This window comes from Diplotaxodon limnothrissa, linkage group LG14 (genome assembly GCF_057381915.1).
Source record: "Diplotaxodon limnothrissa isolate DT_005_m linkage group LG14, D_limnothrissa_male_GT1.1, whole genome shotgun sequence".
In the NCBI taxonomy this organism is placed as follows: Eukaryota; Metazoa; Chordata; class Actinopteri; order Cichliformes; family Cichlidae; genus Diplotaxodon; species Diplotaxodon limnothrissa.
This window is the reverse complement of record NC_140609.1, coordinates 38,901,307-39,041,698: the sequence shown is the minus strand read 5'-3', so window position 1 is coordinate 39,041,698 and position 140,392 is coordinate 38,901,307. Positions and strand designations below refer to the sequence as shown.

At 41.9% G+C, this 140,392-nt stretch overlaps 9 protein-coding genes, 14 non-coding genes and 1 pseudogene across 26 annotated transcripts; 13 read left to right on the top strand and 11 right to left on the bottom strand.

Annotated features, from left to right (window-relative positions):
* Positions 1-873: 873 nt before the first annotated feature.
* On the top strand, positions 874-17,190 carry LOC146619492 (uncharacterized). Its single transcript, XM_085370227.1, has 9 exons — positions 874-1,112; positions 1,884-1,990; positions 2,436-2,548; positions 8,389-8,605; positions 9,151-9,266; positions 9,479-9,590; positions 11,796-11,997; positions 16,094-16,417; positions 17,052-17,190. The coding sequence occupies exons 1-9, from the start codon at positions 874-876 to the stop codon at positions 17,188-17,190; spliced, it is 1,569 nt and encodes a 522-aa protein (XP_085226353.1).
* An 11,463-nt stretch (positions 17,191-28,653) lies between these two features.
* rps3 (ribosomal protein S3) lies at positions 28,654-35,732 on the top strand. Its single transcript, XM_085370431.1, has 7 exons — positions 28,654-28,779; positions 29,807-29,937; positions 31,037-31,130; positions 33,491-33,585; positions 34,546-34,733; positions 34,820-35,023; positions 35,661-35,732. The coding sequence occupies exons 1-6, from the start codon at positions 28,654-28,656 to the stop codon at positions 35,017-35,019; spliced, it is 834 nt and encodes a 277-aa protein (XP_085226557.1). The 3' UTR covers positions 35,020-35,023; positions 35,661-35,732.
* Positions 33,222-33,371, top strand: LOC146619491 (small nucleolar RNA SNORD15). Its single transcript, XR_014906826.1, has one exon. It is a non-coding gene; the product is annotated as a small nucleolar RNA SNORD15 (small nucleolar RNA).
* On the top strand, positions 34,153-34,302 carry LOC146619490 (small nucleolar RNA SNORD15). The gene has a single exon (XR_014906825.1). It is a non-coding gene; the product is annotated as a small nucleolar RNA SNORD15 (small nucleolar RNA).
* LOC146619489 (small nucleolar RNA SNORD15) lies at positions 35,356-35,505 on the top strand. The gene has a single exon (XR_014906823.1). It is a non-coding gene; the product is annotated as a small nucleolar RNA SNORD15 (small nucleolar RNA).
* Positions 35,733-36,825: 1,093 nt separating the features above from the next.
* kctd14 (potassium channel tetramerization domain containing 14) lies at positions 36,826-39,999 on the top strand. The gene is made up of 4 exons (XM_085371376.1): positions 36,826-36,879; positions 38,812-39,036; positions 39,437-39,571; positions 39,688-39,999. Exons 1-4 carry the CDS (start codon positions 36,826-36,828, stop codon positions 39,997-39,999), a joined length of 726 nt encoding a protein of 241 aa, XP_085227502.1.
* Positions 40,000-44,338: 4,339 nt separating this feature from the next.
* Positions 44,339-46,804, top strand: LOC146619486 (uncharacterized). The gene is made up of 3 exons (XM_085371019.1): positions 44,339-44,378; positions 45,452-45,923; positions 46,447-46,804. Exons 1-3 carry the CDS (start codon positions 44,339-44,341, stop codon positions 46,784-46,786), a joined length of 852 nt encoding a protein of 283 aa, XP_085227145.1. The 3' UTR covers positions 46,787-46,804.
* A 1,696-nt stretch (positions 46,805-48,500) lies between these two features.
* On the top strand, positions 48,501-61,918 carry ints4 (integrator complex subunit 4). Its single transcript, XM_085371285.1, has 24 exons — positions 48,501-48,599; positions 49,855-50,049; positions 50,167-50,284; positions 50,368-50,474; positions 50,587-50,701; positions 50,908-50,993; positions 51,146-51,196; positions 51,291-51,379; positions 51,955-52,075; positions 52,405-52,476; positions 52,569-52,743; positions 53,214-53,419; positions 53,500-53,642; positions 53,739-53,854; positions 54,034-54,167; positions 54,342-54,508; positions 54,722-54,815; positions 54,901-54,981; positions 55,059-55,189; positions 55,283-55,342; positions 55,508-55,667; positions 59,107-59,250; positions 60,124-60,244; positions 60,360-61,918. The coding sequence occupies exons 1-24, from the start codon at positions 48,546-48,548 to the stop codon at positions 60,548-60,550; spliced, it is 2,931 nt and encodes a 976-aa protein (XP_085227411.1). The 5' UTR covers positions 48,501-48,545; the 3' UTR covers positions 60,551-61,918.
* Positions 60,721-63,182, bottom strand: aamdc (adipogenesis associated, Mth938 domain containing). Of its 3 annotated transcripts, XM_085371288.1 has the most exons (4): positions 63,119-63,180; positions 62,245-62,395; positions 62,062-62,157; positions 60,721-61,683 (listed from the first exon to the last, which is right to left on the bottom strand). In XM_085371288.1, exons 2-4 carry the CDS (start codon positions 62,374-62,376, stop codon positions 61,543-61,545), a joined length of 369 nt encoding a protein of 122 aa, XP_085227414.1. In that variant the 5' UTR covers positions 62,377-62,395; positions 63,119-63,180; the 3' UTR covers positions 60,721-61,542. The 3 variants fall into 3 exon arrangements, with proteins under 3 accessions (XP_085227414.1, XP_085227412.1, XP_085227413.1); XM_085371286.1 differs by having other exon boundaries at positions 62,062-62,395; positions 63,119-63,182; XM_085371287.1 differs by lacking the exon at positions 63,119-63,180 and adding an exon at positions 63,001-63,112 and having other exon boundaries at positions 62,062-62,395.
* Positions 63,183-63,840: 658 nt separating this feature from the next.
* LOC146619483 (U2 spliceosomal RNA) lies at positions 63,841-64,031 on the bottom strand. The gene has a single exon (XR_014906845.1). It is a non-coding gene; the product is annotated as a U2 spliceosomal RNA (small nuclear RNA).
* Positions 64,032-71,146: 7,115 nt separating this feature from the next.
* On the top strand, positions 71,147-72,729 carry LOC146619482 (E3 SUMO-protein ligase ZBED1-like). The gene is made up of 3 exons (XM_085371360.1): positions 71,147-71,375; positions 71,643-71,992; positions 72,178-72,729. The coding sequence occupies exons 1-3, from the start codon at positions 71,147-71,149 to the stop codon at positions 72,586-72,588; spliced, it is 990 nt and encodes a 329-aa protein (XP_085227486.1). The 3' UTR covers positions 72,589-72,729.
* Positions 72,730-73,082: 353 nt separating this feature from the next.
* Positions 73,083-73,246, bottom strand: LOC146619481 (U1 spliceosomal RNA). Its single transcript, XR_014906862.1, has one exon. It is a non-coding gene; the product is annotated as a U1 spliceosomal RNA (small nuclear RNA).
* A 1,263-nt stretch (positions 73,247-74,509) lies between these two features.
* LOC146619480 (U1 spliceosomal RNA) lies at positions 74,510-74,673 on the bottom strand. The gene has a single exon (XR_014906859.1). It is a non-coding gene; the product is annotated as a U1 spliceosomal RNA (small nuclear RNA).
* Positions 74,674-78,209: 3,536 nt separating this feature from the next.
* On the bottom strand, positions 78,210-78,426 carry LOC146619479 (U2 spliceosomal RNA; annotated as a pseudogene).
* A 2,110-nt stretch (positions 78,427-80,536) lies between these two features.
* Positions 80,537-80,619, bottom strand: trnal-uaa (transfer RNA leucine (anticodon UAA)). Its single transcript has one exon. It is a non-coding gene; the product is annotated as a tRNA-Leu (tRNA).
* An 852-nt stretch (positions 80,620-81,471) lies between these two features.
* Positions 81,472-81,662, bottom strand: LOC146619477 (U2 spliceosomal RNA). Its single transcript, XR_014906858.1, has one exon. It is a non-coding gene; the product is annotated as a U2 spliceosomal RNA (small nuclear RNA).
* A 6,090-nt stretch (positions 81,663-87,752) lies between these two features.
* Positions 87,753-92,975, top strand: eif3k (eukaryotic translation initiation factor 3, subunit K). 2 transcript variants are annotated; one of them, XM_085370462.1, is made up of 8 exons: positions 87,753-87,910; positions 89,491-89,589; positions 90,004-90,124; positions 90,914-90,988; positions 91,734-91,800; positions 91,982-92,059; positions 92,307-92,432; positions 92,828-92,975. In XM_085370462.1, the coding sequence occupies exons 1-8, from the start codon at positions 87,849-87,851 to the stop codon at positions 92,857-92,859; spliced, it is 660 nt and encodes a 219-aa protein (XP_085226588.1). In that variant the 5' UTR covers positions 87,753-87,848; the 3' UTR covers positions 92,860-92,975. The 2 variants fall into 2 exon arrangements, with proteins under 2 accessions (XP_085226588.1, XP_085226587.1); XM_085370461.1 differs by having other exon boundaries at positions 90,911-90,988.
* Positions 92,976-94,134: 1,159 nt separating this feature from the next.
* Positions 94,135-134,751, top strand: LOC146619469 (calpain-9). Its single transcript, XM_085371036.1, has 20 exons — positions 94,135-94,386; positions 101,540-101,609; positions 102,845-102,963; positions 103,059-103,192; positions 105,566-105,737; positions 105,877-105,948; positions 106,129-106,220; positions 106,731-106,805; positions 107,103-107,263; positions 109,260-109,417; positions 110,312-110,520; positions 110,874-110,919; positions 112,921-112,995; positions 113,110-113,170; positions 114,334-114,398; positions 115,428-115,496; positions 132,383-132,461; positions 132,971-133,087; positions 133,717-133,775; positions 134,725-134,751. Exons 1-20 carry the CDS (start codon positions 94,135-94,137, stop codon positions 134,749-134,751), a joined length of 2,112 nt encoding a protein of 703 aa, XP_085227162.1.
* trnak-uuu (transfer RNA lysine (anticodon UUU)) lies at positions 97,282-97,354 on the top strand. Its single transcript has one exon. It is a non-coding gene; the product is annotated as a tRNA-Lys (tRNA).
* Positions 107,522-107,594, bottom strand: trnak-uuu (transfer RNA lysine (anticodon UUU)). The gene has a single exon. It is a non-coding gene; the product is annotated as a tRNA-Lys (tRNA).
* Positions 109,838-109,910, top strand: trnak-uuu (transfer RNA lysine (anticodon UUU)). Its single transcript has one exon. It is a non-coding gene; the product is annotated as a tRNA-Lys (tRNA).
* trnak-uuu (transfer RNA lysine (anticodon UUU)) lies at positions 111,413-111,485 on the bottom strand. The gene has a single exon. It is a non-coding gene; the product is annotated as a tRNA-Lys (tRNA).
* Positions 112,691-112,763, bottom strand: trnak-uuu (transfer RNA lysine (anticodon UUU)). Its single transcript has one exon. It is a non-coding gene; the product is annotated as a tRNA-Lys (tRNA).
* On the bottom strand, positions 114,884-114,956 carry trnak-uuu (transfer RNA lysine (anticodon UUU)). Its single transcript has one exon. It is a non-coding gene; the product is annotated as a tRNA-Lys (tRNA).
* Positions 134,752-140,392: the final 5,641 nt, after the last annotated feature.

Below are 140,392 nucleotides of genomic sequence, written 5' to 3'. Positions count from 1 at the left end.
AGGGGTGATGCACTGTAAGCCTGCTTTGTGTTCATGCTGTCTAATCAGCACCTTGATATGTCATACCTGTTAGGTGGGTCGGATTATCTTTAGCTGTGGATGGATCGACCCAAATTGTATCGACACCAAATGGGCATCGGTATCGGATCGATACTAGCCTAGTGAGATCAGTTCTTTACCTAAAGTTCCGCTCTTGTTTGCAATACTGTGCTTTCGGCAAAGACGAAACAACCAGGTCGCTGGATTCGCCTCTCCTGTGTCAGCGCAGAGCAGGCACACTTTGCTCCCCCTCCCCCCTCTTGTGTTTAGATGTTGCACTGTCACAAGACATGACTTAGACGCTTTGGGGGTTGTTAAGTTGTTGAAGTGTTGATGTTATTATTTATATTTTCACCAGTTGTTTTTGTTGTTGAGAATTTTAATTGTAATTTTTGTAATATAGTTTATCAACAGTACTTGTTTGTTTTCATTTGTTTACTGGTTTGCGTGCACTTTTTATTTAAGATTTTTCTAAAAAAGAAAAAGAAAAAAAAGTGATAATTGTAAACCACCACGGCAGACCCGATGGCATTTTAATGCTTCATTTATTCTTAATAATCACACGGTTGCTGTAACAGTACATTAAACGGCTGCAGCTCTCCTGCTGACGGCCGTACACATCACCACCACCAACCACAACAACAACACAAGTAGAGCGTTTAAGTCGGCGAGGCGTGATTGTAGATGCCTTCCGGCATCGCAGACCACACTCCGCCACATATCCCCATCACCCGCCTGAGGTCCGGGAGCCATCCAACCGAACCTACTCCCCCCCTGTGAGAGCAGGCGATGGAATAAACCCGGACCATCGGCGCCCCAGGTCCCTGCCCAGCGATGGGGAAGTGTCCGCTCTGGCGGTCGACCGCGCATCCAGCGGCACCGGTGACAAGGTGGTTCTGTGGGCCGCCCACTCTCCAGCGGCAGCCTGGGAGCTGGTCCGGTGACCACCCATGTGGCAAGCAGTGGCTAAGCAGCAGGCGTGAGAGTGAGCCGGGGCTCACAGGCAGCTGGGTAGGCGGCCGTGACACAGGACCACACAGTGTGCCAGCCTATGTTGAAAGAGAGGCCGGACCGTGAGTGGCAGGACCCCCGCGCACCTCAACCTCCGTCTCCAGCTTGGCAGGTCACGCTGGCACGCCAGCCTCCGGCTCACCCTGAGCCGCACGCTGTCACCCTTACAATAACCACACGGTTGCTGTAACAGTACATTCAACGGCTGCAGCTCTCCCACTGCGGGCCATACACATCACCACCAAAACAACAACAACACAAGCAGAGCACAAGCCATGCAGGTGAGTCCATCTCACATGCAGCGGCTTCGCAGACCACACCGCGCCACAATAATAAAGCATTTTCTATTTCATTATAAACTTTGTTCTAATTATGTCCTGGGTTTTAACTATTTAATAATAAAAAAGGAAAAATCACAAAAATATTAATTGAGATTTAGCAATTCAATGACGCTTCCACTTTATTTATTGAAAAGTATTGGTGTCGACGATACTGGCCCATATTTACTTGGTATTGGATTGATACCAAAATATGCAGTATCGCACACCACTAATTATCTTAGCAAAGGAGAAGTGCTCACTAGCACAGATTTAGACAGATTTGTGAACAATATTTGAGCAATGGGTCTTTTGTGTATGTAGAAAATGTTTGAGTTCCATTCATGAAAAATGGGAGCAAAAACAAAAGTGTTGCATTCCTATTTTTGTTTAGTATATACACATATATAACTCATATAACTCACAGGATTTTATTTTTGTTCAATACCGCCACATTGTGGTAGTTGCTGCAACTTTGGGTTTCTCCAGCAATGCTGTTACTTGTTATCTCTGTAGGACTGACAAAATCTTCCACCACCGGATCATGTACTACAGTGCAGTCGCAAGTTCAGAAGTCTTAGATCAACTAAATGTGACTCAGAACAGCAGTCAAGGAGATGTTGGTAAGCTAACTTTTACTGGATGGTGCTCAATGTTAAACTTGTTATTTTTTATTGCTATTTCAAAGTAAAAGTAAAGTCAGTAAAATTTTATTGATGTAGCACCTTTTAAGATAAAAAAATCAAAGTGCTTCACAGAAGCAGAAACGGACATACAACCTCAAATAAACAAAATCAACCAAAAGCAAGTTTAAACAGATACGTTTTTAACTGCTTTTTAAAAGAAATGACTGAGTCCACAGATCTCAAACTCAAAGAGAGCGAGTTCCAGAGTCTGGGAGCCACTGATACAAATGCTCTGTCACCTTTTGTTTTTAACCTTGTTTTACTGTTATTACTGGGAGCTTGTCTAGACTTTGGATGCAGAGAATGTGATAAAGTTGGGAACAAGAAAAAATTCTGACGTCATTATGGACAAAGCGGTGTCATCTTTTTTTCACCTATGCAGTTCCTCAGAGACCATCCGCCCAGAGACCGTACACATACACTCTTGCAATGGTTAAAGGCACAAAGACACTACTGGTATCGGCTTATCTGGAACACCGCACAGACAAAAAAAAGGTCAGTAAAGAGATAAAGGTTGTAGTGTTCCATTATTTAAATCTCTATATTGGTTCCAATAATGCATGAACAGTAGGCTACTGTGCAAAGGTTTTAGGCAGGTGAGGAAAAAATGCTGTAAACAAGGAATGCTTTCAAAAATGGAAGTGTTAATCATTTGTTTTCATCAATCAACAAAATGCAGTGAATGAACAAAAGAGAAATCAAATCAATATTTTGTGTGGCCACCTTTTGCCTTTAAAGCAGCATTAGTTCTTCTAGGTACACTTGCACACAGTTTTTGAAGGAACTCAGCTGGTAGGTTGTTCCAAACATCTTGGAGAACTAACCACATATCTTATGTGGATGCAGGCTTCCTCACATCCTTCTGTCTTCATAAAATCCCAGACACACTCAATGATGTTGCGATCAGTGCTCTGTGGGGACCGTACCATCACTTCCAGTACTTCTTGTTCTTCTTTACCCTAAAGATAGCTCTTAATAACTTTGGCTGTATGTTTACAGCATTTTTTCATAACTGCCTAAACGTTTTGCACAGGAAGAAGAAGAAGAAGAAGAAGAAGAAGAAGAAGAAGAAGAAGAAGAAGAAGAATGGATTGGATTTATATAGCGCTTTTCAAGGCACCCAAAGCGCTTTACAATACCACTATTCATTCACTCTCACATTCACACACTGGTGGAGGCAGCTACAGGTGTAGCCACAGCTGCCCTGGGGCAGACTGACAGAAGCGAGGCTGCCATATCGCGCCATCGGCCCCTCTGGCCAACACCAGTAGGCGTTAGGGTAAAGTGTCTTGCCCAAAGACACAACGACCAGGACAGAGAGCCCGGGGATCGAACCGGCAACCTTCCGGTTACAGATACGCGACCTGGGGGCGACCTGAGCCACGGTCGCCCCCAGTACTGTATGTTTGGGGGTCACTGAACATTCAGAAAATGCCAGACAAGGATTTGACAAGAAATTGACATAAAGACATTGTTAAGGTCTCAGTAATATTTTTTATATGAATCGGTTTTGGGTGGCAAAAATAAATGGAATTTTCTTGTAGAAATTATAGAAATACATATTAAGGAGAAGAGACAGAGGACACAGACAGAGGGGAGCATAGGAAGCACAATAGAAGGAAAAACCATCATGTTATGCTATAATGCAACAGGACAATGAAGTGAGCAGCTTTGAAAAGGTAGGATTAATCATAGGTAGGCATTAACTTCAGAGAGGGTAAGCCACTGATGAAATCTAGTGAAACGTGAGTGTTGCGGCTACTCCAACCAATGGCCGCGGCAGGCTAAACATGAGGACCCTGATGACGCGCAACAATAAACGCACAGAACACTTCTGTATCATTTGCTTCTTTATTTCCACATGCAACCGTCCAAACCACAAATCAGCACATGGGATTAACTATCAAACAAACGCACAGACTGCACAAGCAAAATAACTGCAACTCGTCAATAACTGTACTAACTATTATGTCCAATTACAACCTGGTCTATGGCATTAATTAGTACTCCGATATACAAACACCATCAAGTTACAGTCGAATATATCAAATCATTCAAATTGTGCTCAAGTTGTGCTCAAGTTGCGGTCAACAGAAAGTTTTGCCTCGTGCTCACCCTACCTTCTGCTCATCACAACTGGTGCTGTGAACAGGTGAGTGCAACCACATTTATTATCTACCACACCCATGAGACACGCCCAACACCCATACACCAATATAGTGAGTCCATTTAAACCAACCCACTTCAGACGGGAACCACTCATATGGCTCCTACAGTGAGAAAAGGGCCTGTTAGAAATGGGCAAAGGTTTTAAGTGATGGAAACCCTGGATTTCCATGCAAGTGGTGGGATTGGTACATCATCAACCGATGTCTGTAAAACTGCTGGAGCATTAGTCAGAATTTATAATCTGATATTTGTGTTTATGACTAAACACAATATTTATTACAAATAAATCAGCTAAACATCAGTATGTTAATAAGAGCATAACAAAAGTTTTGAGCAGTTTTTCCGGCAAGTACATTACAATAATCCTCAATATTTTTATCCAGTGTTGAAGTTCAATGTTGGTAGCAGAGTGAAGGTTTCGGACACTCCAAAGAGTTTAAAATCCAACAACCTTTGTAATATGTAGAACTTTGAGGACCATCACAAAGGCTATAAAGGTAAACTGATCTAGGAGTAAAGTAAAAATGTACTTCTAAATCAGATAGTAAAAATTCCTTTATACGTGTTAAACTTTCCATTTTAGTGCAGGAAGAGAGGAGTTATGTAGAAACACAGAAGGTGAGGGTGCTAATGTTGAGAATGGACTTGTATGACCTCAGATTTTAATGCAGCAAATAAGAAATTACATAAATTTACAGTAGCATAGCATAGCATAGCAGCTTTATTTATAACTCACTTTACATCCAACAAAGTTGACCAAAGTGCTACAAATATAAAACAGAGAAGAAACAGTTTAAATTACATATAAAATATCTTAAAATTAAAAATAATATAATTAATAAGAAACAAATTAAGAGACATCAACAAGTCCTGCTGTGCTAAAAGCCAAGGTAAATAAATATGTTTTAAGACGTGATTTAAAAACAGATAAGGAAGGTGCCTGTCTAACATGTAAAGGCAACTCATTCCACAATTTTGGTGCTGCCACAGCAAACGCCCGATCCCCTCTGAGCTTACGATTAGTCCTGGGCACGCTCAGGAGGAGCTGGTCTGCCGACCTGAGGGACCGGGAAGGTATGTATGGATGAAGAAGCTCAGAGAGGTACAGAGGGGCAGCATTGGACAAATATTTAAAAACAAATAAAAGCAGCTTAAAATGGATCCTAAAATGCACGGGCAGCCAATGAAGTAAATATAAAACTTCATTATTCATTACAGTATTCATAAGGGTCTTCTGAACTGCTCTTTGTCCAACTGGTATTCCACACTAGCAGTCTCAGAAAAAGTTGTTTCAGACCCAGGAAAGGTATCAGGAATGAGCTTATTGCCACAAAACATAGTGTTTGACCTTACAGAATCTGCAAAAAAGGTTGCTGTTCCTGAAACCCCAGGCTCAGATGGAGCATTAGGGAAAATGCCAATTTTACTCAGTAGCAGACTCAGAAAATTCAATGTCAGAGACCGTTTTTGGGTGGAGAAACGTTTGTGAGAGCTCTGTTTCCTCCTGAAAGAGGGAGCTCACGAAGGCAGGGCAGCAGACACTGACAATGAGCAATCAGGCATCACTGAGGCAGGCATGCTGGTCATTGCCAAAACGGACATGAGCAGCAGAGGCTGAGGTTCGACAGCTCCTGTCTAATCTAACTGACAAGAGGGGTGAAGCAAAACCTAGCATGATGCACATGATGGAACTCAGTACTCTGGGTGTCTCACTGCATAAGGGAATTCTACTAACAGTTTGGTCCTTTGAACCAGATTTCAAAATCTCTCCAGTTCATTTCTGCTAACGCTAACCGATCGGGGCTCAAGAGTGGGGAGTTTGCCTTGTAATCGGAAGGTTGCCGGTTCGAGCCCCGGCTCCGACAGTCTCGGTCGTTGTGTCCTTGGGCAAGACACTTGACCCGTTGCCTACTGGTGGTGGTCAGAGGGCCCGGTGGCGCCAGTGTCCGGCAGCCTCGCCTCTGTCAGTGCGCCCCAGGGCGGCTGTGGCTACAATGTAGCTTGCCATCTCCAGTGTGTGAATGTGTGTGTGAATGGGTGAATGGGTGGATGACTGGATGTGTAAAGCGCTTTGGGGTCCTTAGGGACTAGTAAAGCGCTATACAAATACAGACCATTTACCATTTAACATCCAGGAGACCTACAAGACCTCTGCCCCATCACTCATAAAGTGCCGTCTGAGAAGGTGAGGCTGAAGCTGCAGCTTCCTTTCTGAAGCACAGAAAGGAATTGGCAAGAATAACAGAGGAGCAAACCACCAGCTAGTGGTGGACAGAGCAGTTGCCCAAAACTGCAAGACCAGGCTTAGAAATCTGTAGCACCACTTGAATTGACTACAAGAAAGCCTATGACTCGATGCTCCACATGTGGCTCCTTGAATGCCTAGAACTATACAAGATCAAGAGGACCCTAGGAGCCTTCGTCAGGAACTCAATAGGAAGGTGGCAACCGCTGGAGGCCAACTTCAAGCCAATAGCACTGTGGTGGGGCGTGGTTTGCGGTGCTGCTGCAGGTGCGATTGACCCACCTGAGCGGCATCCGCAATCACGCCTCACCGGCTTAAAAGTTTGGAGTTTTGGTGAATATGTTTGTTGTTACGTTGAGCTGGCAGCGGGAGACCTGCAGCTCTGTGTGTGTACAGCAACTGGTAAAATCAGAATCAGAATCAGAATCAGAAAGGGGTTTATTGCCAAATGTTGAGCAGGTTTACAACATTAGGAAATTGCTGCGGTGCTTCAGTGCAAACATAGTGTCATAAATAGCACTTAAATAGACATGAAAAAATAAAAGTAGGGATAAGAATTAAAAGTGCTACGTAGAAAGATATGTGCATGAGCTATACATGGGATATATACATGAGAATAAGAATTAAGAGTGCTACGTTGAAAGATATATACATGAGCGCAGGTGGTGATCAGTGCCAATCATGGAATGATGCAGTGACACAGCGTAGGGTCATGTGTTAGTGGCGGGGACAGTCATATGGTTATTGTTCATGTGTCCAACAGCAGAGGGGAAGAAACTGTTCTTATGGCGAGAGGTTCTGGTGCGAATGGACCGGAGCCTCCTGCCTGAGGGGAGCAGGTCAAACAGACTGTGTCCAGGGTGAGAAGGGTCAGCTGAGATCCGAGCTGCACGCCGCAATGTCCTGGAGGTGTACAGGTCCTGCAAAGATGGGAGTCTGCAGCCAATCACCTTCTCAGCAGAGCGCACAGCACGCTGCAGTCTCTGTTTGTCCCTGATAGTGGCTCCAGCGTACCACACGGTGATGGAGGAGGTGAGGATGGACTCGATGATTGCAGTGTAGAACTGCATCATCGTCCGTGTTGGCAGGTTGAATTTCTTCAGCTGCCTCAGGAAGTACATCCTCTGCTGGGCTTTCTTAATGACGGAGGTGATGGTGGGCTCCCACTTCAGGTCCTGGGTGATGGTGGTACCCAGGAAGCGGAATGAGTCCACAGAGGTGATGGGGGTGTCAGTCAGGATGATGGGGGGGAGTGGGGCTGTGTGCTTCCTGAAGTCCACAATAATCTCCACTGTCTTCTGGGCATTCAGCACCAGGTTGTTGTGGCTGCACCAGGACAACAATAAAGATGATCAAAATGCCACTGGGACTGCCATGTATGTTTACAAGCACAAGTCACCATCAAGTTGGGGAGCTATCAAGGAGATGCTCTGTTCCCACTGCTGTTCTGCATAAACCTGAACCCTCTCAGTGAGATCATTGACAACATTGACTACAGAATGGAGCAATTATCAGCCACCTCCTCATCCACATGGATGACATCAAACTGTGTTGGATTGTAGCTGGTACATCTGTCTCTCTCCATTAAAATACAACTGTCACAAAAATTAGATTTCATATATTAGATATCATAATATTTCTGTAAGTGCTCAAACTTCAGAATTCAGCAGGTTATTGAAAACATTTGCCTTATTTTAGATTAAACCAAGAAAAAAAAGCACTTACCAACATATTCACTTACAGGAACAAGGATATTTTCTGTCATGCACATCTACTATGCAGATGAGTAACACAACATGATTGGCTTGTATGAGTCCAATAAGGCTGTTGATTAGCACTTTGGTGGCAGTGGTTAAACATAATGCTTGTCCTGTAATTTCTCTTATATTAAACCCTCCTTCCTGCCTTTTTCTTGTTCCAGGTTTGTGCCATTGCAGTGGTGCTGCGGAGTGAGAAGGTGGCCTATCGCTGTGTCTTTCGTTGCCAGGAAAAGCAGCTTCTCTCTAATGGTGTGGCCGACATCCACACTGATCACTTTGGTTTTGCCTATGGGACAGCAAACATCATGTGCCCCCTCCCCTCAGGCTGTGAGACACCATCTTCTATTGCCGTGACCTCCGCTGATGCCAACTCTACAAGTACAAGTACAATGTTAACCTTGCTGTGGGGCATGTTAATGGAAATGCCAGTCTGTTTGTCAATTTGGTGCTTGCTTTAAGTTGAAATATCTCAGCAATTAATGAATGGATTTCAAAAATACATCTAGTCCCAGTTCATGGTGTGCATGAGATCAATTAAATACCAAAATATTGATGTAAAAAGTAAATAAATAATAAGGTAAATAATTACTTAATTTTTTAAAGGTTCTACAATAATTTTTCTAAACTTTACATTCTAAGTGAACTATTTGATGACCATTCAGGTTTACATTATGTTGACATTAGTGATTTTCTCATTTTGCCTCCTATGTCACCACCAGGTTTAGACTCCCACTCATTTTGTGAAATATCAATATCTACTCTATAGCCTGTCAGTAAAACAAAGCTGCAGGGAGTAACTGATACCTGAAACATTTTTATATGTCAGTTTGACTTTAAGATTGTTTAACCCAAAAAGTATTACTAATTGGAGTTCAGTTACAAAAATAAGATGGTAAAAGTGTATGTTTGTGTGGTCTCTTAAGATGATCCCAACCAAGAGTTTTTAGAGGTGAAGAACCAGCAGGAGAAGACAGAATCTTTTCCTTACAACTTCACCGTCTGCATCTCCACCATGTTTGATTTTACCAACGTGCTGCAGGTACAGTGACATTTGCTTTCTTGCTTTCAGAAGACAGAAAAAATAGATTTTTGAAACTCATTCTCTAAAGTATGCAGACTAAGACAGGAAGAAATAAAACCAGAAAAGGTATATTTTTCCCAGTATTCCTTACAGTTATAATAATAAAGAAACAAGACATTTCTGCCATCCTTGCATATTAACACTTGTTGTTCAAATGTGTTGGATTGTAGCTGGTACAGAGTCTTGAGATGCTGCAGTTACTGGGAGTGAACAGAGTGGTTGTCTATAAAACCAGCTGCAGTCCTGAAACGCAACGAATATTGGACTACTACACACAAAAAGGTGGAGTATGGTATAGTTTTCTGTCTGAGTGTGTCTTTCCTTATGACCTCACATCACCAGCTAAAGGCATTTTCACACAGTGAACACTGAGTGAAGTTGCCAAACACCCTGAACTTCCTTCCTTCAGCTAATCACAACTAATGTTTTGTGATCAAAACATACACTAGTTTACTACAGTTTCCTCTATAAATCACTCCAGTTTGTACTGGATTTGGACTTCACCAGGCAACTTCAGGATTAGCCTGGAGTTTTCATTACTATGATAATGGTTCGTGTTTAAACAAGGAATATCAATATGGCATCATAGACAGAAAACCTAACCTTCTCAGGGGCAGATCATTTGTAGGATAAGAGATCAACAAGAGGTTAAGTGTGAAATCATTACTGACCAATCAATTCTTTTGAAAATGACATCATATTAAACATGTTAACCTGGGTCGTTTGGCTCTTGGCAGAGGTGGTCGCGTCTTTCTCCCTCATCTTTCCTGCTTGGCTTCTCTTGTCCGTGTCTAGTCTTGTCTAACTCAAAGAGACTCTCTCTGTCTTGTTCTCTAACCAAGAAATTACGGATTTGATCAATTGGTCTCTTGATGCAATTGACATCCTCTTCTCAATGAGAACCCTGGGCAGGCTGAATGGAGGGCGTTGAAGACATCTACCTATTCGGAACCATGATAACGGGGTTCTTGCTGATTGGAGCTGGCACGGCCCTGGTTTACTGACGACTAATGGAAACGGTTACAGCTGCTCAAAATCCCATAAGGCCGGCTGGATTGATGCCGTGGGTAGAGCCACAAGTACTCAGACAGTGTTTATTGAACGCAATATGGATAAAATCATAGAGAAGCTTGCGACTCCGCAACAGGAAATTGATAGATCTGTGGACCAATGATGGAACTGGAATGCAGAAACCAAACCCGAACAACCACTATCTTTATGTGGCCTCCCCTAACCAGCTGGAAGCTCCAGGGCCAAAGCTGGAACAACAAATTCTCCCAGATAACAAGACGGTGTATGACTCTCTGCCCTTTCCTCCTACTTCTTCAAGATCACCTGCGTCGGCTTGGGGATTGTCGACTTTTGTTTAAAACTGGTGAAAGGGCACTCTCTCGAGTTGGACACACACACATGCACATGCACTCAGACACAGATATACAAATTCCCCCCATCTAAAGTTTTGGTCTTTGTCTGACACACATCAATAGAAGCAGCTGTATCACCTGATGTTTATTTTATTTTATTTATGTATTTATTTATTTATTTATCTAATGCTGGCTATAAACATTTTCATAACAATTGTATTGTTTTATAAAACTTGATATATAATTCTAAAACAGGATACAAATTTGTACTTATAGATCTATCAAATTTGCAAGTTTGTCTTGTTTATGTGCTCTCAGACCATCAAACACCATCAGGGCTGCAGCTGAAATGAGTGAAAGTTAAAACTGTCTTACACATTTTGTCAGATTCTCCCGTGTCTTTATGTTCATGTTTCCACTGTTTATGCAAGTGAGTCATCTTGACTTGCTGTGTATTACAGAGACCTGGAACTGTTTGGTGGTCTCAGTATTGAGACTGCATGAGCTCTCACAGGATCCTTCCGTGGCCATGCTCACAAACTGGATTTATACTTAATATTGGTTTCTCTAATGTTTAATGCCATTAAAAATGACTAAAACTAAGTACCTAAAAGAACTGATAGTTCTCTGTGGATTTATGTATTTTTTATTTTTTTGTTTCACACATGGTACAGCAGTAATTCATTTCCTATACACAACCTTCCTTTCAATTAACAACAGAGCCTTTCACTTAGTCACACAGACCAGTTCTAATATTGGAAACCTTTATGAAAACTAGCATTCATTCTTGGATCATGTTTGAGAGCAACAGATGAGAGTCTGTTTTGTCTGTTTTTAGTGCAGCCAAAACCTTAGGTTGTTTTAATGAGATCATTAAGTTTTTGCGTTGGGTTGTTTCTTAGCCATGTCACTGCTGCTGCTCCAGGTTGTTTATTACTCTAGTCTTATTCACTGAGACAAAAAAAAAACAGGTAATGTTTTGTTTTCATGTGTCTGCTTCACCATAAAGATCCAGAATGCATTTCACCAGTTCAATGATTTCAGTTTGAGGTTGGAGTTGCAGTAATTGTAATGTCTAGTTTTAATTACTGACATTGAACTGCTTCCAGTGTTTTTTTCTCAGGTTTACTGGAGGTGATTCCTTGGTCTCTGTCCAGATATGTGAACGTGTCTCGTGGCTGGCTGCCTGAACATGGTCCCGGTGAACTTCACTACTTTGGTCAGATTCCTGCTCTCAATGACTGCCTTTACAGATACATGTACCAGTCCAGATATGTGGCTCTACATGATATAGATGAGCTCATACTGCCCCAGAAAGTCGTCAGGTATGTGTGTGTATTTTCATGGTTTATTATGAAGATGGAAAATATGTGCAGTGATATACTAAAACATGTGCTGCAAACATACATGGAAATACAAAATATAAGACAAAACAAGAACAGTTTGTATGATTAGAGAGGTCAATGAGGTTGAAAGTCAATATTTATAATGTTTTAGTAGTCTTTAGTAATAGTTCTCCAGGCTTCTTGAAGGACATTCAAAGCTCTTCTTTGGATGTTTGCTGCCTTTCGTTTTGTCCTCTGTCAAGATAATCCCCTAACCCTGGTGGTCCCCGTTTCATAGCGTCGTCACGTTTTTGACTCAGTGCACGTTCTATTACATCTGGGGTTCCGGGCCTTTGTTAAATTGGTCAGCTTCAAGTTTGTTTGGCCAGGCCTTCGCAGGTCTGTTAGTGAATGGACTGCAGCGTGCGTTCCATGCCAGCATGCAAAGGTCCATAGGCACACCAAGGCACCCTTTGAACCATTTCTCATCCCTGGCAAATGTTTTTGATCATGTGCATGTTGATCTGGTGGTTCCTCTACCGCAGTCACAGGGTTTCACATACCTTTTGTCCATGGTTGATGGGACCACCCGGTGAACAGAGGTGGTCCCCCTGATATCCACAACTGCGGCGGTGCTTCCGTATTTCCCTGTCTCAGGTTTTTATGTTTCATGTTCCAGGTTTCTAGTCACAGGCTTTTTGTTCCTTTATATCAGGGGTAGGCAACTACAGGCCTCGAGTGCCAGTGTCCTGGAGGTTTTAGATGTGTCCATGATTGGGGGCCCATCCCTGGCGCATGGTGCCGCCGGTGTGTCGAGCCACCTGGGGGGCTCTTCAACTGGTGGGGGAGATTGTCACACCTTGCAGGAGCTTTCCTCTCCTCAGGAACTCTCTGCAGGAGGGGGAGATACAGGAGAGGTGGAGGAAGATCTCAGCCTGGGCGTCTATCGTCTCATGTAATCTGGAAGATGAGTGGATGGGGGGGTGGGTGCAGTTTTCTCTGTGGTGGGGTTGGCTGGACTGTCCCGGGCTCTGTGGGGCCGGGAGGCGCTGCTGCACTGGGCCCGGTCTGGATGGGCCTGGGCCCCCTTTCCCTGGCGGGTCGCGGAGTATGGGAGTGCCTACTGGGGTCAGCGGGGGAGCTGGCCCCAGGGAGGGGTCACCTGCCCCTCCCTTCCTTCCCTCCCCATCTCCAGCTGCCTCCCTCTTCCCGCTCCACCACAACCACCCACACATGCAGGGCCTTGGAGTAGGGGTATGTCACCAGGGTGCAGAGGAGGCTACCCCCCCCCTCTGTCCCCTTCTGGCTGCCTCTGCCTCAATTTTATCCCACAACTTAGACATTCACATTACTCACACCCTCATTACACATACATATAGGATCTTGGGGGTGGGCACGATACACGGAGTCCAAGTTACCATCAGGGTGTACACCTCACCCCTGGCATCGTTGCCCACCTCTCAATTTTAAATACACGTAGACATTGAGGGCTAGCAGGAGGGACTATACGCTTACCTGCTGCTCTCTGGCAGGTAGCTCCATGCCCTCCTGGGTTTTAATTGCACCTTAGAACACACATGCATCAACACTACAATGAGCGGGTGGAGGGAGGTTTGGAGTCTTCTCTCACCCCCATTCTCTGCGGCCTGCTGGAGCGGGGGGGCTAGGAGGAGTTGGCCGTCCGACTGCGGTCTGGGGTGTGGGGCCTCCCTGCTGCTGCGGAGTCGGGGCGGTCTGCCTCTCCCCACCGCAGGGAAAAGGGTAACACCACCTGGGTCTGGGTGCAGTTCCCCCCTCCAGGGGCAAGGGTACCTAGACCCGGTTGGTAGAGTACGCTTGGGGAGTGTGATCGTGTATACAGCGTCTCTTTATGTCTGTCTCCACGTTGGTTGAGTGTGGAGTAAGTGCATATGAGAGCATGAGGGTGGGAATGGATGTTTGTGTCTGTGTGTGCCTGTATGTCTGTGTCTATATGTCAGGTTGGGTATCAGACGCCACCTCTCTGGGGACATCTCAGGCCTCCAAACCTTGGAGGGCCTATCTCCACCCACCACCACTTCCCCTGCCGGTGGCGGACTCCCTCAGGTGTCGGTGCGTTGGTGGTTCTTTGTGTCTGGGGGTGGGCGTCCGGGTACACACCGGCTCACTCCTTGGCGGCCGCTTATTGGGGCTCGCTCGGGCCATTTCGGAGGTGGGGTGCCCCCGGCCTCTCGGCCTGGGGCTCGGTCACTCAGGCACAGCTGGCTGCCGGCGGAGCTCACGGGCGTGTCACTGCAACTCCCCCTGGCTTCTGCTCCGCGGCTGCTGAATGAGCCCTCATCTGGGACTCTCCTCAGCTCTTACTGGAACAGTGGCGCGGCTGCCCCTCTGTTGGTCTTCCTTGGTCTCTTGTGTTCTGGGGGCCTCTGGATGTCTGGAGTTTTGATCTCCTCCATACCTGCTTCATACCATAGAGGACAGGGCTGTGGCTCCCCACACTCCCTAGCAGATCATTACATGGAGAAACCTTTGGAATACAAGCATGCTGATCCACACAGGTATGCACACAGGTGTACACACGGGTGTTCACAGACGCGGACTACAGCTTTCTTGGCTGCTGCCTCAAAGCACATTGTGCGCTGTCTATCTTGCGTGCTGCACAATATCGTTTATTATTTAGTAACTATTGATATCTACTGCTAGCTAGTTTATTGTGATGGTGCTTTTTTTTTCTTATTATGTTGCTCTTTGTTGTTTGCTTTCTCTTCTGTTTTTTTTTTCTCCATACAGGTGACCCAGGTGTTTTGTTTTTTTTTGTTTGTTTGTTTGTTTTTTTTCTCTCTTCCCCCCCTTCTCACCGTCTCTTCTCCCCTTTGGTTTTCTTTCTCTCCCTCTCTTTCTTTCATTCTTTCCCCCTGTCCTATCCCCCAGTCATGTCTGTCCCGTTTGTAGCAACCGAAAATAAAATAAATTCATAATTATAATAAAGGTCAATCAAATGGACCAATATGGCAAGGCCATGATGATCCACTTGGTAAAATAAATCCGCTTGGCATCTTTCTTGGCCTTAAGACAACAATTCTGATGGCTATAGATCCAAACGGGACAAAAAAAAAAAAAAAAAAAAAAAAAGATGTGTCTATGATCCATCACAGCTGATTTAAAGGGCTAAATGACTCCTCAGCATTTCTTGAAGTTCTCCAGAGGCCTGGTAATGAACTAATCATTGGATTCAGGTGTGTTAACCCAGGGTGCAATCTAAAACCTGCAGGATACCGGCACTCGAGGCCTGGAGTTGCCTACCCCTGCTTTATATTATTATTTTGTACCTGCTCCCATCATTAACTGATCATTAACTAATAAAACATTCTTATTGAACGATTTTATGTATTGAAAAAAAATTCGGAAACCTGACGATCTGGCTTTGACTTTTTATGCCTCATCAAGCTTTGCCTTAATCGTCAATTCTTTATCAGTCAGCATCAGACATCCAGTCATCTCAAAACCAGTTCTCTTGTTGTTCAGTCAATGTTGAACATTTTTCTTCATTTGAACTTCAGCTTATTAAAGTTAGGAATAAGTGATTTTTATTTTGAGAGTACAATAAATAAATAAAATTTGTTCTCTTATATTTCTTTTATACAACACTTTGATCAGCTATTTATCTTTTTTTTCTTTGATAGGAATGACAAATATCTTGCTTTATAAATTTGAAGTCTGCAGTATGTATATACGATGTAGAAAGGAGTAAAAACAAAGAAAAACCATTAAATAAGAAGGTGTGTCCTGTTGGTGTGTATTGATGACAATGTCAGCCAAAATTTGGATTCATGACACCAATAGTAAGTTAGTAGACTTGCCTAAACGATTCCCAGGTTAGTGAAATAACAAACAAACAAACATTAAAAGTAGAAGGTCAAGTCCAAGGTTTGGTCCTGAAATATGGGAAAATCCAAAGAAAAACTTTGAGAGATCACTTAAGATCACTTAGAGATCACTTAAAACACATTATTGAAATTGTTTTCAACTTTCCTGCTGTGGTTAGTCATCTTTTAATTGCTTGTGTGCTGTTCAAGTGGTTTTACATGTTATAACTATCTTGTTATTCTGTTGCCAGCTGGGTAGAGTTGTTGCCGCTGCTGGAGAACAAATATGGTGCCAACAAGTGCTACATGTTTGAAAATAACGTGTTCCCCATCAATATCATGTTGGCTCCTCCAGCATCCCAAAGTCTGCCACCACAGACTGACTGGAAGAATGTCACTGGTGTGAACATTTTGGCTCACCTGTACCAAGAACCAATCATTAAGGAGACTTACAGTAACTTCAAGATCATTGTCAACCCTCGAGCAGTGTTTTCCACAACTGTTCATGGGGTTCTGAAGTCACAGCATGGCTGCTCCTGGATTGACAGGAACATAGCACGGATGTACCACACAAGGTAAATTAGTTAAACAATTCCTCATCATTAGTTGCTACAAAAACCAGCAAAAATTGTGCTCAATCCCATGATAGTCTGTTTCCCTTTTAATGCTATTCTGCTGTGCTTCACTGGATAAACCCATTATTAAATCTGTTTGTTTACCACACTAATATTTCTTTCACCTTCCTCTCTTTATCAACAGATTCATGTTTTTGTTCCTGAGCAGTGACTTTTAATTTATTAAACGCTTAGTTCCTTTTGTTCTGAATATTGTGGATATTATTTATACATTTTACAGATTTCACCCTTGTGCATTAAGATCTATTGTTTCTTTAGACTTTCTGGGGTCAGAAAGAATTTATAATGGTAGCCAAACAAGGACACTCACCGAGTTCCAGGAGGATTTGATGAAAATTGTAAAGAATGTATTTACAGTCAAATCTGATTACAAACAACTTGGAAATTTTTCTTTATACAAAACAATTGTCTAAATAAAGATTACTTATTTATCACTGTGTTTTTACCTGTAAGATATACTTCCAACAGCATCTTTGCTAGCACGTAATTTTTAGATATTTTTATTCTGAATCTTTTGTCTCTCTTATAATGTATTAAGCACATACAAACCTGTTTCATACAATTTTTTTTGCAGATTTCTGAGACAACCCAACCTGGCAGAAGACAAGCTGATTTATGATGGCAGACTGCTGAGCTACAGCGCCCACTTCACACCAGCTGTGAACAAAGTGCTCAGAGAGACTGGATTCCTACCAGAGCACAGCACACAATAGGCTTGGTGCATAGCTAACTCCCTTTGAGAAACAGAAAATAAACAAACAAAAAAAAAACAGGGGAAGTTTTAGGAGTGACGGCGAGAGAGAGAGAGAGAGCGAGTTTTGAGATGTGAGAGATTCGTGACGTTTAGCGTGTTTGGAGTGTGTAGTTAATGTTGTGTCTTGTGTAGTTAGTGTGTAGTGTTGTGGATAGTTTTGTGTTGTGTGTGAGAACAATGAGGCGACTGCTGTCTCCAGGTAGAAACAGGAGTGATACACCTGCTGCTGTCAGACCTGCAGGTATCAGGCTGTGATGTTCTTCTTTATAGTGGACAGAAATTATTTCTTTTGGAGTGGCACAAATAATGTGTGTGGCATCTTATTGAATGCAGAACAGCTGATTGTTCTGTAAATAGTTTGAAATGGTTATTTAAAAAATCAAGGTAAAAGGTAAATGGATGCAAATAACTTTGTTGTTTGCAAAACTTGTGCATATGATTTTAAAATTGACAATTTATATTTACATTTAAAGTTATGAAATATGATTCATTAAACATGTTTGTGGTTGTTACAGTAAAAAAAACTTTTTCTACTCTGATTTTTATGTTTTTTGTCTGATTTTAGATCAATTGTGTTAATACAGTCCGTAAAAATGAAAACAAAACTGTAAATTCAGACACGTGAGGTTGTGCTGAAAAGGATGATACCAAACGAGGCAAATAAATAGTTTTTAAAGGTAAAATGTGGAGGAAACATCAAAAGTAGTTAAAAATGGCCGATTATACCCTGGACCCCAGAGGGTTAAATGTTTTGTTTTTTTAAAGTAACGCAATAGTTACTTCAAGTAATTAATTACTTTTAGAATCTTGTAACTCAGTTACTAACTCAGTTACTTTTTTGAAAAAGTAACTAGTAACTATAATTAATTACTTTTTCAAAGTAACTTGCTTTGAACACTGCTGTTCACCGGGACAGTTTTGCTTGCAGAGCTATGGACTCCTCCTCCTTCCTTTGAGTCACGGCTTCTTAAAGTTGGTTCATCAGATATGTTTTATTGTGTTTTAATTTACTGCCCTCCCGGCCCCGCTGGTGTTTTTATTCAAGATTTTACAGACTTTTTAGAATAATAATTATAATGTGTACTTTATCGATCCCCGTGGGGAAATTACTCTTTCTGCATTAGTCTTTTCCCATTTACTTAGTGAAGCAGTGGGCAGCCACAAATCAGACACCCAGGGAGCAGTGTGTAGGGACGGTACCTTGCTCAGGGATACCTCAGGGTAGTGGATTCAAACCCCTGACCTTCCAATCATGGGGCGACCACACTACCTACTGAGCTTGCATTATTAAACTAGAGAAGGTCTTAATGATTGGGGATTTCAACCTGCACGTGGATGATCTTAGCTGTAGCATGGCCTCTGACTTTCTATCCATTACAGACTCTTTTAATTTTATTCAGCATGTCTCTGGACCCACCCATGTTAAAGGCCACACCTTGGACCTTGTGTTTTCTCTTGGCTTAGACAAAACTAATGTCTGTGTTAAGGACACAGGTGAGTGACCATTCCTGTGTTATTTTTAATCTTAGCTTCCCTCTGTACACACCACCTTCTAATCTCATGTTCCATAAGCGGTTCATGAATCAGGATGTTGCTTTGAAGTTTTCTAATTTGTTGGACCGTTATGTGATCAGTGGCTGCACTGATGCTGATGTTGCTACTCAGTGTTTTAACAATCACTGCTTGGAGATTTTAAATTCAGTGGCACCTATGAAATCTGTCATTGCTGCCCCAAAAAGAGCTCATCCATGGATAAATGATGACATAAGGAAGGTCAAAATAATCTGTAGGAAAGTAGAACGCCTTTGGAAATCAACTAAACTCGAAGTTCACAGGCTCCACCCTAGGGAACTTTGGGTTTCCCTACATGAAACCATAAAAACAGCCAGATCAGGATAGTTTTCTCAGTTAATCTCATCAAGCAAGAGAAATTTCAAGGTACTGTTTAACTCCATAAACTCTATTGTTTCCCCCGTGGTCCACCCAGTACCCGTGACCTCCATATCTGAGAGTGATGACTTTCTGAATTTCTTTGTGGATAAAGTTGATAATGTCCGTATGAGCATTGGTTCTTCAATACTGTCTGTTTGTGTCTCTGGGCCACCTCCCCCTCATTTACTGTCAGTGTTTAACCCAATGACCATACATGACCTTTCACTCCTGCTGGATAAAATGAAAATTACCACTTGTGCAAATGACATTCTACCTGCTGGGCTGTTTAAAAATGCTCTCTCTGTCATTGTAGAGATATGCAATGCCTCTCTTTCAACAGGTGTGGTCCATAGGTTCTGTAAGCATGCTGTTGTTGAGCTGATATTAAAAAAGAGCAGTTTGGATCCAACTCAGCTTAAGAATTATAGGCCTATCTCTAAGCTCCCATTACTGTCGAAAATTCTGGAAAAAGTATTTGCAGATCAACTTACTTCTATTTTAGAAAAACATGAAATCTATGACAAATTTCAGTCAGGTTTCTGTAAAAGTCACTCAACAGAAACCACATTACTTAAAGTCTCTAGTGACATTATCATGTTAGCTGACTCCGGAGCATCCTCAGTCATGGTTTTGTTGGACTTGACATCTGCCTTTGACACCATTGATATCTCTAATCAAACAGCATCTTGGTTCTCTTGGCTCATCTGTTCACCTGAGCATCAGGTACCTTGGTGTGATCTTTGATTCTGCCATGTCCCGAGAACAATACTCTCGACAGTTAATTAGGAACTGCCTTTTTCAGCTAAGAAACATCTCCAAACTTCGAACTTTGCTGTCTAAATCTGCGTTAGAAATGGTTATTCATGCTTTTATATCATCTCGCTTAGATTATTGTAACAGCCTTTTCTTTGTTTAAGCAAAAGGAATCTGGACCGTCTCCAGTCAGTCCAGAATGCTGCTGCAAGGCTTTTAACTTAGACACGAAAAAGAGAGCACATTACACCAGTTTTACATTCATTACACTGGCTTCCAGTACATTTTAGAATTCATTTTAAAATCTTGGTACTGACTTTTAAAGCTTTGAATTGTGATGCCCCTGCCTACATTTAGAACCCCACGCTCCCTCTCGCAGCCTGAGATCATCTAATCAAAGGCTCTTGGTAATCCCCCAAACACGTTTTAAAACCAGAGGAGAAAGATCTTTTAGAGCGGTGGACCCCAGGTTGTGGAATGCTCTCCCTCCATCATTACGTTGCCTTGATTGTATTTATTCTTTTAAAAAGCAGCTTAAGACTCATTTATTTAGATTGGCTTTTAATTAGATTTGTGCTGTCTGTTTGATTGTGCTGGGGGGGGTTGATTGTTTGTTTGTTGTTTGTTTGTTTTTTATGTATTTCTTTTTTTATATTACTGTGAACCACTTTGTGGTTTTTATCCTGTGAAGAGTGCTATATAAATAAATTGAACTGAATTAAATTGAACTGAATTGAATTGAATAAAGATTTACCTGAGCATTGTTAGGATTGATTGATTGATTGATTGATTGAATCTTTATTTTGAATATGTTGAAGAAGTTAAACAACATGAAAATAAAAAGAGACAAACGAACAAAGCAAAACAGAAGGAAAACGAGCACCCACAACTACGAATAACTTCCATGTTCAAAAAGGAGCAGGAGGAAGCATGCGCTTATTCAATCCCACCCCCTTTCCACTATCTAGTAATCAATATGTTTTTTAATGTATTAATTATATGTATATCTATCTATATACATATACATATGTACATACACATATACATACATATACAAATATTCAATAACCCCAGTAACACCTCAAAGGATACACAACCTACAGATATATATACCTATACCAACATACCCGTGCACCTGCACACACACACACACATCAGCCTTGTGAAAATATTGGACAAGAACTCCCTATCAAATCTCTACCTCCTCCCTGTACCCTGCAAAAATCATTTCCTTGAACTGCTTTTTAAACTGCGCCATGCTCGGACTTTGCTTCATATCTTTATTAAGTCTGTTCCACAGATTCACTCCACACACAGAGATGCAAAAACTTTTTAATGTTGTACAGATACAAGGATGTTTTAAATTTAATTCCCCCCTCAAATTGTATCCCGTTCCCTTTTAGAAAACAACTTTATGATATTGTCAGGAAGTAGGTTGTTTATTGCTTTATATATAATTTGTGCAGTGAGAAAATGAACCAGATCTGTCAATTTTAGTGCTTTTGATTTTAAGAATAGTGGATTTGTGTGATCTCTGTAATGTGTTGAAAATTTTTGATTTTTCTACTAAATAAAGATGTTTTAATTATTTTATATGCACGCTGCAAATGTGCTCATATGAGTTGGCACTCCGTCTTTTGATGGTCAAAAGCTTTGTTCGGCGTGACTGTCTGGACTGATATATAGTAGGAATGATGTAGAGTGCAGAGGGTTGTTTGCAACACGCTTACACATGGAGTAGAGCTGGTTTATTCTTCTGCCTTCTAGCACTCCGTACTTGGGGCTTGGGGATGGTTTGTGGACTCAGGGCTGGTCTTTTGTACGTGATCCAGTCCTGTAGCACCAAAACACCTTTCTGAGCAGTAGGTCCCAGAAATCTGATTGGTTGGTCCTAATATCAGACAGATATTATCACTTTGCAAGATAAGTTCATGAAACTTCATAGGTGGGCAGATGATATCAAGTTTAAGTTTCAGAGATAACAAAGAGGTCGGCTGATTAAGAACAGCTTAACAAAAACTAACATGTCTTCAAACAAATTGCATAACTTTCTCCAAACTAAGTGCTACATGATAATAAAATGTTGTCTAAAGATTTAATTATTTTTTATTTTCCCAGGTGACTTTACTTTACTTGGAAGAACCCTCACTTGAACAATCCTAAAATCTATCTTGAGGCATTATAAAAGCCAAATCACACAATCTATCAGCTGCAGCCCCTATACTATTTCTTTAACTTTTACCTTGAAGCTGCTGCAGGTTTAACTTTCCCTGAGCAGAAAGGTAATGAGGACCACCTTCCATAAAATGATGCTGAAAGAACAAGACTGAAACATCTGATTGTTACTGTGATTGTAGCTGGAAAATGAGAGTAAATGTTTTCTACAAACTTGTACATTTTTTAGAAATACTTTACTTTACCTTTACTTTTTGTTTGATGTTAAAAGGTCCTTTACTTTAAGGTTGAAGTTTGACGATTCTTTATTTAATCTGCCGTAGAGAATTGCCTTTGCTCAGTTCCAACCAGAAGTGAAGAAAAGGGCTCAACATCCAGTCTTACATTTGATTTATAGGATCAAAGATAGAATCAAAGTCTGATGAATATGTTGAGTAGAGAGAAAATCTGTTCTAATGTCTAGATTCTGCGTCCCGAGACACAATCCAGCTTCAATCTTTCATATTCATGCCTGGGTGTGACTGAAAAGATAAGAGCTGTTTCACTGACCCATTATCATCATCATCATTGTGTTGCCACGAATAAACACAGAATTGTAGTTCTTTTGAGATTGAACTGACAGATAATTATGCTTAATATTGATCAGAATATAATCTGGAAAATGTAATTATGTGTAAGCTTAATTAAAAAGGATGGGAGTTTGAAAATATAATAGGGATTCTAACAACAGCCCTTCCAGTGAAGTGTAGAAACGGCGTGTGTGCACTCTGACTTTAAAAATCTATGATTTAATGAAAAAGTTGTATTGAGAAAATGATGATGTTTTATGTAAAAATGTGGAAAAAGTTTAAAAAAAAAAGATTTTCTATATTATATTGTATATTATATATCACAGTAAAAAGGTTAAGTAGATAAGTATAATTGATGTGATTTTATTATTATTGAGTGACTTGTTTAATTCTGCTTTTGCTTTTCTCCTGCTCAATTGCTTTAATAAAACTTGCTGCAATTAAAGCCTTAATTGTGGACTTTCTCTTTTTGACATTACATTGTTTAACATCAGAGAAGGACTAGCAGAAGACTGACAATTTTTTAATTATCTCTGCAAAAAGAAGCATCAATTTAAAATGGTTGTGAATCTAAACCACTTACTATACTTGCCATGACAATCAGTTTCCCCACATGCAATGGATCTAGATCTCAGCAGATTTATTCACAAAACCATGTGGCCCCAGTGAAATGGCCAAAGACACATGTTAAACAAGCCCCTGTCTTGCTAAATAACTGAGGCCTAAAAAATAACAAACATTAAAAATGCCTTAGCACAGATCACTAGCTAATTACAGGCCAGTCTCCAACCTTCCTCTCATCTCATAAACTCTTGAAAGAGTAGTTGTCAAAGAGCTAACCAATCATCTGCAGAGGAATTGATTATTTCAGGTTCACTTCACACGATGTTTGAGTGAGAAAATAGATGAAGCTTTTCGGAAATGCTGTAGTGAAATCTTCTTGGGGTCAATCTGTTAATTTTGTCTTTACTAATATCACCGCTCAACAGGAGGCCAAAATCACCCTCACACTCCCTGTGGCTGGTCCAACTTTACAAAAGGTAAAGAGATAAAGAGAACGTTATTTTCTCTTTATCTCAGAGTGTACTTTCACAAATATAATATAATATAATATAATATAATATAATATAATATAATATAATATAATGTAATGTAAGATAATATAAGATAATAATAAATAAATAATAAATTCCAGGCGTTAAACTGTTTAACCACAGAAGAAAACACATTGGTTGGTTTCCAAAGTAGTAATTTGTGCAAACATCAGTTAAAACAATGAGCCACAATGTGAGAATAAAGGCATAACTTACCTTTTGCAATGTGGGTTATTTATAGTGCACTGGTAAAAAATAAATAAATAAAAATTAATCACTGGTCACACCTAAAGCACAGCTTGAGCCAGTCTGGTTGTCTGATCTATGAGTGATGAAAAAAATGTGCCTGTAAATCTGAAGGAGAAGGTGGATGCTGATGTAACACTGGTTGTTCTCTGGAAGTGACATTTGTCACTTTGATTCTGAGATAACGTTGTACAGTTCAAAAGGCTGATGAGCATCACCTATATTGTACACATAAAGCTACAACATGAAATACAGAAAAAAGTGTAGCATGATTACATCAGGATTAATCCAAATATTATCCAAGTATGCATCTTGTAATATGCATTATTTAAATTATATAATTATAGCATTTTTGTCATATATCTTTTGTGGTGACCCAAGCTGCTATCATCTCCTTCCTTCTTAAAATCAAACGTTAGGATCCCTGCCATTACATTTGTAACATTATTATATCCTGTGTTAGTTTTGTTTATATAGCACATCTTCCTTCATGTAAATTCGGTGTGCTTATCAAAAGACATAAAACCTTCAACTGTGTAGCTCTATGATGTCTCAGCTTTGTGTCGTTGTGTGGAAAGATCTTTTTTCTGTTTGTTTGTTTCGGAGCTTTTTTAACCATGTAGTTTAACCCTAAACATCTCGCCATCTTTAGGATCAAGACTGTTCTTGGAGAGAAGGGTCATCAGATCAGACAGCTGATTGCTGAGGTTCAGAAGAGGTTTGGCTTCCCTGAAGGCAGTGTGGTGGTAGGAGACAAAACAAATCCTGAGAGAATTCATCCAGATGCTGTCTGCGCTGCGACCTCCTCGTTTGGCTAGCTAACACGGCTCTGAGCACCGAGGCTAGTGCCTGTTTCCATGTTTTCCATATTTTGAGATTCCAGGTTCAGGGTTTGTCATGTTTAAGTTTCCATGTTCTTTCTCTACCGTGTTTAGTAATTTAGTTTCTCCAAATTTAGTTATCACTAGTGTTGTCTTAGTTTCCTTCTGCCCTTTGTTTTGCATGTTTGGTATGTTTTTTTATTCAGCCACAATAAACGGCTTGCCTTTTGTTTAACGCTCAGGTGAGCCTGACCAGCCTCCTCCTTTGTCAGCTGGGGACTCAGCCGAGCCTGACCAGCCCCCTGCGGCTGGGAGGGCCAAAGGATATCGTCTCATCCAGCCACGTCTCAGGCAGAGGACTTCATGCCTTCGGGACCAGCCAAGCCCACGGCCTGCATGTCCGCCAACTGCCAAGCCATGCCGCCGGCTGCCACTGGCTAGGCCCGCAGCTGCCAAGCCATGCTGATGGCTGCCACCAGCGAAGCCCGCACCTACCAAGCCACGCCAAGGGCTGCCACTGGCCAAGCCCACACCTGCCAAGCCTCGCCACCGACACTGACCTCACAGTCGGCCCCCAGAACTGTTTTGCCAGTGCCTTCAACCTCCCGGTTGACCCCCTGAACTGTATTTGTTTTAGACCCTTGTGACTTTGTGGTCCAATTTTTGTTTTCTTATGGTCCATCTGCCTCATGAAGTTCAGTGTTAGGGGTGGGTTTAAAAAAATGTATTTTCCGATTCAATAAATTTTGGTTTGAATAATGCGATATTGATTCATTCAATCCTGAATCGATTTTTAAGTATAAATGTATTTTGCCAGAAACACCAGAATCTCTCTCCGTATACATGCCGTTGGGTGCTGGTAGCCGACGTTTCACAGATTCTGAAGCTGCACATTTAAAAAGCATCATCATGGATTCTCTCTTACTTTTGCATTCTTGCTTCCTCTACAATAAAAATCACACTTCCTGCACAGCTCTCTCTCTCAGTGTGGTTAAAGACCAGTTTCCCATCACAAATCTTAGTTTTCTGCATTATTCGCTTGCTTATTACGCACCAGTCTACCATTGTGTACAGTGTTGTCACCCAGTTTTTTTCTTGTTTCTTTTTTTTTTTTTCCCAAAAATGACCTCTGACAAGAAAGACTAATTTTTGCTGTTAAAAAACAAAGAAATGTAAACTTTTTAAATTATGCCAAATTACAAAACTCCTAGCTGTGTCTGTAATAAAACCTGTGTAACTTTGCTTAACTTCAGCAACATCAGGTAATGTTCAGATGTTGATTGATGGTTTTCTTTAGTTTTTAAATCTACTGCAGAATATTTTAAAGGGAGTCATCTGCTATGAAAAATCAGGCCAGGAACATCTCCTTCATGTTTTTCTGTTTTTCTGTTTTATCCTCAGTTAATTTGACACAAAGACATCTGCTGTGATGCTTACACCTCTGATGAAGTCTCACAAGTGACAGCTTTGTTATTGTACAGAGATTTAAGTACATGTAATGATAAATGGTCTGAATTATAATATTTCTGACTGAGTCACAATTGAATTTAATCTAATCAGGGATTGAATCACATTAGGACCATGTGAATAGGAATCAAATCGGTTACAGAAATCAATGACCTTGATTCTTCTGAATCCTTAGCCATATTCAGTGTGTTTAGTTCTTAGTTTAGTTCCTTTATATATCTGTGCTTAAAATTAAATCAACAAACCCTTCTTGTTTGTGGGAAATTGCTTTGGTAATAAATGTGCAAATTCATGCCCATCGCATCTGCTCAAAGAACTACATTTCCGTAAGCATGCCAGGGATCTGACGTCACCGAAGCCAGCCTTTCGCTATAAATGAATTTCCGCATATTCCCCGGGTCCTTTCCTGTCTACGGCCCATTGGAAGATGGCGGTGCAAATCTCCAAGAAGACGAAGGTTAGCCCCCGTTTTATCTTTGTTGTACTCACAAACATGTCGTAATTTCTTTTAAAATTCTGCACGGTGGATGAGGTATGAACATTTTGTGGTTGTCCCGGTATCAGATGTGCTGCTTGGGTTGAATCCTGAGCGGATTATTCCAGATGCCGTCTGCGCTGCGACCTCCTCGTTTGGCTAGCTAACACGGCTCTGAGCACCGAGGCCGAACACAGTTACAGACCAGTCGAAGTCTTGGGCTTAAACTCGACTTTAATGCCCGGTTTATTTTCTAACATGTGAAAAGATGTGGCTGGACTTTTTTTAAAAGTCTGTTTTTGTCCTAATGCAGGTTTTCGGAGGCGTTAGCTTCACAGCCATATTAATAAAGAACCAGAGACACAAACTGCCTCCTTAATGCTACTAATTCACTGAGAAATGTGGTTAATGAGACGTATGTACAGTTAGAACTGTTCGGGTTAAACGTGGAGTCAGCACGGGGTTCATTTCAGTGAATGGTTCAAGGGAATAATAATTTTGAGTTGGGAGGAATTTCACAGTAAGACGTGGCATCAAACAGCCTGCGTTTAAGCACTGAAGCCAGGCACGCTGAAGTAGGTTTAAAAACTGCAGAGCGATGAGATTCTGCTCGTTTTGTCTTCAGCACTCACTCTGAATGTGACTGTGCTCTCTGTAGAAGTGAATCCTGCTGTGGTTTGAATGCAATGTATCTCAGCCAGTTAAGAACTTTGAATTATCCTTTACATGTTTTAAATAAGCGTGAGCAGTGAGTTAGCCCGCTAAAAGTGTCAAACTCATTCATTAATTTTCTGTAGCTGTATTTTATAATCTGTGTGGTTTCAGGGCCACAGCAGATTTATCAGTGTGTAGTACTTGTTGCAGCACTTGGAGGACGCATTGGCAGTTGGTGTCTGAGTCAGTGCAGCCTGTAGATGCTTGCAGAAAGTCTGCTTGGTGCTGGATGTTTGAGCGTGTGACATAAACATAAAGCTGACCTGCTCTCTCTCTCTGCAGTTCGTCGCAGACGGTATTAAAGGGGCTGAGCTAAAAGAGTTCCTGACTCATGAGCTTTCTAAGGATGGTCATGCCGGTGTGGAGGTGCGTGTGACTTTAATCGGGACTGAGATCATCATCCTGGCCACAAGGTGAGCAGTCGGCTAGGTTGCCAAAAAGTAACAACTCAGAATTAAAGAAGTTGTTACATCTCCAGAAGATCGGATTGACTGTTTAGAAACTAAACAAGTATGGAAGCTTACAATGAGTCTCTGCTGTAAAGTGGATATGCCATTACTTTGGCAGGGCGAGTACGCATGTAAACACTGTTGGTCCATTTGTAAGACACAGAGTGTGTGTTAACAGTGGTCTGTGCATTTGTTATTTTTGGCCATTTTTAAAGACAAACATATTTTAAGCTTGACAAAAGAGAGCATACATTAAAGGGCATCATAGAAATCAGTCCTGATCATTTCCCTTTGATGCCAATGTTAGTTTAAGAGAAACTTCAACTGTGTAGCTCTATGTTGTCTCAGCTTTGTGTCTGTGTGTGGACAGATTAAAAATATTTTGTCTTTTTTTTTATAACCATGTAGTTTAAGCCTAACCGTCTCACCATCTTTAGGATGAAGACTGTTCTTGGAGACAAGGGTAGTCGGATCAGACAGCTGATCGCTGAGGTCAAGAGGAGGTTCCCCGAAGACAGCGTGGTGGTAGGAAACAAAACGATACAAATAATTCGTATTTTAAGCTCACGTGGCCGCCCTCGCTGGCCTCGCTGTCGGCCTTTATAAGTGTTCCATCAGTGCCGTCGACCCGATTTATATCGCCGTGTAAATTCCTTTGGTAATAAAAATAGGAAACACACAAACTCAGGCTCATCGCATCTGCTCAAAGAACTACATTTCCCCGAGCATGCCAGGGACGGACCGTCACCGGAAGTCAGCTTTTAGCTATAAATCCATTTCCGCATCCTGTGCGGGTCCTTTCCTGTCTACGGCCCATTGGAAGATGGCGGTGCAAATCTCCAAGAAGAGGAAGGTTAGCCCCCATTTTACTCACAAACACGTTGCATTTGTTTAAAAATGGACTCACGCTGGATTTGATATGGTCGTTTGGTGGCCGTCCTGGTATCAGATGTGCCCGCTTGGGTTGAATCCTGAGCGGATGAATCCAGATGCTGTCTGCGCTGTGACCTCCTCATTTGGCTAACTAACATGGCTCTGAGCACCGAGGCCGGGCACAGTTACACACTGGTTGAAGTGTCTGACTTAAACACGACTTTAATGCCCGCTTTAAATCCTAATATGCGAAAAGACTTAGCTGAACTCTCATTTAAAGGTTGTTTGTGTCTGAGTCCAGGTTTTCGGAGGTGTTAGCTTCGCAGCCGTATTAATATAGAGCCAGAGACACAAACTGCCTCCTTAATGCTACTAATTCACTGAGAAATGTGGTTAATGAGACGTATGTGCAGTTAGAACTGTTCGGGTTAAATGTGGAGTCAGCACGGGGTTCATTTTAGTGAATCGTTCAAGGACATTAATTTTGAATTGGGAGGAATTTCACAGTAAAGCACGAGACATGTGGCAGCCTGCGTTTAAGCACTGAAGCCAGGCAAGCTGAAGTAAGCGGATGATACAAATACAGCCTGTTTAAAAACTGCAGAGCGATGAGATTCTGCTCGTTTTGTCTTCAGCACTCACTCTGAATGTGACTGTGCTCTCTGTAGAAGTGAATCCTGCTGTGGTTTGAATGCCATCATGGGTAGTTAGGAACTTTAAATTATCCTTTACATGTTTTAAATAAGTGTGAGCAGTGTGTTAGCTTCAAGTAAGCCCGCTTTTAAAGGGTCAAACCCATTCATTCATTTTCTGTAGCTGTATTTTATTATCTGTGTGGTTTCGGGGCCACAGCAGATGCATCAGTGTTGTACCTGTTGCAGCACTTGAAGGATGCATTGGCAGTTGGTGTGTGAGTGTGCAGCCTGTAGATGCTGGCAGAAAGTCTGCTTGGTGCTGGATGTTTGAGTGTTTCATAAACATAAAGCTTAACTGTTCTCTGTCCACAGTTCGTCGCAGACGGTATCTTCAAGGCCGAGCTGAATGAGTTCCTGACTCGTGAGCTTGCCGAGGATGGTTACTCCGGTGTGGAGGTGCGCGTGACTCCAACCAGGACTGAGATCATCATCCTGGCCACAAGGTGAGCAGTCGGCTAGTAGGAACCCAGTGAGTAAAGTGCAAAGGCTTCTGATTTTAAATGGTCAGGTGTTCCTCCAGTGATGAGACGGAGCAGGACTCAGTCTGGCTCTGCTGGTCGCTGGTTCTGATCCACGGCTAGGTTGCTTGCCCATCGCCCCTTTTTCATTAGTAGCTACTCGGGTCGACTCGCCACCGATCGACTTGTATGCTTGCTTGCTGTCATAGCAATGCCTCTCAATGTAGCACAACGCAATTAATGTCACATGAACGCTACAGCAAAGGTGGATGTTGAAGCGAATCTATACCTGCTGCTCGGTCTGTTGCATCTCGTTGCACTCGTGGGAACACAGTTGTTTTTGTAGCCATTTCTTTCGTTCCCAAGTTTAAAAAACAAGACGCTCTGATGCTTCAGTTGACGCTATTGATTAGCCAATTGGTGGCACGCAGTCAGAGGACGTCACATTTTAGTACCTGTTTGGAACCCCGGCCGAGTAGGTACTAAAAAAGTAACAGGTACTATGAACCTAATGGAAAACCCTGCAAACTGCTAATGGGAAAGGGGTGATGAGTCCCAATCCAAGAAGTTGTTACCGCTCCAGAAGATTTTGAGTTTAGAAACTAAACAAATATAGAAGCTTAAAATGAGTCTCTACTGTAAAGTGGATATGCCATTACTTTGGCAGTGCGCATATGCATGTAAACACTGTTGGTCCATTTGTAAGACACAGTGTGTTAACAGTGGTCTGAGCATTTGCTATTTTTGGCCATTTTTAAAGACAAACATATTTTAAGCTCGAGAAAATAAAAGCTTACATTAAAAGACATCCTAGAAGTCAGTCCTGATCATTTCCTTTTAATAATGCAAATGTTGGTTTTTAAATAGGCATTAAGATCACTGGTAAAATTACATCCAGTGTCAGTTTTGTTTATATAGCTCATCTTCCTTCCATGTAAACTCGGTGTGCTTATCTAAAGAGATAACTACTTCAGCTGTGTAGCTCTATGTTGTCTCAGCTTTGTGCCGGTGTTTGTAAAGATCTGGGTTTTGTTTTGTTATTTTTACCCATGTGGTTTAACTCTAATCATCTCACCATCTTTAGGACCCAGAATGTTCTTGGAGAGAAGGGTCGTCGGATCAGAGAGCTGACCGCTGTGGTCCAGAAGAGGTTTGGCTTCCCCGAGGGCAGCGTGGAGGTAGGAAACCAAGAAATAAGACTAAGAAGTGTTTTAAGCTCACTGTCGGATGTATTTTAGTATTAAATAATCCCTCAGTGGAGACATATCGGAACAAATATCTAAAGGTTTGGGGGGGAGGGGGGTGAAATTGCTGGTTTGCCACAAAAATGTAAACATATGGAATTTGAAATTATTTTTTTAAGTCCTTTTTTTTTTTTGGTTTAAAATATTAATACTTTGCCAACAGCACTTGACAATAATATCATCCTAGTAGGAACCCAGTGAGTAAAGTGCAAAGGCTTCTGATTTTAAACGGTCAGGTGATGAGACGGAGCAGGACTCGTCCTAACATTTACTACTTTAGTTCAAATCTTTATTCCTAAAACTTTCAAGTAATAAAAAGCAACAGACTACAAAAACATATTTGTAACTCATAAAGTAACTTAAAGTTTCTTATTATTGTTATTATTTATATTAATTATAGAATAAAATGGAACAGAACAGCCTTTTATTGTCATTGGTCATGTACAGTGAAATTGTGGATGCTGGAGGAATAAAAATATAAATAAATTAATAAAAAATATAATTAGTGTCACTGCTGCAGATTTCACCTGCTCTGCCTTTATAATGTGAGGGAGTGGACCTGTCTACCTCCTGAAGTTTGGTGTGTTTTGTTCTGATTTATATTTCCATGATTGAAGATGAACACATAAATAAATCTGGTGGTTTTTGGAAAATTGCTTTGGTAATGAACCCGCAAAATCATGCTCGTCGCATCTGCTCAGAGAACTACGTTTCCGTGACCATGCCAGGGACAGACCGTCACCGGCAACCAGCTATATCTATAAATCCATTTCCGCATCCTCTGCTGGTCCTTTCCTGTCTAAGGCCCGTTGGAAGATGGCGGTGCAAATCTGAAAGAAGGTCAGCACTGTTTTATCCCCGTTTTACTCACAAACATGTGGAAGCCTTTAAAAATGGGCTCACACTGGATGGGGTGTAATTTGTGCCTGTCTGGGTTCAATACTGAGCGGATGAGTCCGGATCCTGTCTGTGCTGCGACTGCTTCATTTGGCTGGCTAACATGGCTCTGAGCAGCAAGGCTGGTGCCTCTTTCCATGTTTTCCATATTTCCAGGTTGTTGATTGTCACGTCTAGGTTTCCATGTTCTTTGTCTTCCGCGTGTAGTAATTTAGTTCCTGCCAGTTTAGTTATCATCAGTATTGTTCTAGTTTCCTTCTTCCTTTTGTTTTGAGTGCTTGGTACGTTTTTTTTATTCAGTCACAATAAGCGACGCGTCTTTTGTCTAACACACCACGCCTTCAAGTGTCTGCATTTGGACCCACACCAAGCACCAGCCTTCCCAGCTGTGACAGTGACCTGACCATGATGACCCAGCAGCATTTCTTTGACAATATTTTTGAATTTGGCATTCGACCAAGGATTCTTGGACTATTGACCGAAGGAGACAGAGTACTTTGTCATGGCCATGATCTCCACTTCCCCGCCAGCTGGGGACCCAGCCGAGCCCTCCCAGCTCCCTGCGACGTCCATGCCACTAGGTCCAGCCACGTCTCAGCCAGAGGACTTTGCGACATCTGGCCCTGCCAAGCCTCGCCACCATCGCTGACCTTGTGGTCGGCCCCCAGATTGTTTTGCCAGTTACATCGACCTCCGGGTTGACCCCCTGAATTGTATTTATTTTGCAGTCTTGTGCTCGTTTTTTGAAAATGAATATCTGCTCAAAGAACTACATTTCCATGAGCATGCCAGGGACGGTCCGTCACCGGAAGCCAGCCTTTCGCTATAAATGCGTAAGACTAATCTGTGTTTTAAGCTCACTGTTGGATGGTTTTTAGTACGGAAAGTAATTCGTCAGTGGTGAGGTGTATCTGAACAAATGTTTGAAGGTTTCAGAGTTTGAAAAATAAATGCATTTGGCTGCAAAAATGTAAAAATATGGAATTTTAAACTGTTTAGAGGTCGTTTGTTTGTTTGTTTGTTTACAATATTAACACTTTGCCAACAGCAGTTTACAGTAATCTCATCCTGGTAGGAAACCCAGTGAGTAAAGTGCAAAGGCTTCTGATGTTAGACAGTCAGATTTCCCTTCAGTGATGATACGATGACGAGACGGAGCAGGACTCGGTCTCGCTCTGCTGGTCGCTGGTTCAGATCCACGTTCTGTGGTTCTGCTCCAGCACCTCAGAGCAGGAAGTCCTTTCCATGTGAAGACACAGAGGCATTTGTCTGAGAAGGGTCGAGGCATCAGGACTGTGCTGCAGACGGTGCAGGAAACCTGCAGTCCATCGTTACACGTGCTGGTTTGATCCCGGTGTTTGTCTGTAATACTGAAATGTCCTTCCTCTTTCTTTTAGCTGTATGCTGAGAAAGTTGCCACTCGTGGTCTGTGTGCCATCGCTCAGGCTGAGTCTCTGCGCTACAAACTGCTGGGAGGCCTGGCTGTGCGCAGGTGAGCTGGATTTCTTTAATTTAACTAAATAATTTTTGTTACAAATTTCATCAGACTGGTGTGATTTAAACAGTTAATGACTCCACAGGGTTAACTTCCACCTTAGAAATGTTTTCTGCCATTGAGTAATAAGTAATGTACGTTTACACATAAGCTCTTTACATCAACACAATCTTGTTCTTAATGAATGAATATTAACTTTAGTTTCACCATTATAATTGTCTTTTTGTAATGTGTTTTGTCCTTTAACACAAAGATATTTTATTAAACGTTTCTTAACGTTATGCGTCCTAACATGACATCTTAAGCTCTAACTATATCTCTGCACACAGTTTAATGTTTGGATGTTTTTCTCAAGTCAATTATTTATGAGTGTATTCTGCTCGTGGCACATCTCTTAGCATGTTGGACCCGACCCAAAGTATGAAATTTGATCGTAATCTAGAAGAGTAAACAGTAAAAATGCTGACAGAGGTTAAATTATGGTCAGTAGGAAACACCCTGTCATAAAAAACCTCATGTGTACTTTGAGGGTGAAGCCTGTGTTCTGTGTGTCAGCTTCTGTCCCTTCGGTGATGATACGATGACGAGTCGGAACAGGACTCATCCTGGTTCTGCTGGTCGCTGGTTCAGAATCACGTTCTGTGGTTCTGCTCCGGTTCCTCAGAGCAGGGGGTCCTTTCCAGGTGAAGACATTGAGGCATTTGTCTGAGAAGGGTCAAGCTCGCTTTAATGAAGCTCACTGATGAAGGAGGCGTCTCCTCCTCATGGCATGTTTTACCGATTTAAAACCTGAAGACCTCCAGCTGAACCCACCATGTAGAAAATTGATGTTTTTTATGAAGTCGACCAACCAGAATCATTTCAGTCACAGTGAAAGTTTCCTGAGAGAAGCTTGCAGTACTTTGGATCCACTGATCGATTAGCCGCTAACGCTATTTTATCACTCTGCTTTTTCAGGGCTTGCTATGGCGTTCTGAGGTTCATCATGGAGAGTGGCGCCAAGGGCTGCGAAGTCGTCGTGTCCGGCAAGCTGAGGGGTCAGAGGGCCAAGTCCATGAAGTTTGTGGACGGTCTGATGATCCACAGCGGAGACCCCGTCAACTACTACGTCGACACAGCCGTCCGCCACGTCCTGCTGAGGCAGGGTGAGTGCAGCTCGGCCACATGCAGCCAAATCAAACTGCCATCGCGTTGTTTTGGTGGCACTGATGTGTTTATTTAATGCTCTCAGGTGTGCTGGGCATCAAGGTGAAGATCATGCTGCCCTGGGACCCCAGCGGTAAGATCGGCCCCAAGAAGCCCCTGCCCGACCACGTCAGCATTGTGGAGCCCAAGGAGGAGACCCTGCCCACCACACCAATGTCTGAGCAGAAGGGGGCCAAGCCAGAGGTGCCCGTCATGCCCCAGGGAGCACCTGTACCCACTGCATAAGAGGGTAAGAGACAGGGTTTTATTTGACTGCTGCAGGGCCTTCACAAGGCTGTATACCAATGATATATCCTGTCCTGCTGCTAACCTAAGAGAGAAAACACAAAAAATAAATTAGTTTTTTAGTTCTTCTGCAGTAAAATTGGAGGTTCCTGTGAATTCTGATAAGTAGATATGTTCTGTTTGCTACAGTGGAGCTTCAACAGGTTTAAATTATGACATTTTAGCCATTCGGGTCCGTTCCGGTGACACTGTTGCTGTCCTGATAATATATCGCAAAATAATCTGGATCCAGTGATTTAACACAGACTGTGGTGTTGGACGGTCTCACACGGCTCCCTTCGGTGATGATACGATGACGAGTCGGAACAGGACTCATTCTGGTTCTGCTGGTCGCTGGTTCAGAATCACGTTCTGTGGTTCTGCTCCGGTTCCTCAGAGCAGGGGGTTCTTTTCAGTTGAAGACATCGAGGCATTTGTCTGAGAAGGGTTTCAGCTCACAAACACGAACCGTGACACTTTTACAGGACACCAAAAACAGTCTTTTAGGAACTCAGAGAAACTGAGGTCAACAATTTGAGCTCAGGATTCAGTTTACTGATTTCTGAAACTGGGTTTAATTCTCTTTTTTTTTCTCTTTGCAGGTTTTCAGTCGTCGCACCAGATGGAAGCAAGGCCCTTTGATTTTTGTGTACAAAAACAATAAAATTTGGAAAATACACTTAAAACAATGAGTGGATTTATTTAACTGCCTGTAGGTTTCATGTGGAGTGGGAAAACTGAGGGAAAAGTTTACAATTTTCCCAACCAGCTCATCTTCAAAACATGCCAAAGTGCTCAGAAGATTATGAGCCGACCTCTTAAACACAATGTAATGGTTTTTTCCTGGTGTGTGGGAGCAGCAGGTTTATTTCACAGCAGAATGCAGAGTCACTGCTGAAGTATGAAACCAGTGTTGGGCATAAAGAAAGTATATGGTAGAGAAAAGTCAAAGTAATGTCCCCGTGGAGGACACAGGATGTGAAATCTAATATTCTATTCAAAATAGTGAAAATCTAAAAGTTGCTATGGCGCCCCCTGGTGGGTGGAAGATGGAATTTACACGTAAAGTAAGCTTCAAAATTTGGACATTGTACATGCAGATTGTTGGTTTTAAAATGCGTTTCAGCTTTAAGTTTTGCATTTAATGCACAGCTGGTTGTCAAACTGTGGTGCTGGCCCCGCTGGTGGGACACGAACCACCAGGTAAGAAATATGAATTAAGGTGAAATTGATACTCACCTTGAAAGTAAATAAATCAGGACTTTTGTTTTGTGTGTCAATGACTGATTGAAAAGAGAACTGCGTCAGTGTGGAAACCAATGAGTACAAGACTGATGTTCACAGCTTCACGGAGTGTTTAACGAGAAAAGTGAGTAAGCTGCGTGAAATGCCCCTTTAGGGTGACGTCAGAAGGAAAGATGTGTCACTGCTCCATTTTCGGGTGCAACAAACGTCACGTGTGACGTAAGTGTGGCAGCCTACAGTAAATGTGAATATATCACACCATCCATACAACTTTACACTGAATAAATATATTTTAGAAATATACGAGTATAAATAAACGGTTATCAGTCTGCGCATGCGCGCTTTCCCCGTTTCAGGGTAAATTAAAAAGTTTGATAAGAAAGGGAATCGTGTTGCAGCCGAGTGATCCATCTTCTCGGCACTAAAGAAGGTCCGGGTTAGGCCACGCCCCCTGGTTGCTACCTGTAGAAAAATGTAACAGGTGAACTCCCAGCTCCCACCCGGACCACCGCTGAAGACACGATGAGTCTGCCGGACTACAAATCAACAGAAAAACCGCCTTCGTCCGCGGCTCCGGTAAGACTGCAGCCCTCGGTGCGATCGTTTGGAAGTTTGGTGGAGCTGAAGGAAATCCTCCACCTGCTCGGGGGCTGAACAGGTGGATGCAGGTGTAGCCAGACAACAAATTATAACTTTTTCCAAAGTGAAACAGGGCAGATGTTTGCTGTGCTGCTGTTTCACGGCATTTTAATCTCTAACAGTTTTCCAGAGACGCGTTAAAGGGCGCTCTGGTTCACAGGAATCAAACTTCCAACTTCGAGGAAGTTTCGTCTGAAATGTTCCCAAAACCTTTCCTGCCGTTTTAGGATTAATGGGAACACCGTTTAACTTCTCTGTGCATGTAAAGGTGGAGCCGACGCAGTGAGCGGTGGGATTTCACCGACTTACTGAAGTATTGCTGTACTTTCAGTTTAGCAGTATATGTAGTACTTTACTTGAGGAACAAGGAAAACGCTGTCATTCATTGGCAGCTACGGTCGGTTCCTTTACGGGCAAATGAGGCGCTGATACAAAGCAGTGCACTGTTACAGCCACAGCTCGGTCATAAAACAGCCACCAATCATCCAATTATAGAGGCAATGTTTGTGAATACTGCAGTCAGGAATGAGAATATTTCCAGAGAATATTTTTAATTTAGATGCTTAAGACCATGAAATGTTGTCTCTGTGCATTGGTTTGGTTTTAACGCTTCTTTATAATATTTAAAGTGTGGTGCGCATGTTTCCTTCCAGTTTTTCTCAAATTAGAGTACAGTATCAGAGAAATGTAGTGTAAGTATCACAGGTAAGAGAGTAAAAAGTGACGCATCGCTGGGTAAGCAGCATTTTACAGCTGAAGCTGTTTACACTGTGGGTATGTCCCGGCTCACAGCGGTGAGCCTGTAGGGCTGATCTAACATGTCTGCATGTCCATGCATCTATTTTCTGCATTTTCCTGTCTTTTATGATCATGTGATAATAAAATAGGTGTTTATTTGTACTCAAAGAGCTTACATGCAGGCTAAATGTCCGCGCTCATGAACCATAGTAACATGGGACTTTTAAGCATATTATGTGGCACAATTAAAATAATTTAAAGAAAACAAACAACAGCAAAATGTTAAGAGACAATGTTTTTGTACATGGTGATTGTTTTTTTTTTTTTTTTTTTTTTTTTTTTTTTTTTGTATAATCTTTGCAAAATCTGCAACACAACTAATTAGTCTTAAAATTAATCATATTTATTAGAAGTGTTTGCATTTGAAGGAGGGTTCTAAGACATCTCCTGTGGATGATCCATATTCATCTTGTAGTTTTCCCTCCCCTTGTCTCGATGGAGCGTGCTCATTTTACTTTACATACAGTTTGAATGTTGATCATTCCTGACAACAAGGATTTTCACTTGAGTTTAAAGAGTATTTTCTGCACATAGAGAAAGCTAAATAAATACCTGAATGCACAGACTGTGTGTAGCTCTGCAAGGCTGTCAGGCAGCATGAATCACCCACTTAATGATTTGCACAGGTAGATAAGACTGCATTCCTTCATGGTCTGTCAACACTGAAGCAGCCTGTCAGGGTGGCCTCACAGGACTAACATTAAAATTATGGATAACGCCTTTCACATGTTTATTTGTTTATTATATATTCATTTAAAAAATATAAAATTAATGAAAACAGTGTAGATTTGAAATATATTGTAGTTTTTACCTGATGCCACTAAATTCAGAGGAAGGATTCACATATAAAAATTTCAGATTTCAACAGATTTTACAAACTAAATTGATCTATTATTGGTTATGTATGACTTTGACTCACAATAATAAGATAAAAGCTGCTTAAACTTTTGATTTCAAATCGTCTGTATTTGAGCATGAGGCTGCACATAAGCCCAGTGTTTAAATACTGTAACTGTTCCTGCAGTCATTTGGTGCACTCTGCAGAAACCTAAATATCGTCTTTTTCCTCAGAACTTTCATGTTGTGCAGTTAAATGTCGGGGGTCACCTGTACACCACCACTCTGAGCACGCTCAGGAAGCACTCCGACTCCAAGCTGGCGGAGATCTTCAGCGGACCGCCCAAACTGCGTACTGACACACAGGGACGCTACTTCATTGACCGCGATGGGTCACACTTTGGAGCCATCCTGGAGTTCCTGAGATCAGAACAGCTGCCCAAGGAGAACATCCAGGAGGTCCGACTTATCACGATGTAGCTCTGCTCGTATAAAGCTCCATATTTTTACTTTCTGATTCTACTAGACTGGCTTTGGATGATTCACAATTCAAAATAATCCTTTTTTGTATTTACTGGGCTTTGGCGCCACTGGCACAAACTGTTTTAACTCCTCCTCCTTTTAATTAAGCTTTCTTCTGATTGGTTGCGCCTGCAAACCTGTTAGACACGGAAGATTATTAGGACTGTCCTCACACTGTTTGGCCATGTTTAATATGAACATCCGCCATAAGTTTACATCGAAGAAGTTCTTAATAGTTTTAAAGTATTTAAGATATGAATATAAAACCAGTTTAAAAAACAGGGGGTGTGCCCTGCTGCCAAAATTAATTTTAAGTTTGCAACTCGTGTTTCTGCAGGTTCATAAGGAGGCGATCCACTACAACATCAAACCGCTGATCAAACTCTTGGAGGAGACTCCTCGGCTGTTTGGAGAGCTGGTGGGAAGGCAGCAGTTCCTCTCCAGAGTCCCACACTACAAGGAAAACATCGAGGTGAGCTGCACTCACACCAATAATCCACGACTGTTTGTAGTTTACACTCCTACTTTGGAATTCATGCAACTTCACATTTCCACTTTTTGAATGATCATTTAGAATTTTTCCTCCAGGTTCTGATTCGTATCGCCAGGGCCGAGGCCATCGCCGCACGCCACTCCTACATCATCATCTGCGTGCTGAGGACGGAGGAGGATTTGGGCTTCTATGATAATGCCATTAACAGCTTGGAGGCGGCTAAGGAGTCGGTGGTGACGTTCGGGCCGTGGAAGGCCGCCCCGTTGGTCAAAGATCTGCTGGACTGTGTAAAGATGGACATCGAGAACCAGGGCTACAGGGTGAGCATCCAGCCTCACGCCGTGGAGAAGAGCTTCCTGTCCAGGAGCTATGACTACTTTTATCAACTCACATTCACCTGGTGGTGATGAGACGGCTGAACAAAACTTGAAACCGTGCATACTCTTTCTTTAAAAAAATTACAGACTGCACTTTGTTATGTTTTTGTTATAGAGCCACACTAAAACAAAGGCTCAGTAAAGCATCGGTCTATCATTAATTTCAAAGGTACTGACTTCCTGAAAGATGGGGAAAAAAAAAAAAGAGGGCTTGTAGCTTCTGCTTGTGATGAGTGAAGTGCATCTTTCCTAGTAGCCAGCAGGGGGCGACTTCTCAGGTTTCAGAAGTCCAGCTGACCTCAGGGGACACTTTAGTGATGAGTTTGGGGTCTTACTCTCTAGCTTTCAGTCTTGTTTACTAGGACATGATGATATGTTTTAATCATTGTCTCTGTTAGTGTCCAGAAGGACTTCAGGCTGGGGCAGCCTTGTGATTTTCATCTGCCTGTCTGTGTTTGTCAGTCAGAGCTACGCCTCACCGTTTTTTCCTTTTCAAACTTGATATTTTTATTTAAACAATAAATGTTCAGCTCAAGGCTTCACAGCAGGACCTGAATAATCAGTGGGTGATGTTGCATTATGGCTATGTTAATGTTTTATGTACAGTCTGTGGGTTTAAGCGCCTGCTGCCAAGCAAAGATTTCTCTTTTAATTCATTTCAGATGCTTATAAATATAAATGTTGGTTCATATTCAGTGCTGTGTTGAACAAACACTAACTACTCTATTATTAAATCTTCTTGTCCACCCACAGGTCTCAGTAGTAACTTGTTTAATTAGATGGCATCGTCCACACGTGAAACTCATCCTACTGTCGTTACTGTAACACGAGCCACACAGCTTCTTGCATACGATTTGATGCAAATAATAAAAAGCAATTACAACATTTAGTCAAACAAAATGTCTGAATTTAGTTTTTCACATATTTCCTAAATATTTGGAAATATGTGAAAATGATAACTCAACAGTTATGTGACATTTAAATTCAAAGAATTTAAATAAAACTCAGTTTCTGTTGGTCAGATTTCTTTCTTTTTTTTTCAATCAAACCTAAATACCTAACCTAAATATCACAGAGAGAAAAGTAGTGTGATCGCAAACAATCCACAGGACAGCAGCCACGTACGTCTCCTACATTTACAGCACAAATGATCTTCGAGTGAACACAAAGACGTTTAGAAAGGCAAACAGCTGTGAAGTGTCTATGACGGGTCAGGTTTGTCCGTGCCCTGCAGAAAATCAGCCCCGTAGTAGAACTGGATCAAAAGAAACAAAATCAGTTTTTCTTTTTTGTTGACCAAGTGTACCAAAGAGTTTCTTGTTTCTCCAATTTAATTGAGAAATCAGTGTTTGGTTTTATTTACCTAAATTGATCAAGGGGCCTAATTAAGACAGATCTTGGATTTGGTCACTTGGCCACATGATTTCATACAAATCCAGAGTGATGGTTTCTTTCATAAAAGGCAACATGTCCAGTGATCCTTGGCGTTAACTGTCTGGTCATTCAGTCCTTAGCGTGTTGCTGTGTTAGACTTTCTAACCAAAGGTTGGTCCTTCAGTATAAAACTTCATACACTGTAGCCGGGGAAGTTAAGTCAGTGACGAAAAAAAGAGCGTCACACACACGACAACCAAGCATTTCACAACCCAGTTTAAGAGAACTAAAAAGGTCATTTAAAAAAAAAGAACAAGCGTCCTGACAGAAAGCAGAGCAGTGTTTGCCACAGAGCAGGGCATAGCATCCATCAGCTGTCTCATGTCAGACCACATCCTTTGTGATCAGAGTGTGACTAAACGGCAACAAACAGCGGTTACAGGGGCCGATTGTGCAGCTCGGAGGCCACAGATAAGAAAAAATCTGGAGTCGTTTCCACAAGCAGCCCATGAGTGTCCTGCTGGTGTGTCTTCCACAACATTAACCTAGATTTGTTAACATGATAAAATTACAGACAATCTTCAGTTTTCATCTAAAGGACGTTCAAAAGAAAAAATAAAACTAACAAGTAGCACTGCTGCACACAGTGAGCTTGACAGGGAGCATTTAATAAAGTCCCAACAGCTATAAATACCTAAGTTGGTCCACAAATATTTGGTGAATTCATGAGTGAATGTTTGGTCGCTGAAAAGTCAGATGGCAGAATGTTAGCAGCTGACAAGCTCTTCTTGAAGAATTTCTTCGAATTTTAGCTCAAGTGCAGGATGACGCGCAAAGAGAAAAAAGGTTTGCTGAGGTATTAGGTCAAAGCACGATTTCTTCCCTTGTTCAAAGAAAGAGGAGGGGTGGACACGTAGCATACAGTATTTTCACCACAATGACACAATTGCACTTCCTCACAAAAGCCCCTGAGGATGAAATATTGCACAAGATTTCACACCCTGGATCTCATTATAAGAAAAGTGATGCTGCTAAGTGACAATTCAAAAAACTCAAAAAACAACGTTTTTGTTTGTGTTTAACACAAACGCCGTTACTCAACTCTGAGTGTGAGCAGACATCTTTTTATTCTTTGCTGTTTCACAAAACTGTGCCACCTGTGATCAGCCCAGCAGCACTGTTTGACTGGATCATTTGAGCAAAGCATAAGAGTGCAGTTAACAAGTCCTCTAATCTTGCTTTAAAGCCACAGGGCAGGCACCTTCAGGCAGGCACCAGTAGCAGGAATGAACTGAGCAAATCTAAATTAAAAATAGATATCAATATAAAGATCGATTATTTAGAATTATGTTATTGTGTTGGCGTTTATTTCACTAAAACTTTGGATGTCTAAAGTGGAAAATATCAGAAGAAGTTTGAAAACCACTGATTGAAACCACACACTGTAAAAGAGATGAACACAGCTGCTGTATCACCCACTGGTCTGGCCTGTGCATCTGAAGCTTCAGTGTTTGCATTTTGCCTTCTGACATGTTCGTTTTTCAATGTTGAGATGGAAGCTTTGAGTGCAAAGACCCAGCTGGGTTTTCAGTATAAGGATCCTTGTGCTCTTTTGCGTTCCTGTTTTTTGTGACCACACAGACCCTGCAGAGAATTTAAGCTACAGTCCACCGTCCGTCCACCTTTGATTATAAAGCACTTTAAAACAACTACAGCTGACACAAAGTGTTGTGCATTGAAACTAAACAAAATAATAAAAATACGACATAATAAGATATAAATAAAACCATAAAAAAGATTCAAGCAAACACAAACGTCTGGGATGATTTGTGTCTCACAGGAAACCAAATGATGTGTCAGATAATTCTATTAAAATGCTCCAGAATGAACCAGCACCATAAACATGGTGGAGAGGTCCAGTTTAGTGACGCCAGTCTGGCTCCTAAAAATTGATTAGTGACCACCTAACAACCACCGGTCATCAGGGGAAAATGAGTATCCTAACTGGATGTGACTGGTTGCTGGAGACTGCTGTGACGTCAAATGCTAAAGCTTAATTCATGCAGGTCTGCAGACCAGTCAGTGACCCACCAGTAAGCACCAGGTGGTTGTTGTCATTGAGTAAAACTCCTTGTAAAACGCTTTACTGCACGCTGCTGCACCGAAAGCCTTTTTGGAACAGCTTTGCACTGCAGGTTTCTACAGTCACCCATAGTTTGTATGGAAGACGCTGACTTGTCTGCAAACAGTCACCGACTACAGGCCACTCTGCAGCGAGTCTGTGACTGCAGCACAAACTGGAAACAGAGACGCTTGAATCATGTTGATTTGGCAGTGAGGCACAACTTGTACTTTGAAGTTGTTCGTGGACAAATCTGCGTCTTCACTGCAAATGCATAGCCGCAGCAATCTGCCACTAACTGAAACGATCACTAGGAAGTTTTGGGTGTGGCACCCTGTTTGTAACTGAGACAGCCACCAACCTCCTGCAACCACTCATCATTTTTCCCTGGTTACTGGAGATTACCAGGGAGTTGCTGTCCAGTCTAGGCCTGTGTCACTACAGCTGTATCCAGTGTATGTAACAGTATTTTAGATTTTATTCTCTTAAAAACATACAAGGTACTGTGAAAATCCTTTCACATGGTATCCAAATATGTATGTTTGCAGTTTGGAGTAAAATGCAGAAGCAGCACAGGTCTGATGGGCAGGGACAGCAGGAGCTTTGATGTGATTTAAAGAAATGGAAAAAGCTGCTCGTTATAAGCACAGAAATGAGCTTTCACACATAAACACATTTTACTGAATGTGTTTGTGATGAAAAACATTTAACACGTCGTGCTAAATACCTGTGAGGCTCGTATCAGTGAGGCTGAAGGCTGATGTGAGCGTCCTGTTTTGTTTGGGGTAACACAGGAAATGAAGGCGGCAGTCTAGAAAGAGCTGAGGCAGCAGCGACGAGAACAAAACACGCTCCAGTGTTGAAATCACAAACATGATGAGAGTCCTGCTGCTCACCAGTCTTCTCCTGACAGGTACAGATTGTTTGTTGTTGGTTTGATTCTTAGCTACAGAGGTTTCTCCTTTTTTTGAGATTTGTATTCTTTAAAAGCTCTTTTAAATGTAAATGAACACGTGTCTGATGAAGACACACAGAAAGAAGTTTTGCTTCACTTGAATTACTTTTACTTTTTTATCTAATCTTTTTTTTAGGATCCATTTATCCAATCGTTTTAATATTCAGAACCGATTGTGATTAAAAATGAAATCTGAAACACAGACCTCACGAAGGCAAAGCTTTTATCTCCACACAGGGTTTTGTGTGACTTTTTGGATGTGTTTGATTGTTTGCAGGTTTACTCAAAAATAGATTTGCATAAAAAATCTACAGGAGGTGAAAAAGTCTCCCAACTTGTGAGAAAGTGAGAAATTGTCTTAATTTTCTCATGAAAATAAAATTCAAATTAAAAACTTCAAACATTTCGAGAGACTCACACGTGGAGGGAACTTTTAGTCTGTAACTTAATTAAAATTTACATTTAAAAGATTAAAAACGTCATTTTATTCATTGTTATTTGTTATCCTATATACAACTCTGACTTTTAGGTTTCCATGTCTGTTCCTAATGTTTGATGCAGATCTGTAGTTCTGAACTGTAGCCGAACAATTTATTGGCTTTTTGGGGGGGTTGTGTTTTCCTTCTTTGTTTTTTTGTCATATAATTTTTTTTTATCTCTCATTTCAAATACATTCAACAGGGCGGCTGACTGTATAAAGGTGATTATAGACACAGGGGAAAATCGTTGGTATGCAATTTGGTCCTTGACCTTTTGTCATGTTGGCCTCGTGCAGGGAGCTCTCTGACCTTTTAGTCTTTAAGTCTTAAAAATGTGCAAACAGCACAAGCAGGGAAAGTCTTTCTTTAAACTGCTTTTTTTTTCCTTAAAATGAAAATTACAGACTACAAAGTTGGACTGTACTGTAAGAAAATATTAAAGAGCACAGATGTTTGAATATTACTGCATACTAAATTGCTCCTTTTAGATCTTTCATGTCTTTCATGAAGGTTTTATCAGATTTGTTTAAATAAAAAATCTCTTGTTGACAGGTGCGAGGTGCAAAAAGGACGTGTTTGTGTACAGCACAGTTGGAGGAGACGCTCTTCTTCCATGCATGGTGTCCTCAGACTGCTCCGCCATCTCCTGGACCTTCTTTAACAAAGGCACGGACGTGCGGTTCGTCCATGAGGTCGTCAATGGGAAGGTGACGGCCGATTCAGACAAATCCAGCCGTATGACCTTCACATCCAACTGCTCCATCAGCCTCCGCAACCTCAGGGTGCGGGACGCTGGATCCTACGTCTGCCTGAGGAACGACCAGCCTGTCACTGACGTTTACCTCTCCCTCCTCACAATCTCGTCTTTCTCCACCTTCACCGACCTCCAGCCTGGAGGAATCCTCTCCTTGACCTGCACCTTCTTCACTTATTATGACGCAGGGAGCTGCAAGTCATACTCAAAGAGCGTGTTCGGCCAGAGCTGGGTGGATGAGGATGGGAGAAAGCTGCCCAACAACAGCAGGTTGGTTTTTTAGGTCATTTTATTTCTGTTAATCATAAAGACTATTACCATAAATAACCCATAACACATGTTGTGCTGTATTGCAATAAATGTTTTCTTTATTGCAATCATCTTAATAGATAACCATTTTTTTTATTTTAATCGTTTAAAAACAGCTAGTACCATTAAATATAAAATATGAGAAAAAGTAAAAGATTTATTTATTCTTTATCTAAGGAGGAAAATATTTCCTGTTATTAAAAAAATCTAAATTGCGAGAGTATCTGAGCTGAATTTAGATCGATGAGGTTCTAATACAGACACATACACACAGCAAAATACACAAAATGAGTATATGAGATAAAGACTGAATAAAAAAAACAACCAGAATTATAAACTTATATTTTACATTATAAAAGAAAATGTAAGTCAAATGAAATTATTGTCTCAGACCAAAACTAAAAGCAGAAATGTTCAGGTGAACACTGCCTGGTGATGAACGACAGCTGTGTGATGTTTCTCTGTCCGTTTCACCTCTGTGCAGGTACAACCTGACCAGCCACACTCGCTGCAACATCACTCTGGTGACAAAACTCCAGAAGGACGACAACAACAGGAGGTGGAGGTGTCTGGTGAACACCACAGAGAACAGCAGAGCCGTGTTTCTGGACTTCAGGTCTGCCTTTTTGTTCCAAAATAATGATGATGACAGCCTGAATCCTTCGGTCACGGCGATGTGTCAGGTGAAGCTGCCCATCAGCCGCATCGTGCTCTGTGTGGCCCTCCCGATCATGGTGACCATAGTGGCATTCTTCACATGGAAGTCGGACCGCGAGAGGGCCAAAGCATCAGCAGAATCCTTCATGCTCCACGAGATCAACTGACCGTCCATCACTGCAGGATTTTTGTACTATTTTCACTTCTCTGGCCCCTTTTCAATCATCACATCCTCATGGATCCTGTAAGAGAATACTACTACAGTTATGTTGCAGTATTGTATTATTAATGACATATTTTGCATGTATGCAAAAAAAAGGTTCTTGTTGTTTTTTAGTTCTTTGTTTGTTTGGTTTTTTTGATTTGTTTTTACTGCTGAAATGTGTAAAAAACGTCGCCTGGATGCGATCTGTTGCTATGTTGCGTTGTTTTAAAGCCTGTATAGATCTTTCAGCACTGATGGTACCAGGGCATAATCAGACCCAACCAATATAACCCCCCAATAAAATTATGAATTATCTTGCATAAATAGGCTGTTGATTTTCTTTACTGATTTCAGGTATTACCAGCAAAATAGTTGCATGTTTAATCATCTGGGAATTTACCCAGATTTATTTATTTATTTAGACAGAGATCTTGACCCCCATTGGTAAACATTATTCTGAAAAGTTTCCACAATTTGTAGACAGTTTTTTGGAGCTTGGTGAACCTCTGTCCATCCTCTCTTTTTATACCTGGTCTGTTACTGACCTGTTGTTAATTAACACAGCTGTGAAATGTCCTCCAGTTGATGCTTTTTAGTACCACTTACTTTTCCAGCCTTTGTTGTCCCAACTTTTCTCAGATGTGTTGCTGCCGTCAAATTCAAAATGAGCTAATGTTTTATAGTAAAATATTTCACTTTAAACATTTTTAATGTTTTGGTGTTGTATGTTGAATAAAATGTTGGTTTATGAGATCTGAAAATAATTGCATTGTGTTTTATTTACAAACTTTGTTGACATTGGGGTTGTAATTGTCTGAAATCGCTAAAAGTGTGCGAAGATGCAAGGTCATAGCTTCACTGCATTACACAGCTACAAAGTATTACAAAGCTAAAACAAATAGTAGATCATCCAAATATCATTACTCACATTTGCTTAAATAGAAAAATAGTAAATACGTGCAGTGATTCACTGAAATATGCATATATACAAAACAAATAGGAACAACAAGAGTACAATTCTAACAAGTCTGAAAAGTCCATATTTGGCATGATCACCTTTATTCATCAGCACAGCTTGAACTCTCTTTCACTGCTGTCTTGTAATTTCTATAAGTGGTCTTCAGGAATAATTCTCCAGACTTCTTTAAAGCTCTTCTTTGGATGTCAGCTGCCGTTTCTTCTGGTCTCTATCAAGATGATCTCACACTGCTACAGTGATGCTGAGTCTTTCCAGATGGTATTGGATTCCAACATCACAGGATCCAAACCACAACAGAGCCTCTTGTAGAGACCCTCTGCTGTACCTCTCTCTTGACCTCCATCTGTCAAATTTCCTCCAAATGTTAGAGACACACTGCACATTATGTTGAAATGTGCCTAATTGTAGCTAAGTGCCTAAAGAATCAACTTAAAATAGCTTCTTTTGATAAGTTGCCTGTTACGTGTAGACATAATACTGGTTTCTCCCTTGACTTAGAGGCTGTCTTATGCTTGAAAAGGTGTTTAGTGAAAAAGAAAGAAAATATTTTTTGCATATTAAATCTGACATAAAGCTATAAAAATAAACAAAATGAAAGTATATATAAATATTAATATCCAAAATAATAATTAAAAGATCGATGTCGCGGACATGGACAATATCAGGAAGTTACGGAAACTGTAAAGGGACAATTTATCCTGCTGCTGAATGGAAACGCTTAGCTAACTGTGTGTTCATAAACATGGCAGCACATCTGAAAAAGCGAGTTTATGAGGAATTTTCCAAAGTTGTACAGGTGAGCACATTATAACCGTCTCGTCAGCTGTTGTAAACTTAGAGTTTAAACGTTAAAGAAATCGCTAAATGTTACAATTCTGCGCCAAGTACCGTGTTAGCTAATGCTAAAAGATAGCCGCTCACAGTCACAACACAACATGGATCCTCTGAGAGTTTAGTGCAGAGGAAAAGCACAACTTATTCCGTTTAGTGCTTTTATTCTTACACACAGTATAGCACAGTATCCACTGACAGTGGCATTTTACGCTTTGGAAGCTCAAAAAGAAACCGAGTTGTTTACATCCGATTTAGCATTCACGTCGATCATTAATCCGCTAACTGAGCTCGTTCGCATGTTCTGAGTTTTTCCTGCACAGAGGAACTTTTGGCTCCTCTCACAGAGGATTTTTAGCCAAAGTAAGAGGAAACTGTAATAGCTGTTCGAAGCAGTGCTGTTATTAGCCGTTTATGCGTCATGTCATTCGTTTTTGTGGATCTTGTGGCTTCATTAAGCAACAACATCCAGCTCGCAGTGGGGCAGTTTGTTGTTAGTGTGACGAGAGTTGGCACCTCACGGTCCGAGGCTACGGTTCTCAGACAGAAAAGGGTTAACTTGCCTTTGAGGTTACCAGTGTAAACTACAAGTTTAAGCGTCGCAGCTTCTTGGAGATGAGTGAGAGGAGAGCAGAGCAGGAGATTTAAACAGCGTCTGCAGTAATGGTCACAACGCAAAGGTCTGTAGTGATCAAAGAGGAGCAGCTGGTTTACTGGATGAACTATGTTCCTACTCTCACCTGTCAGCATGACCTCTCACCTGGGTGGTGACCAAAACAGTAGGATTGCAGATATACGTGGCCTAAATGAGCTGTTTCTAGAGATGGAGCGAGGAACTGAGAGAAAAATGAGACAATTGATGGTTTGAGCTTCTTACTGGGAAAGCTTTAGTACGCCTTCTGGGTGAGATGTTTCAGGCAGGTATCACTGGGGGGAGACCCCTGCGAACACCCAGGCTTGGAAACACCTCAGTACCCCCCAGAAGACCTGAAGGAGGTGAAAGTAAAAAGAGGTCTGGGTATCCCAGCTTAGACTGCTGCCCCTGTGACCTGGATTAAAAAAACAAAAACAACACAGGAGAACATGGATAAATGGACAGTAGCTCTTAGTATATATGGTCAAAAAGAATAGATGGCCCAGTTAGAGAAAAAAAGATTATATGTCAGGAGATTAGAGATTAGATGCTTTTTGTAGTTGCAACTGTGTTTTTACACTTACAGATTCCACATGAAGAAACTCCAGCCAAAAAGCTGCGTCTGTCCAAACCCAGTAAGTCTGCCGCTCTTCACATTGACCTTTGTAAAGCCACCAACTCCACCGATGCCCTGCAGTACCTGCTGCAGTTTGCACGCAAGCCTGTGGAGGCAGAGAGCGTGGAGGGTGTGGTCAGGATCCTGCTGGAGCACTACTACAAGGTAAAGAGTTGTGGGTATTTTTTTTCTCCTTTTTTTAAAAATAGAGTTGATAAGAGCAGAATTCCCAGTGTCCTAAAAAAAAGTCAAACTGCTAATGATGACGATTCTTTCTTCCAGGAGACTGATAACTCTGTGAGGCTGAAGATTGCCTCTCTGCTCGGCCTGCTCTCTAAAACGCAGGGCTTCAGCCCCGACTGCATCGTTGACGATGCCATTAACACGCTCAGCAATGAGAGTATGACACATCTGAACATTTATCCATCTCCAAAACTCAGAGAAACTTTCATAGCAAACTGTTTTGTTTCTTTGTGTGTTCAGAGTCCCATCAAGTTCTCGCCCAGCTGCTGGAGACCCTGCTGGTCATTGGTACACAGCTGCCCGAGAGTCCTGCACTGAGACTGAGGCTCGTAGAGGTGGCCTACAAGGTGACACAAACACTTATTCAGAGTCCATACACAGAAGTCGTCATTACAAATTCAACAGGACTTTCTGCACAAACCAGTAAATGTCCTCCTCGTTTCTCTTCTCTCCTCTTAGCATCTCTCTGATACGTATTTTGGGGTGAGGAATAAGTGCCTGCAGCTCCTGGGATGTCTCGGCATGGTGGACGCTCCCCTAGGAAAAGAAAACGAGGGCGCGGGCACATCCTTAGGTTTGTATACATACTTATTGTATTTATTTTACCTAAAGCTTAAAATGTTAAAAATACAGAGAGGTAAATCCATCAATACATCCTTCTGTATCTAAATTTGATGTCTGATTTAGTTTAATCCTCAAAATATATTTATGTGTCATTATTTATTGTGCTTTGAGTTGCTGTGTGATGGTTTTTATGGCGGCCTGCTATTTTGCCTCTAGGAGGATTGAGGGATGTCCAGAGCATTATCAGCGACTACTTTGGAGACCAAGACCCCAGAGTCCGCACTGCAGCCCTCAAAGCCATGGTAGGAAAACCCTGTAACCCCCCCTGCACTGCAACCAGCACTAGACTCATGTGTTTAGGAACCAAGCACAGTGAGCTTTAAGGAAAACAACCCACTCTATTTTCAGGTTTCAATAACTCTGCTTGCTCTCTGTGCTGTTGTTTGTTTTCCAGCTGCAGCTGCATGAGAGAGGGATGAAGATTCATCAGATTATTTATGATCAGGTACGAGCAGAATACGTCCTCACAGCTTACTGCACTCCCACTGTAGTTTAGATGTTTAATCCAACCTTCTGTATGTATTCTTGTGTGTTTGCAGGCCTGCAGGCTGCTCACAGATGACTATGAGCAGGTCCGTTCTGCAGCAGTGCAGATGGTTTGGGTGCTCAGTCAGCTGTACCCAGAGAGGTGAGGAGACCCGGATTCTCATACTCAGTTTCAGTCAGTGTAGCTGTTGAGTTTGTTCCGCTCTCTGGATCAGAAACCACGACTGATGTCTGAAAAGATAAATCCTAACTGCTGTCTGTAAGCACTGTCTCTGCTGAAGTGCAGAAACCTTCATGAAACTTCCATGTGCGACGACTTTATATTTAGCCCAAGGCTACTTATGTTCTCGAAAGAAGAAGTAAAAATAAAACAAAACAGAAAGCTGCCAGCTTTTCTGTGCAACAGATAATTCCAGCAGAGTGTTGTTAGGTCCAAACCCTTTTAAAAACATCATTTACAGCTAAAAGATGAATAATAAAGTAAAAGTCCCTTAACCTTCAGTATATGTGTTATTCTTTCCAGTGGTAGGTTTGATTATGGTTTATCCAGAACATTTACTCTGACTTTTTCACAAAACAGTATTGTTGGAAAAACTGCCGTTCATAAATGTTTGTTTTTTTATATTTTCATGTTCCTTCTGGATACAAACTTTGCTTGTAAGCAACATTTCTCCAGTTTTTCTGATTTGTAGCTTGTTGATATTTCCGTCCAATCAGCATTGTACCCATCCCATCATCCAATGAGGAGATCCGGCTGGTTGATGACGCATTCGGTAAGATCAGTCACATGGTCAGCGATGGTTCCTGGATGGTTCGGGTGCAGGCCGCGAAAACATTGGTGAGTAAATAAAGTCTTCCATGACAACAACAACATCATCAGCAATTAAGTCAGTTTGATATACGGGACACAAACCTAGAAGAAGTCCTCACACGAAGAATCCACAGGTGGACCCATGTGTCCTCATATCACTGTAGAAACGATGTAATGCATCACTGAGGATGGCTCACCCACCACTCAGGAATCTTAATCCACATATTTACAATCTTTACTGAGTTTGCTCTCATTAAGTGGAAAAATGCCTGCAGATTAATGATGGGAAAGAAACTGTGTGTGTGTGTGTGAGGCAAATGGTGTTAAAGTGAAGCTTTTATGTTCTCGTGTGTCAGGGTTCGATGCTGCAGGTCAGTCCTCACTTCCTGGAGCAAACTTTGGATAAGAAGCTGATGTCAGACCTCAGGGTGAGTTAATTTTTTTATCTGACAGTCTGTAGCAAAGTGATGTTTATCGGCACAGCTCCGCTCACTCTCCTTTATTCCTCTTTTCCATCCAGAGGAAGCGCACAGCCCATGAACGAGCCAAGGAGCTCTTTGCTTCCGGAGAGTTCTCCTCTGGCAGGAAGTGGGCCGATGACGCCCCGAAGGAGAAACTGGACACGAACACAGTCAACCTCATTGCCTCGGGGGCTTGCGGAGCCTTTGTCCACGGCCTGGAGGATGAGATGTTTGGTAAAGGAAACCCAGCAGAGTTTTGGATGATACGTTCACTGAGTTCAGGCTGCTAGCTAAATGTTCTCATAAATGTCTCAGGAGGTTACAGAGAACTTTAAAATGTTGTTTTAAATAATTATCTGCCAAATGATAAGACCTGCTGTGATGCACAGACTGCTATATAGCAGGTAACTCTGCCTGTCTGTGCATTGCATCCATAGATTCCATACTTGTAGCTTGCTAACTACACTTACTACCGTTAACTATTAACTCCACCCGCACGTCTAAATGTGGTCACGTCTGGCTCCAAAGAAATGGTGTGGTGTGGCAGTGGACAAAATGAAGCTGAGTGTCTGCAGATATAAAGAATTGAATGATTGAAGCACAAAGGAAAGTCAGTAAATGCTGTTTTCTGTCTCCAGCTTCTGTTGAGGATTCATTTTTCTCTTTTTGCTGAATATTTTCTGGTGTTTTAAACTTTGTTTCAGAGGTTCGTATTGCAGCGGTGGAGGCGTTGTGCCAACTCGCTCGGTCATCTCCGAGCTTCGCCGAGAAATGTCTCGACTTCCTGGTCGACATGTTCAACGATGAGATCGAGGAAGTGAGGCTGCAGTCCATCCACGTGCTGAGAGAAATCTCCACCCACATCACGCTCAGAGAGGACCAGCTGGACACGGTGCTGGCCGTGTTGGAGGTATAAGAGCAGGGAAACGATCTGGAATCACAAACCCCGAGTGATGTTTTTGTGTCTGACTTTTCACCGTCTGTGCACAGGACTCGTCTCGAGACATCAGAGAAGCTCTCCATGAATTACTGTGTTACACCAACGTCTCCACTAAAGAGTGCATCCAGCTGGCTCTGCTGGAGCTGCTCAAGAACCTGAACAAGTATCCCACCGACCGTAACTCTGTCTGGAAGTAAGAGTCTACAGCCCAGTGTATAAATAACTCTGCAGAGCTGCCATGAGTTAAGCTGATGGTTTATTTATTTCTTTTTTAATTTTCTACCTTCAGGTGTTTGAAGTTCCTGGGATCCCGCCATCCTACGCTGGTGTTACCGCTCGTTCCTGAACTGCTCAGCACACATCCATATTTCGACACGCCAGAGCCAGACATGGACGACCCGGCCTGTATCCTTCACACACCTAAAGATCTCAAACACACACAGAGGAGCAGGAACCTGAGGAACGCCACCCACCGAGGGGCTTCGCAGGTCATCCATTATGACCTGTTGGTGCAGTTTGGCTGCTTTGTCTCTCCTCTACTGCTGTGCGCTGCGTTTCCTCTTCCTTGACTCTGTTGATCTCAGATATCGCCGTCCTGGTGTTGGTGTTCAATGCTGCCAAGTCGTGCCCCACCATGCCGGCGCTGTTCTCCGACCACACCTTCAGACACTACGCCTACCTGAGGGACAGCCTCTCCCACCTCGTCCCGCCGCTAAGAGTGAGAACTGAAATACTGCATCACATTACAAACTAGCAGCATTAACAGCCGCTTCACAGTCGGGATGCTTGATTTTTTTTTTTTCTCAATCATGTTTCTGAGAAAAATGTCCGTCCAACCTGGAAAACACGGTTGTCACACTCACGGTCCTTCCTGTCACTTTCTGTGTTTTAGTTGCCCGGCAGGAAGCAGGTGTACGGTCTCGACTCTGTGGACTCGGGTCCGGGTTCTGGTTCTGTGGAATCTGCTCAGCTCTTCCTTCAACAAAGTCTCAATAGGGTCAGCACCATCCAGAACCTGGAGGCACCTGGAGCCCAGGACCTGCTGGACTTGACCACAAGGTAAACGCACACAGTGAAGTGTGCACACGAAGCACGCAGGAAGGATTTGTGCTGTCACATTTTGAACATGTTTTATGAATGAATGCCAGAAATCCCTCCGATATTTTTTACTTGCAAACATCAGATCATGAGACTTCCTGATATCCTGAATGAGTAACTGTAGGGATGTGATTGTTATTTGTGAGTAAATGAGTCGTTAACTGGTGTCTGCAGAGACCTGCTGCGGCTCGGCGAGCTGCAGACGGAGCTTGCTGGAGCTGCTGATTTCTGTGCTACATACCTGCGCTGCCAGCTGCTGCTAATGAAGGTAGGAGTGTGTTTCTGCTGCGGTTCTGAGTGTCTGCAAACAGACCTGTTCTTCAGATTCAGAACTCTGTCACTCGTTTCTTCAGGCTCTGCAGGAGAAGTTGTGGAACATGGCCGTCCCTCTGTGCCTCAAACAAAACGTCACGGCCACAGCAGCGGCTCAGCAGGTCTCTCACACACACACACACACACACACTGTAACAGCAACAGTGAGATCATGTGATGTGTGCGACTGTGTTTGTAGATCTTGGAGGAAACCTACAAGCTGGAGTTTCTGTACAGCGGCTTGGAGAGCAGACAGGTGGCCACCATACATCATGTTCGACTCCAGGCCAAAGCTCTGCAGCTCGTCCTGACTGCTCGCACCAGACAGGGGTAAACACACACACACACACACACGTGTGCGCGCACGCACATACACACACACACACATTCTGTACATACTTCCCAGCCTGTGTCTCTCCTCAGGTTGGATCTCCTCATCGGCAGCTGCGAGAAGTTTTTGCAGGATGTCGAGTCTTTTCAGAGGTATGTTTTTTCATTCTTTGTCTTTTTCAGACAGTGAGAGTTGAACTCGGCTCAGTCCATATCAGCTGGAGATTCATGTAATCTGTTGATGGTCTGTGTGTTATCGATGCAAAGGACAGCGTCGGACTGTCCTGACTCGCTGTCGGTGTTTCGTGCCTCCCTCAGGCTGTTTCTGACCGAGCTGCCACACCTCCAGGACAGTTTTGTGGATAAGCTCTTGGAGCTGATGCCGCGCCTGTCGTCCTGTAAGCCAGTGGAGCTGGTGAAAATCCTGCAAACGACCCTGAGACAGAGCGGCCTGCTGCAGCTCAGACTGCCCGAACAGGTGCGGTGAAAACACTGAAGCATCACAGCACGAGTTTTCATGACTGAAATCCATACAGCACTCATCTCTCCTTCAAGCTCGTCTCCCAGTGTTTCTGTTTAAGTGACTCTTTGGAAGGCTTTCTTATACCAGTTATTACACATCGCTCTTTATAAGGCGCTCTCAAGCATGCACATAACCAAGTGCTTACATACATGATAGAGTTGACTCTGAAGTAGCAGATTATAACCAAGAACAACAGTGACCCGCCCACCCTGGGGCTGTGGTAGCAACTAAACTTTCAAAATAAGAGTGGCCCTTCAACTTGAGCTTAATTTGGGGTGATTTTATTCATCTTGACCAAACTCTCACTCAGAAATCTCAAACATCAAAGCACAACTCAAATTATGAATTTGTCTAATTCACATCAGCACGCTCGTGGTTTCACGCCTGACCCGGAGACCCAGCTGTTACCTCCAGTTATAATCTCTCACATTCAAAGTTTATCTTTAAGTTTAAGTGATGAAATTATTAGAGATGGAGCGATCCGATATTACGTATCGGTGTGATACACACAAAACGCGCTACTTGGCGTAACCCAGCTCGGCGCATCGGAGCAGTATGTGTCACGTGACAGAGCGGCTGTTGTCGAGACCTGTCGGCGGTCTGTTGAAGCATTTGGAGCCTCGCTACATGCTTCCTAACCGCGGCGTTTCATCTCGGCGAAAACTATCCCAGAGAAGTAAAGCAAGTGTGTAAGTTCATCCCTGAATGTTTGCAGAGTATTTCCACGTTAAGCTTAACAACTGATATATTGAGCCACAGCTGGACTGGCCATCGGAGCTCCATACTGAGGTGAAAAGGAAGCGATTTGTCCCGTAATTCAGCTAGAATTAAAATATAGACACGAAGCTGGAGTTATTGTGTCTTTGCTGCGCAGTTGCATCTACTTCTCTCATTCACTCCCCCTTCCTCTCCTGTTATTACTTCAAACATGAAACTGATCAATGATCAGCTGATCGGCTTTTCTGCCGAAAGTCCGTCTTTCTTGTTTGTTTATCGCCCACTTTGCACTAGAAAGAGGAGACCAGCAGATAAACAACAGCAGCACGTTTAAGCGTGATCAGCTGTTGTTAGAATTTATTTAATATTCATTTCTAGTATCAGCTGATGTTGGCTGGAGCCACAGCTGTAAAGCTGCTGGTCATGATGTCGGTTTGGATATGTGGTGAGAGGGAAACATGAGGATGAAACCAGGAGATGTCCTTACTGAGTCATCAGAGCTGAACAGGTGATGGAGAAACAGGTTTACCTTTTAGGTGACATGGATGAGTTGAAGTTATGAACTGTTTCTGAGAGACAAATAACACCAGGATCCTTTTCTACATAGCTGACAGCTGGTAACTGTGCAGGGGCGGATCTAGCAAAGTTTTGTCAGGGGGGCAGGTAGGGCATTAACAGGGAAAGGGGGGCACAAAGAAATACTTTTCTTTGTTATGTCATTTAAAAACTTTGAATAAATAATTATCTGAATCTTACAACAAACGTGGTCATCTGATTAAATGTATAGAAATCCATTATTGTAAATAGTAACTAATAAGTCTAATATACACCCTAGTAGGGCTGCCACAAACGATTATTTTGATAGTCGACTAGTCACCGATTATTTATGCGATTAGTCGACTAATCAGATCATCATCCACTGGACGTAAAACTACAGCTTATTGCACCAGCAGCATCTGCTCTTATATAACTATCATTAGCTTACAGCTTTAAGCTTTTAAGGTGCTAACTAAAAATAAAGACAAGATGATAGTTTATTCAATTTTAATGAAATTTGCAGATTGTTTCGGTAAAGTTTAATAAACTCCTTGCTATCTAAAATATAACAGGACACTGGAGTATATTCTGGAGCATCTCACACTTCTGATAATCAGCTGTCTGCTTGACGTTTATTCAGCTGTGTAAAAACTATAACTTTAATCTCAGCCAAACCGATTTACTCAGGAACAAATAAAATACTAAAAAAAAAAAAAAGCCAAACAATAACATTTTTAATTTATCTAAGTGACTCATATATATTTAACCTGAGTCGGGAAAGACGGCGGTGGGTTTGAAAACAATTTGCCGGGAGTCCGGTGTTCTCACGGCGCTAGTGACCCAGCCCCCGGCTAGCTATCGAGCTAGTGGGTAACAGACGTCTCCGAAAACGTCGGAGCGCTTTTGAAAATATGTGGTGTCCTGATAAACTGAGCCGATATTTGAGGTTTACACAGCTACATTCTCGCCTGAAAATATGTTAAACGTTTATTTTGTGACCCAGAAAGAATAATAAGAGTAACATTAAAACTAACTAGCTACCGCCATTGTTGGAAACTAAGCTGGGCCGCGCTATGAATTCTGGGACACAGCTGCTTCTTCTTCTTCGGGGTTTAACGGCAGCTGGCATCCTTGTACATGCAGTGCTGCCATCTTCTGTTTCAGTCCGTTATTACACTCTTAAATCCTGCTATTATTCCTGCGTCTTTTGCGATCTTACAAAGCTTCAAACGACACGTCGACTATTAAATCAGTCGTCGACGATTTTGATAGTCGACGTAATCGTGACTAGTCGACAAATCGTGGCAGCCCTACACCCTAGTAAGCCATAGTACCATCTGTGCAGTCTGCAATTCTGTTGAAGAAAGATGATGAATCTATTTAATTATTGTAGAAAAATAATCGATTTCTGTGCATTTGTTTTACACTTGCATTAAATTAAAGTTGATTACATCGATTAAGGGCGGGGGGTGGTTCCCTAATATTTTTGCTGGGAGTTGGCAACCCTATTAGTGAGGTAGGTAAGTACTCTTTAAAATACCAGAATGGGGGATGGTGCAGGTTTACGTTTATTAGATTGATCAGTGTTGCTGAACAGTATTTTTTGCATACAGGTATAACAGAGTAGCTTCGTTTTCTTGTTTTTTAAAACTTGAGTATGAACTTATACAAAATGCAGCAAGATATTTATAAAAAACTGTTTTATTGATTACAAAATACACTATATCGGATTCATATCGGTATCGGCAGATATCCAAATTTATGATATCGGAATCGGTATCGGACATTAAAAAGTGGTATGGTGCCATCTCTATAAATCATAAATGTGTAACAGGTCAGACTGAGACATGGAGCGATCTAAAAACAGCAGCAGACTCCAGATGGCACGATAAGATTACAGAGGTGAACTTTCAGAATAAAGGTCGATCAAAGCTGGAGCCACTCTATATTTGAAACTAGTTCTTGAAATCTCATTTGCATGAATGCATTGTTTTAATTTAAATGTTCTTTTCCACCTGATATTTCCATTTATAAATAAAAGATTTCTGCATTTTTATGGGCGGAGTTCCTGAACTTTGAGCCTCAGAGACTGCAGCGGTGGTGTGGTTTGAGTTTTGTTTAATTTATTGCTGGTCATCAGATCCATCGGGCGACGGCGACCATCATTGAACCAACGGGGGAGTCTGACAACCCTCTGAGGTTCACGTCTGGCCTGGTGGTGGCGTTAGACATTGATGCAACGCTGGAGCACGTCCAGGACCCCCAGAACGCGGTGAAAGTTCAGGTCAGTTTGATGTGACGCCAGAAAGAAATCACTTCATCTACTTGAATCCCCCCCAAAACTGCTGTGAAGTGCCAAACCAACAGGTGGTGATCTGACTATAGAAGTGTTGGCCTGCAAACAGCGAACAGTCTGTCAGCAATAAGATTATTTAACAGTGACGGGGGTCATTCAGATGAGTTTTTCTGATTGTTGATTTTGAGGCATTTGTCCTTGTTATTCAAATTATTTTTAATATTTTTTTTTCTCGACCTCGTTGTCGATCTCTGTCTCGACATGTAAGTGTTTGTGATTAGTGTTTAAAGACTATAGATTGTGTGGGTCAGCTGTAAACATGTTGGATTAATAAATTAACCCGAATCTGAAAGAGATCAAGGCGCACACCTTTGACACTGCAAGACAAAAATCTTTCTCTAAAGTGTCAGTCTGTCCTAAAACACTGTGCATGTGTGGATAAAAGACCAAAACACACAAAGTTTTGAGCGTGTAGGTTTTAAGCTTTAAGGTATTTAACAAAAATATTGCATTACCTGTTTAAAACAATGGCCACAGTCTTCCATTCATCCACAAATTAATTGCTCTCACACTGCGGGTATATTCTAGTGCTTCCAGCAGTTGTGGCTAGACATGCTTTTGTTTCCCCACCGATGTAAACGAGGCCTCACCTTTATTGGCACAAAGTTTATGAAAGTGTTTTAACATCTGTTAACCAGCTCAGCGTGGTTTGAGCCACTGACATCAGGCTCGGCTTACTTACAAACCTGCCAGCGAGTGCAGCTTAAATCAGGCTGTGCCGGTTATCATCCAGTCTTATAAGCACTGATTGGTTTGTATTTTACACCCAATATGAATGTTTACTACTCGCTGCCTCTGCAGGTTCTGTATCCAGACGGCCAGAGTCACGTGATCCATCCTAAACCTGGAGACTTCAGAAAGCCCGGACCCCACAGACACAGACTCATCACGCAGGTTTACCTCTCACACACAGCGTGGACAGGTCAGTTAATAACATGTTTTTTTGTCCTTTGAATATAAAGTTATAAAGCATCCAAACTAGTAAAAACTCTCGCTCCATCGTCACTTTGTTTCCTCCCCTCGTGTCTCTGCCTCAGAGCCGTCTCAGATCGAGGTGCGTCTCCTGCTGGCCTACAGCTCCTCCTCAACCTCCCTGACCTCCCCTTCCAAGCTGGGGTGGAGCGAGAGCTTGGAGAGCCTCCCGCCAGCAGAGGCCGCCGTCGAGGGAACGATTCCGTTTAGCAAAGCCGTTAAAGTCTTCATCATGCCCAAGCCCGCACGACGCTAACAAAGCGCCTCAGCTTTAACGTGCAGGACTTTTCTTCTTCTGTTCATCTCTAATTATAACTGTACAGGAAACCACTCTCATTAACGGTCAAGCTGTAGGAAGCACAAGACGGGGTTTTATGGAAAAAGCTTTTTGTATTCAATTATAAAGAAGAAGTCAGGTGGTCAAGTTTCATTCTCCACTTTTATTTTGTCACATGATGAATCAAACTGAACTCCTCCCTGTTTAGACAGCAGGTAACATCCATACATTTCAGCTTTTATAACATGTGACTGCATCTAAAGTCAACTCTAGAAGAGCTTTCTAAGATGCTCTACATTCTTTTCTGCCACCACCTTTAAAATAACTTTTCTCAGAGAGAAGGTGACTCGATTTGTGAATTCTCTTGTTTAAGATGTTTATTTACTTAAAGATTTGACTCTGTGTTAACCACAGTTTGGATGTTCTCTCTGTGCGGGTCTCTCCACCTGATTTTAAAATGGCCACAGGTGTGAATGGACCTAGTTTCTGTGCTGTGATTGGCTCCTGCTGAGCCTGTGGACAGAGACTAAGCCATGAAACAGCTGCAGGCAAAGATCAACAATCGTTCCACACGTTTACCTACAGAAACTCTGTTTCAACTGTTATCGGTGGCTCTTGTTGTTTGAAGGCTTCTTTTGTGCTGAATTCATCAGCAGATGAGTTTGGGCTTTTAAGGCAGGCAGGAAGCACACGGCTGTAAAGGAAAGAGTGCTCTCTAATGTGCAAAGCATGGAAAACTAATGAGCCCTGTAGCACAACAGAAAGCAGGAGAGTCTATCAGTCTATGCCCATTATTGTGTTTTCATAATCAGGAAGTCACAAATGCAAGTGAGACTAAAATTTAGTCGGCAGCTTGTTTGCATCTTCACAGTGAACTCAAAGCTTCAGCACCACAGTGGGATATTCTCTCTACAGTGAAAAAGCTTGTAGAGTCCTCCTCAGGTGGCCATGTCAGCAAGGTAAGGGTGACATCAGCAGGTGGAGTGGAAAACCCCGCCCACCTTTGCACCCTGGCCGGCCAGTTTGTTGTATTCAGCGACAGCCTTCTCCGTCTGGAAGACTTTTACATCAACGCCTTTCTGCTTCACAAAGTCCAGGGTGGAGGAGGGAACCTGTTAGAGGAGACGATGGTGTGAATACAGTCTGACAAGCACAGCTCCTTAATCGATCCATCAGCGCTCCAACCACATCCACACACAGGAAATCGCCTTTCAGCCTCCAAAAAACGACCGTATTAGCCAGATTATTTGAATGGATGAACCACCAAGTCTGCAGTCTCATTCTTTTGTGATACTTTATCTAATAGGAGCAGCTTGTGCAACATGACTCGGTCATACAGCAGCTGAGCGTGGGATCTGTTTTATTACATCAAAGTAACAGAAAGCAAAAACTCTTTAAAACAAACAGAACAAAGGTGCTAAGACTCCAACCAAACTATAGTTTATATTTTGGCTTTATTATGTTTAAAGGAATAAATTGGTCTGTTTTACCTGCAGAGCCTCGCTCATGCCTCTGCCAATTACCAGCAGGTCGATTCCCTTCTTCAGCACCTCATCTAGGTCAGCAGGTTGCACTCCAGGGTAATGCTGAGGAGCATAAAGCTCAACATCACAAATTTGCTTCAGAGCTAATTTACAGCAGTCCGTCCTCATTTGGATTCTGGTTTCACTTACGTCAGTCCCAGTCTCTCTCCAGTCCCAGGCTCGGCTCCCTCCAGGCCAGACCTTACAGTCCTTGTAGGTGGAGGAGCATCCCTTCACCTTCATGTGGCCCCAGGAGAGCGAGGCGATCTCTGGAGATGACATGTTTCTTTGAGGCTACCTGCTGTAAGACAAAATAAGCAGTTAGCACAGCTTCTGAAATAGTGTGACAAGATTTCTACAAGCCATCGAAATACTCTGAAAGGTCTCATTAATGCAAGTTTGCCACAACCAGCAGGAGTGATTTATGTGCCCTTGTAAAATGTTCCCCTGCAGGTCAATAACAAAACTACAACTGACTACTACAAGAACAAGAGGGCCTACGTGAAACGTGCTGCTGATAATTCGGTTACTACTTCAGGTCCAAAGTTCTTTTACTTGCATTCAATCAAGTTTGACTCATTAGGAGGTTTATACTGAACAGGTGTATAACAACACCTAACAGCAATAACTTGTGTAAATACAAGAATTCGATCAATCAGATCAAATTATTACATGTAAGCTGCCCTGTACAAACTGTGTACTTAGCACAGGCAAATTAGATGCTTACTTTAGCACACATAGATTGCACAGGGTTTAACTAACACACACACACACACACACTCAGTATCGCCAGCAACTAAAATCCTTGTCCTGCCATTTCTGTAAGTCGTGAGCTGACTGGGTCTATTTTTATACTTCTCACTTTTAACTCCAAACCAATATAAACCTGCTGTCAAACTCACTTACTGCATCTATTCAAACCGTACCAGACAAAATATTTACACAAACTAGCTGAAATCCTTTTAAAACAGTTTGTTAGGCTGTAACAGGAAAACATGAAGCTAAAGTCTGTGCTGCTGCTTACCCGTCTCGATGTCAACTCACTGAACACACCCCTCAAGTCATTCTTCCTCCCGTAATTAAAGGGACACGGACTAACCTGCGAGCTGTAACAGTCAGTCTATGATTGGTTGTTAATTATCAAGGGTGCTGGAGCTGAAACATCAGCCTTAGTAATAAAGTTTTCCGCACAGCTCACACAACCCTGAGTTTACCTGTGGACCTTAGGCTTGTGTGTTTCGTAGGTTTCAGTTCAGTTTCAGTCTCTCAAATAAAGTGGAATATTACCTGAAACATTTTAAATACACAAACCGTCAACAATATGTCACCTTATGTGGAACTGTCCTCCTGTGTGACCTGTCTGCACCCTTTTGAAAACTAGTTTCTTAATTCACAAAGTTAGAAGTATTGTGAACGTTAACATGAAAAATGTAAAAAAAAAAGAAAGAAAGAAAAGCAGCAACTGTGACTTTAATCTTATATGCCCAAAAAATTATGATACCAGAAACTATTATTCATGAATTAAACTAGTGGACTAAGCATGGACTCTTTAAGGGAACTGAAATAAAAACTACAAATACTACACTGATATACTATGCTGTGCATAAAAACACCCTACCATACGCAAAATCCAGTGAACTCACATTTAGGGGATGTTTACGGTACGGTGCACCATACTAACAGATCCACTCGAACACTGCTAATGAACGTAGCTAGTTAAGCTTGCATTGTTTTTCCACATGTTTAGGGGGGTGCACCGTTCCTGGAAATACTGCAATACCAGGTCGATGCGTGGAGTGGACGGAGCAAGCCCCTATTCCATCTCCCTGTTCCAAAAATCAATTTAATATATGGTCCCCGGGTAGGGGACGTATCAGATATTAAACTGATAAGAACAGATACTACACTTGATCTTAGCCAAAAGGCCGAGAAGCGATACCTGGAATACGTCGGAGCAGACGGAGTCACTCCCCGCACCCTCTCCCTGACTCGCGGTCCGAAATCCGAAGTTAAAATTCAACAGTAACGTTTACCGTACAGTTTATGAAATAAACACAAAAACATTCAACTGAAGTAGAAGAACGAGTCGAAGAATCGCTACAAACAAAGTTATTTAAGAAACAATACGTCTTCCTGGTGGCTTCCTGGTTACGTAGTCTGCAATTGTCCAATCACAAACCGAAGCAGCAACAGAGCAAAAAGGCTACGAAATTTAACATTAAATTCCGAATTTACTGATGTTATCCCTGAAACCTGTCAAATAACTATTACCGAGTCCTCCGAAGGTGAAATTCACGTGGGTAGTCCGTGTTTCTGTTACGGGCTGCGAGGAGCCAGTGCTGCCGCCATTTTGGTCCAGAGAAGCCGCGCCTCCTCAACTCGATTCATTTCATAGAAAACAAAATATCGTAGTAAAATAAAGGAGCTTGTGTAGACAAATATATTATGCAACATTTAACTTGTAGTTCATTTAAATTATTAAAATTTAAAGAAAACAAAAATTACACGTTTAAATTTGAAAAGTCAGCAAAGAAATTAAACATTTGTAGCGCGATTTTCCTTCGCCTGAGTTAACTAAGCAGAGTACAGCAGCAATAGTTGCATCCGGTAATGATTGAACAGAGGGAACACTGATAATAAAATCAAGTTTTATACGTTTTGGGTACGATAAATCTTCACCTGTGAACTTCTACTGCATCTACAGGCCAAAGATTTACTCTTTAAACGCGTAGCGGTGTCTGTGGGAGAACAATCAGGTCACAAACCTGCAAATATAACCGCGGCCAGTCGGCTCTGAAGAACAAATCAAGTACCAGCAACCTCTGCTAGACACAAACCATCAACAATAGCAAGGACAGACAACTGCTGGTAGCAGAACTCGTTTCATGTTATGTACGTTTAGCTGTACAAAACACAAACACGCACAAGACTAATTTGCACTGAAATATTTCAAAATAAATCAACTAAACAAACAAACGAAGACCTAAAACCCCGTTTCAATTACATTCATTTTCATTTATATTGCACCAAATCACAACAACAATTGCACTTTATATTGTAAGGTACTCAATAATACAGAGAAAAGCCCGACAAGAATTTGGCTACAGTAGGAAGGAAAAACTCCCTTTTAACGGGAAGAAACCTCAGCCAGAACCAGAGACTGGTTGAGGGTGTGGGGAGGGCTTTGAACTGGTTTCCAGGAATCTTGAGCAAACATTAACAGAAAACCCATTAAACCAAATATGAAAAAAAAAAAAGACTGACCTTAAAAGGGACTTGAAATGCTACACATATACAGGTTAATTTACACCACTCAGCCCTGCCCTCAGGAAGCGAGACAGATGGAACACGGTCTGAAGCTGGATTTAAGAAATAAGCGCTTAAAGTTCAAGTTTTAAAAACATGTTTAGCGGTTTAGCTAGCTGCACTCAAACAGGAAAATCCAGCTGTTAACGGTAATGCTAGCAGAGGCCGTTTTCTAGACCTCTCAATTCTTCAGAAGAGCTGCGTCAGACAAAACAAACTGTCAGTGGGTTTCCTCCCTTGGATGAAGACGTTGCTAGTAATGTAACTATTGGCTGGTCATCTGGAAATACAACAAATCCTCCCGCATGTAATATTTCCATCTCCACAGGAAATGACAAATACAAAATAATGAGGAGGTGCTAGAGGGATCAATATGTCTCACTCTTTTGTCACAGGCGTTCCTCAGCACGAAGCACCAACTGTTTATGTTACTCATTGATAAAGAAGAAGCTGGTAAAAGAAAACAAAAAACCCCCAAAAACCCCACAATCCTTCAGATACATGGCAGATTTTAAAATCATGACCATGAATGTCAGGAGATTACAAAACCCAACAAAGACAGCAGTAGTTTCTTCTTACCTGGCAACATTTGTTTTTGACATATGTTTGTTACAAGAAGGACATTTAAAAGATGATAGTGATATACTGCTGTTTTCCAGAGAATGGGTTAAGGGAGAATCCAGATTGGAGTGAGAGTGTGTGTCGATATTGACAGTAAAGAACATAGAATAATTAACATACACGCAGATGCAGAACCTCCAGTTCCTAAGGAGTTACTAGCCAATCTAGACATACGTTTCATGACAAATGAAGCTGTTCGGCATGAGCCCCCGCATCCTCAGGACCTTCTATCACTGTGCCATTGAGAGCATCCTCACTGGATGCATCACCACCTGGTACGGCAACAGCACCGCCTACAACTGCAAAGCTCTCCAGCGAGTAGTGCGGTGCTCTGAACGGATAATTGGAGGTGAGCTTCCCTCCCTCCAAGACATCTACAGGAAGCGCTGCCTGAGGAAAGCGGGGAGGATCATCAAGGACTCCAGTCACCCCAGCCATAAACTGTTCAGACTGCTTCCATCAGGAAGGAGGTTCTGCAGCATCCGGTCCCGTACCAGCAGACTGAGAGACAGCTTCTTCCACCAGGCCATCAGACTGCTGAACACGTCATAGACACCTCAGCTTCACTACTGGAACTTTAACATTATGCACTCCATACTGTACAGTAATGCCACTGTTTTGCACATGTCTCAACTCTGTATATTTTATTTTATATATTTTATTTATTGTTTACTCTATTTAATTTGTAAAATATGTGTACACACACACACACACACACACACACACACACACACACACACAGAAAAATATTTAGTATACACATCCAGAAATGCATATACTATTATATATTGTACATATATTTATTAGTTTCAGATGTAGCCATTCTTGTATTTTGCTTGTTTACATTATTGTATTTTGCACAACTCTGTTGCTTGTGAAGCTCGCACACAAGAATTTCACTCACATGTGCTGTACCAATGTACCTGCACATGTGATGTGACAATAAAAGTGATTTGATTTGATTTGATTTGTTGTGGAGGGTGATTTAAATGGCTCAGTAGACAGAGGTAAACATCTTTTGCTGCTAAAATTATTTATAAAGAATTTGCTTTACTAGACGATTTTAGGGAGATATGTAAGGATGATCCTGGAGATACTTGGGAAAACATTAGAGGAATAAAACCCCAGTTAGATTACATTTTTACTACAAGCAAATACGGTCTGCTAATATTTCTTCGTTTTTTGTTCATTCTTAGCGATAACAATTTTAGGTCCAGCTTTCAGCCCCTTTTAAAGGACCAGGAATCTATACTCCAACCTTGTGAATTGGTGGAAACATGCAAAACAAAGAATAAAATGCTATATAATAAAATATTGCAAAGAAAGATAAAAAATAAATAAATCAAAATTGATGTTAAATTCCACACAAAAAGAAATTGGCAATATATATTCTACTGACAATTCTAATGGTGTAAGTATGGATAGAGATTACTGCAGGACACTTTTTAGAAAAAAGCTTGTACATTTAAAGTGCAGAAGCAGGAATATATGCAAATGAAAGATGCTCTGCCTATTTTTTCAGAAAAGTCAAAATACATTGTAAAAGAAGATCAATAAAGGAACTGCAAAGGAATGATGGGGTCATGGCTAAAACAGGAGGAACTATTGGAGGAGGCTGCATCACATTGCACCCAACTTTTTCAAGTCACTTTTGAAATGGGGAGTACATATTTACATTTGTTTTTTGTTTTTTGTTTGTTTTGGGGGGGTTTTTTTTACCCTTGGATAAAAAAGGAAAATTAGAAACAGATATTACTAAAGAAGAACTATACATTGCTTTGAATTCAATGAAAAACAGGAAGGTGCCTGGAATAGATAGACTGAGACGAGAAATTTACATGACATTTTGGGATTTACTGAGAAGCCATTTGGGAGAGATTATCAATGAAATGAAATTGAAATGAAATTTATAGCAGTTAGGAAACGAGTAAGAGCATGCACACGTGTGATCTCTCTATTGTATAAAAATATTATGTGTGAAATACAAGATATTGTGTAAGACAATTGTAAACCGATTAGCTGCAGCCCTGCCATATATATTTGATAAAGATCAAACAAGTGGGGTTAAAGGAAAGAATATTTCATGGAACATCCAACTTCATATACATGTTTGGGCTTTTTAGAAGATAGACATTTGCCATCTGTATCACACTAGATCAAGAGGGGGCTTTTAATAGAGTTAATCATGGTTTTATAGAAGGGTCTGTGAAGGTTCTCAGTCATCCAGGTCATCGTAGTCTAAGGAGCTTGGAAAGAAAAGCGTCTGGACTTGTTTAAGTTGCTTGAAGACGTTTCACCTCTCATCCGAGAAGTTTCTTCAGTTCTAAGGGTCAAATGGTGGAGAGTCCCACATTTAAACCCAGTGGGAGTTTCCCCCCAAAGACGGACAAAGGACCCCCTGATGATCCTCTACCTAATCACATGAGCCAAGGTGTGAAAGCGGGTGTGGGTCACAATCAGCCAGGGTTTCGGGTGAGCTCATTGTGAAACCTGGCCCCACCCTATCATGTGATTTCCTGAGGTCAGATGGCCCAGGATGTGAGTGGGCATTAAGACGTCTGTGGCAGACAGTTGGTGTCGTAAACCACCGCCAACGATTATTTTGATAGTCGACTAGTCACAGATTTTTTTTTTTGCGATTAGTCGACTAATCAGATCATCATCCATTGGACGTAAAACGTACAGCTTATTGCACCAGCAGCATCTGCTCTTATATGACTATCATTAGCTTACAGCTTTAAGTGTTTAAGGTGCTAACTAAAAATAAAGACAAGATGATAGTTTATTAAATTTGCAGATTGTTTCGGTGAAGTTTAATAAACTCCTTGCTATCTAAAATCTAACAGGACACCGGAGTATATTCTCCAGCATCTCACACTTCTGATAATCAGCTGTCTGCTTGACGTTTATTCAGCTGTGTAAAAACTATAACTTTGATCTCAGCCAAACCGATTTACTCAGGAACAAATAAAATAACAGTTTTAAGTTATCTAAGTGACTTATATACGTTTAACCTGAGTAGCGAAAGACGGCGGTGGGTTTGAAAACGATTTGCCGGGAGTCCGGTGTTCTCACGGCTCTAGTGAGCCTAGCCCCCGGCTAGCTATCGAGCTAGTGGGTAACAGACGTCTCCGAAAACATCGGAGCGCTTTTGAAAATATGTGGTGTCTTGATAAACTGAGCAGATATTTGAGGTTTACACAGCTACATTCTCGCCTGAAAATATGTTAAACGTTTATTTTGTGACCCAGAAAGAATAATAAGAGTAATATTAAAACTAACTAGCTGCCGCCATTGTTGGAAACTGAGCTGGGCTGCGCTATGAATTCTGGGACACAGCTGCTTCTTCTTCGGGGTTTAACGACAGCTGGCATCCTTGTACATGCAGTGCTGCCATCTTCTGTTTCAGTCCGTTATTACACTCTTAAATCCTGCTACTTATTCCTGCGTCTTTTATGATCTTAGAAAGCTTCAAACGATTTTGATAGTGGACGTAATCGTGACTAGTGGACTAATCGTGGCAGCCCTATTGGCAGCACTGCTGGGGAGTAAACTGGAATTAAACGAAACAGAAGCAGAGACCATCTGCACATGCACGGTACAGAGGTAGGGGGATCGGGTAGATCTGATCCCCTGAACTGTGACTGTTGTTCTTTTTCGTTTTTGTCCACATTATATTGAAATGTTTCATTACTGCAAACATTTTAAGAGATACTTATCATTGCTAACATCTTAACAGATACTCTGACCGTAACTATCGTAAAATGCTTTGAGCGGAAGTAGTGGCCTTTCGCACATGCGTTGTACGGATCGGGTAGTGACAAGCACAAAGTGTGAACACTTCCCTCCAGTCCAGAGACAAACCACATACCACCTAACAGAACTCTATCAGCCTCTAGTGGAGATTAGTGGGAACTTTATACTGTGGGAAGATTATACTGAACAACAGAAAGTCCTGTTTACTGTAGTACTTTACTACAAAGTCTTCATTCATTCAGTAACCTTTTCTCTAATAACAGAGCTTTCAGAGACTTGATAAACAGCAGGACACTATTATATCTAGGGCTGCTCAATTAATCGAATTTTAATCACGATTACGATCTGAGCTTTCAACGATCATTAAAAATGACTGAGCCGATTATTAGCACCTCCCTCGTGCTTTACTCTCGCGAGGTGGCAAATCGAGCGCACCTCTCTGCGTTTCGAACACGCGTCACATCAATTAAGAGTACCTGAAAGTAAAAGTAAAAGTAAAAGTAAAGTGTGCGTGTTAGTCCCCATAGGGTAATAGTTCCTCTGCATTTAACCCATTCACCCAGTGAAGCAGTGGGCAGCCGCCAGTGCAGCGCCCGGGGAGCAGTGTGTAGGGACGGTACCTTGCTCAGGGGTACCTCAGGGTAGCCGTTCAGTGGAGTCGAACCCCCGACCTTCCGATCATGGGGCCACCACTCTACCTACTGAGCTATCCCTGCCCTGCAGGAGGAGAGCTAAGCAGACGTTATTTGGAGAGGAGAGGATAATGGCTGCTAAAGAAAGAATGCCGTTGGTTGAAAAGCGAGGTAAAACTACTTCAGTGGTGTGGAAACATTATGGGTTCGCGGAGTCCGACGTGGATCAAGTCGATATAGTGTGTAAACTTTGCTACGGTGTTGTAGCTGCACCACAGGGCAACACTACAAATTTATTCAATCATTTGAAGACAGCTCACAAAGTGACATACGATCAAACAATGAAGGAGCATAGAGAAAAACCCTCAACAACACATGCTTCATCCTCACAGACCTCCATTCACGCTACCATGTACAACGCGACTAAATATCCCACCAGCTCCCAGAGACACAAGGAGATAACAAAAGCGGTAACGTTTTTCCTCGCCAAAGACCACTGCTCAATTAACACAGTGGACACCCCCGGCTTTAAGAAACTAATCCACACTTTGGACAAAAGGTATAACTTGCCATCTCGTCACTATTTTAGTCGAGTGGCGATTCCCGCTTTATATGACGAGTGTCATGATGGTGTCGCAAAGGAAGTGGCTACAGCCCAATATTTTGCCACCACAATGGACTTGTGGTCAAGCCGCACCACGGAGCCGTATTTGAGCCTCACGGTACATTTCATTGACATGGATTTCAACATGAAAACGAAATGTCTCCAGACATCATTTTTCCCAGAAGACCACACGGGGCAGAACATAGCTGCAGGTCTGAAACAAGCACTGGCTACGTGGGATCTGGAGGAGCGTAAACTCGTCTGTATAACCACAGACAACGCTGCAAATGTCATACTGGCTGCAGAACTGAATGGCTGGATGAGGCTCCAGTGCTTTGGGCACAGATTACATTTGGCCATAGGTGAGTAGGCCCAATTCCTACTGAATATGATGCATAATGTGATTTTCTTTCAACAAGTATACAACATAATGCTTCGAATGAATATAATAAATAAAAAACAATTTAAATTCAGAGATACTTTTATTCATTCTCACAGTCATACACATTTTCTATGAATTATACAAACACATAAATAAGCTACCATCACTTTTTCTTATTCATTCACACTCAAGGAAATGACAATCATCATCCTGATAATGCTTGTTTATATTTTTTATGTTTTTATAGAAAGAGCCATGAAAGATCACAGGATTGAGCGTGCAGTGGGGGTCTGCAAAAAAGTGGTCAGCACCTTTTCATTCAGTTGGAAAAAAAAGAGAGAGCTGAAAAGGGCACAGATAGACCTCAAACTGCCAGACCACTCCTTAAAGACTGAATGTCCAACCAGATGGGGATCTAGGCAGGCCATGGTTTCCAGAGTCCTTGAGCAGCAGAAGGCCATTGCCCATGTCCTCTCCCAAGACAAAGGAACCAGGCACCTCATCCCCTCATGGCAGGACATTCATGTCCTTGAGGCCATCAACAAGACCTTGGGACCTCTGGTTGAATTCACTGATGCACTTTCTGGAGAGAAATATGTGAGTGTGTCTTTAATAAAACCAACACTCCACCTATTAACAACTCAATCTTGGCTGAGCAAGATGATGACTTTATGAATTTATAGTAATTATTTAAGGATTGTATTTTAGAATGCCAAACCCGAGACAGATAAAACTGGTTCCTCATTCTGTGTTGCTGTCATTTTATATTTGTCCCATTAAAGGAGGCTGCAGTGATGGGGACACCCGTTGGTAACACGGAGGTTGCTGATGATGGTGCATCAAACCAAAAGAAGAGAAAAAAGGGCCTAAGCAGCTTCTTTAAGGCCCCTCACAGCACAGCTCCAGGTGCAGAACATGCTCTTCAACTGGACCAGGCCATAGCTTTTGAGCTTCAGGCCTACCTCCAGGCAGGGACCCTGGACACAGAGGAAGACCCACTGGGGTGGTGGAAGCTATCACAGAACCTCTTCCCACGACTCTCCATCCTGGCAAAGAAATATCTTTGCATCCCAGCCACAAGTGCCTCATCAGAAAGGGTCTTTAGTACTGGTGGAAATGTTGTCAACTGCCTGCGTGCATCCCTGAAGCCTGATCATGTCAATAGGCTGGTGTTTTTGGCTAAAAACCTTTGAAAGGTTGCAGGAACCATGTTTTGTTGAGCCATTTTGAGATTGTATGGGACTCGGGCCTACTAGTTTTTATTTATTTCTTATAAAAGGTACTACTTTCAGTGTTTAATTTTATTTTTGTTCAGGCAGCAACTTTAGTTGACATACCTCAATGTCAGTTTGATGCAATTGTGCATTGTGTGGCTACACAGCTTGCCTTGATGTTTGGTTATTTATATGCATAAATATTATGCAGTAGTTTGAAGTTCACTAAACATTAATGTTTACATTTTTTTTTTATATTGCAAACATTTGCACGGTTATCAGAATTTGCACATTATTTTATATTATTTTTTGACAATCTTTAAAGCAATTATTCAATACATTGTTATTGTTAAATAAATATCGTGAAATAATCGTGATCTCAATTTCATTGGAAATAATTGTGATTATCATTTTTGCCATAATCGAGCAGCCCTAATTATAGCTGTTTCTTCTATTTCCTTTGAACATGTGATCAGGGGAGAGCGCGAACGCAGTCCCCCACTACCAGAAATTATGCAGTCGAGATTCCCACATTTGGGGAATTCGCAGGGGTCAGCACAACCGGAGTGCAATGGCTGAGCCTCGCCCTGGGTGAACCACCTTCTTGATCATGGTATCTCCCCTGCCAGGTAAGTATGAGTTGTTCACCTCACACATGGGGGACTCTTTCACACACAAACCCTGCACACTCACGGTGCTCACAATCTCACAATCAACACAAACACAGCCTGCAGGAGGCTGGGACTACACACTATTTATATACACAGGAAGGAGCTTCCAACAGAGCCACATCAGGTTATTTAGTTTAAAATATACGGGGAGTCTTTCCCATCATACATTGCTGCATCTGCACAACAAAAGCTAACTGAAAGATCACCTTTTTTCATCCATTTAACCTCCTTAAATCCACCAACAAACCAACAGGAAGTTCAAGTAACTCCAAGTTGAATCAAACTGCAGCTGAAAACTGTTTGATTCACGTCTGATGTTTAGAAAAAAGGAAAAAACGCATAAAGCGCACACGTTTTCTGCTAACAGCACAACCACTTCCTGTTCCTTTGTTACGTGCTGCTGAACAGTTCACTCTCCTCCTGCTGCTGCCCCCTACTGTCCCGGCGTAGGGACAACACTGTTTATTGCACACACATATTCTAAGAGCTTCCTTGTGTGTAAACAACAGCAAAGAAGGAATAAGATGAGTTTCTGTCATGATCAGACTGAACATCCACTCTATGATCACATTACACTACCTGCAAAGCTCATTTCAGCCTTGTAGAAACATCTGCACAGATTAGAGGATGGTGGCATGTAAGGCTACCAGTGGCATGAAGTCGTATATGAGGGACAAGCCCACAAAGTGTGAATACAAACGGTTTGTTCGAGCTGATTGGGCACCGGCTCACACGTGACAGTTTTTTGTGTACACAGGAAAGAGTGAGGTCAACATAAGTTATGGTCTGAGCTGCTCGTCTGTCATAGATCTTTAAACCATTTTCTTTGCTCGGTGGTGGCTACACTTTGGCTAACTGTTCTACCAGCCCTGCCCTCTTCCACAATCTGCATAACACACATGCTGGCTGCTGTGGAACCATTAGAGGAAAGAAAAGGGAAAAAACAGGCTGTCTTTCTGCACATGGACAAAAATGACTTTCCTAACACGACTGAGAGGGACGAGCTGCCCTGGATTAGAAAAGAAGCTGCTGTTTGTTAAGTGGATGAACACTCGGGAGGTGACAGTGTGCTCCAGAGTGCACAAAGGACTTCAGTGAAAAGACTGTGCAGCACAAAGCTTTCACTAACATCTTCCTCAAATAACACAACAACGGAGACTTCTAAGCCTTAATAAACGAAGGACACTTGCCGCAGTATCTGCTTCCTCTGTTTTCTTTGAACATGTGATCAGGGGAGAGCGCGAACGCAGTCCCCCACTACCAGAAATTATGCAGTCGAGATTCCCACATTTGGGGAATTCGCAGGGGTCAGCACAACCGGAGTGCAATGGCTGAGCCTCGCCCTGGGTGAACCACCTTCTTGATCATGGTATCTCCCCTGCCAGGTAAGTATGAGTTGTTCACCTCACACATGGGGGACTCTTTCACACACAAACCCTGCACACTCACGGTGCTCACAATCTCACAATCAACACAAACACAGCCTGCAGGAGGCTGGGACTACACACTATTTATATACACAGGAAGGAGCTTCCAACAGAGCCACATCAGGTTATTTCGTTTTAATAAAATACGGGGAGTCTTTCCCATCATGCATTGCTGCATCTGCACAACAAAAGCTAATTGAAAGATCACAATAGTTAATCAATTTAACCTCCTTAAATTCACCAACAAACAGGAAGTTCAAGTAACTCCAAGTTAAATCAAACTGCAGCTGAAAACCTTGTGATTCACATTTGATGCTCAGGAAGAAAAAAATCAACAACAACACACAAAACACACACGTTTTCTGCTAACAGCACAACCACTTCCTGTTCTTTTGTCTTCTCCTGCTGGACAGCTGACTGTCCTACTCCTGCTGCCCCCTATTGTCCTGGAGTGGGAACGCTCACTTTTATGATGTGATGGGGTTAGATCTGAGATTTTGAGACACCTTCACACTGTGCTCAACTCCTTCAAGAGGAGGATGTAGATTTTGATAGTCAGAGGACCTTTGGACTGATTTTTTAGACATAAAAGTTCCACCAGATATTTGAAAAAAACAAAACAAAACAAGACTTAGAAACTAATATTACTTTAGATGACCTGTTGGTTTCTTTAAAATCTATTAAAGAGAAGATGGATGTTTACTTACACCTTCCGAGTGCGAAGTGTAACGCCGGCATTCTTCCTGACATATGCCACACAATTCATATCGTTATAATATCAACAACCCCTCAAATTATATTGGAAGCGAGATGAAGGCCTACAAAAGTTGGCATGCTTATCGGAATTTTGTCTTAAGATGAGTAACAAACCCCAGTATCTGTAATCTGCTTGGAACTGTAGTCACTGGATCAAGTGGACCACGGTCACTGCTGACGTATTTCCCTGATTTTAATTATATTTTGATATTGACAGGTCTCTGTCCGTTATCCCTTACATTGTCAACGAGTCACTTAAAGGATCTCATTTTACATCTTATTTCTTTTGAGCATCTGGGAATATAACTTTCCATCTAGAGCAGGGCGAGATGGCCAAAAATATTTATCACGATATATATTTGAAAATTTGCGATAACGATATAACTGACGATGTAATTGACATGAGACAAAATACAACTCCACAAGTTTACTAGCGCAAAAAACCCCATCCATTTATTTTCACTCAAACAAGCAGCTGTTTTTTTTTAATGTGCATTAAAGCTATATAAAAATGTAACAGTGCAAATGCAAATTCCTTGCTGACAGTTTAACCAAAAGGCATTTCCAGTAGAAATGGGCTGACATATCCTGAGCATAACCATGTATAATATCCACTGAAGTTAAAAAGAGGTGCTTTGCTACATTATACTGTGATGTGCCAAATAAAAAAGTTAAATATGTAATTTTCGGACCATAAGGTGCACGGGATTATAAGGCACATTAAGCGAAACAAAGCATTCAGATAAATCAAACTTTATTCAACTTTATTTATCTTGCTTCCTCTACTTCTGTACCATTGATTCATTAATGCTGTATTCTATCCCAGCTGCTCTATTCCTGTGTTGTTGCAGTATATTATTTACTAACCTTGTATTGTGGATGGATTATCTCAGTTGTTCTCCTGACTGAAGTTTGGTCCGTTTACAGCAGGGCTGCCCAATCCCAGTCCTCAAGAGCTACTATCCTGCAGCTTTTAGATGCATCCCTACTCCAACACAGCTGAATCAAATGGTTTGATTACCTCTTCAGCATGCCATCATGTTTGGCAAAGGCCTGATAACAAGCCATTCATTTGATTCGGGTGTGTGGGAACAAGGATGCATCTAAAAGCTGCAGGACGGTAGCTCTCGAGGACTGGGATTGGGCACCCCTGGTTTACAGCATCCTGCCATGCGATTGCATTTGTCTCTAACCATCAGGAACCTTCACGTTAACTTTTATCGAGTGGAAAAGTGTTAGCGTTGATTCGTCCAGCTTCACTGTGTGTGTTATGCTAACATAGCTGTGTCGCTAGCGATCACGTAGCACATCATTATAAACCAGCTAGCCCAACTTCAGTAACCCTACAAACGTCACTGCTGTTTAGTTTCCTGTCTTCATTTATGTTGGAAGTGATAGCAGAGCTGTACGTTTGAATTTTTTCAGAAATCTCTCAGTCAGAACATGCTATATCATGCTTAGGTAACTAGCGAAACTAGCGAGCTAACTTCCGCTAACTTCCTGCTAGCTTCTAACTTCGTTAAGTGTAATAAATTCTGTTCTCATGGATGCCTGGATGTTAAACTTCATAGTTACACCTGGTAAAGCAGCAATGCTGATCGTTTTATTAAAGATGAAAGAATTTAGACAGTTTTTAACTCTCAGTGAAGTTGTTCGTTTGACTTTGGGACATGAAGTGAACGGAATTTATGACCCAGATTACTCCCAGATTTAGGAGCGCGTTAGTCCAACAAATACGGCAATAATGACGGGCTGCTTGCATGTTCTACAAAAAAATGTGTCTGACGGACAAATTCCAGTTCCACATCACTGAAGTGGCACCATTTTTACAAACTAATTCTGGTTCATCCGTTTCACTCAATGATCCGCTTTCTCCCTTCTCATTCTCTGTTGCCGCCATGCTTTTTCGGCCATGTGCGTATGAAAACAAAGGCACTGTGCATGCGTGTTTTATCCATATTCTATCGTGATATTACATTTTCTTATCGTTGCCTAACATTGTACCGGTATTACCATGAACGGTATAATATGGCCCAGCCCTATTGCCATCTGTCCTTAATTGCATCCCAGCCCCATATTTCTGCAATTTCCATCTCAACCCACTTAAAGAGTCCATTCTCGGCCCACTTATGAAAATCCTTTGTTGTAGCCCGTCTTGTATACCATAATTTAACTTTAATCAAAGATATCAAATTCACTACTAGCAACAGATATTCTTTCTTTACATGTATTCATGTCAAAAAATACAATATCTTCATAAGTAAATAAGGTAAGGCAAGCAAATAGTCTTTTCAATAGGTTTCAAAGGGATCTAACGAACAGGCAATCCCACGATCTTATCTTCAGCCAAAGGTGAGTAATTAAAAAAATTCAGAGGAATAGGAAGTCAAAATCTGAGAAACACTTGACATTTATGAATATATCTTTGAGACACTAAGGTGTTGCTGTAATAAAGCACGTCCAACTTTAAAGGGATATGTGGAATACTTTTACCGCCATTCTCTATAGATTGATAAAGAGTTTCCTGTTTAATATATTCATTACCACTCTAAAACAAACTAAACATTGACCTTGTCATTTCTTTTCTAACTAATTCATGCATGGCGAATATGCAAGCTGGTGTAGCAGGATAGGAAGTATATCCATTCTCGTCGCCAGTATTTTGCTACAAAAAATTGTGACTGGTTGCAGTTACACTGCTAATAAATCCAGCTAGTAAAACGTTCGTTGTTTTTCCACATGTTTAGGGGGGTGCACCGTTCCTGGAGATACTGCAATACCAGGTCGATGCGTGGAGTGGACGGAGCAAGCCCCTATTCCATCTCCCTGTTCCAAAAATCAATTTAATATATGGTCCCCGGGTAGGGGACGTATCAGATATTAAACTGATAAGAACAGATTTTTTTTTTTTTTTTTTTTTTTTACTTCTTTTATTTTCTTTCCACAACAATTCAAAAAACTTTTTCCATTTCCGTTACAAAGACATATTTACATTTCATTTCTTTCCCACATTCATTCATCGCAAACCAATCATTTTCATGTAACATATTCATATAACTTATTGCTTTTCATTGCTCCTTTTCCCTTTCTCCCTTCCTTACTCTTTACCTACCACCACTTTTTAGGTGCCTTCGCAGTAAAGAAGGAAGGGAAATCTTTCCATCTATCCTTGATCGTGTCTATTCCCCATTTTTGTAGTTCATGCCAGTATGTCTTTTCAAATTCCCTCTCTACAGCTTTAGTCGTACCTATTTCCCCCTCTTTATATCCTCCCGTTATACAACTCTGTCTTGCCTTCCACAATTTCATTTTTACAATTGTTAACAACATACAACGTATTTTGTATCTCTCTTTTTCTATGCTGTTAGCCCTGAAAAGGGTAATCTCTTCATAAGTCACCGTGCCCAAACCTTTATACTTCCCCTTTACCCTTTCCCATACCTTTTTTGCGTATTCGCATCCCCAAAGTACGTGTTCTATTGTTTCCTCTTCTACGCAGTTGTCCCTCGGACACTTTTTCTGTTTTCCCAAGTTATGTGCATACATAATGATCCTCACGGGTAACCTTTTGTGTAAATGCATCCAATTAAAATCCTTCAAAACATTTTTAAAGGTCTTATCCTGTGCACATTTCCACACTTCTGGACTCACCGGTACCTGGTTATAATTAGCTTTCCATACCATTTTCTTATATAAAAGTTTATGGTTTAGTACGGTATCCACCTCTTTACATTCAGCGTGTTTCTTTCCCCATCCCAGCATCCTCTGAAAATATTTTGGTCTAGTTTCCGCCTTTGGTCCCTTATTTTCCCACCCTATCAAAAAACGGTATGGAATCGCTAACCAAAACCATAACAATATTTGACATTTATGGACATAGTTCTGTTTCAATAGCTTGCATACATTTGCATAAAACATTGTATCTAACTTCAAAGGGACATTTGGTACCCCTTTCCCACCATCTTCAATTTCTTGATACATTTGCGTTCTTTTGACATACTCATAACCCCCCCAAATAAATTTAAATATCGCTCTGGTTATTTGCGCTCTGTAGATCTGTGGCATCGAAAACACATAGGCCAGATGTAATAACTTCGGCACCACCTCACTCTTTATAATCAGAACCTTCCCCGTAATTGTTAATTTCCTTGCTTTCCAAAGGCCCAGCTTCTTTTCTACCGCACTTAACCTTTTTTTCCAATTGCTAAGCTCATCTCCTTCCTTATTTCCAAAGGTGATTCCTAAAATATTCATTGGGCCTTGGCACAAAGTAAAATCACAGATATTATCTCTTCTACCCTCCCATGTCCCCAAATATTTATACATCGACTTCTCTTTATTTATCTTTGATCCAGTCGCTTTTTCATAAATATCTAAAATTTCTATCGCACCCTTTAAACTATCATCATCTGCCAGATATAATACTGTATCGTCCGCATACTGCGATATCTTTAAAACTTCCCCCCGCGGCATCGGAATCCCTTTTACTCTCTGGCTTTCCCTTATTGCGCAAGCCAAAGGTTCAACATACAGTACATAAAGAACAACAGATAATGGACATCCTTGCCTCAAACCCTTTGTTTGATACACTTTTTCTGTAAGGAATCCATTTACTTTTATTTTCAGACTTATGCCGTTGTATAAATTTTTTACCCATTTTTTAAATTTCTCTCCCAAGCCCATATACTGCATTACCCTCCACAAAAAATCATAATCTACCCTATCAAAGGCCTTTTGTTGATCTAGGCTCACACATAGTGCTGGCAAATTTCTATCTCTAACGTATGTGAGTATGTCTCTGTGTAGTTGCACGTTCCAAGACATTTGCCTCCCCCTGACCCCACACGTCTGATCCTTCTCCACTATTTGCATCATTACTCCCGCGAGTCTATTTGCCAATATCCTACTCAGGATCTTATAATCCACACATAGCATAGTTTGTCTTTCATCCCAGCTTTTTTGGGGGTGACTGGGTGGGGGGATATTGCTCACAGCAAATTCCTAAAAACTCCTATTGATCATTGTTGCTCCCATAGATACATTTCAGTTTACCAGTCATGAGGCTCCAAATTATACCAGGAGTGGGGTTTGAACCCACGAGAGCATGCGCTCATTGGAGCTTAAGTCCAACGCCTTAACCACTCGGTCATCCTGGTGCATATATATTGTGCATGCGTGTTCCTTTAGGAAACAGGAAGATTGGTAGGAGAAAGAAACGTATTAATCTTGTTTGTTAGGATCATAGCCATAAATGGAGGACTCTTATAAAGTCCATGGATTTTCATTCACACATATTACATGAGGTATCTACTCTTTACACACTAAGGATCCACACTACCAGGGCTACGGCACACAGCTGTTTTATAAATCATCAAAACCAATACTATCCTAAGATTTATTATATGCAAAAATGATCTGTTCCAAAATGTTTTCATGTAATCCTGAAAACAGAAAAACAATCTTCTGCACTATTAACCATCCACAAATGGAAACAACAGACAATACAGGTGATTTTAGCTAAAAAGCCAAGAAAAAATTGTGTGGTTTTTTTTTTTTTTTTTCAAACGATGTAATTTACAGCCACAGAGGACAGAAAGCTGCAGTATGTAGAGAAAGAGAAGAGTTAAACCTATAATCAACATGAGTCCTTGTAGATGGCAGCCTCCGGTTTTTAAAGACTTCTATTGGTCTCTAGTGGACAACAGAGGTAACTGCAGGATTGGAGCCAGAATAGTGTAACTGCAGTTCAAAACGACATATTTTTTTGATTTCCCATAGAAAGTGTGTGTCCAGCCACGTGTCAGTCCAAGTGGCAGGATTTAGTAATTCTGGTAATAGTTAAATGTAAGTCATTCACAAATATTAAGTCGCAACATTTCAGTCTGACTAACCTTGGAAGATTACACGAAGACAATGTCCAGATATGCAGACGCACGCATATATCTAGCGTATAAGAAATTTCTTTGCACAAACTGTTGAGTCAAATGCCATTTGTTTTTCACAGCTTCAGGGGGTGCACCGTTCCTAGAAATACTGCAATACCAGGTCGATGCGTGGAGTGGACGGAGCAAGCCCCTATTCCATCTCCCTGCTCCAAAAATCAATTTAATATATGGTCCCCGGGTAGGGGACGTATCAGATATTAAACTGATAAGAACAGATACTACACTTGATCTTAGCCAAAAGGCCGAGAAGCGATACCGGGAATACGTCGGAGCAGACGGAGTCACTCCCCGCACAGTCTCCCTCACTCACGGTTCGGAAACTAAACCGCTCGCCATTTCAGGCCATCGTATAAAACAGCAACCATGAGATCATTAGATAACGTATAACCAGTGTAATGTCGATGTATGTTATTTGAATCTGCTAGCTTTAGCAAATATACCTTCTTCTGGCTTCTTAGACACGTGGTACGCTTTAGTCCAATAGGAAGCAGAAAAGCAAAAAACAAGAAATAAACATAATAAATTTAGTTTACATTCATGACAACACTCACGCTTATCACGCTAAATATGAGTGTTATTTTAACTTAATTAAACGTAATATATTTCTGGTAAAGTAAATTAATGTTTTTACGTTTCTCGTTAAGAAAAAACAAACTTTACTAGCGGTCTCTGGTGGCGCGGAGGGCGAACTACACTCTTTATGTTACATGCTCCGCTATTATGAAAAAAATTAACCACTCGGTGACAAACCGCAAATATTAACGCAAATCTTTCTCTTTTTGTTCTGGCTCGAGTTTTCCTTGCAGAACACCCTCTACATGACAGCAGCAGATACCAGTCAAAGTCTGACAACATCCTACCGCTAACATGCGACAAAGTAAAGTTAGCACAGTGTTGCAGGAATTGCTGTCTTGTGTGTGACTGGGTGCAGTAAGGAGTGTATGTAATGTGTGTGTGGGCATGCGCGTGAAGGAAAACGCGGGGAGCGAAAGAGGAAAAAGAGAGTGAGAGAGTGTGTCATGGGTAGAGGGCGACCGGGAGCAGCGTTCTAACGGGCTACAGGCTATGCAGTGTGTTTCCAAAGTGTGCAGTACTGTTATTAAAGCCTCATCTCTTCAGTACTCTCCGGTGCCTCGGCTGATTTCTGTCTGCCTCACTACTCCACAAAAGTGAAGGGAGTTAACCCCGAAGGAGGACAAACTTCGGCCCTGGAGGAAGCATCTCCCCTCGTGTCTCCCGACCACGGTCAGGGGACTGACGGCGAGGAATGGTTAACAACATACTTTGAGTCAACAAACTTCATAAAAGTCTCCCGTAAATCCATCTGTCTGAGAACTAAACACGCTATAAATATTCTGCAGGCGCGCCTGGTGTGAGGAAGAAGTCATTATCACGAAAATGGCGACTGTGGTTGAGACCTCCTCACCTAGGGTTGCCAACTCCCTGAAAAATAAATAAGGGACACCTCGTGGCCAGGGCCGGGCGACCCAGTTGTCTTCACCCTTCCCAGTGTGGTGAATTTTCTAGCTCTTTTTTTGTGTGTGAAATTATTTTTTTTAACCATTTGACTTGAAGTTGATTTAAGTACATGCATATTCTATTCTTTGTGATATGAACACATGGGAAACAAATTATCATTTAGCCATTTATCTTTAGCTCAAAATGACAACATTAACACAGTAAAACAGGTCTCTTTCTTAAACAGAAGCCTGTCATGCTTAACTTTTGAGAATAAAAGTAAATCTTTCTTTAAAAGCACTCTGTCCTGCTTAACTTAAAATAATAGAAAACAATAGAAAGAAAAATATTCTTGTAACTGTGCACATTTAGTGCATTTAGTACAATTGGCTTCAGTTGAGGTATTATTTCAGCTTTTCTAATGCTAATCAGCTGCTCCTGTTTGTAAACCCGCTTGTTCCCATGATTACGCATCATAACTCATCATCATTATTCATCTATGTATTACTTTTATGTATTAGTCATCAATTTGTTGTAATCATCTATCCTTGCAGTTGTTTATTACACAAAATAAATTATATTATCACACTTCTGGCCACATAGCGCTGATATTCACTGCACATGCCCATATTAACGTTTTCCAGCCAGGTGTTTTCCTTTTCCCATTCTTCTCTGAGGGGAACAAACATTGCTGCTCTAATGCTGGGCTCACACTGTGCGATTTTTGGCCCATTTTGAGACGATTTTTGAGTCGTGCGACGGTTTTGGCGATCGGCCCGATTTTGGCCTTCATCGTGCGTCGTGTAGTATACGTGGGGTAACGAGAAGTGATTAACACCTCACGACCAGCTCCCGATCATCAATCGCTCGTGAGGGTGTCACCACAGCCGCTCACACTGCTCATGCGCAAACACGTAAACGTCGGTGAAAAAGACGGCGCAGCGCGGCTGTGCAGCGTGTGATCTGGACACAAGTGATGGAGGCACAACTTGTAGAACTTTGGAAAGCTCATCAGAGCCTTTTCGATGTGGCCCCACAAAATTATCACGACCACAACAACCGTGAAAATAGTTGGATTTACACTGCTGCTCATTCACAGCTGCCTGATCATGTTTTTCATTAGCAATTTAGCAAAGTTGATGGTGGTGGCGTGTCTGTGTGAGTGAAAGACTGAGAGAGCGCGACAGATTTTCTGTTATAACCTTCATGTTATGGAGGCACAGTGTGAGCTCTCAGGTCGCATCAGAGCATCGGGTGGTATAGTGTGAGACCTGCATCGTGACCTACCAACTTCTAACCCCTGCGAGTCAATCGTGCAGTTTGAGCAGGAGCTGAATAACGTGACTGAAAAAATCGCACAGTGTCTGCCCAGCTTTAGGTGTACTGTCGTCCGAGACTTGCACCGCAGTGTCGGCGTTTGTTTCCCTGTTGGCCATGCTTCTTGTTGTGGTCATCTGTTGTCTTCCGGTATTTTCTCCGCAAGCGACCTTTCCTCGACCAATGAGATGAGCAGTAATCTGAATTGTCATACTCGAATTGTCATAAGTGTGCTGTCAGCTCATTGGTCACAAAGCAGGAGAGGGGCTGGGAATTATGTTTTCAAACAAAGCGTTAATTCCATTAAAAGTTATAGGCCACTTTTGATTCTCACTGTATTACGGGATAAAGTGCGTCCCTTATTAGCTCAATACGGGACGTGTGCTTTTGTTTCGAAATACGGGACGATTCCGTATTTTAAGGGACGGTTGGCAACCCTATCCTCACCCCACAAATCCATGAAGAGCCGTGAGTTGGTAAACCCAAACAAACCTTTTAAATACTACCCGAAAAACAGAAAGGGTGTTTTTTTAATTGATACAGTGGTCTCAATTAATAATTATAAATTATAAAGTTATTAGGTAGAAATTGACTTACTAAAAGTCTCCTCCAACCTGCTATGCTCAGGTGGCGTCAAACTGTAGCGAGTCAAACTAACGGCACCTGGGTTTGAGCATGCGCACTAGTCCTGATTTTGACTTTACAAACTACACATCAGCCGTTACGGTTAATCAATATATGTTATATAAAATATACTCAGTTCTGACATATAAGCAATAATAGCTGTTAGTATGTCTGTCATGTAAACAGTTTATCTAAAATACAAAGCAAACGAAAAGACTGCATATAGATGCTTAATGCAGCCTCTTCTCAAATAATGCTCTGCTGTTCTCAATTTGTTCGATCATTATGTCGGAAATTCTAAATAATTTTAAATCTTAGGTTTTCATATCTACGACTAAAGAGGTTTAGTCACTACTGAGAGACTTTTCCATTATTTTTGATGGATTAAGAGAAAAATTATTTAAAGAAACCTGCATGATTTTTATCCAAAAGAGCCTCAATTGACCTAAAAGCTTTGTTTCATTAGCCATAACACTCCTGGTCCCCTGCCTTGAATTAAGGTATTTTATTCAGGTCCAAAACACTCAGATAAAGTCGTGTATTCAGCTGACACAGAGCATGAATAGTTCTGATGGTAACATCAGACTGTTTAGGTGAAATTAGTTAAATTAGATGTTAAAAATCACTAAAGGTGTTCTAGCAAGCAACACGTGCTGAATTTTAAAGTGGCGGAATTCTGGCTAAAGTCTGTAGTGAGAGTAGGGAGCAAGTGAAAGACAGTCTGAAGATGTGGAAGTATGCTCTGGACATAAAGAGGAATGGAAATCAGTAGAAGAAAGACAGATTACATGTGTTTGAATGTGAGGGAGGCAGGTGGGAAGGTGAAGATGCAAGGAGCAGGGACGGTCTAAATACCTGGGCAACAGACAGTAAAGAGAGTGCAGACAGGGTGGAGTGGGTGGGTGGATCAAATCAATTTTATTGTCACATCACGTGTGCTGGTACACTGGTTCAGCACATGTGAGTTAAATTCTTGTGTGCAGCTTCACAAGCAACAGTGGTGTGCACAATCCAGGAAATATAAAAAACAAAATCTACGAATAATAAATATGAGAAACATAAGCATAAATATATGTACAAATATGAGAATGTGTGCACATTACTAAATATTCATACCAAATATATATACATACATATATATACACGTGTATATACATATGTATAACATGTGCAGAAGTCAGCAGATGAATATTTTTCAATATGGAGTTTATGTTTATGGAGTTTATGGAGTTTAAGTTTCGATAAGTGAAAGTGAAGTGTCTATGAAGTGTTAGTGGTCAGTGTTTAGCAGTCTGGTGGCCTGATGGAAAAAGCTGTCTCTCAGTCTGCCAGTTCATGACCAGAACCTCCTGCCTGATGGAAGTAGTTTGAACAGTTTATGGCTGGAGTGACTGGAGTCCTTGATGATCCTCCCTGCTGTGGTCAGGCACTGCTTCTTGTAGATGTCCTAGAGGGAGGGAAGCTCACCTCCAATTATCCTTTCAGGACAGCGCACCACTCTGTGGAGAGCTTTGAGGTTGTAGGTAGTGCTGTTGCCATATCAAGAAGTGATGCATCTAGTGAGGATGCTCTCAATGGTACAACAGTAGAAGGTTTTGAGGATGCTGGGGCTCACTTTTCAATTACTTTGCAATGATGTTGGAGTTGCTAGTGGCCGTGCAGTTGTAGGTGTAGAGTGAGTACAGGAGAGGGCTCAGTACACACCCCAGTGGAGCACCAGTGTTCATTATGGCAGGTGATGAGGTAATGCTGCCACGTCTGACTACTTGGTGTCTGTCAGACAGGAAGTTAAGGATCCAGCTGCAGAGAGAGCTGCTCAGTCCTAGATCCTGCAGTTTCCATTGAGGAAAGAATGGTATTGAATGCTGAGCTGTAATCTACAAACAGCATTCTCACAAATGTGTCTCTTCTCTCCAGGTGCAAGAGGGCAGTACTTAGTGTCAGGGCTACGGCGTCATCAGTGGACCTGTTGTGGTGGTATGCAAATTGGTCCATTGATTTGGGTAGTGCAGAGCAGATGACGTTCCTGACCAGCCTCTCAAAGCATGGGTACAGGGAAGATGGTGGCCATTTTGAAGCAGGCTGGGATCACAGACAGAGAGAGGGAGCAGTAGATATTTGTGAACACTCCAGCCAGCTGAGCCACGGATAACTTGAGGACACGACCAACAATCCCATCAGGACCAGTGCGTTCCCCTGTCTGAAGCACTTCTGCACATCCTCCTCAGACACCAAAGTATGTATAGTTTGGAGACAGTGGAAATGAAAAAGAAACAGGAGGTTGCGCTGAAGATAGACAGAAAGATAATTAAATCAGAGGGACATCTGAAAAGGAAATTATGTAACCACATAATTTCTTTAGGGATTAATAAAGTTTTCTGATTCTGAGAGAGGCAAGGCTGAGAAGATTTAGACTTGTGTAGGGAAGGAACAATGGATATACTGGACAAAAGATGTTGAAGATGGAGCTGCCAGGCAAGAGGAAAAGAGGAAGGATCCTAAAAAGGCAGCAGATCTGCTGCAGCGGCCCCTGTAGAGAGCAGTAAGTTTTCCTAACTGTACTTGTTATGTAAAAGTATATGCGGAAAATTAAAGTCAAAAGTAGAAGAACCACGCAGTTCATGTAGTAGTTTCAGTTTCAAACAGGAAAGGTCTTTTTCTGTTGTTTGGCGATCAATGAAGTTTTTTAGTGATGTAATTATTTTTTTTAATGTGTTATTTATTTATTTGTTTATTTAGACAATGTTTAAAACGCCTGGATGAGGCGCCTGCTGAGTGCCGATACTAGCTTTACTTTTGCTAAAATACCGATCGGACCAAACATATGTTTTTGAAACGTTTATGAAAATTATGACGGACAAAGTTCACGGAACGACTTTCCACAGGGCTTTGCTCCGGCATTACGGTTAGCGTACCGGTCCATCAACACTTCCGGTCCGACCTTTTTCTCCCTCCGCCCCGGTGCCGTTTCACTTTGCGGCCCACGTGCGGCGTTAATTCGGGTTTTTAGCTTAAAAAAACCAAGTAAAAGTTTGGACCAAATGGCGTCGTCTTTCGAGCAGATGAGGGCGAACGTGGGGAAGCTTCTCAGAGGAATCGACAGGTACAAAGAACAACAGCAGACCGAGCTAACAGCTTAGCCTGGTTGCTAATATCGCAAGCTAACGTTTGGTGCAGTGAGTCAGTGGTGGCTAGCCCATACAGGGCAGCTTGATGCCTCATTAAACGAGTTTTATTGTTGGTTAATTACACCAACATTATATTAAAGAAATAATAAGTCAGAGTTAACAAATATTGGATAAAATATGTTTAATGTTCGTGTTGGATTTATACAGCTGCTAGCATTAGCCGGGTTTGCGCCATTGAACTGTAGACAATTTGTATTGGTGAGAAACCCTGGCTTCTGCGGTATATTGTTGTTTACTCATTTTCATTAGATGGACATTAACGGTTCATTCAGGTTAAAAGCGGTGATCAAAGATATTTCACACAAAGGAAGTCATTTACTGCATGAATAGGATTGTTTTCATCAGCCCAGGGTTCATTTTCTGCTTTCACACAGAAAATTAACCATTTACGCAGCTGTTGTCACCTGAGGCTCAACTGGTGGACCTTTCCACCGTCTATGATTTGAAATGATCACTAATTTGTAATCATAATACCTTACTAACCCAAGACAATTGCTTTGTTATAGAGCAGGGGTCGGTGTCCCTGCAGGTTTTAGATCTCACCCTGGGTCAACACACCTGAATCACATGATTAGTTCATTACCAGGCCTCTGGAGAACTTCAAGACATGTTGAGGAGGTCATTTATCCATTTAAATCAGCTGTGATGGATCAAGAACACATGTAAAACCTGCAGGGACACCGGCCCTCGTGGACTGGGATTGGGGACCCCTGTTATAGAGGCCCAGTTAAGATATAAACGTGAAAGACAGGAAATTGTAAACGCTATATTTAAAAAAAACAAGGGAAAAAGTAAGGTGCAAATAAGATATGGCGATTTAAGAAAGCCCAGATGTCATAAGGAGGAGACGTAAAGTTTGTTGGCCACAGGTGGGAAGGATTTCTCATGGTGTTCTGTGCTGGATTATCTTTTGCTAAATGTGCTCCTGTTGCTTTCCAGTTTGAACGGAGGACCTGCGAATATTTGTCCAGTAGTGTCTGAATTTCGCTAGCCACGCTGTCTGGCATACAGTGCTGCAGACACACACTCTGTGGTTTCAACTATCCAGGGAAGCATGCAGCTGAGCCCAGTTAGTTTGATATCAAGTACGGTTGGTTTGATGGTTTTGAAGGCACTGAAAAAGTAAAAAAAAAAACAATACACAAAAACTCTCACAATGCTCGCTAGCTTTGTAGACCTGTTTGAGCAGGTAGAGACTGGCGTCCTCGTCTGGGCTGGTAGATAAACTGCAGAGGGATCCATCCGTGGGCTGATCACGTGCCGGGGCTGGTCTAGGATGAATATCTCCAGAGTATTCATAATAGACAATATCAGGGCCACTGGGATGGCATGACCTCTTCCACAGCATGGGAACCCAATGTAGAATCAGGGTTATCCTGAAGATGTAGTGCAACTCTCGACAAACATATTTTAAGCTTATAAGCACATAAATGAAAAAAAAAGCACTGAAACATTTGCTTTTATTTATGGATAATAATCTCATCTCCCCTCACAGGTACAACCCAGAAAACCTTGCAACGCTGGAGCGCTACGTGGAGACGCAAGCGAGAGAAAATGCCTACGACCTGGAAGCAAACCTTGCTGTGCTCAAGCTGTAAGTTACATAAGTTACCCAAACAGCAGCTATTCGACTTTAAGACACTGGATTTTTTTAAATTTATAAATAAAGGGAAAAATGTAATGATAGGGGGGAAAAAAATAGGTGGAGGAAGTTTTATCCAATAGGGGAGTCAAGCCCTGACTATGGCCTGATTCTGATCATAAAACAAAGGCAGCTCAGTCTCTGCCAGCCTGCCTCTACTGCTGGATGTCGGCTCCAGGAAGCAGCAGATTTTCCTTCGGTAGGAAAGAAAGCGACTTTTACACACTGCTAAAAATATTACCGACTCTAAATAATTTGGGGACAGAGGCAGCTCTTAGGAATATACCAGAATGGTCTTTATTTGATTTACCTGTTGGATACCTTGATGTTTGAGTGGTGATGACTCTAATCTTGACATCTGTGCAGGTACCAGTTTAATCCAGCATACTTCCAGACTCAAGTGACCTCACAGATTCTGCTGAAGGCGCTGACCAACCTGCCACACACCGACTTCACACTCTGCAAGTGCATGATCGACCAGACACATGTATCCTTTTGGTGCTTTTTCTCTGAGCGTTGCATTCTGGGAGATTTATATGTGACAGGTTCTCTGAATGTGTGTGTGTGTGCAGATTGGAGTTATGGAAACTTTAAGAAGTTGATTAGAAGTTCATACTTCTGTCCCACTTTGGACAGACATCTTTTTTTTTTTTTTTTTTTGCTGAGTATGAATATTAATCCTTTTACACTGCTGCAGTAGAAATATCTCCATTGTGCCTGATGGAGGTCCACCTCCTGTTATACCCAATGTAATCCTCAGTGAATTGAGCTAACCAGCTAAAATAATTATTTCCTCCCATTCTAGACAAAGTTGAAATAGTATTGATATGTTGTCTGAATTCCACGTCCATGCAGGTCATTAACAATGTGAAATCAGAATTTTCTGTAGGTGTTAAATGTTTGTTGTTATAAATTACTGGAAGAAAAAAAATATCTGTGCCAAAAAGATTAAAAGCACTATGAGTTATTATTTATTTTAGATGCAACCCCCCCCCCCCCACACACACACACACACACACACACACACACACACACAGTATTCAGCTCCATGGGGCCCTGTTCATGGTGGAGTACCTCGAGAGCGCTCCCTTTGGAACAGGAAGTCTATCGAGTGGCAGTTCTTGCTTATATCAGAAATTCTCTGATTAAGGCTGTATTGGTGGTGTTAGAGAATCTTTGTGCAGGGCTGTGTATAAACAGATCAGGGTGGTGCTGGTGGCGGAGCTTGGCTCTGTGTTGGGGTCAGGGGGGCATTTCCTTGACTACTGTGTCGCAGCAGGAGGAGCGGCCCATCAGACAGATCCTCTATCTGGGGAACCTGCTGGAGACGTGCCACTTCCAGAGCTTCTGGGTACGAAACTCACACTAAACCACATGCACATAATCTCTGCATCCATGTAAGAGAAACACAATAAAACCTCAACAGGGCCATCAGCTGAAGGGCTGTGCTGAGGACACATGGTTTCCAGAAACTATTAGTATGGCCTTTTTTCTCAAGCAACAAAGTAGCTCGTAGAATTCAGCTTTTAGGCTGTTTTCTGCTTTTCTTTTTTTTTTTTAGCTTCTCCTTTCCCAGCAGGAGCAGCAGAGTTCAAAGGGCAAGTCAAAGTGGTTGGTCCAGACGCTAGCGTGCGTTGATTGGTTGACCATAGAAACAAGCTCTCAATGTTAGCATTTAAAAAAAAATGGAATGAAAAATGTGGACACACATTAAAAATTGTGTCCCGTCCTCCTGCTTCTACTTAAAATTGACATTAATCACCAAAACGGATCTCCGACCTGCCGGAGTCATCGGTGCTCATCTTTCCGTCAAACCTCGCCTGCTGCTGTTCCCTTCGTTTTAGTGTGAACTGAATGAATGAATTGTGTCCTAATCTTTCTTAAGTAGTTTGTTTTCGGCCCAACTTGCTCTTTGAATGAAGTATTCTGCTTCTATTTGTCGAAATGCTTTTGAAGCACATTTAAAAACAATTTTTATTATCATTTTAATCCTAATTGCCTTTCAGGACATTCCTGATTTCTGTGTTGCGATTTTTCTGGTTTTCTCGTGCTGATGTTTGTTTCCTCTCCTCTCTGTCCCGTCCCGTCCTGGACAGACGAGTCTAGAGGAGAACAGAGAGCTCATCGATGGCATTACTGGTTTTGAGGACTCTGTGCGCAAGTGTGAGTATCGTCCTCTGACTCAGCACGTTGGGCAGCACGCCACTACACTGAACACAAACAGCTGGTTTAATTGAACAACCTCAGACACAGACACGCCCACACAGTGCAGTGATGCAAATTCTGAGAATAAACCACATGAAACTGTTTGAACATGATAAAAACTCGAATGTTTTCTGTTTAGTTATCTGCCATGTTGTGGGCATCACCTACCAGACCATCGATCGCCGCTTACTGGCCGAGATGCTCGGAGACCCGCTGGGTAAGACCTTTGACACACACGTGTAAAAACCTGGCAGACGGCTCAGTGCAATCAACCTTTGATATTTAAAGACTATAAGTTGTTTTGACTGTGTGACACGTAACAACGCGCATCTGTTAAATCAGCAGCTACAGAAGCTTCTAATGGGCACAGCTCAACATAAATCGGCCGTCTTTAAAGTAAAGCGGACGATTGGACTCCATGTTGGTGGTAAATCTGTGTGAACCTCTGTTTTCTGTGTGTGCAGACACGCAGGTGAAGGTGTGGATGAACAAGTACGGCTGGACGGAGAACGAGGATGGACAGATCTTCATCTTCAACCAGGAGGAGAGCGTCAAGCCCAAGAACATCGTGGAGAAGATCGACTTTGAGAGTGAGTGTTGCTGCTGCGCATATTAGTGCTGAGAAGTCACAGCTAATCAAAAAAACCCACCGAGAGTCAAACCACTCGAATGCCGCATTGTTCTAACTACTTGTGTTGTTTTACAAAAGCAAAATCGCCGGGGTTGTAATTAAAAAAAAATGTTTTTTTTAGAGAGGGATCTCATTTGTATCAGCATAAAATCCATTTGTTTATTCTGTTAAGTAAGACTCATTACTGTAAGACAATGCACGCCACCACCCCCTCGTAGGCCTGGCAAACCCGGGTCCTTGCAGGTCTTTTGTGTTTTATTTGTTTCACTGTGACTGGAAGTGAAGTCAGAGATTTCATATTCATGCCTCATTTCCTTCTCTTTTCCCTGCTCTCCCTTTGTTTTCCTTTTGCAGGTGTATCCAGCATCATGGCCACATCTCAGTGATGGAAACGCATAAATACACTCACACACAAACAACCACACGCAGCAGTTAGGATGGAGTCAGACAGGTCATTAGTTTTCATAATCACAAGTTTTCTCAATAAAAGTAATTTATCATTTCCAGCCTGTCTGCGTTTGCTTCTTGATTGATTGATTTTTGATCTGTTCTCCTAAACGGTATCAGGGCGTTGGCTGAGAGCTGTTGGGAAGCCTTAAGGAGTCTTAAAGCTGCTACTTAGTCATCCTGTGGTGAAGGTGTTGTAATTTTAGGTTTGCTGTGTGTTGAGTGTGTGATGGTGTAAGAGGAAGTTGGGTGACTTATTGTTCACCCGCTCAGCAGCTTTGTGTTCTACACAGAGGTTTCCTCATCACTACTAAAATCTCAAATTCATGGGTGAGAAATGCGATTTGTTAGTCTAAAGTTAGAGTGCATCAAGGACCACTGATAACATTACAGTCTGTAAAATATGTCAGTCACCTTTTGGTTTGTAAAGTTCCCGTTATAAAGCCTCAAGTGGGGTTTTATTGATGTCACCATCTTAGATTAGATGAAACTTTAATCCCTCGGGTGGGTTCCTCCAAGAAATTCGGTTTCCAATAGCACAGCACCGACAGAAGTTACACATATGTAACTACAGAGACGTATATAAATACTGCGTATACAAAAGGGATAAATAGGAATAAGAATACAAGGGAATTGCACATTTCAAGTATTGTGAGTAACTTTAATAATAGTCTTTAACATGGTGTGAGAAGTCATTTACAAAATAAGAGTCAGTGTCAGTTAATAATATTTGCAAGGAGTAAATGGCCCATAAAGATATCTGGAAAGTGTTAACTAAGGTCAAAGGTTAAGTGAGCACAATTTCACATTTTCTGCAGATATCTAAACAGTCTAGGCTTCTTTTCCCACTTTCAGGAGGCGCCCCCTGCTGGTAGATAAGGTGTAAGGCACTTGAGTTTTAACTTCACAGTCTGTGGCAAAATTTGTAAGATTTGTAACAGTTACTGGAATTGGACACTAGTTTTCACACGCGTGTGTATTGGTAATGCTCCTGTGGCCTCTCCACTGAGGAAATCCTGGAAACCTTCAGCGGGTTTTCCGCCTTTACTGACTGAACACATCTGGGACTGTCTCACGCAACGCAATAAAAACCCTCCGGGACTGTTTTTCCCGCCCAGGTGAGCATCTACCTGGGCGGATTTATCAGGGGGCGTGGCTTATCTGTGCACCTTATAAACAGGAAAGAGCGCCGAAAGTCAGGTAGAGCACGGTTAATGTTCGCCATGAGAAAGTCTTTGAGTGTATCGTCTGACAGCTCCCTGCCGCCGCCGGAGGACGATGTGGACTCGGTGTGCTCCGACGAGCTAATGGGCTCGCAGTCCCGCCGCTGGCTGGCGGAAATTCTGAGCGGGGGCATACCGCCGGAGAGCGGCGAAGTGAGCCCGGCGAGCGGGCTGTTCGTGGACTTTAACTTCCCCATGGGAGAGCTGGAGATGCAGCCCGGGGTCAAGTGGAAGCGACCAAAGGTAACTACGAAAGGGAGAACAAACCCGTAACAGCTGCGTAACGTAAATGCATAAAAAACTCCCACAGAGTAAATACTGCAGTATCGAGCTCTCTTCATTTACATATCACACACACACACACATATGTATGCGCATTCTTCTTCAGCACATTTCAAAAGGTAAGTGTGCTTTCTGCTCCACAGCTAATAGTCACTTTGCAGATTACAGATGTTGCACATACGCACAGTGACACCATCCTGCAGGGCAGTAAAAGACCAACACAAGTAGCGTAAGCTGCTCTAATAAAATAGTAACGGATTTCAAATAATAGATAAACACAGGCTAGTTTGCACTGCCCGAGTGTTTTCAGGTGTCACGCAGACACAACAACAGTACACGATGCAGTTTTGAAGTGCTTTACTTGTATTTCAATTTCATGCTGCCTACAATTAAGTATTAGTACAGCGTGATGCGTGTAGCTGGTTGTTCAGAGTTCTTTAAAACCAGCAGCTCTCTTCTTCCTTCGGTAATAATGTTGTAATCTCTGTGTATGTCTACATTATGTGCTTGAAGTTGTCTGGTAGTAAAACTCCTTTGCTCCTGCCACCACAGAGAAACAGAAGGATAATCTTTTAACATTTTACATCATTGTGCACATTTTGACTTTAGAGTTTCATATCTGGGATCTTCGCGTGTTTTGCATGTGAATTTTTATCTGTTGTGCTGCACCACAAATGTTTTACTTATTAACTTTTAAATATGTAAATATATACATACAGTAAAAAAAAATGGTATATTGAGAAAGCGTTCCTCCTTTGGCGAGGATGAAAAAGCTGAACGTAATGATTTATTCCTTTTCTTCTAGACATCTGTTAGACTGTTAAAAAGTTTCATGTTTTTGATGCGATATTGTGAATAAAAGAGTTGAAATACAGTAAAACACACAATATTACAAAGCTTCAAAATAAACTCCCACAGAGCTCCATGGGTTAAGTTAGGAAGTGAAGTGAAAGCCTTTATTGTCATTATACTGGTATAATGAGATTTAAAACGGCTCCATAAAGGTGCACATGTGCTTAACACATTATAAAAAAAAATACAATAATATAACTATACACGTAATATAAATACACTGCACTGGGTGACACAGACAGACAGCCAGAGAATGATGATACAGTCAGTGCAAATTAGTTTTGTGCATGTTTTGAGTTGAGTATGGTGATGGCTTTGGGGAAGAAGCTATCCCCGAGTCTGTTTGTTCTGGCCCGTATGGATCTGAAGCACCTGCCAGAGGGGAGTAGGTTAAAAAGATGGTAACCGGGGTGGCTGATGTCCTTCAAGATGTTTCTGGCCCTGCTGAGACAACGGGAGTTATAGATGGCAGACAAAGAGGGCAGGGGACAGCCACTGATTTTTTTTTGCTACGTTTACCACCCTCTGTAATCTCTTCCTGCCTGCCTCTGTGCAGCTGGCGTGCCACACTGTCACTGCATAGGTCAGCAGGCTCTCGATGGTGGATCTATAGAAGGTCACCAGCAGTGGGGTGTTTAGTTGCTCCTTCCTGAGCACCCTTAGAAGTGTAGCCACTGCTTGGGCCTTCTTGACTAGCACCGTGGCGTTGACTGACCAGGAGAGGTCTGCAGAGATGTGGACACCAAGGAGTTTGAAGGATTCCACTCGCTCTACAAATTCACCGTTGATGTGCAGAGGGGCAGGGGCAGCTCTCTTCCGCCTGAAGTCCAGGATGAGTTCCTTGGTCTTGGTGATGTTAAGTGCCAGGTTGTTTAATGCACCCAGCTTCAGGACCTCATTTCCCCCTGTGACCAGTACTGTGTGTGATGCTGTAATTATCATTACAGAGTAACAGTCACATTTACACAATAAAGGCTGTATTTATACTGATTAAAATACTTTTAAGAGCAGCTGAGGTCACTTTGAGAACACCTGGATGGTTTTTTAAATACCAGGTAAAGGCAGATGGACAATAACTAACACCACATGTTATAACAGGACGATTCCACTCAGCGGGTCGAATTGCAGTTTCAAATTACACTTAATTTCACACTTATTTAAGTCGTTATTTTGTTTCTCTGAGTCTCTGTGGCTTTCTTTTACCTTTAACATTAAAAACTCACCTGGTAAAAATCAAAATTCTGGTGGATCTCTGTGAATCACTGTTACCAGTTACAGCCTTGTGCCAGATGTGAACCAGTGGTTTTTTTGCCCTGTAGTGTCCGAGTTGGTCAACTGGAGAGTTACAATCAGTGCGTGACAGAGTCATATTTGCAAGGGTGTGTTTCAGAAAGGCTCCACAGAGATAAAATGAAGGCAACCCAAACCCTGCAGGGCAACAGGAGGGAAACAAAGACAAGGCTCAGTGTTGTCCTTTAGTTCTATATTATCCTGCATCCGCTCGCTTTGCTTCTCTTCTTTCTGACTTGAGGGCTGGGCAGGATGCAGGGTGGGTGAGATTAAATCTGCTGCTAAACTCTGTGTTGGCTAAATATGTAAAATATGCAACTAAGGTATCTGAACAGGAAACAAAGAATGCAGCCTTTCTGTTCACTTGCTTTAATAGAATATAATGTACGGTATATACTATAGTTTGGCAGGTTTGTTTTATATTTGCTAATATATGTAAGATAAAACAAAATAACACGCATGTTCACGTTACACCGGTTAAGGCGCTCGTTAAAGTGATGGCTCACATTTCTGTCTTCACATGCAGAGTACTAATTTTGAGCATGTAACTTATTGTTTCATGGTTTTATAACTCAGATCGTAGAGCTTCATGGTTCTAATGATTGACACTGATGAGATAATCACATCATCTCAGTGACTGGTTGAGAGGTTTTGCATGTACCACGCTGGCTGAAGTTCAGTTTGACGATAGAGAGATTTCCCCTCCTTGCGGGAGCCTGGATAGCTCAGTCGGTAGAGCATCAGACTTTTAATCTGAGGGTCCAGGGTTCAAGTCCCTGTTCAGGCGATGTTGCTTTTAATCTGTTATAACACTGTCAAAGGGCCTGTTGTACCAATGGATTTACTGAGTTTATCTGAAGATGGTTGAACAGAAAAGATATCAAACAGCTAACTAAGCAAACACTTAACTCATGTGTCATTCAAGTCTTTAGGACAAACATCGACCCGTAGTTACATTTTTGCAGCATTGCATTAAAATTGAGTTCCGGTTGTGGCATAAGTTACAAAGTAGATCTGACACAGAGGTATAATTCAGGTGTATAGCATCACACCAACCTTTGCCTTAACTGGAGGCACTTCTTTCAGAGTATCATGGAAACGCTCTTGACACATTAAAACTTGTTTACCTTAAAACATTCCCTTTGGCCAGTTTCAGGGTGTGTTCCATGTCTAGAAATAGATTTTATTTAGGTTTTCATGTTTAAAGCAGTGTAGTATTCATTAAGATTGAGTCACTGAGTTCCTATAGATAGATCACGGAGTCTGTACTGACTGTTATTGTACAAACTGTATCTACACAAGGCTTACTGCCTGAATGGAGCACGCAGGATGCAGTGGGCACAAACTTGCTTTCTGTGACTCAAAAGACTTCAGATGGCAGTGAAAAGAAAAATGTCAGAAGTTCTTTGTCTTTGGTCAAAACAGGAAGAGCTGGAAGCACGACAGAGGTGAAAGGACAGAGGTTTAAAGTCTGATCCAGTGTTTGCAAGAATAAAGATTAAAACAAAATCCTATAACCTGTATAGACCGATGCAAACAAAAGAAGACAGTTAAAGGCAGACATTTCTGAATGGGCAGGCTGTGCATTAGTACAACACACACTGATTTAGGGAGAAGGACACATGTCACAGGAACACCATCACACAGAGAGTTGTCCTTCCTCTTACGCTGCATTAAGCCAGTGTTGACAGAATGAGGCCATAAATCCTGCATCGCTCCCTCCTAAATCGAACCTCTGAGTACTTACCTCAGAGACGCTTGTCACTCGTGTGTTCACCATCGTAGTTTGACACCTCACTGTCCAGGAAATCCAAAGAAATCCTGTAACTGTGGACTCTTTACCACAGACATATGGATTAGACACATAATGTTACTCAATTAAGTCAAGTTTACTTTTAAAGCACTTTTTATTTTATTCCCATCATGCAAAAAGTAAAAAACAAACAAACAAACAAATACAACATACAAGTGCATGTAAGATTAGAAGGTTTTGCACATTAAAAAAATGAATGCTATAAGTGTTTAAAAAAATTCTATGTAGTGAGAGTAGAGGGCAGGTGTATGGGAGATGGAGGTTAGCTCAGTAGAAACAACAGAATTCCTGTGTATGAATGAGATGTAAGAGTGAAGCTGCAAAGAGCAGAGGTAGTGAAGATGAGTCAGCCATCCAAAGCAATGCATACAGCACAAGAAGAGGGTGCAGACAGGGTGGAGTGGGAGAAGATGAGTGGGGGTGATTCGTAACAGTATGATAGCAGCAAGAGTCAAAGGGAAGGTTTCAAAGATGCTAGTGAGACCTGCTGTGAGGAATGGTTTGAAGAAGGTGACAGTCATGAAACGAGAAGCTGAGCTGAAGCTTTTAAGATTTTGACTGGGAGTGAGCAGGATGGACAGGATTAGAAATGAGTATATTATCCACACATTTATCTCATATCGTTAGCTCTTGATATCAAAGCCAACACGTAGTTACTAGGGGTGCAACGATACACAAAATTCACGGTTCGGTTCGGTTCGATACTTTGGTGTCACGGTTCGATATTTTTTCGATACAAAAAAAATGTTCATGCCTTTTTAATTTGTCATTTATTAAGATTATAAATATATATTTTAACTCAAAAGTACAGTTTTTAAATTTAACCCTAACCCTTGTGCGTGTTTTTCATTTTGACAGCGAATGCGCACCTGCGGACCACTTATGTGCAGCCCTGGTTATATAGCTCATCATATCGCAGCCACAGAAATTCTTTTGTCCATGAAACCATAAAGCTGCACTTTCTTTTTGCCTCATAGTCTGATTTGTCATAACTTCTCCGTTTTGTGGTAAGCTTTTCTTTGGCTGTCACTTCTTCACCCTGACCTGTCTTATTTGGCTCAGCAGAACTAAAATATAAATCCTGCTGCTTTTACACACGCACTCACATAAGCTCAGCGATTCTCTGCGCGATCAACCTCTCACATGTTTAAGCTTGCTGTGGGAGATTTCACTTGTCATGTTTGCGTAGTAAGCTAACGATTAATAAGACGATGTCAGAGGAATTGGTGCACAAATTATCATCACTCACAGATCAGTGCTGTCGCTCTCTATACACAGTTCGCACGATTGCAAAGTGAAAGCAAATTCAAACGCGATTTCAATATGTCACATATTGACAGTGGCTCACTGATGCCAATGACATAATTAGCCAGCTACATTTCTGAAAGAATGCAAAAGCATTGACATATATTTTTCCTTCCTACAATAGCCCGACTGGAAAAATCGCTAGCTCCGGGACGTCGGGCTAGCGATATTGCAAGCCCTGTATCTGATTGAGGAATCACTCATCTTTGGAAAAGAGAGTTTATTACAGAGAAATGTCTCTTTCCAAAATAAAAGCTATACTATCCGCTTCTTCTGGGCTATATTCTCAGCAGCATATTAAACAGCTGTCTAAATGACTCGGCTAAAGTTAGTAGCATGCTTGCTTGTTTTTGTCTGCTTCCACTTGTCTTTGCACTAGGATGATGTCGGCGTAAATGTGCAGTCATATTCGTTGTGTTCCCACTAGTGCTTTCAGGTTAATCTCGTTAAAATGACCTTAACGCCACAACACGGCAAATCTCCGTTAACGAGCTACTGCCGATCGCCCCGTGCATGGGGCTAGACGGCCAACACGTTAACGAGCTAACTGCGCTAACACACTAGCTCCCACCCATGTAATTGAGCATTGCGTGGCACATCCAACATACTGTTTTACTTTAGTCCATGACTCGCTTACCTTCAGGGTCATACGTCACATGAAAACCAAAATAATTCCAAACGCCAGATCTGAATGAGGGTGGGGGAGGTCCATGTTGCAAGGAGAGCTTAACTTCTGTCTCGCTAGCTTGCCCTGCGCTCTTCCCTCTGACGATGCTGTCTGTGTTGAGCGCTCAGTGGATCTGCGCTCGACAGTGCAGCCTAGGCGGAGTACTCGAACGCAGATTCACTGAGCGCTCAACACAGACAGCATCGTCAGAAGGAAAGTTGATAAAATAAATTACAAATTTTGTATTGTTCGATACATATGCGTACCGAACCGAAAGCACTGTATCGAACGGTTCAATATCGATACGAATATCGTTGCACCCCTAGTAGTTACATTAACAGCTAATCATTTCAACTACTAATATCCACATTTGTAGGTAAGAATTTGAACTGTTCCACTAACCATTAGAGCCTGGGCAGCTCTGTAGAAAAGCATCAGCCTTTTGATCCTGGGTTCAAGTTCCTGTTCATGCTTTGGGGTTTAAAAAATGTAAAGTATACTGTCTTTGCTGTGTTGTACCACACAGGTTACTTCAAGAACACGGTGCTCTATAGCTTTCACTCATAAAAAGGTGCCCATAGTTTTTTTTCACTGATTCCACCATTAATGTCATAATCAGGGGGGATTCTCTCATATCTGTTAACTATGTGCAACCTAGATAAGTGTAAACGTAGCAAACGTTGATGCCACACACATTTTTGAAGACTGCATATGCTGGTGAATACACAGACAGTTTTTCAAAGTGTTTGTACTGATAATAAGTCATAACTCTTTGCAATCTGAGCAAGTCCAAGTATGCGGACTGACTCGAGTCGCCACTAGAGGAAGTTGTGGGGACGTCATAGATCTCAGGTTATAATAAAAGTTGCTTCTTATCTTATCTCAGTTACTTTTGAATTGTCACACGAATGATCATTATTTATAAAAATTTGATATATTTTATTTATGCACCTTTAAACATTATATCATGATAAACACTGAACATTGGTGAAACTCATGTCAGTCTTCCTGTCTGACTCGGAGTCACACATCCGGCAGTGTGCCAAGTTTGTGCCACAATGTTCTGATGGATGAACTTTTATCTGCCTCTCCCTTTGGCTCTGCAGACAAGTCAGATCAAGTTTATTTGCGTTCATCTTCCTGCTCTTTCTTGTCTTTGTTTCAACCAATCATTGCTCTGTTTCCAGGAACTCTGTTCATCACCTCAGTTCATAGTAGATGGCGCAACGAGGCTGGATGTTCGCCAGGGGAAACTCAGTAAGTAGAGATCTCCTGTACTACTTAGTTGTATAAGCTAAGTATTTTCAGTTCAAGTGGACCTATTCTGCTCATTTCCACCACCTTTTCATTCTTGGACTCCACCAGAGCAGCTTTGCATGATTTGCTGTTCAGTCTAATCCTTCGCGTTGCCCACCGTCAAAAATAAGCTGCTATAGCTTATTTCTGACAGCCCTTGAACCCCAGGAGTGCACTGATGTGGTCACCAGAGCTGGCCCCACCCATTCAACATAGCACTACTGATTCCAGGAAATGCCCTGCAGCGTGTTTTACAGGCCTCCTAGAAATGCTAAGTCTGTTTTTGACAGGAGGGAGGGCAGGAGTCGGATAAAGACACAGCACAGATCCAGTCTGGATAAACAACCTCGTGCTGATGTTGATACTATTGTCCTGATTCAATTCAGTTCAGTTTAATTTTATTTATATAGTACCAAATCACAATAACAGTTGCCTCAAGGCACTTTATATTGTAAGGTAAAAACTCACTACAATAACACAGCAGAGAACTCCAACAAACACTCGACCCCCTATGAGCAAGAGCTTTGGCGACAGTGGGAAGGAAAAACTCCCTTTTAGCAGGAAGAATCCTCCAGCAAAACCAGGCTGTTCTGCTGGAAGATTATGTGTATAAACACATAATAAGTGGAAAATGTGACTAAAAAAAGAAATCCTCCAGCAGCCTACACCCTCAAACCAAGTTTTAAGACTAGTCTTAAACGTAGAGAAGATCAAAGAGATGCTGGAACCTCTCCCAGCTGACACTGGGTCACTTTGGAGGGTGGGAGGGGTGCACCCTGGAAAGAGTTCAGGGCCATTGAAACTGTGTATATCTCTGTTGCAGTACTTGCACTGGTGACTGGGTAAAATTAACTGAGCTGAGTGGCATCAAGGACAAAACAAATCGTATACAGTAGCTACATCAGATTGAGAACCTCAGGTCTTTTCTGTTCCTTCCACACAGGTGGGTCTGTGTCACACCCTGAAGACCAGGTTAAACATGTTCCTCCTTCCTCAAATACAACAGTGCAAACAGCTCTCTGTAGATGCTGTATGTCAGCGTTGAATAGCTGTTACACCCAGCACATAAAGGTTTAATGGAGACTGTAGGTGAAAGATGGTGCACGGCTGGAAGTGATTTAAAATGGAAAGAGGACCATCCAGCATTGTGCACTGAAGCTTTAAATGATGTCATGACCTACTTCATTCTTTTCCAGGTGACTGCTGGTTACTTTCGGCTATAGCGTCTCTCTCCATGAATCAATCGCTGCTCAAGAAGGTTGTGCCTCTGGGCCAGAGCTTCCAAGATGGATACAGTGGTTGCTTCACTTTCAGGGTACAAAAGCTCTGTTTAATATGCAGTTATCTTCTTCAAGTGAATTCTCAGCCTAAATCAGATGATATTCTCTCTCTCTTTCTCTCGCTGTGTAGTTCTGGCAGTACGGTCAGTGGGAGGAGGTACGGATCGATGACCTGCTGCCCACTGTGGACAACAATCTGATCTTCCTCAGCTCCCCAGAAAGACAAGAGTTCTGGAGCGCCCTGCTGGAGAAAGCCTACGCCAAGTGAGTCCCAGTCAGCCGCTGTCTAGGTGTTCATGTCTCACTGCACATTTCAGCCTCTCTGATAGACATTTGGTCTTCTTTTGCCTGTTACATAACCACAAATCCATATTCCATATCCATACGTTTCACCTAAACCCCTTAATTTTATCCAAAATTTTAGCATCATACTATGAATCTTTCCTGAATTCCAGGTCTTTCAAGTTCGAGTTTTCCCACCATTTCTGAGCCCTTCATAAGTATAGGAGATAATGACATGACAGCATGTGTTTTTCTGCTCAGAACGAATCACTGCTAGAAGATCAGCCTGGTGTCGTAATGTTAATAAAAAGGGAGAGCGTTCATATGCTGTAAGCTGCCACCTATCCCACACGGTGATATGACTAGGGATGGGTATTGATAAGATTTTCACGATTCCGATTCCATTTTCGATTCTGTTTAACGATTCGATTCTTTATCGATTCTCTTATCGATTCTTTTTAAAAAAGGAGAACACTAAGGTCGATTAGCTTAGAACTTTGTTTTATATCTTCTCTTTGAACAAGAAAGAAATTTAGGAGTAACATGGCCTTACAAACCCAACAGTGAGATCTTAAGAGATCCAGCCTACGGCTCTTCAATGGGTCACGGGGTCCCCAGGAAAAATAATTGTAAATGTAAAATAATAAAATAAATATTCTTCTGTAGCAATTACACATGAATATCCAGTAATGTCCCTGCCTACAATTAAACACATTCACTTACCGAAAATCATCTGCTGTGGCAAATGGGTTCAAGCCTTTGACCACAAACTTAGTCACTCCTCGGTGACATTGGTCTATCCTGGCCTGAAAGGAGACGCTACCAGTCGACTGCAGCGAGAACTGCCAGCATCTGAGCCAGACTCTGTCTGTCTCATCATGGTCACTAAACGCACAGTGATGGCAGGTTTGTAATAAGGCAGATCGCGCTAACATAATATGCACTGTTAGCTGATTATTTACCTGCCGCATTAACGGGAGAGGACGTGCAAACGTTACCGCTGCTGCTGGGTTGAGATTCACGAGTCCGGAGCGGAATTAAAAACACGACATTCATTTAAGGTCATCACGTGTTTTGTGAGCAAATGCTTTTGCATATTCGCAGTGTTTCCTCCCTTAAATGAAATATCTACTTTGCAAGTATTGCAAGTTGCCCTGTTGTCATCCGTTCTCGTAAAGTATAACCAAACTTTTGAGCGTTTGAGCCACCGTGTTTCCTGCCAGGTAAATGACGCTCCGCAACATGGTGACGTCATTCGGGGCGACTGGAATCGATAAGGGAATCGTTTGCAAAAATGGCAAACACTTCCAAGGAATTGAAACAGTGGGAACCGGTTCTCAACAAGAACCGGTTTTCGATACCCATCCCTAGATATGACGCTTGAAGAATCACCCAAACTATACTTTTTGAACGTCTTGATGCATTCTCAATCATCCAGGAAAGTAAATCTCCAAAAGCTGATTCTGTGGACGTAGCGTTTTGTGGGAGAAACGTTTCGTCACTCATCCAGGTGACTTCTTCAGTCTCAGCTGACTGCAAGTTTCCCCAAATCTTATAAACAGTGCATTTGCATAATGACTGAAACCAGCCCACTGAAGGAACAATGGGCTGGGAGGTCAATTTCTTAATCTTAATTATGCAAATTCTCATGACCATTGATCAACAACCACTGATCAATGGCCATGAGTCCCATTCACAGAGAGTTGGGGAATGGCTGCAATCACAGGTACGCTACGTCCAGATGAACAGAATCAACTTTTGGAGATATACTTTTTGAAGTTTTCTCCAGTGAATTATCAGATACAAGACAAAACATGAAGGGTACAGGTGCTTATTTCTGTTCCTGTGTGTGATGTTATATCCCATGCTGCTGATGCTGAAAACTGAATTTAGAGGAAATAAAAAATATGTTGTTTTTTTTACATAGTGCCATGCGGAGTGAACATTTTCCAGATTTTGTTGCATTTATATGGAAAAAAATAAATATGACTATATAGCAGCAAGAGAAATGATACAACAAATAAACATGTAAACATGCTGAAATGGGTAAATAGTAACTAACATCCAGTGTCTGTGTTTTAAAAGATTCTAAATTTTAGCATCTGTTCCTACTCAGAGTATTGTGGATAATTTGAGCATCTGTTCTTCACACTTTAAGAACAAGTAGTTGATAAGTGAGTGAAAAAGTGGGCATAACAATGATAAGGATAATAATAATATCTCAAACATTAAATGTCCCATTGTTCAAACCTTTCCTGGGCAGATTTGTTAGTCAGAGTTCAGTTAGAAAGACAAATTCAGGAGATCTTTAGAAAACCGTTCAGAAAACCTCTGATATTTCCCTTTCTGTCTCAGGTTGAAGGGTGGCTACCGAGCTCTGGACATGGGCTTCCCTCATGAGGCCATGGTGGATATGACGGGCGGGGTGACAGAGGTTTTACAGGTGGCCTCACTTCCCAGAGACTTGCCGACCTTCCTCAGACACCTGCTGGTCAGAGGAGCACTCATCAACTGTGCCAACTGCCAGGTACCGTAAGAACCTGTGAGGGATGATTTAGATCTGAACCTGTTGGGAAACACGGAGGCGTTCCTGCACTCATTTATGAGTCATATTGTTTGTTTTCCTTCTGTCCTCGCTGTGGTTGGTTGGCTTTTCCCCCCTCCAGGGTCCTCTGGAGCACAGGAATGAACTGGGAATCATGTTTAGACATGCCTACGCTCTGACTGCAGTGGATAAGGTAACTGTCACTGAACACGGCCAAGAAATGTTCATAAGTCCTAATTACACATAAATACAGATGTGAATCTCAAAAGCAGGACAAATTAAATGCAGTGTTTCTGTATCTTAAGTAGAAATCTAAATGACTCACAGCTGCTCTTCACTGCACTCTCACCTGATTTGCCTCCTCTCCTGCCAGGTGAGGACGACACTCGGCACTGAATATCTGGTGCGAATCCTCAACCCTTGGGGCAACACAGAGTGGGAGGGGCCCTGGAGTGACTTCAAAGGGTATGAAGATCATCCAATGAGCAGTGCTGAATAAAACTTACTCTAAATTTAAATCCTTTCAGTCAACTCAAAAATGGCATCAGAAGAAGAAGTAGCTGGTAATGCATAGGAGGAAGTGAGGGGAGTGAATGGGCTAATCGCAGTAATCGTGGGCCATCGTGCAGAGCACAGATCACAGTTTCTTGTGGTTCGTGGTTTTTATTACTGTTGTCTAAAGTCAAATGTGAGATTAAAATTGAGTGTCTTGTGAAAAAAAAGACACTGAACAAAGGGAAGTACAAAATCACAGAAAATAACATAAAAACATCTTAAGGCTGTGAGAAAATTGGAAAAAATAGTTAAATAATCTTAAAATAATTTATGCGTTTGCACTGATCTCATAGCTCAATTTACTGCCTCTTTAATCTGAATCCATGAGGTCACATACAAACCAAATGTCACCTTACTAACTCCCCTTCTTGAGTACATACTTCACACATTTACAGCACGTTTACAAACCTGTGTTTGCAGTCAAGAGTGGAAAACAGTGAGCATTGAGGAGCAGAAACGACTCGGCAGAGTCAGACAGGAGGACGGAGAGTTCTGGTGAGTTTATCGTAATGTCATACCAGCGACTGTCACACAACTTTTATGGGGCCCCCCTGTGGCTGTTCCTGCTCATTACAGGGTAGATACTCAGCAGGGATGAATGAAACGGTGACAACGATGATTAAAACGACACCAATATTTCCAAACAGAGCAGATGAGATGATTGCAGTGAAGAAACCAAATGTGTCTTTGTTTTTGAACTTGGATGTGCCAATGCTATTCAAACACATTAAGTATTTACAGACGAAGGAAATCTGTTTGGCCATTCGCTCTGTTCCTCTCTCTCTCTGTCAGGATGTCGGTGTCGGACTTCCGACAGAACTTCGAGGTGATGGAGGTCTGTCACCTGACGGAGGCTCTCGGTGAACCAGGCTCCAGCATGTTGCCTTTGAGCTGCATTATGCATCATGGCAACTGGGCGCCGAATATCACAGCAGGAGGCTCTCCTCAAGGAGGTAAGACGGGTGATGACGTGTGTCAAATGTTTTGTGCCTCACTCTTAACTCTGAACCTCACAAGCCCAGCAGCTGGTTTTAAAACTGGAGATAAAGCTGGGATATTTAAAACTAGACAGAAGTCCACCTCAACTGTCACAACTGAATTTAAGAGTAGGGGCCAATCTGGCGAACAGTTAGTTTCATGTGTTAATTAGTCACTATTAGTCTTAATCTTTGCGTTTGCTGGCAGTGAACAGAGAGTCTTTAAAAGAGCCACGCCTGAACAGGGACTTGAACCCTGGACCCTCAGATTAAAAGTCTGATGCTCTACCGACTGAGCTATCCAGGCTCTGAAGGTTGTGTAGTGCACTCTGATTTTAGCATCAAATATGACGAAAAATACAAGAACAATGTTTTAATATTTCTTGCAGCCGACACAAAGGAGTCTCTCCTGAGAGTCAATTTTAACTGATGCTCACCAGGGAAAGACCAAAACTTTAGCGCCTCCTGCTGCCTGTGGACAGATTCCTCAGGCATCTTCCAGAAATGGTCACACTCTTTTCTGCACAATTTTTCAGTAGGTGCAGTTTTTTTTCTTGTTGTCTAGAAAATACAATACTAGTCCAAAGTTTTAGAACACCCCAATTTTTCCAGTTATCTATTGTAATTCAAGTTGTTCAAGTCCAACGAATAGCTTGAAATGGCACAAAGGTAAGTGGTGAACTGCCAGAGGTTTAAAAAAGGTAAGGTTACCCAAAACTAAAAAAAGGAATTTCAGAATTATACAAAAAGGGCTTTTTGTATAAACCACATACCATAGTATTATACAGAATAAGACAAAGAGACTTGCCTGGGCCATGAAACACCGCTGTGAGAGGCACCCTGAACCAAAACAGCTACCACAGCATTCTGCAGCGCCATGCAGTACCCTCTGGTATGCGCCTAGTTGGTCAGGGGTTCATCCTACAGCGGGATAATGACCCAAAACATAATCCAAGCTATGCCAGAACTCTTGAAAACACGGAGTGTCCAGCACAGTCCTCCATACTTAAACCTCATCGAGCTGGTTTGGGATGAACTGGACAGAAGAGTGAAAGCAAAGCAACCTACAAGGTCCACATTTATGGGAACTTCTGCAACAAACAGATTGATTTCTATTGTAGAAAGAAAGCTACGGGTGTGTTCAGCTGTTATATCTGGTGGCTACTTAAAGGTTAGAATACATTTTGGTCTATGAATTGATTCCATGATTTCTTTTTGAACTCCAATTGCTTATTTGTACTATGCTTTCATTTCAGAGTGCAATCAGACATTAAACGGCATAATTGCTGGAAAAATCAGGGTGTTCTCAAACTTTTGACCTGCAGTGTATTTCGTTCCAGTCTCGAGCATAAATTATCAAGATGTAAGAAGTGAAGCACCTTTGTAACTGTGAACAATGAGAGTTAAACCTGAAGTTTCCCCTCTAATCCCTCTGTGCAGCACAGGTCTCTGACACGCCTGTCTGTCTGTTCCCAGATGCAGTTTTTTTTTCTTTAATTTTATGTGACAGTCTTTATTTCACTTGTACATTATGTAATATATTACATTTGACGTGCAGTACTCAGAAATAATCCTTGTGCTTTTGTTTGAGATCTCTGACTGTATAATGTTTATGAAGGATTCTGTAACTCAACAAGCTGAGACGAGCTTATTTGTACAGTCTTTAATAACAGAGCTGCAGTTTTACAGGTAGACCAAGTTTTGATATCAGACACTGCCAGGTAAACAGTTAGGAATATAGCCACACAGATCACACGCATGGAGTCTGGTTTTGGGTAACTGGGCTTCCCGTGATCCTGTTCTAGGTCTGTTAGCTTCTGTTTAAAGATCTTTGGACAGAGGACCAATAAATTGCACATTTGGAGGCAGTTAAATCAGGTCCAGCTTGGAACATGAAAAAAATGAATTATGAAAAGAAATGTTAAAAGTTACACACGATAGGAAAACTAACAGTGTGTTTGTGTGTGTGCAGGTTGGTTCTATCAGAACCCCCAGTTCTACTTTGTTCTGTCAAAGGCGGACCAAAACCCCGACAGCGCTCAGAAGACCTGCTCCTTCGTTTTGGCTCTGATGCAGAAACACCAGAGACGAAGAGGCATTAGTCTAGCCATCGGCCTTCACGTATACCCGGTATAGTCACGCACACGGGGTCTGGTGTTTAAATGAAAGGCATAAACGTGATAAAAGTCCTGCCCAATGGCTCTTCTCTCTTTGGACTGACTTCCTGAATAGCGCAGTAGTTGCTATTATTTTTATTCCTATATGAAGGTATTATTGCGATATTTAGTTCAGCTTGGAAGCTGCTATTTCACAGAGCAGAAAGTGAACATGGACGGTTTTATTAGATAGTTTTATTCCTCTGAAATTTCAATCGATGTGCTGTTTATTCATATTAAGGTGCTTCTTTGGAGAATGATTACAGACTGTGAGGCTGTCAGACTGACTATATTTGAAATGTCATCGGTATGAAGGCGCAAGCAGATATTTTGAGGAAATGTCTCTTGCTTAGTTTATGGCCATATGTTGGAAAGCAGGTCTTTCTTGTCAGGAGCCTGGATAGCTCAGTCGGTAGAGCATCAGACTTTTAATCTGAGGGTCCAGGGTTCAAGTCCCTGTTCAGGCGATGTTGCTTTTAATCTGTTATAACACTGTCAAAGGGCCTGTTGTACCAATGGATTTACTGAGTTTATCTGAAGATGGTTGAACAGAAAAGATATCAAACAGCTAACTAAGCAAACACTTAACTCCTGGGTCATATGTAGCTAAAAACAAAAGTTGGAAACGTTCACCTGAAGAAGTTAAGGGACCCAGTGATCAGTAGTTTATATCAAAACGTGTTACCAAGGTGACTGCTAGGTGTTGAGACTTGCCCCTAAAAGGACGTCAATAAAAGCTGAACATATTTGGTTAAACTGTTTAGATCAGAAAGCGTCTGAAAAGCTGTTAAAGTTTCTAAACTCTACTTGAAGCAGTAACTGTGGATGAGGAAGGGCTGGCGTAAATGAGTGTGTGCTGTCTCTCCAGGCCCATCCTAAGAATACGTACCTGTCCCGTGAGGACCTGAGCATGCTCCGCCCAGTCCTCCACAGCCCCCAGTATGTCGCACGGCGGGAGGTTGTTCTTCGTGGCTCGCTCCCACCGGGTTGCTACATCATCATCCCCTCCACCGCCGAGCCTAATCAGCAGGGAGCCTTCCTCCTGCGGGTGCTGGCGGAGCAGGGCAACAATGCCACGTGAGTCATGGAGTTCTGTTGCCGTCTTGTTGTTGTGTAAAACCGGATGTGGAGAGCGAGGGGCGGACCAGACTGTGAAAGCATTCATGAACGGCCTGTGATCGACAAGTCGTTAGCAAATGAGCACACCCTGAATAATGCTCTTTTCTGAAACACAGAATGAATTTACAAATTTAACTTCATTTTATATGAAATTTCTTTAAATGTATTTTTACTGTGGTCACACAGGAAGGGAGCTGGGAGGTGTTTTCCCATCGTTAGTCCTTTTGAATGAAAGTCACCAGAATAAAAAGCAGGTTTAAATGGAAGCTGACTTCTCTATATTTCTTTGATTGTTTTGGTTTTTGTTACAGACCAGCTCGAAAACCATCAACAGAAGACATCACATCAGTAACAGAGGTAAACCAATCAGCAGTTAATTTAATAGACTCAAACCAGTGCGAGCTGCAGATGTGAACTCTGATGGAAGTGTGTCTGTAGAGCCTTTAATATTTTGGAAGCTAAATTTAAGGTTTCTCTTTAGAAAAACTTTTATCCAGATTATTAGATTAAAGATTATGAAACAGAGGAGCACATAATTGCATTACTTGGAATAAGCAAAAAATAAAAATAAAGAAAAGAAAATATTTGTATTAAATGTCTTAAAAATGTTTGAATAAATCCATCTAGAAGTAACTTAGCAGCTGTCTGGTTGTGCATTTTGAAGCCTACCCAAATGTGGAGAGTGCAGAAGCTTTTTTTGGTGCTCATTAGGACAACAAATGCTCCTACAGTGCATTACATAGGTCCTCTGTCAGTTAGGCTTCAACTTCAGGCGCTGCTTTTTGTTATAGTGGACTGAAAATGACTGCGTTAAGTGCAGAAAACCTGCACATTTGTCTTAAAGCTAGTCCGCCTGAACAGGGACTTGAACCCTGGACCCTCAGATTAAAAGTCTGATGCTCTACCGACTGAGCTATCCAGGCCCTGCCTGAACTCAGAACTATGTGAATATTCACAAGTGGTGAATACGCTGGACTGATAATGAAATGTAACGAAATGCTGACGGTTTCTAAAAGACTGTCTAATCTAGGGTTTTGTCAACTTTCTCACCGACGGCACGTACACAGACACGCCGTCGGGGCTGAAAGCCGACAGCTCACAGATTTGGAAGCTGCAGGTTTTGTCTCTCTCCAACCAAAATTCACAGAACCAGCAGCAAATGAAGATCCAGACTATCCTTCATGTTTGAAAAACATCGTCATGAATTCCCTTAGTTTTGCGGTTTTGCTTCCACCGTGATAAAATAACACTTCATGCACATTATTCTGCATTATTTGCTTGCTTATTACGCACCAGCTTATCGTCGTGTACACCGCAGTTGGTCATTGTTTTTTTTTTTTGTTCTTTTTGTTTTGTTTGTTTGTTTGTTTTTCCAAAAATGACTTCTGACAAGAAAGCCTCATTTCTGCTGTTTAATACCAAAGAAATGTAAACTTTTTAAAATGATGCCAATTTGCAAAACTTGTAGCTGCATCTGTAATCAAACCTCTGTAACTTTGCAGCATCAGGTAATGTTCAGATGTTGATTCATGGTTTTCTTCAGTTTTTGATCTACTGCAGAATATTTTTAAGGTTAGCTGCTATAAAAAACCAGGCCAGGAAAATCTCCTTCATGTTTTCCAGTTTTATTCTCAGTTATTTTGACATAAAAGCATCTGCTGTGATGCTCACACATCTGATGAAGTCTAACAAGTGTCAGTACTGATAAATTATCAGAATTATAATATTTCTGACTGTCTGAGTCAAAATTGAATCGAATCGGGACCTTGTGAATCGGAATCGAATTGATTATAGAAATCATTGACGAGACCCGTTCCCAGTGAGTGTCGAGCCAGATGGCATTAGCTTCCACTTTGAACCACATCATATGCTTTTTGCAGACAAGGTGGTTCTGTTGGCTTGCTCAGGTAGCGGCCTTCAGCTGGCACTGGAACAGCTGAGCTTGAAGCGGTAGGAATGAGAATAAGCGCCTCAAAATCTGAGGCCTCAGATTTCAGCTGGAAAAGGGAAAGCGGAGGAAATGGAGTATCTCCGGATCTTGTTTACGAGAGAGGGGAGTGGGGAGCAAGAGATTGACAGACGGAGTTGGCCAAACCTGAGCTAGAGATTAGAGTTTTAAAACACACATCGCCTGAACAGGGACTTGAACCCTGGACCCTCAGATTAAAAGTCTGATGCTCTACCGACTGAGCTATCCAGGCTCTCCTTCCAGCTGCCTGACAGCTGTTTGACGTTTCTGTGGTCTTGTAGTGGCCAGGTGAAGATTTTTGATCTAATAAAAGTATTGACAACTTACGAGGATGGAAATAAATAATGAGATATGCAGCGTGTTCATTTACTCTGTGTTTCTCCCGCCAGCTTTCATTTCCTCACCAAGCTGCCCTCCCTTCACCTCAGGCCATCAGACAGTTATTTCAGAAACACTGCAACAAGGTGAGATTGAAGCACACAGCTGCCTGTTCTTGCCCTGCCATTACTGGTTGATATAAGAGGTTTTAACAGAAGTAGTGAAACACTGACCCCTTTATGTCTTTTTTGTGTCATAAGAAGGGATTTTGCAAACCACTGCACCTCTACAAACTTCTGACTGAGGCCATTCAGGGTGGAGGTCAGTAATCCTGCTGTTCATCCTGCTTGTTCAGTCATATCTCTTTCAGCAGACGATTGTTTCAAAACTTCAGTCATCTGAACTCCGTCCAAAAAAGAAAAGTAAATAACCTCAAAAAGCTAGCATTATGCTAACTAGCCTCCAGGTTAGGTGATGCTGCTACTGAACTCCAACAGGTGCTGGTAAAAGCATAGACTGGATGTAAAAGATGGACATAGACTATTTTATTTTTAGTGGGGTGACCTGGTTGAGGGTGTAACATTGAGCATTACACCCTGATATAAAGCCCGTGGCTATTTAGAAATGATGGTGGCTCAGGAGCTGAGGAAGTCAGAGTTGGTCTGTGTACGCCCCACAACACGCAGAGCTTCTGCCAAAAACAAAGTTTTGGGTGATTTTTGCATTTTGCAGAACTGCTGCATGTCTACTTTAGAGTTTTCTCACCTACAGAGCCCCACACCCACCACTACTGAACTGCCTGTTTAGGGTTCATTAACATAACAACATCAGCATTCACACCAATGATTGGAGCGAGACTTGGCTGCGTCTACACTAATCCGGATAAATTTGAAAATGGTGTTTTCGTCTAAAAATGCTCCACACTATCGTTTTCAATGGTTTCTGAACAGCTGTTCATCCACACTGAAACGACTGAAAACGCTTACGTTCCTGTACTGCGCATGCGTGAAACGTAAGATGGTTTGACCTGCGTGATTTCCATCTGCTGTTTATTTACTTTTCCGTCGCGGCAAAATGTTGAGGAGAAGCACCGAGTTTTTTAAATGGACTAACAATGAGGTGGTCGTTGCTGCGAGTAACACAAAAGTAGCAAAGTTGCAAAAGCGAGTGAGAATCAAGAATGTGAAGAAATCTGGAGCATGTACAGACTGATATTAATCTTTAAGAGAGCTGTCAGCGTTTTCAAATGTATCCATTTTGGAGAGCGTTTTCAAAAAGCTCAAGTTTTCCTTGACCAAAAACGCCGTCTCAGTTTTCAATTTTCTCAGTTTGCGTTTTCAAACGAAGACGTATTAGTGTGGACATGGCCTTAAACATCTGTTGGTATTTACGGTGAAGAAAAACACCCAGCCTCACACACTGCTTTGGCCTTTTTACATCAGGTCTGTATGTCTGTGTTAAAATGTTCCCTCTGCTGTGTTCAGTGCTGGCAGGAAGCGAGAAGTACTTGGCTTTGGAGCAGTGCAAGAGCCTGGTGGTCCTCATGGATGTATCCTTAAAAAACACACAAGAGTGTGACACAGGCAGACGACCTGCGTGATGAGAGTGTTTGCAGTACTCGGTAATATGTCATAACCACAGCATGCAGTTTTTCTCTTTGTGAACATTTCCAAACAATTCCAAATTAGTGTTCATAGTTAAAAAGAGCATAAACCATTTACAATTGGCAGGTAAAAGCAAAAGAAAGAGGGGGAGAGGTGGAGATGTTTTTTTCCCTGCCCCATTAAAATAACTCAGCTGTCTGAGCACTGCAACAAGAGACTTTTGATCAAATGAAAATGTTTTTGATTCTAAAAACAGCTTTTTTATCACAAAAAGCCTTCCTCCTGTTGGAGTATCATGAGCTGGTTTTACACTTCAGCTCTAATAATATGCAATTATTTATGTTAGGACACCAGCTAGTTTTTATATAGTGAAGTTAATTGACATTAACTACAGCTGGTAGTGATTGAGCACCTTGATTTAAGAGAGCCACACCTGAACAGGGACTTGAACCCTGGACCCTCAGATTAAAAGTCTGATGCTCTACCAACTGAGCTATCCAGGCTCTAATGATCCTTTCACATGTGTGTTATAGGCAAGGAGCCGTGAGACCCCAGTAAAACGTCTGGTGTCCATAACTGAAAGTAAGAGCTTTAGATAATGTGTAGAGAGCCACAGCTTTTAGTCACACTCACAGCCAAACCTGTAGAAAAGGATTTCAAAAGAAAATTTGTTTAAAGTTTATCATGTAATCAAAATTTTCTATAAGAAAACTACAGATGAATGAATGACTGTGAGAGCTGCAGGTAATGTTGAGCATTAATATAAGACCAAGATCGTCACAATTTCCCCCCCAAAAAATTGTTTTTGTGCGCAGAAGTCTAATCTGTGATGAATCCAAAGTCGTTTGCTGATAAATTCGTACCCTTCACACATCTGTTACCGGCAGACTCTCAGCAGCCTGTCAGCTCGGTGTCCTCCGAGGCCTGTCGGGATATTTCTGGGTTAATTTCTTTGACCTGAGAATTTTCTCCAGAGCCAAGGCATCGCTCAGCTAAACTGGCCCGAGTTCCAGAGTCTTTGGGACAAGATCAGGAGGTGGACGGTAAGATCATCACCAGCAACATCAACAACACTGCTAACATTGTGGTGGTAGCAGAAGCTGAATGCAACTGGCGATCTCACTCCTTACACGAACTCTCAATTTTTAAGTCTTGTTAAACTCCTCTTTTCAGGAGAGACCAAAATAAATGCAAGAACGTGTCTGAACTAGAGCCACAGAACACGTTTTCATTGGTTCTGTGTGAATTACACTTTAAAAAATATATAAGTGCATAGAAAAATGCTGCAAAATGTATTTAATGAGTTTTTGAAAATGGTCCAAAAGGAACTTTGGGGAGAAAATAACTCATCATTAAGTAAAACCATCACAGCTGTTCACATTAAAACCAACAAATCTACACTTTTTTCTAGCTTCTAGTGTTTGTTATGCAAACTTCAAAATACATATCCATATTAAAATAATACAAATCACTGCAGAGCCCGTGCTGTAGTAGCTGACGTCCGCGCACTGTGTATCTGTAAATGTACAAATAATTGCAGTATTATCCATGTGCCAGACAATATACTGCATTTACTCCATATACTGTATTACTACCAAAGAGACGGTTGTGGAGGTCACCGTTGAGGCATAATCAGGCACATTTCTGCGACACCATATGTCCAGATATAGTCTAGAATACACTAAAAATAAACATTTAAAACATAAAAACGATTATAACAGACAAACTCAGTCTGGAAACCAACTAATTTGAAAGAAACCAATGCTGAAAATAAAATAACATCTGTAAAACTTTTCCAGCTCTGATTCTGTTGTGATGACATCAGGAAGCACTGTGATGCAATCTGAAGCCTATATTTGTTGCACCGGATAACACTGGACATATTTTACTCTCAGAAAACTGCCACAGAAACATAAAATGATTCAAGCAAAAAGGTGGACAAGTCCAACCAGCAGCATCAAGTTATGTGACACAAAATGTGCCCCACGCCTTCCAGGGTGGGATTACTAAAAGGGAAAGTGTATGTTTGTGCGAATGCAGAGTAGACCATGGATGCTCGCTGCTGTCGCAGTTTTTTTTTTCCAACAATATCTTTATTGCGTTTCAAAATTACATACAGAAATTGGAGTACTTCCACAGCAAAGGAAACATCCAGGGCAGCTAAATTATTGTATAACAGTCAATCGCCCTCCCTTGCAAATCAGACACTTATAAGATGTTAGAGAGCAACAGTTAAGTGGAAGTACAAACTATATCACCTGTAAATAATAACTTAGTCAAACAAAGGAAAAGGAAAACACAACCCCCCCCCCAAAAAAAAAAAAAAAAAAATTTTATATATATATATATATATATATATATATATATATATATATATATATATATATATATATATATATATATATATATATATAAGCTTCTCTATTTCCAAGGGTTGCTCAACATCAACTCGGTTACACTATTGTGCATGGTTCAAAGTTACAAACTCAAATGTACAATTCACACAGCATTAAAGATCAAGTATAAAAGAGATTAATTTAGGAAACTGCAGAGGACCACCAACATTTACACCCCATCTGCCCCATCCACCATACTGCCAAGATCCATATTTCCCATATATTGCATAAAGGGACCCCAGATGTTTTGAAAAAGTGGTAGTTTCCCCTTGATAATGTAAGTAATTTTTTCCATAGGTAAAGTTGTGGACAATTCCTTAATCCAGTTAATGTATTTTGGTTTACTGGTCTTCCTCCATGAGAGTGCTATGACTCTTTTTGCCAGCAGTAGACATAAGTCCAGGGCGGTAATTACCTTTCTAGACATAAGATGTCCATCAGGATATAACCCTAAAATAAAAAGTTTAGGGTCAAGAGCTAGTTGTGTACCCAATATAATATCCAGAGCTTGTTTAATCTCTTTCCAAAACCGTTGTACTTTATTGCATTCCCAGACACAGTGGAAAAACGTCCCTTTCTCCTCTCCACACCTGAAACACAAGTCTGGGATATCACCATTATACTTATTAAGCTTTTCTGGAGTCACATACGTCCTCATTAGCCAATTATATTGCAATACTTTGAGACGAGTATTGGTAGTTTGTGTTTGTGCTTCAGCACATGCCTCCTCCCAGTCTTCGGAGGATAAGTCCTCCTGTAAATCTTCCCTCCAGGCATTAAGTTTTCCTAAAGAAGATTCAGGGGAACCCTCTACTAACATATTATATAATTTGGAGATTATTCCCTTTCCAAAGCAATCTCTTTTCATTTCTGTTTCCAAAGTGGAAAACGGAGGGATTGACAAACACTGATTTTGAGATGATCTAATAAAGTTTCTCACTTGTAGATATTTAAATCGATGTTTGCATGGGATATCATACTTGGAAATCAACTCCTCAAATGACATCAAAATCTCACCCTCTGATCCCACGAGATCCCCTATTGTCTTTAAGCCTTTGTCAGCCCACTTCCTAAAACCAGGGTCTGCTCTGCCTGGAGGGAAAAATTGATTACCCCATATTGGGCTAAAGCGTGCGAAAGAGGTGGGTTCACCCAGGTATTTTTTAACCTGATACCAGATCATAATCATATTTCTGACTATAGGATTTTTTGTCTTTTTTTTCAACATTTTGACTTTTGCTGAGTATAGGTACTGGGGAAGGGGAAGAGGTACTGAACTGTTTTCCATATTTGTCCAAGGCGGGGGGGATTTATCTGTAAAATAATACATCATAGTCCTCAATTGGGCTGCCCAATAGTACCAAAGTGGATTGGGACATTTGAGGCCTCCTCTTTCATACGGTAAGTACAAGAGTGATAAACGGAGCCTTGGTCGTCTATCATTCCACAAAAAACGTACAAAAATTGTCTTCAGGTGTGAAAATAAGTTAGCAGGGGGTGACAATGGGATGTTCTGGAACAGGTACAAAAGTTTGGGCATTATGTTTAATTTAAGAACATTAATTCTCGCTATAAGTGACAAGGGCAAGGGCTTCCATCTATCTAGGGATGAGGTGATTGAGTCTACCATAGGGGTGTAGTTAGCTCCAACAATGTCTCTCAAACATGGCACTATCTTAATCCCCAGATAGGTAAAACAGTCTACCATTTTGAATTGGAAAGCATTTCCAGCACCCTCTCTCTCTTCTGAGTTAAGTATCATTAATGAAGATTTTTCTTTGTTCACTTTATATCCTGATATCCGTCCAAATATGTGTAGTAGATCCAACAAGGCTGGGATAGACTCCTTCAGCTTTTCCAAGAAAAGAATAACATCATCTGCAAATAAAGCAATTCTGTGTTCCTGTTGGTTTACTGATAGACCAGTTATACTCTTATGGGACCGCACCGCAATGGCAAACGGTTCGATTGCTAAAATAAACAATAAAGGGGACAAAGGGCACCCTTGCCTACAGCCCCGTTTAATTTCAAACGGTTTAGATATAATTCCATTTGTCAGTATTTCAGCATATGGCTCATTATATAAAAGTCTAATCCACCGACAGAAATTATCCCCACAGCCAAATCTTTTTAATATTTCAAATAAATAGGGCCACTCAACTCTATCAAAGGCCTTTTCGGCATCTAATGATAGTAGAGCAGTGTCCGGTTTTCCCTCCTGACTATGAAGAATATCCAACACTCTTCTCACATTATGAAATCCCTGTCTACCTGCAATAAACCCATTCTGATCACAGGTAATTAGATCAGGTAAAAATCTCTCCAGTCTTCGAGCCAAAATTTTGCAAAGTATCTTTAGATCCACATTAAGAAGACTTATTGGTCTTAGGTTACCACATTTATTGCACGGTTTACCAGGTTTGGGCAATAAAGTTATCAGGGCTCCTCTTAATGAGACCGGAAGGATTCCCTTTTCAAATGAATCCGAAAACATGTCAAAAAGAGGGGACAGCAGTTTAGTTTTAAATACCCTATAAATTTCTGTCGGCAGCCCATCTGGGCCTGGGGCTTTACCTGTTTTCAAATGGTCTATTGCTATAGATATCTCCTCCTTTGTTATAGGTGTATCAAGATCTGCGCTCATTAGTCCTGAAATGCTGGGCAACTGAAGGGTATCTAAGAAGAGATCTTGCTCTTGTCCCATGTGTGTTATGTCTGAGTTATATAATTTTTCAAAAAAAACCTTAAAAGTTTCATTAATTCCTAGAGGGTCAACAATAACCTGTCCATCACTGTTTTCAACTGAGGCAATGTTTTTCTCATTCTGTAATTGACGGAGGCGCCAGGCTAATAATTTCCCGGGCTTTTGATCATAGAATGTCTGTTTAAGACGCAAAAGATGTGAGGCTGCCTTAGAAGCAGAAAGTTCATTATACTGTGTTCTTAGTAACAGAAGCTTTTGATGGACTCTTGGACAAAAACTTTGAAAATATTCTCCCTCAAGCATCTCAATCTCTGCCTCCAACTTTTTTGTTTTCTGATAAGTTTGCTTTGCTCTATAACTTGTGAAGCTAATAATCTGACCCCTTATGTAGGCCTTAAAAGCTTCCCATCTTGAGCAGGGTGATGTTTCATCCCTATTAGTATCAAAAAAAATGTTTATTTGGTTATCTATGAAAGATATAAATTCTGAGTCTAGGAGCCACTTTTGTTTAAATCTCCACCTAGGGGGATCTCTCTTCAGTCGCAAATCTTCATATATTAACGAGTTTGGCGAATGGTCAGATATTAAAATATTATCATAGTGACAGTCCTTTATTTTATAACTCAAATTGGCAGAAACTAAAAAGTAATCAATACGCGAGTATGATTTATGTGTATGTGAATAGCAGGAGTATTTTAAGACCTTAGGGTTCATATCCCTCCAAATATCCCTCAGATCAAGTTCTTTCATAAAATGTTGAATAGTTTGCCTACTTTTAGGATGAGAGAGATCAATACCTGAGCTCCTATCCAATTCTGGGTTCAACGTACAATTAAAATCCCCTGCTATAATAAGGCTACCAGACAGACATGATACTGTAAGAAAAAGATTATGAAAAAACTTTGGGTCGTCAGTGTTTGGAGCATAGATATTTATCAGGATTATTTTTTCCGTAATAAGTGTGCCCTGTAAAATAACATATCTCCCAGCCTTGTCTTTAATAACCCTTGTCACCTGAAATGGTATAGATTTGTGGATCAAGATCATAACACCTCTTGCCTGAGAAGTGAAGGGCGCAGAATATATACTGCCTTGCCACCTCCTCCTAATCTTCGCCTCTTGACTAGACAACAGGTGCGTTTCCTGTAGCAGCATGATATCAGAGTGCATAGAGTTCAGCCTAGACATTACTTGTTTTACCTTCTCCAGTTTTTGTAGTCCTCTGCAGTTCCAAGAAGAAATTTTAATTCTTATCCCACCAGACATAACATATAACACTGAATGAGCTTCCCAACACATTTGAAATATTAAAGGACAGAGAAACAAATAATACCTGAATGTCAAAAACTACATCCATAACCATGAATACTGAATATGCCCCTTTAACTTGAACTTGGGCACCCATTTCCCTCCCCCTATACATATTGGCACCTGTGTAACAGCTAAAGGTTGTTCCACCCAAAAGTGAGGATCAACCGACTGTGCCTGAACACTTTTCCCTTACCCCACCCCGCTATGCAAACAAAAAACTCGTTATTGAATACGATAAGAAAATCAGGGTACTAATAGTGGCTGTGAGCCTCTGGACCAATAAACAAATAAATATAACAAACTGGCCTTTCTCTCTCTCCCTCTCACTTCTTTTTAAACTTAAAGCTCAGTAATCACCCCTCCATGCCAACACACTGTAGTATGACCATGATTATGTAACGCAATCTGTACTTACGCCAAACCTTTAATGCGTGGAAATCAGGACTGTTGACCTTGGGCAGTTCACTAGGTGTCAGTGTCATCAATTTCACCCCGATGTTTAACCCAGAATCACAGTTTCTCTAAAAATAGGTTACAAGAAATCAAATGTATCCCAAATATCTATATCCTGTCAGAAGCTAGTTTCGTAAAGGAGATTGGTAGTAGCTGCTCCACCACAGGAACAATAAGGCTTCCAGCACACAATGGACACCACACTTACTTAACATAAACACATTTATTAGACACAATTTTAAATAATAAACCCCTTTTTTTTTTGTAGTGTCTTTCCACTCAGTGTCATAAGAAAAATAAAATAAATAAATAAATAAAATCAAATATGTATCCTTTAAGGTCCTTTGGCCAAAAGAAAATCACCTGAGCTCAGGGAAAAATAAAGCGCATCGTTGGGGCCCTTTGAATTGTTCCTACCGCTCTGTTGGAACGGTGTAGCATCCAATAATAGCATCCAGCAAGCAGCAACGACCATCTATTTGCCAGGACGGTTCGGCAGAGTCATCAGATGAGGACTTCCACAAGGCAGTTCATCCAGTAGGATCCAGGGCACCAAAAGGGCAAACAAACCAGCCAGAGGAGTTCGTGTAATGGCGAATGCTGTCGGACTCAGCTCCGCTTCACGTTTGTAACTGCTACAAGACTTTTTCCCGAATTTCCAGCTCGTAGAGGGCACGAGAGCAGCATGCGCCTCATCGGACGAACGGAAGGAAAAACTCTGTAGCTGGACTAGAGAGTGGCTATGCGCACGGCACAGTGGTGCGTTCAGTGACCACAAATAATCAGAAATCCCATACTCAAACAATGATCTGGGTTACACTCTCCCCCTCTAAAGTGCATGAGTCTCTGCATGCACACTTGACTTAACAGGTGTGTGAAGGAAAGTGCTCTGAGAGAATACAATTGCGAAACTCTGACAAAAAGGAACTGAGAGCCAAAATTAAAGGCTCACCTAACTCATCATAAGTTAGTTTACGAGGTTGGCGTCTCTCTCTCCCAGAACGCCGCAACTCTACTGTCTCTGGCTCTAAACTCCGCTCAGCAGTGTCGCTGCTTCCTTGATTCATTTCAACAGATTCTGTTTGTTCAGGAATGTCAATAACAACCCAACCTGGACCTTCATCAGATGGAATGGGAGATGTGGTCACCTCATTGCTTTCTGAGTGTAACAAAGGCTCAGGTTCAGAAACATGACTGGGTGTTTCTCGTGCGTGTGACTCGTCTTGTGGCTCTGCACGGGGCAACCTAGAATGCACATCCCCAGTGGACAGCTGAGGTGTGATAACCTGCCTTTCAGTCTGGATAAAAGGACCTCTGGTTATTATTTCTGGAACCACAAAAGCTGGATACACTTCGTCCTCATCACTGTATACCTCATCTTCCTGACCATCAGGGTTATCAGAAGATTGTACTTCTCTTTCGGCTTTGTTCCTTGGTTTCTTCCCTTTAGAGGACCCATGAGATCTGCTCCCTGCTATTTCTTCCACAGGTAAGAACCCACACGGTAGAAGGAGATCCCTGTGTAAGGTGCGTTTTGGTCCGTCTCCCAACTCGGGTTCCACAACATAGACAGGGCCATCATTGATTCGTTTAACCACAACATGTACTTTCTGTTCCCACCTGTCTGAGATTTTGTGTTTACCTCTGATACTCATGTTCCTAACCAAAACCCTGTCACCTGCACAGAGCTCGGCCACTCTAATCCTCTTGTCAAACCTAACTTTATTCCTTTCTCCGATCTTCTGGGAGTTTTTTGCAGCTAGAGTGTAGCTCTCCTCCAGACGTTGACGAAGGTTGTTCACATACTCTGAATGAGACTTATGGTTGGCATTTTCAGGTTGGATACCTAAGACTAAATCAATGGGTAGTCGGGGTTGTCTGCCAAACATCAGTTCATAAGGAGAGAAACCAGTTGTGTCGTTCCTCGTGCAGTTATACGCATGAACTAAGGGTTTAACGAAGTCCCTCCAGTGAGATTTGTCTTCCTCTTCCAACGTACCCAACATATCAAGAAGCGTCCGGTTAAACCTTTCCACCGGGTTTCCGCGAGGATGATAAGGTGTAGTGCGGATTTTGTCTGCTCCTATCAACGCACATAGCTCTTTGATTGTGTGAGATTCAAAGTCTCTACCCTGATCACTGAGTAGACGACTGGGAAACCCATAATGAACTATGAAGTTCTCCCACAGAGCTTTTGCAATGGTCCTGGACTTCTGATCTTTAGTTGGCACTGCCACAGCAAACTTTGTAAAATGGTCAGTGATAACTAATATGTTCCGGGTGTCTCTGTTGTCTGGCTCAACTGACAAATAGTCCATACAGACGAGTTCAAGCGGGTAAGTTGCTATAATATTTTCAAGAGGCGCTGCCTTCTGAGGCACTGCTTTCCTCCTGACACAGCGTGGACACTGTCTGCACTTCTCTTCTACAGACTTTGTCATCATTGGCCAATAGAATCTGGAACGGGCAAGATGCAGTGCTCGTTCAAAACCAAGATGACCAACTTCATCATGCACTCCACGCAACGCTTTCCCTCTGAACTGTTCAGGTAGGACTAACTGCCATACAGTGTTGTCTCTATTTGTCCATTTCCTGTACAATACTCCATCTCTCATTTCGAGTCTTCTCCACTCCTTGAGAAGGAGCCTAACATCAGGAACTTCAAGGTTTGTTTCTCTGAAGCTGGGCTTTTGAGCTCTTTCAACGAAGGTAATGACACGTGAGACAACCGGGTCATCCCTCTGAGCTTTATACCAGTCAGAGCTTGTCATCGATGGTAATGTGTCTTCTCCAAATACATCCGCAACTGTTGAGGGATCAACAGCAAGAGACTCTACAGCCAAAGGTTGTTCTAGATTTGAACAGTGCTCGATCTTTGACACCACAAGATGGCGTTGACATAAGGCAGATACCACCTCGTGACTCATCTCGTTGCTCACCTCTAGAAGACGGTTTTTCATGTCATCAACTCTCTCCCTTTCTTTGATGAAATCCTCATCTTCAAAAGGAGGAGCTTGTGGTCGTCGGGACAGCCCGTCTGCATCGCGATTGGCATGACCGGCCCTGTACTTAACGGTGAACTGATAAGTAGACAGCGCAGCTAACCAGCGATGACCAGCAGCATCTAACTTTGCAGATGTCAGTACATACGTGAGAGGATTGTTATCCGTCACAATGGTGAAGTTAGCGCCATAAAGGTAGCTGTTAAACTTCTCACAAACTGCCCACTTCAAAGCTAGAAATTCAAGCTTGTGAGTGGGATAGTTTCTCTCACTTTTGGAAAGTCCTCTGCTTGCATAAGCCACAGCTCTCAGCTTCCCGTCCTGCTCTTGGTAGAGCGCTGCACCCAAGCCTTCACGACTGGCATCAGTGTGCAGGACATATGGTAGCTGTGGGTTGGCAAAAGCAAGGACAGGTGCCGATGTCAGTCTCTCAATCAAAGTCTTAAACGCATTTTCACATTCAGGTGTCCACTCCTCTCCAAAAGGTAAGTTAATGTTTGATGGTTGTTTGAAATGTTCTCCAAGATACACTTTACCCCTCTTTTTGGGTGAGTAGTAACCAGCCGTGAGACTATTTAAAGGCTTTGCGATCTTTGAGTATCCATCAATGAATCTCCGGTAATAACCGGCAAAGCCTAGGAAACATTTTAACTCTCTCTTGTTTGTAGGACGAGGCCATGTTTTCAAAGCTGAGATCTTATCAGGATCTGTGTGAACTCCTTGGGCATCAACCACATGGCCAAGGTACTTCACCGAGGGCCTAAAGAAATGACATTTTTCTGGGGACAGCTTCAACCCAAAGTCCCTCAACCGGTTCAGCACCCTCATGAGTCTCACCTCATGTTCCTCCAGGGTGTCTGAAAACACAATCAGATCATCCAAAAACACAAGTACCTCACTCAAGTTCAAATCCCCAACACACTTCTCCATCAGTCGTTGAAACGTACTTGGGGCATTTGTAACGCCCTGAGGCAGGCGATTAAACTCGTAAAACCCAAGAGGACAGACAAAAGCAGTTTTAGCTTTATCTTCCTCGGCCATCTCAACCTGATAATAGCCTGATTTGAGGTCCATGACCGAGAACCACTTGGCACCACTAAGGGCCGTGAAGGTCTCCTCAATGTTTGGGAGGGCATAAGCATCCCTAATGGTCCGTGCGTTCAATTTGCGGTAATCAACGCACAACCTGATTGAACCATCCTTTTTACGCACAACTACTATTGGAGATGCGTAGGGGCTCTCTGACTCCATAATAACCCCTGCATTAAGCAGTTCTTTGAGGTGTTGCTTGACAGCTTCTCTGTCACTTGGATGGATGGGCCTCGACCGTTCCTTAAACGGCGTGTCATCGTTCAGCCGAATGTGGTGTTTTACCACAGTGGTGTGACCATAAGACAGATCATCAACCGCAAACACTTCTGAAATAGACTTGAGCTTGGTGGTGATGCGCTCTTTCCATTCTTCAGAGATGGGTGACTCATCAAGATTAAACTTAAGCTTCTCTCCATCAAACTTGTCATGAGAAGAAGCATTTGAAACAGGCACCAGGGGTGAAATGTGCTGGGCTACACATACCTGGGCAACTGTACTTCCTGGTTGCAATACAATACTATGCCCACTCAAGTTCTGCAAGACGACTGGAACCTTACTCTTAGCTTTGTAAGGGATGTCTATCAAAGCAGTTTCAAGAAATAAACCACCAGGTAACTTGTCGTGTTCATTTGGTTCAAGGACGAAACTTACGTTAGGAGTGTTCTTTCTCAGCCTAACATCGCCCATTAAACAGCACTTGTGGTTGGCAGGGATGGTGACTGGTACTTTCCCGTGCAACCTCACTGGGTGTATGTGGCAATCATCCATTTGTTTAGCCAAGTGCTGGAGAACCAGTGCTACATCTCTGGAACACAGTCTGTGAAGGAAATCTGGACCGTCACGTTCAGATAACTTATCATGGAGTCTTAACAGTGCATTGGTACCAATCAAAACTGGTATTCTGCTGTTAAAATGGCACTCAGGCACAACAAGAGCCAAAACAACCAACTCTTCCTCTTTGCCTGTAATGTTGTGAGGAAAAGTGATGTGGGTCTCAACATAACCAAGGTAGGGAACGTGCTGTCCACCTGCACCCTCAATCTCAAGCAATGCTTGAATGGGCTGAATGGGGAGATGTGCCAGCTTATCCTTGTGAAATGATTCGGAGATTGTAGTGACTTGTGAACCACTATCCATGATAGAGTTGCATTGCACACCCTCAACCAAAACAGAAGCTGAACAACGAGGACCTATCAGACCGGGTGGCAAGCGGGATTGGGAACTGAAATCTTGAACCGTTGTCTGGGTCTTTATTTTGCTCTGAACATCAATTCTTTGGTCACTTGAGGCGGGACTAATGCTGGTCTCAGCTCCTGGACGTCCCACAGCAGGAGCCGCTACAAGTTTAAAGCAAAAGGCTCAGTAACCTGTTGGGCTTGGAACCTTCCTTGCTCTTCCTTCTGGCGGACTAGTGCCTGGTTGGGTTCATTTGGGCATCGAGCGGCAATGTGGTTATCTTCACCACATCTAAAGCAGAACCATGCTTTTGGCATAGAGGGAACCTTAACTGGTCTCCTGGCACTGCTATTTCTTGCCGCAAGGAAGTCTTTGCCACTATTATTCTCTTTAGGACATTTTTGGTTCTGAGTGAGCTCTCTGAGTTGTTTAGACAACTCATCTATTTTGCTTTCAAGTTTAACAGTTTCTTCTTGTCTCTGTTTTAACACTGCACTAAGCTCACTGTCAAAAGGAGAATTCTTGGACCTTTGACTCAGTTTCTCTACCTGCTTTGAAAGCTCATCCATTCTCCTCTCAAGCTTAGATGCTTCGCTCTGCTTTGCAGTCTGTGTTGGAACGGGCTCATCATCATAGGAGGGTACATCAAAAATGGAGTGGGCATGTACAGCTGCTTTTGTAGCACCCAGATGTTTTTTCATCCTGTCTAGCTTTGCAGATCTACGACCTTCCTCGGTCCTCAACATAAGGAGTAGATCTGGGAATGTTGGTGGACTGTTCTTTTTGTTTTCTAGTTGGAGAGCTATAATGAGACTCTGGTCCCAGCAGCCTCTAATAAACTGTCTGAGTAGGTGTTCGCTCAAAGTTTCGACAGAGACTCCCCCTCTAGAAATAGCTCGAGTAAGGAGGCTATGGAGTCTGTTCAAATATGCTGAGGGCTTTTCTCCGCTATTCTGGTTGGAGCTGAGAAAGGTTGCAAATAACTCTTCTCCGTCCTCTACAACACTGAAAGCGGAATCGAGCTGCCTAACATAAGCCCTGGGTGGTGAACTCACACCAAGCAACTTAACAACATCGGCTGCTGGACTTAGCAAACTTTCAAGTATTTTCCTAACCTTTTGCACATCACTAAGAGAGCAATCACTGACAAGAAGGTCCACTTGTGTGTGCCATGTTTCATAGTCTACCTCACCATTGGGCCTAGGAGCACGGCCAGAAAAGGTGCGCAGTCTGGTTTGTGTAGACCACGGGGCTGTTGAGTCATTTCTGATAACGTGCTCAACGACAACTTTTTGAATCTGAGGTGGGTTAAGGAGACTGCGGTCGATATTAACAGGGTTCACCACAGCACTATCAGGTGCATTGTGGGTCTGTGTGTAGTGATTAGGTTCATCATGATCACTAGCTACAATGTCATGGAGGGATGTGTCACCATCCTGAGCTGTGTGTGGCTGTGTGTCAGGAATCTCAGAGTTATGTCGAACTTCTTTGACCTCACTCTGAATAACACTCAAGAAACCTGCTTTACCACTATCTCCAACAGCCTTCAGTTCTTCTAAATATCTACGAGCTAACTCCTTGCCTACCTCTTCCTGAGCAACATCTCGAATGGTTTTGACAGACCAACCGATAGCAGGATCCTTGGGGCTCGGCAAGTCGCCTAAGATCTGGGGGTTGATCTTGGAAATGGCTTGATCGGACAAATATTGTATCAGGACTCTACCCTCTGGCTGGTTTGATTCATCTGGAATTCGAACTATCCGAGAAACTTTACCATTTACTGAAAAAACACTAGCAATGTCATCATCTGTGTAAATCCCTTCAACGCCAGTCACAAAAAGTGAGCACTGGCCATCTACATCAAAACGTCTGCAAAGATCCATGTCCAACACAATAGGGTCAAGGAAAAGAGGTAGGTGTTGTGAGCTGGAAAGTCAAGGTGCTACTTTTCACCAATCTCCTGGCTGGCTCGCCACTTGTAACGCAATCTGTACTTACGCCAAACCTTTAATGCGTGGAAATCAGGACTGTTGACCTTGGGCAGTTCACTAGGTGTCAGTGTCATCAATTTCACCCCGATGTTTAACCCAGAATCACAGTTTCTCTAAAAATAGGTTACAAGAAATCAAATGTATCCCAAATATCTATATCCTGTCAGAAGCTAGTTTCGTAAAGGAGATTGGTAGTAGCTGCTCCACCACAGGAACAATAAGGCTTCCAGCACACAATGGACACCACACTTACTTAACATAAACACATTTATTAGACACAATTTTAAATAATAAACCCCTTTTTTTTTTGTAGTGTCTTTCCACTCAGTGTCATAAGAAAAATAAAATAAATAAATAAATAAAATCAAATATGTATCCTTTAAGGTCCTTTGGCCAAAAGAAAATCACCTGAGCTCAGGGAAAAATAAAGCGCATCGTTGGGGCCCTTTGAATTGTTCCTACCGCTCTGTTGGAACGGTGTAGCATCCAATAATAGCATCCAGCAAGCAGCAACGACCATCTATTTGCCAGGACGGTTCGGCAGAGTCATCAGATGAGGACTTCCACAAGGCAGTTCATCCAGTAGGATCCAGGGCACCAAAAGGGCAAACAAACCAGCCAGAGGAGTTCGTGTAATGGCGAATGCTGTCGGACTCAGCTCCGCTTCACGTTTGTAACTGCTACAAGACTTTTTCCCGAATTTCCAGCTCGTAGAGGGCACGAGAGCAGCATGCGCCTCATCGGACGAACGGAAGGAAAAACTCTGTAGCTGGACTAGAGAGTGGCTATGCGCACGGCACAGTGGTGCGTTCAGTGACCACAAATAATCAGAAATCCCATACTCAAACAATGATCTGGGTTACAATTACATCATCTCACCCCGGTCCACTTTCTGACCTCAGAGCCTTCACAAAGTTCTCCGCTTCACCTGGCAGGTTAAAGATGCGGGACTGTCCGTTGTGTGTCACTATCAGTCGCGCAGGAGGAATCATGCCGTACCGGATACCCATGGAGCGAAGCTGTTGTCTCACGGCGTCAAACTCTTTCTGTTTTTTGTGCACTCCGGTCGCTAGGTCCTCATAAAATCTCACCGGGCGATTCTTGAAAAGAATCTGTCCCTTTGCCCTGGCAGCTCTTATCACGGTCATTTTATCCTTGTAATTTAGAAACTTCATGATCATAGTCCTTGGTGCAGCGGTATTTGACATATTCTTCTGGCCGACCCGATGCGCTCTCTCCAGCGTCAGAGTGGTTCGTAGCGGCGCCAAGTTCAGAGCCTCCGGTAGCCAGTTTTCCAAGAAAGCGCACGCGTCTTCTCCTTCTGCGTCCTCGGGCAGGTTAACAAGTCTCAAGTTAGATTGTCGCGATCTGGTCTCCAGATCCAGCACTTTGTCCTCGAGGTTTTTGTTGTTATTTTCAAGAGTCCGTACCTTTGCTTCCAAGGTGGTAATGCTATCTTCTGCTGCAGATATCCGGGCCTCCGCCTCGTTGACCCGCTTGGCACACTCATTAACATCCTTCCTCACGGTCTCTATTGCTGACAAAATACCATCAAGTTTGGAGGAAAAATCGGATTTCAAGCTTGCAATAGCCGCCAGTATTACGTCTGAGCCTTCGGCCGTCTTTTCTCTCTCAGTCGGCTCATCATTTCCCTCCTCCACCGCCTGGCTAGCGTTAATATTAGTCTCGCTATCTTCACGGCTAACGCTAGCTTCACAGCTAGCCTCAGAGTTTAACTTAGAAGTAGGGTTGCCAACTCCCTGAAAAATAAATAAGGGACACCTCGTGGCCAGGGCCGGGCGACCCAGTTGTCTTCACCCTTCCCAGTGTGGTGAATTTTCTAGCTCTTTTTTTGTGTGTGAAATTATTTTTTTAACCATTTGACTTGAAGTTGATTTAAGTAGATGCATATTCTATTCTTTGTGATATGAACACATGTGAAACAAATGATCATTTAGCCATTTATTTTTAGCTCAAAATGACAACATTAACACAATAAAACAGGTCTCTTTCTTAAACAGAAGCCTGTCATGCTTAACTTTTGAGAATATAAGTAAATCTTTCTTTAAAAGCACTCTGTCCTGCTTAACTTAATAGAAAACAATAGAAAGAAAAATATTCTTGTAACTGTGCACATTTAGTGCATTTAGTACAATTGGCTTCAGTTGAGGTATTATTTCAGCTTTTCTAATGCTAATCAGCTGCTCCTGTTTGTAAACCCGCTTGTTCCCATGATTACGCATCATAACTCATCATCATTATTCATCTATGTATTACTTTTATGTATTAGTCATCAATTTGTTGTAATCATCTATCCTTGCAGTTGTTTATTACACAAAATAAATTATATTATCACACTTCTGGCCACATAGCGCTGATATTCACTGCACATGCCCATATTAACGTTTTCCAGCCAGGTGTTTTCCTTTTCCCATTCTTCCCTTTCTCTGAGGGGAACAAACATTGCTGCTCTAACGCTGGGCTCACACTGTGCGATTTTTGGCCCATTTTGAGACGATTTTTTGAGTGATCGGACCGATTTTGGCCTTCATCGTGCGTCGTGTAGTATACGTGGGGTAACGAGAAGTGATTAACACCTCACGACCAGCTCCCGATCATCAATCGCTCGTGAGGGTGTCACCACAGGCGCTCACACTGCTCACGCGCAAACACGTAAACGTTGGTGAAAAAGACGGAGCAGCACAGCTGTGCAGCGTGTGATCTGGACACAAGCGATGGAGGCACAACTTGTAGAACTTTGGAAAGCTCATCCGAGCCTTTTCGATGTGGCATCACAAAATTATCACGACCACAACAACCGTGAAAATAGTTGGATTTACACTGCTGCTCAATCACAGCTGCCTGATCATGTTTTTCATTAGCAATTTAGCAAAGTTGATGGTGGTGGTGTGTCTGTGTGAGTGAAAGACAGAGAGAGCGAGCGACAGATTGTCTGTTATAACCTTCATGTTATGGAGGCACAGTGTGAGCACTCAGGTCGCATCAGAGCATCGGGCGGTATAGTGTGAGAGTACATCGTGACATACGAACTTCTAACCCCTGCGAGTCAATCGTGCAGTTTGAGCAGGAGCTGAATAACGTGACTGAAAAAAAATCGCACAGTGTCTGCCCAGCTTTAGGTGTACTGTCGTCCGAGACTTGCACCGCAGTGTCGGCGTTTGTTTCCCTGTTGGCCATGCTTCTTGTTGTGGTCATCTGTTGTCTTCCGGTATTTTCTCCGCAAGCGACCTTTCCTCGACCAATGAGATGAGCGGTAATCTGAATTGTCATACTCGAATTGTCATAAGTGTGCTGTCAGCTCATTGGTCACAAAGCAGGAGAGGGGCTGGGAATTATGTTTTCAAACAAAGCGTTAATTCCATAAACATTTATAGACTACTTTTGATTCTCACTGTATTACGGGACAAAGTGCGTCCCTTATTAGCTCAATACGGGACGTGTGCTTTTGTTTCGAAATACGGGACGATTCCGTATTTTAAGGGACGGTTGGCAACCCTACTTAGAAGTGAAGTCAGATAATTTCGATTGAGTCGGTCTACCAATGTTTTTCCCGGGTTTCCTTTGCGAGAGAGGCATCACAGCTGTCCTAGGTGTCGTTCAATGTCTAACAAACGAGTATTATTCAGGATTTTACAGAAAGATAGCGGAGCAGAAGTGGGCACGTCCTTTCAGCCAGCCGCCATTACCGGACCTGCTGTCGCAGTTTTATCAGATTATAACAGAATGTTTGTGTATATGCAGCTTTTCAGGCATTTATTTTTACTGTGTTTAATCTCTCCTCAGGATATCTTCCTCATGCATGACAAGGACAAAACTCAGCGCCTCGAATATCAGGAGGTCATGCCCTCGCTGAAAGCAGCAGGTAGCATTCACAACACTTTTTCATCCTGTGTCATTTAACCGCTGAGGGTCTCCATCGGTCGGTAAAAATCCGACCAGCAGAGGGAGCCAAACACCTTTTTCGCTCAACGTGTGATCCTAAAAGGGTCACATGTTTGGTCACATGTGTAACTAAAGTCCTGTGTTTCCCAAGTCGTCACATTAGTCAAACATTTTTGCACCATTGAAGTTAAATTAATTAATAAGCAGACCGTTTTGATTACATGAAATGAAAAAGATGTGCAGTTTGTGTGGAGAACTTTTTTTTCTGAAGTCATTAAAATCACAAAACACAAACGTTTTGGTTCATCACTCATACGTCACTCAGACGGGAGCTGCCTAATGGACTGGCTGGGATCAGGGAAACGAGTGTGCGGTCATATATGTCACCTGTGCACATGTGGAGTTTATTGCAATAAAAACAGGTATCCCACCCAGTGCTTCTGCACCTGCGTTTTACCCCCACCTCTGCTCCATCTGTCCCTGCTGCAGGCATCCGGGTGGACGAGTTGGTGATGCAGCTGGTTGGACTGAGATACACGGAGCCGGACATGACCATCAGTTACCCCGGCTTCCTGTACCTGCTGATGAAACTGGAGAGCATGATCCGTAAGAGGGGGTGATGCGGGGTGGGGTGGGGGTGCAAGCATTGTTACAGCTTTCTGTCTTTCAGAGGAGATGAATGGTATAAATTAGAAACAGCAAGTGGTTTTAATCACCATATTTGTTGGTAAATGACACCACAAGGCCACGAGAGAAAGAAGCAGAGGATGACAGAGGAGCGAGAGAGAGAACGGATGAGGTGACAGAGGAGGCGTGGGAAAAAAGGGAGGAGAAACAAGAGGAAGAGAGACGACGAGGAGAGAGATGTTTTCATAAGCTGGAACAGAAAAGACTGATTCTTTTTATTACTGAGCAGGAAAACAGTTCAAGCCTGTCGTATTAACAGTTACTTACTCCCCCAAAAAATAAAATTCACGTCTACTTTTCACGTTTAGCTTAAACTGCCCATAATAACCCTGTTTGTTGTGTCATTATACACAAGCTCGTTTTGCCCAGAATCAGTCATGTGATGTTTTAATTTGAACTAAAAGTCAAAGTTAAAACATCACATGACAGGAATGTTTGGAAAGCCTCTATAAGCCAACTCAGCAGCTCATTCGTGATTCTCTGAACTGTTTTGATGCAGACGACAAACATTAGCTGTGTCTCAATATCGTCTTTTCGTCCTCTTGCAGACAAATTTCAGGCATACGACGTGATGGGAACGGGAGCAGTAACCATCAGCTACAGACAGGTATGAATATAGTGTAACGTTAGAGCTGAAGAGTGAACTTAGCGATCCTTTAAATGTGAGAGTCCTGTCACTTCATGTCTCACGGTTGTAAAAACAGAACAAAATGAAACAGGAATCACGGGGCGCGCAGCGGTTTGTGAGGCTGAAACTCACTTGTTTGGACCTGTACAGTGGGTGAGAGGTTGTTCTCATGAAATGTCATCTGGTAAAGTCTGACTCTTCAAATATCATTACAACATAACCTCAGGCTTCTTTAGGTAACCAATGCATATTAAGGCTACGAGTACGTGTGAAAGTGCTTTCAGCTTTGCAGTTTTCACTGTATGAAATGCCATGAAAAGTAACAGTTAAAGGGAATTGTGGAAGATCTGGAAGTGCAAGAAAACTTCAAGATGAAAGTGAACGTCTCCTGGGCAGGAAGGCAAAGATAAACACCCACATAACTGCAGAGAACCTGCAGGGAGCTTTAGCTAGCAGTCGAGCAGTGACATCCCAAGTAATTGTGAGCCAGTTTCTGTAAGCAGGGGTGATCAGAAGGAAACCCTGTTGCACGTCTACAGAAATGTGCAGCATTTGATCCAGAGAACACATAAAGAACACTTCATCAAGTCTTAAACGTACAGCCGTAAATGTTCAGCTCTGTGAATGTGTGAGAGTCAGCAAGCATGTCCGTCCAAATCAGAAATGCAAACCTGACCAAAAAAACAAAACAAACTGTGAATAAAGTGAAAGGATGCTTGCTGAACTTAAATGGGCTGCTTGTAGAAGGCAGACTGAAGTATCTTAGAAAGGTCTCATAAACAGTGCACACAGAGCTGCTGTGGAGTCACGCACAGGTTTGGGTTTGTGCTTCTTGCAATGGACACAGTAGAGAGCGCACAGTTAGTATGATGGCAGCTTTAATGTCAATAATGATATATCACTTCTTCTGCCCTCTGATTGGTTCCAGTGGCTCCACATGACCATGTACAACTGAACTGAACTGCTCTACCCAGACACCCTCACCTGGATCACCTCAGTTTTGTTTTTCCTGCTCTTTTTTCATTTTTGTACGTTTGTGTAGTTCTGTGCCAAAAATGTTTATTGCAGAAACAGAAACATATGGCAAACAGAAAAGTGAATATTTCTGAAGCTGTTTTTCTTTCCTCACACACTCAAACAATAGCAATGGAAACGACCTTAAGAACTCTCCTGAGTCGTGCAAACAGCCAAAGTCAAAGGTCAAGGCAGGATGTGCTGCTGTGAGGAAGTTTATGATGAAACTTCAGTGACTTCACCTTCATTGTCCTCTCAGTCTGACATCATTTCTCAACATGCCTCTAAATGAGAGACAATAAACACAGAGCCTCTTTTACTTTGTTCAAAACCACAGAAGACTGTTTGCCTGTGTCCAAACACCGATCATCATACCTAGAATAATCAATAAAATATGCTGTCCTCCTGATCAACATGCATTTTTGTTCAGACTCATTTAATTTACACTCAAAATCTAAGTGTGTGTGCGTGCATTCATGTATGTGTGTATGTTTGTTAACTTGTCTTTTGTGTTTCATTGTAAAATTTTAGGTTTTTATCTTGTGAGTTTGAGTATACTGATGTGTGCTATATTAAGAAAATTGTCATAATTTATGTGGAGTAAACAAAAGTTTTGGTTTGAGATTAGACAAAAAAAATCTGTTAAAACATTTCAGTGTGTTGTAATTACGTTCAGATCAGTTTTATTTACACCAGTTGACTCAAGGTGCTAATTCAAGTGGTTTCCAAGGAAACCGGTCTCCTGCACCTCCTCTGAGCTGCATTTTTAGCCCATGATAGATGACTTTGTAGCCAAAAAAGAAAGAAAAAGGCAATGTTTATAACATGCAGTTGTGACATGTAAGTACATGATGAGTTAAGAAGCTCAGTGCATCACTGTGCGTCGGCAGCCTACGGCAGCATAACTATGGAGGGTTCAGGGTCACCTGATCCAGCTGTAACTACAAGCTTTAAGATAGCTAGAGAGAATATGGTCATCTCAGGTACACAGCCATTCAAATCTGCTGTTCACAATGGACAGTCAATCAGAGCAAAGCTATCTTAAAAGAATAAAGGCATGCAAAGCTACTCTACTGGTGTCTTTTAATTTTATGCAAGTCTTTCCCTCAGCCAGACCAGACTTATCTCCTTGTTGCCTGGTTATGTGAATGTGCCGTACGGTGACCGTAGCCATGGGAGATCTTCTGAGAAATGACCCTCTGTCCTCTGCTCATGGCTGGAATGTGTAAATATCCGTCTTCCAGCATCATTCGTCAAAGTGAGAGCAGTCAGAGATGCACATACCAGCGGGTCTGTGCGTGTGTGTTTGTGTGCTTCCTGCATTTTTAGAACTGCATGTCACGCTCATAGATCCGCGCTCTTCAGTGGAAGCTGCTCAAATGATTTTTTCTTTTGTGCCTGATTTCACAGCAACATATTTATACGGAAATAAAAACAATCATCAGTTCAACATAATAAAGGTGCGTGTGTTCCCCCGTGTTTGTTTTTCCATAAAACACCACACATGTCCTGAAGAAACAAGAACACTATATGCTTAAAAGGTTCAGTTTTCAGTTGTTATTACACTCTGAAATCCGACAGTAGAAGTAATAAAGGTTTTTTTAAAGAGACTCATTAGTTCAGCTTTCTGTTTTAGCTCGATGTGGTTTCCAGTTTCTGGCTCTTTCCTCCTGATGTTTTTTGGATGAACCCTTGACCAACCAGTCTGTCCTACTCTGGTTGTTTTTTTCCACTGAGATAAAGTGTGGCTTCCTGCATGAGAAATGTCTGAATGCTTGAATTCAATTCAATTTTATTTATATAGCGCCAAATCACAACAAAAGTCGCCTCAAGGCGCTTCATAGATACAGAGAAAAACCCAACAATCATATGACCCCCTATGAGCAGCACTTTGGTGACAGTGGGAAGGAAAAACTCCCTTTTAACAGGAAGAAACCTCCGGCAGAACCAGGCTCAGGGAGGGGCGGGGCCATCTGCTGCAACTGGTTGGGGTGAGAGAAGGAAGACAGGATAAAGACATGCTGTGGAAGAGAGACAGAGGTTAATAACAGATATGATTCAATGCAGAGAGGTCTGTTAATACATAGTGAGTGAGAAAGGTGACTGGAAAGGAAAACCTCAATGCATCATGGGAATCCCCGGCAGCCTACGTCTATTGCAGCATAACTAAGGGAGGATTCAGGGTCACCTGGTCCAGCCCTAACTATATGCTTTAGCAAAAAGGAAAGTTTTAAGCCTAATCTTGAAAGTAGAGATAGTGTCTGTCTCCTGAATCCAAACTGGAAGCTGGTTCCACAGAAGAGGGGCCTGAAAACTGAAGGCTCTGCCTCCCATTCTACTTTTAAATACTCTAGGAACAACAAGTAGGCCTGCAGAGCGAGAGCCAAGTGCTCTAATAGGGTGATATGGTACTACAAGGTCATTAAGATAAGATGGGGCCTGATTATTTAAGACCTTGTATGTGAGGAGCAGGAGTTTGAATTCAATTCTGGATTTAACAGGAAGCCAATGAAGGGAAGCCAAAACAGGAGAAATATGCTCTCTCTTTCTAGTCCCTGTCAGGACTCTTGCTGCAGCATTTTGGATCAGCTGAAGACTTTTCAGTGAGTTTTTTGGACATCCTGATAATAATGAATTACAGTCGTCCAGCCTGGAAGTAATAAATGCATGAACTAGTTTTTCAGCGTCACTCTGAGACAGGATATTTCTAATTTTAGAGATGTTGCATAAATGGAAGAACGTAGTCTTACATATTTGTTTAATATGTGCGTTGAAGCTTTCCCAACTGAGAGAAGTGACCCTGACGTATCTGCATCCAAAATAAGAGTTGGTGGAATTCAGCATTCCCTTTATTACCTCATTCAGCAATGAAGACAATGAACCATTGAAGTGTGATCCTATAGTTATAACAGTTTTCCAAGCAGATGCTCTGTTCTGCAACATTACACTGCTGCATTAAAATGTATAAAAACCATATTGTTATGATGTTGATGCGCCGTGAATAAAGATTAAAAAGCTGAACATAGCATCAAGTCACACAAATCCTAAATAAAGGCAGGATGTAGACTGAACCACCTTTCAGGAGGAAGAGAGAGAGAGTGTACATTTTTCTTCTGTTTGTGTGTCGTGTGTTATTTTTTATTCCTGCTCTTTTTGCTGCTGTAATGCTTTGAATTTCCCAACTATGGGACTGATAAAGGCTATCTTGTCTTACTTTATCTTTACATTTCCAACCTAATGAACGGGCATTTCCCATCTGCTGTTTTCTTCGTATGACCTGCATGAAGCAACATGGTAAAACCTTTTTGTTGTAGTCCATCCTCAGGTCCTTGCAGTTACCAACATTATTAAATAGTCTTCATTAAACTGCCCTTCATGCTTTTTGTTGACCTCATGATTTTTTTTCTACTTAGGTCAGGAAAAGACAAAAGAGTTTTTTATTATTATTATTAATTGACCACAGTTGTGGTTTTCGGGGCTTTTTTTCAAGTTATTTCCCATTTTATTTTCTACTTTCTGTTCTCTTTATTCCTCTCTCGGTTTCACTTCCTGTCCTTTTCAGCTTTCCCTCTTGATATTGTGGCATTTCCCACATGATCTAAGAGAACAAGCTGGCAAATTTTCTCTACCCATAAAGGAAACATTTAATACTTTCATTTATCCTTCAGAAACATTCATATTCAAAATGTGTGATTTTATTCCCTAGACAGGAGTGCTATTATGGAATATGACTGTTAAATGTAAGCAGCAATTAAATCTGTCAGAGAAATGCAGTGAAGTGCAATATAATAGATGTAGAAAGTGACAGGTACAAGTTTATATCTTCATGAATCACCGAAGTTCTCAGGCGCCTTAAGTGTATTTAAATAAGCAGTGCATTCTCTGTCTTGGCTCAGCTTCCCAAGATGCAGCACATCTCTCTGGAAAAGATGGAGGGGAAACAAATGAATTTTATTTTTCTATAGCTCGTGTTTGATAGTTGGCATCTGAACTGTTTCACTGAGATTTGAATGCAAAATGTTGTCAGTATTTGTATATTTACACGACAAAAGAAATATTATTGGAAGATACACAAGCAGGGAATGTGCAGAGCATTACATCATCAACTCATGCGTTAGCCTCACCGGCTATCCGGGACTTCACAAGTGGCCTGCTGATGATGACTGAAGACGCAGACTGTACTTGCAGCACTGAGCTGTGAGCAGCACCATAATGCCCCACATGAAAACATCAGAGGTGGAGCATTGTCCCGCTGCAGTCTCTGCTGTACGTGCTGCTCTGGACCGCTGTGACACTAATCAAGAAGGACAGCCTGAGCGTGACCTACTTCTGTAGGTGGCTCCTGCAGGCAGGACAGCCACCCTGAAAACAGCCTGAACCGCCTCCTGCCAGATGGAGGCGATGATACCGCAGCTCAGGCTTTCCTGTTTTATGATGCCAGTCCTCTGGGTCAGTGCTTCTCAGATGGGTTGGATCATGACCACTTTATGATCACAAGCTGCACAAGAATCAGCAGCAAAAGATTTGCTTTCATTTTCTGAGCTGTTTCTTTATCAGAGGAAGCTGTGACGTCTGTCATTGCTTCATAATTTACTACATTTATAAGCAATAGGCTTGTATAGCAGTATTCCTTCTTGGTCTCCAAGTAAGAATCCTCTGGCCAGGCAGCATTATGTTGTCTGTCCATGTTATTAATTTAACGGATTATTACAGCTTGTTTCAGTCTACTGTGTCTTCCTGCTGCACAACAAGTGTGAGCTCTCCAAAATACAAGGGCCACCTATAAATGAATGAACCATCAGGCGCTGATGAATATTCCGGTGATTAGGCCAGCTGGCCACCATTCCCCAGCAGTGATCTCTAACAACCGTTCCAACGTGTCCATCCCAGACAGCTCGTTCCTGTTTTTTTGCTTTCAGCCAGACTGAAAATTAGCTTTTTGGAAGCTGCAGGAAGCTCACACCAGCTGACCTGATAGCTAGTGTTTTGTCTGTGACTCCACATTTCCTTAAATCTGAACAATGAAGGTGAAGAGTGCAAAGATAGCACAGAGACACAACAGACCCCTATGCCATGTTGAAACTAATCAGGTTCATATCTTGAGTGAGGCTTTTTTGTGGATCTTTGCCCACCTCAGAGTCACAGGATTTCTTCTACGCTGCTCTTTAAAACTTTGTTCATTCCAGCTCCTAAATCTGATGCAGTTCTGCATCAGCTGCAATCACAGCAGCGACTTCAGAACACAAACACTGTTTTCAGCATCGCCACTGTCATCCGAGACCTTTAATATCTGTCCGCTGAGCAGGCACACTGATGACATCAAGCCTGCAGAGAGGCCTGTACAGGCAGATCTCTATTTTTCCTTGTGTTCTGATTCTTTCTGACCAAATATGTGGATCAGAAGTTTAGGACTAAAATGAAATATTTACTTTTTTATGGATCAAAGACTTTTGGAATAACAATAATATAATAGTGTAACATACTTTCTCATATGTGGGACAGTTGCAGTCGTCAGTATCATCAGAGTTCTCATCAGTCATGCTAATTACTTCTGATACTAAGAATACCCAAAGTTACTGCTA

Coding starts and splice junctions, on each gene's coding strand:
- aamdc (XM_085371286.1), bottom strand. CDS start 62,376: ATGTCATCTCCAGAGATCGCCTCGCTCTCCTGGGGCCACATGAAGGTG. Junction 61,684..62,061: donor GCATGAGCGAGGCTCTGCAG/GTAAAACAGACC, acceptor CTCCTCTAACAG/GTTCCCTCCTCCACCCTGGA.
- ints4 (XM_085371285.1), top strand. CDS start 48,546: ATGGCAGCACATCTGAAAAAGCGAGTTTATGAGGAATTTTCCAAAGTT. Junction 53,420..53,499: donor CGGTGCTGGCCGTGTTGGAG/GTATAAGAGCAG, acceptor GTCTGTGCACAG/GACTCGTCTCGAGACATCAG. Junction 54,982..55,058: donor CCACAGCAGCGGCTCAGCAG/GTCTCTCACACA, acceptor CTGTGTTTGTAG/ATCTTGGAGGAAACCTACAA.
- LOC146619492 (XM_085370227.1), top strand. CDS start 874: ATGGGGAAGTGTCCGCTCTGGCGGTCGACCGCGCATCCAGCGGCACCG. Junction 1,991..2,435: donor CAGCAGTCAAGGAGATGTTG/GTAAGCTAACTT, acceptor TCACCTATGCAG/TTCCTCAGAGACCATCCGCC. Junction 9,267..9,478: donor ATTTTACCAACGTGCTGCAG/GTACAGTGACAT, acceptor GTTGGATTGTAG/CTGGTACAGAGTCTTGAGAT.
- LOC146619482 (XM_085371360.1), top strand. CDS start 71,147: ATGGATTTCAACATGAAAACGAAATGTCTCCAGACATCATTTTTCCCA. Junction 71,376..71,642: donor CAGATTACATTTGGCCATAG/GTGAGTAGGCCC, acceptor ATGTTTTTATAG/AAAGAGCCATGAAAGATCAC. Junction 71,993..72,177: donor CACTTTCTGGAGAGAAATAT/GTGAGTGTGTCT, acceptor GTCCCATTAAAG/GAGGCTGCAGTGATGGGGAC.
- kctd14 (XM_085371376.1), top strand. CDS start 36,826: ATGAGTCTGCCGGACTACAAATCAACAGAAAAACCGCCTTCGTCCGCG. Junction 36,880..38,811: donor CGCCTTCGTCCGCGGCTCCG/GTAAGACTGCAG, acceptor CTTTTTCCTCAG/AACTTTCATGTTGTGCAGTT. Junction 39,572..39,687: donor ACTACAAGGAAAACATCGAG/GTGAGCTGCACT, acceptor TTTTTCCTCCAG/GTTCTGATTCGTATCGCCAG.
- rps3 (XM_085370431.1), top strand. CDS start 28,654: ATGCCAGGGACGGACCGTCACCGGAAGTCAGCTTTTAGCTATAAATCC. Junction 31,131..33,490: donor TCCCCGAGGGCAGCGTGGAG/GTAGGAAACCAA, acceptor TCTTTCTTTTAG/CTGTATGCTGAGAAAGTTGC. Junction 34,734..34,819: donor CCACGTCCTGCTGAGGCAGG/GTGAGTGCAGCT, acceptor TAATGCTCTCAG/GTGTGCTGGGCATCAAGGTG.
- eif3k (XM_085370461.1), top strand. CDS start 87,849: ATGGCGTCGTCTTTCGAGCAGATGAGGGCGAACGTGGGGAAGCTTCTC. Junction 89,590..90,003: donor AACCTTGCTGTGCTCAAGCT/GTAAGTTACATA, acceptor ACATCTGTGCAG/GTACCAGTTTAATCCAGCAT. Junction 90,989..91,733: donor GCCACTTCCAGAGCTTCTGG/GTACGAAACTCA, acceptor CGTCCTGGACAG/ACGAGTCTAGAGGAGAACAG.
- LOC146619469 (XM_085371036.1), top strand. CDS start 94,135: ATGTTCGCCATGAGAAAGTCTTTGAGTGTATCGTCTGACAGCTCCCTG. Junction 114,399..115,427: donor GCCTGGTGGTCCTCATGGAT/GTATCCTTAAAA, acceptor AATTTTCTCCAG/AGCCAAGGCATCGCTCAGCT. Junction 133,776..134,724: donor TAACCATCAGCTACAGACAG/GTATGAATATAG, acceptor GATTGGTTCCAG/TGGCTCCACATGACCATGTA.
- LOC146619486 (XM_085371019.1), top strand. CDS start 44,339: ATGATGAGAGTCCTGCTGCTCACCAGTCTTCTCCTGACAG. Junction 44,379..45,451: donor CACCAGTCTTCTCCTGACAG/GTACAGATTGTT, acceptor TCTTGTTGACAG/GTGCGAGGTGCAAAAAGGAC. Junction 45,924..46,446: donor AAGCTGCCCAACAACAGCAG/GTTGGTTTTTTA, acceptor ACCTCTGTGCAG/GTACAACCTGACCAGCCACA.